At 41.9% G+C, this 144,179-nt stretch overlaps 1 protein-coding gene and 1 pseudogene across 1 annotated transcript; both read left to right on the forward strand.

Moving 5' to 3' along the window:
- Positions 1–55,578: 55,578 nt before the first annotated feature.
- Positions 55,579–60,406, forward strand: LOC129783136 (creatine kinase S-type, mitochondrial-like). Its single transcript, XM_055792884.1, has 3 exons — positions 55,579–55,720; positions 57,173–57,268; positions 60,186–60,406. The coding sequence occupies exons 1-3, from the start codon at positions 55,607–55,609 to the stop codon at positions 60,360–60,362; spliced, it is 387 nt and encodes a 128-aa protein (XP_055648859.1). The 5' UTR covers positions 55,579–55,606; the 3' UTR covers positions 60,363–60,406.
- On the forward strand, positions 60,373–103,131 carry LOC129783067 (transducin-like enhancer protein 4; annotated as a pseudogene).
- The last annotated feature ends 41,048 nt before the right edge of the window (positions 103,132–144,179 follow it).

The following is a 144,179-nucleotide window of genomic DNA, read 5'->3' on the forward strand; positions in this document are numbered from 1 at the left end:
GGTCAGGCTGCCTTTCTCCCCCTTGGTCCTGTGGGGCCAGCACCTTCCTGGGACCTCAGAGGGCTGGCATCTGTCCAAGGCAGCTATGGGGAAATGGGGTTCAGGGGCTGAGACCTGTACAAGGCATCAGACCTCAGGGTGGGTGTTTTCATGTGCATGCATGGGAGTGGAAGGGCAGATCCTGCCTTGGGAAGGGAGAGCTAAGTCTGAGCTGAAGACTCTAGTCTGGGGCTGTCTGACCTGTCTGTGGACCCTTCCTGCTTCTGCCCTCCCCTGGCCCCTGCACACACATCGTGCAACTCATACTCATAACCCTAAACTCAGAGCAAACCTTGGGCATTACCTCTGGGCTTCAGGGAAGTGCCTGGAGGTAAGGTCTAACCCAACATGACCTAGGACAGCAGAGGATGCTGCACCAAGCCTTTGGCTCCAGGATGGGATCCCCAGCCCTGCTTATGGTTCACAGACACGTAACCGTGGGCTCCACGGTGTCTTCCCTACAGAGGCACTCGTAAAGCAATGCTGCAAATAGATGGTGCTGTTTCCCCAAGTACAGCCACCACTGAGGGCTTCTGCCAGGGACCTGTAGTCCTAGCTGGAGACCTGGGAGAGTGGCACCTCATCCACTTCAGCAGGGGGACATCAGCATCAGACCAAGCTTTCACTGTCATTTCTACTTGGTCCCTGCCAAGCCTTCATGCTGACGTCATTTGTGACATCAGCATCATTTCGGGGAAGGAATGGCTGTTTCTGCCAAGCCTCTCAGCAGACTGGCAGGTCACACTAAATGTTCTTGGTGGGTTTTGTGTAACTACAGGTATGGGGATTGTACCTCTCTGGGCATCATCCTGGCTGAACAAGCTTATGTTGATGTCTAACTTGAGCCTCCCAAACAGAAACCCAAGTCTACTGTCCCTTGTTCTGCCATGGCATTCTGACTTGTGGAAACAAACTTCACAACCCGTGGAAGGTTGTAAAGCAGGTATGTTTATTTGCAGCACTGAGTGCAAGGGAGATCATTCCTCCTAACTTGCACACCTAGCTCAACTCACAGTGCACATTTATACAATTAAGTTGGTTAGTTCTGCCCAGAGTCTACACCTCCTAACTCGTTATTGGTCAGTTTCTTTCCCGCTTCTATTTAAAGATACAGCTCCTTTTCAATTCACTACGCATGCTCCCCGAGCGGGGGATCCGCCTCCTTCGGGGGGGCCATTTGAGTAGGAGGTCGAGATCTCCCACTACCACAACTACCTTTACCCTTCTTTTGCTCCTATTTCTAGTATCCTTGAGTCTTATCTCTTCAACAATTTGTTTCTTTTCACAGTTAGCACGTCTTTGTCAGAAGGCTCCTTATCTATTGAGCTCGTCTGCATCAGTGCTAACAGCCCCCTCCTTGGACAATGGGGCTCCTGCTTGCGTATTGATGGTTCCTGTTATCTATGTAATTCCTGCCTGCGGCAGAATGTTAGGTCTTGCAACAGAGTTTTAGGTTTCTTGCTATATTATTTTCCTTATCAAGTCCTCCAAACGGTTGCAGCCCCCCTGCCCCAGTCCCACCAGTGGGCGGGTGCCCCAGGTCTCTCCCTCAGGGCTGTGACGCTCCCCTCCATTCCCGCGCTGGGACGGGCTCCCCAGGGTACAGACGCCCCCGGCCACTGCCGGTCCCAGACAGTCCCCGCTGCCACACTGCGGGGCACCCACCCACTGGGGACAGAGCCAGGAGCCCCCGGCCCCTCACCATCAGCGGGCTCAGCGACCCCAGCGACCCACCGGCAAATGCGCATTTTTTCAAAGTTTCATTTCTGAGAGAAATTCACTGAGAGAAGAGATCCTGCATAGGGTTCTACTTTATTTAAAAAAAAACCAACAAAACAACAAAAAAAACCGTCAAATCCCCAGAACTACCAGAAAGGACTGGCAGATTCCCTAACACTTCTGGCTGTACTGAAGCATGCAGAGGAACACATTTTTATGGTATCTCGACTGTTACAACCAAGAGCCCAGAGAGCAGCGATTTCATCAGCTTTTGGAAGACGGGCTGTGCTTGGGTCTTTGGAAGGACGTTTTTGTATGAGAGTAAAAAGTCTTGCTGCTGACGACTGCTACTGCCAAGTACATCATCTCTGAAGATCCACTCTGATGTTCATAAAATGCAACTTCTTTGAATGAGAAAGATTTCCATTTTGGAAAACCTCTTTCCAACTGGAATAAAAAAGCACATGCTGTAGGTTAAAAAAAAAAAAAGTAGAAAAAAGCAGTAACTCACCAAAACCACATCAGGACTCACTGTCAGTAGTTACGAGGCTGCTAATGCTTCTTGGGAAAGCCTGGATCACACATGGAAGCGACACCAGTTTGTCCCATTTTGTCCATGTCTCTTTGACCTTGATTGCTTTTATTACAGGTGTCAGTATATCAGTAAGGTTTTCAAGCACTGCTGTAAGATAATTTTAAAACTTATTGATGGTGTCCTGGTTTCAGCTGGGATAGAGTTAATTTTCTTCTTAGTAGTTACTACAGTGCTGTATTTTGGCTATGATGTGAGAACAATGTTGATAGGACACTGATGTTTTTAGTTGTTGCTGGGTAATGTTTATACTGAATCAAGGACTTTTCGGTTTCTCAGGCCCTGCCAGGGAGAGGGCTGGAAGGGACTGGGAAATTGGGAGGGGACACAGCCAGGACACCCAAGCTAGCCAAAGAGGTATTCCATACCATATGATGTCGTGCTGAGTATATAAACTGGGGGAAGAAGAAGGAAGAGGGGGACATTTGGCATTATGGCATTTGTTTTCCCTAGTAACCGTTATGCGTGATGGAGCCCTGCTTTCCTGGGGATGGCTGAACACCTGACTGTCCATGGGAAGTGGTGAATGAATTCCTTGTTTTGCTTTGCTTGCATGCACCGCTCTTGCTTTACCTATTAAATTGTTCTTATCTCAACCCTTGAGTTTTACATTCCTTTCTGATTTTCCTTACCGTCCCTCTGGGTGGAGGGGAGTGAGCAAGTGGCTGCATGGTGCTTGGTTGCTGGCTGGGGTTAAACCACAACAGATGGAAAAAGCATAAAGCTTTTATCATGAAAACAAAGCCTGTTTCTTCTGAACATCTGAACTCTTAGTTTCTTTCCTCTTTTAGCAAAATATTATTTTCAGTATTGTTGCAGATTATCTTAAAGTTTTACTGAATATTTCTATATTTTATGTTTGTGAAACAGCTATAGGAATGATATGGAGAAATAGTGTGAAATGGGGACAATGGACATCGATTGTGATTGTATATGTCTGCTCAAGGAATGTGGGTATGGTGACTGGTCATGGGTGTGGTGTCTGGTCACATAGCCACACAGCTTTGAGGAGACACCTACCCTTCTTCCTCTGACAAAGGGGCTATTTATAAAAAGAATGAGAAAAGGATGAGAGACATTCCAATGTTATCTAGAGGGAGGGAGTGCTAAGTCTTCTTGCTGGCAAAGATCAGATGGTCACAAGGACATGAATCACCTACAAACCTGCAAGACCACCACATTCCAGGCAAAGGACTGATAAGCTAATTAACATACGAAGTGAGAGTAAGCGGGTTTAGGTAACGAATATGTATAGGCGTTAATTGAATATTCATTTGTTTTATTGTATAAATGTGAGATGGTTCGTCACTTCGGGCATGCACGCTTGTGGAGGAGCGATCCCCCGTGCATCTGCGCGCAATAAACATACCTACTTTATAACTTTTGAGTTATAGAGTTTAATTCCGTACATCAGGAACATCTTGATTTTAAGGAGTTAACCCCCATGTTAGAATTATGTTAGCAGTTATTAACCAATGATGTATGAGTTGCTGTGCTGCTTGTTATCTGAGACCGTGTTACTTGAAGTCCCCATTCTATAGACCATAATAACCTCACTCTCTAGACCATAACCAGAGCACCTAGGTTCTATTGTGTATAGGATGAATTATTGGACAACTTGGCAAGGCAGATATCCAGCCATCCAACTTGGCAACAAAACTCACTTTTAAGGTGTCCTGAAGTGAACTACCTTCATTATAATACTAAAAATCACACCCACAGGTCAAGAAGACCCTTGCCCAGGTGAAAATCCTTCCCCTGCACAAGTGTAGTAACAGAAGAGGATGACACAGCAGATATTACAATTATATGCAAATTACTAACCAATCGTTGTAACTGGGAGTGTACAACCTTGTAATTCTGTGTATAAATGTAACGGTGAAATCTACACAGGTGTGCTTGATTTGTGGAGATGCCACCGAGCACCCAGTGCTGCAATAAAGGAGTGCCTGCTTCTTAATGCTACACTGGTGTTAAGAAGTTTGATTCCCGATTTCGGTGACAGTATCATTTAATAGTAAGCACACAGAAATAGAAGATGATGCTTTCAGGAAGAGAAAATAAAATGGAGGAATGTAAGCTTTACATAGATAGGCATAACATGCTCCAGAACAGGCCTTATTTTACTTCTAGTATGTGCTAAAATACCTCCTATAAAAACTACAGTAGGAGAGTTGGCATGTTCTTAATATTAACTTTCAAGTCCATACTACAAGCACTGTAGGAAAAACACAGGCATGCATTGTAGACGTACCTTGTACTCGCCAACCGCTGTGGATCCTTTCCATCTGTCTGATACTTTCATGGCAGAAGAAAGGGTGACCATGGTGAAATGATGGCAGCTGACATTTTGCTGAAAAAGAAAAAACAAAGTTTCACCAGCCCTCACACACAAGCAGGTGCTGCTGGTCTTGGGACAGGGTTGCCAACTGGGCCACTGCCCTTGGTGGGGGGATATGTGCATCATGGCAAATTCTGATGAAAAAACTCTTTAGAACTGATTTAAAAGGGAGTAATTTTTGCTTTGATCTGTTTTTTTAGTATAGAATCTTCTTTGAAAAATGTCGTTTAAAACAAGTTCTGCAAAATAGATTTGTCAGTTTCATGACAAATTTTGTATTGACAGGTAATGAAGGTGATAAATTCTTCTAATGAACATGTAATTAGCACAGGAGCCAGTTTTAATACTAAAGCAGATACTCAGTGTGTGTGCAGAATAAGGATGGTGTCTATCACATACAAACAGACATCCTAGGAAAGATAAGCAGCCTAGTTTGGCTTGTGGGGAACAATCTCATTTCTTGAGTAGAAATGAAAGGTTAGTGTTCTGGTTGTAGGGCAAATATGTATTCCCAATAGTTTGGACAAAATTTCAGTGTTCTCTCAGCTAAGCACAAAATAAAATAAATAAATAAATAATAAAATGAAATTTTGATATCTTTTATCAACACTTAGGTACCTTTTATAAAAGTTACATTAAATGAAGGTTAATACTTTTCTCTTTGTTTCCAAATGCTTATGTTTTCAGACATAATAATTATTTTACCCCTTTCCAAATTTAAATTAGTGTTAATTGGCAATATATTTGTAGATATAGACAAATAGTCTTTGTAACTGAATATATAATACGTACCAGTGAGCATCTCCATACAACTAGCAAACTGATACAACCACATGTACAGTAAAGAGCTGTGCAGAGGTACCTTTGAGATTTTGAAAGGCATACAGCTGTGTCACATGGCAGTGCATCTGGATCAATTGGTCATGCTTCTCAGCAAGGCCTGTTAGTTGGAGAGGAATTCCAGACAGATATGGCTGTAGTTGACGTGCAGAATTAAACTCAGGATAAGTTATAAAGCAGGTATGTTTATTGCAGCTCTGGGTGCAAGGAGGATTGCTCCTCCTAACTTGCACACTTAGTTTTACTCACAATACATATTTATACAGTGAAGTTGGTTAGTTGCGCCCAAAGTCTACACCTACTAATTATTGGTTAGTTGCTTTCTCGCTTCAATTTAAAGGAAGAGTTCATTTTAAATTTCCTGCCCATGCTCCCTGAGCAGGGGATTCACTCTCTTGGGGGTGTGTGTGGTGGTGTCATTTGAGTAGGAGGTCGATCTCCCACTACCACAATTATTTTACCCTAGTGTCCTTGAGTCTTATCACTTCAGTGGTTTTTTTCTTTTAGCAGTTAGCAGGTCCTTGTCAGAAGGCTACATATTTACATTCTTGTGGAGTTCATCTACATCTGTACTAACTGTCCCTTTTTGAAGTGTGGAGTGGACGAGCTCCAGACCTTCTCTCCCAGACAGTGAGGCTCCTGGTTGCCTGTTGATGGTTCTTGTTATCTATGCAGCTCCTGCCTGCAGCAGACTTTTAGGTTTTTCACTAAATTTTCTCCCATCATAGTCTTACTGGTATTTGAAATTCTGTTCTATGCTTCAAACAAAACCATGCTAAATAGATATGCTTAATGAAGTACTATATACAGATTAACTAATCCCAAACTAACAAATTTATGCAAAAGGTTGTAGCACTGGAAAAAAAGATTACATAATTGAATTTCTACTCCTTTTAGTACCACTGAAATTGATCTAAACTTCAGGAATATCTTCTGTAAATAAATTTAAAAGTTGTGTAGCATGTAATTCATGTTAAAAACACTTTCTTTAACTATTTCTCCTCTTTGCATACTGTGCTTGTTCAGCTTGCCTATGTTGTACATCTGCCAACATCTTATGGGAATGTTGTATGCCTTCACAAAATAAGTTAGGGAAGCTGATCTTTTTTGTTAAGGTCTGATTTGATATGGAGAAATAGTGTGAAATGGGGACAATGGACATCGATTGTGATTGTATATGTCTGCTCAAGGAATGTGGGTATGGTGACTAGTCATGGGTGCGGTGTCTGGTCACATAGGCACACAGCCTTGAGGAGACGCCTACAGTTTTGAGGAGACACCTGCCCTTCTTCCTCTAACAAAAGGGGCTATTTTAAAAAAGAATGAGAAAAGGATGAGAGATATTCCAGTGCTATCTAGAGGGAGGGAGTGCTAAGTCTCCTTGCTGAAGAAGATCGGATGGTCACAAGAACATGAATCACCTACAAACCTGCAAGACCACCACATTCCAGGCAACAGACTGATAAGCTAATTAACATACGAAGTGAGAGTAAGCGGGTTTAGGTAACGAATATGTATAGGCGTTAATTGAATATTCATTTGTTTTATTGTATAAATGTGAGATGGTTCATCACTTCGGGCATGCATGCTTGTGGAGGAGCGATCCCCCGTGCATCTGCGCGCAATAAACATACCTACTTTATAATTTTCGAGTTATAGAGTTTAATTCCGCACGTCAGTTTGGCGAGCCAGGCAGGAGGATTTCTGCTCGGCTGAGGGACCAGCTGCGGAGCGGACGCTCCTAGGCGCGCCCCGGGAGATTTCCTCGGAGGAGCCTCCTCTTCTCAGCTGTTCACCCGGGAGCAGAAGAGAAACCCCTGGATCCACGGATAAAACGGTATGTTTAGAAACGGGGCGGCTGGTGAGACGCACGGAGATGTCCGGCGCGCAGCGTAGTCCCCAGGAGGAAAGGTACCTTGGGAGAGGGTTTGCTGACCAAGGGGTGGCCGCTAGCAATCTTGAGGGCAGATCGAGCAAACCCGAGGTTGCTGCCATTCCTAAAAGCCCAGAGGCCTTGTGATGGAAAGCGGGGGGGCGGGACGGAATAAGGCGGAATCTCACAGTAACAAGAGGGACATCATAGCAAAAGTAAAAGGGCAACTTTGTGTAGGAAAAAAATGAAAAAAAAGAAGAAAATAAAATAAAAAAAAAAATGGGGGGAAGCTAAAAACTTCCTTTAGGTTGTCTTAAGAATTGGGGAATTCCTAGAATGTAACAACTGAAATAGCGCTCTGTGTCTTGTTTGTTCTATGTGTTGTCTTGTTACATGTTCAAAACTTGGACGTATGAAATGTATGTTGAAAAATAATAATATTCTGGTAATTCTTGGCAAATAGCGGAAAACTTAACACTCTGCTTAAGACCAGGAAAAATTTGGGGTTTTTTGTTTGTTGTTTGTTTTTTTGGCAATTGTTCATTGAAATGCATACTTTGTGAACTGTCAGTGTTCCTAAAAGTTGTACGTAAGTGCACGGTACCGTATAACATACTGCTTGTGTGACTGAGGGCTACCCGGAGAGTGTTAATGGTGTGATTGAGATGCACATTTTGATTTTCCGTGTATAGCTTAATTATTTTGACTGAGTGTGAGTGCAAGAGTGCTTGAGACACGCGTTTGAGTGCAAAACGAGTAAGGGGCTCTATCCGCGTTTCCGACCTTGGGTGGCTAAGGCGGCCGGAGAAAAACAAAGTAATTAAAATTGCGAAATGGGAAATGGAAGGAGTAAGCCCTGTGAAAAATCGCCCATAGGTTGTATATTAAAACATTGGAGGGATATCGTAGGACAGGGTGGCACCAAAAATAGAAGGAAATTTATTAAATATTGTAATCGCTGGTGGCCTTTGTATAAATTGGGGAGTGATGCGAAATGGCTTCAGGAGGGAGGAACGTTAGATTATTACACTCTCCTGCAATTAATGTTGTTTCTGAGAAGAGAAGGAAAATGGGACTAAGTATCATATGCAGACATGTTCTTCGCCCTCCGGGACAAACCTGAGTGGGAAAAGGACTGTGGATTAGTACCCCCTCGGGATCCTATGGTACTAGCACTAGAAAGAGTGCGGGATTAACATCACCTGATCTTTGATTATGGCTCTAGAAAAGTATAGGAAAAACCTGAGACCTAAACTAGAAAGATGTTCTTGTTGAAATTTTTGAGTTAAAATGCTCAGGTTGTGGTTCCTTCTGTGGAGCAACCAGAATGAAACACGTTGTAAGATAAAAACCTGAGGCAGGGGGCAGGGGGAGGGGGTGGAGAATCAAAGACCTTGTGAAAGTGTTAAAGTATTGGGGTGAGTTTGTACAAACCCCCGTACCCCCTCGACGGTGCGGCTGAGTCCTGCTGGACGCATGGCAGGATGTTTTCTGTTTGCCTGCAAAGGCATGATACATAAGAACACAGACTTAAAGCAACAAGTAGCAGATTTGCATTCAGGGTAAGAAAGAGTTAAAGCAGAAATGCTGTTGAAGAGGCAGGCTTGTGTAACCTGCAGAGCAGGAAGAGCATCTCCTGCCCCGAACCCTTCTGCTGGGGAGGAGGAGGGGGTTGCTATTGCTGACGATTGAGCAGATGGACCCGACAATGCCAACTCAATTGCTGCAGCATTTGCAGTACAACAGGACCGGTAACGGCCCCTCTAGGGCAGTAAATGGGTATGAGAATAAAGGTGAATCTTTGATGGGAAATTTAGATGTTTGAAAGTTGGTTATGAAAGATTTGTCAGGATGATCTAATAGGACTAGATAAAGTTTCGAGTTACTAGGTAAGCGTGATATAAAGCGAGATCGCCCTAAGCTAAAGAACCATCAAGGGGTTCTGGTGAACTAGGGACTAGGAAAAATGAGGTGGAATTTTAGTGAATACAAAAACAACTTATTTGTTAAACTTCAGTAAAAAAAAAAAATAATTTGTTACAGTTGTGGGAGCTACTGGCCACCAGGAAAACATCCTGAAACCTTTAAAGTACAAACTAAGAAAACAAATAAGAATGCCAAATTCACCAAAATCTTTGTTGGGATGAGATTTATTAGAACATCTAGACGTTTAAAGAAGGAGAAATGAAACTAAAAGTTAAAAATGATCAAGTAATTGAAATATTGAGCTTATCTTTAATTCAACAGAAAAGAGGAAAAGAGGACCTCCCTGAAGTAAAAGAAAATTTTAACCAGGTGTATCTGAAAATAAATTCCAGGAAAGGTGAAAAATGCTTTACCTGTTACAGTAAAAATGATAAGGGGGAGGCTTGCCCAGTTCAGATAAAAACAATATCCCTTGGTCAGCAAGGCTGTGGGGGGTATTGGCAGAAAAACTGAAATAAAATACACTCTGTAGTAGATCTACTAATGTAAATCTGTGCGTTTTGCCATGACAGTGACTTGTTATGGGATGTGCAGATGAAACTCTGCATTGACAACAAAGTACAAGGAATAAGGTTGGTCAGGTGCCTCCTACCATAGTCAAGGGCAAGACTGGGTTGGCCTCTGTGTTTGCCACCAAGAAGAATCTTGAGCTCCGCTGTTGGCTGCAACCCAGTAGGCGTTGAGCGGTGGGAACATATGCCATGCCAGACCTTGATGTGAGGAATGGCCCCCTCTGTTATAAGAGGGTCATCCAGGAAGAAAGAACATAAGATGGCCCATTGAGGCACTGATTTGGAAATTGGAAACCACCTGGCCGACCATGAGGTCAGACGAGTAACAGAGGAGGTAGGAAAGGAGGAATTATCCTTAATACCAGACGATAAAATCCAAACTGTAAGTACAGATCAGGAGCCAAACTATTCTAAAGAAAACTTAAAGGTAATTCAGGACATGAATGATAAAATAAAAATAAATAAGTGGACTTATTTAAGGGATGGTCGTATAGTGGTACCATCCAATTTAATATGGACCACAGCCCTATTATTAATAAGACGCATTGGGGAGCTGATACTTTATATAAAAGTCTAAATCAGAAATTGATAGGGCGAAACTTGTATACTGTAATAAAACAGGTGACTCGGCAACATGAAATGTGTTTACGCAATAATCCCAATACAGCAAATAAAATAAAACTAGGGAACATTAGTAGAGGAAATTATCCAGGACAACAGTGGCAAGCTGATTTTCCGAACTCCCAAGAAAAGGGGGGTACCAATATTTATTAGTTATGTCTGATATGTTTTCAGGCTGGCCAAAAACCTTTCCTTGTCGAACAAATGAAGCAAGAGAGGTAACGAAGGGATTGTTAAATGAAATTATCCCCCGCTTTGGGGTTCCGGCAACAATCTCTTCCAATAGAGACTCACACTTTTGTGCCAAAATAGTACAAGTGAGTACAGTATTGGGAATAGATTGGCAATTACGTACTCCTTATTACTTCAATGTTCTGTTTGGTGCTGTCGAAGAATGATCAGAAAGCATAATGATCAGAGAGCATAATGATAGTTTTTAGAACAGGGGGGATTGAATAATGAGCTACGTACGATGAGTGATGAATGGTATACTACTTTTTTAGAAAATGATGTGCTTATATATAATTACCCAAAGTTGGGAGGTGTTCAAGGACCCTTATTGTCAACATGATGAATACACCAAGACCCTTAAGTGTCAGCACCACGGATGTACTAGACACAAGGTCCTTGGATTCGTTACCTTTATAAGGGCCATCTGGTCCTAAGTCTCTGTTGTGTATATAACGCTACCTAAACAAGGAATTTGAATCATGCTCATTAGTCTATCGAGGAACAGAGTCTGCGCAGAAACAAGAAGGTAAAAAAGGTTCACTGGAAGAAGACTCCTGATCTTCATCCTGAAGACCCCCAGACGACCACTCCTCAAGGACATTGCGCAGGAGTGAAATATGTAAATGAATTCCCAGAATTGTAATGAATATGTAAATGATTTCCTGATGGAAACCATAATTGGTGGGATACTCTCTTTGGCTGGTCACCTTCTGCAACAGGAATTCTTAACGCTATGGTACACCCCATTGTGATCTTATTGATCAGTTTAGGAATTTCCTTAATACTAACCATTATGTTATATTTGTGGGTTTGGAGAATGTTTAAAAGGGTAACACTTATGTATGATGCTTTATATCATTCGGGAAGACTGCTTAAGTAAAAGAATTTACTTAGTTTGATAGAAAAGGGGGGATTGATATGGAGAAATAGTGTGAAATGGGGACAATGGACATCGATTGTGATTGTATATGTCTGCTCAAGGAATGTGGGTATGGTGACTAGTCATGGGTGCGGTGTCTGGTCACATAGGCACACAGCCTTGAGGAGACGCCTACAGTTTTGAGGAGACACCTGCCCTTCTTCCTCTAACAAAAGGGGCTATTTTAAAAAAGAATGAGAAAAGGATGAGAGATATTCCAGTGCTATCTAGAGGGAGGGAGTGCTAAGTCTCCTTGCTGAAGAAGATCGGATGGTCACAAGAACATGAATCACCTACAAACCTGCAAGACCACCACATTCCAGGCAACAGACTGATAAGCTAATTAACATACGAAGTGAGAGTAAGCGGGTTTAGGTAACGAATATGTATAGGCGTTAATTGAATATTCATTTGTTTTATTGTATAAATGTGAGATGGTTCATCACTTCGGGCATGCATGCTTGTGGAGGAGCGATCCCCCGTGCATCTGCGCGCAATAAACATACCTACTTTATAACTTTAGAGTTATAGAGTCTAATTCTGCACGTCAGATTGAACATTCTTTTCTCTTTAGAGAGTTATGTTTCATATAATCCTAACTACAAACTTGAGTGATATGTGGTAGTACTCACTTTTATCTACTTTTCTAGATGCAGGTGCAAGTTTTGTGGTGTTTAACGGAGCCTTGAAAACATGCTCAGGATTTCTATCTAAATCCAGAAGGTAAGAATGTTGTGCTATGTAGTTTCTTAAAGAATTTTAAAGTGTATATGTATAGATATATGATTAGTAGTCATGTACAAGACCTTTATTCCACAGTGAGTTAAACTTTTTCTTTTCAGGATTTTTAACTTTGTGGAAAACCTATTGCAAAAAAATAATGCCATTGCCTGTTTTGATATATATTGGGTTTTAACTCTCCACTTAATTCAGGCAATCTAAGTATTTCCTTCATGGATGCATACATCTGGAAGTATTTTCATTGCTGTATTGATGGAAATGCATATTTTGATACATAAATACCAAAATCTTGTTAAGATCTATTAGTCTAACTAGAAAAGCTTTTGTAACTTTCTATTTCATTTAGTATCTAATGCTGTAATTGGAGGACAGAGTCCAAGTTTGTATGTTTATTGAGGAGTTGTAGTAGAGGGTCCCTCCCAGTAGGATCTAAGCCAAGATTCTACTAAAATGTTCTGCTACTTTTTCTGTAGATAAGTAAGAATTTTAACTGACTTCTTCTAGGTGGACTAGCAGTACAAATAACGCAAGAAACAATGGAAACCCTACTTTACACATTGAAAGCCAAGGACTTTAAAGTAACTTGTGGCAAAATGGTGGCAGGAGACCTAAAAGAACAAGTAGATGTTTTCTGGGTAGTAGCTTAAGAAAAAAAAGAGTAAATCTGTTAGCAAAACAAAACATTATGTAGAATTCTTTTGTTCCCAACTCTTCGATATCTACTTTTTATTTCAAGGAATTCCTCTAAAGCATTTTTATTGAAAGAACAGATTTAATACTTAAAACCTGTAAGGGAATAGGACAGTAAACTACCTGCAATCATCTAGATGTCACTAGCAGAACAATTTTGCTTGTAGCATTCATCAAAACTAATACTTCCTCTGTTGTGGAAGTTGACAGGAAGATATTGTGATAAACACAGTCATGATTCATGTAAAAAAAATAGAATGTACTGTGATAAGTGTAATTGTTGTACCCTGTGTAAATCTGGGACCTGTATCGCAGTTGTGGTGAGTGGGCACGTGTGGTTCTCCTTTAAGACTATGTGATGGCTTCCCCTTCCCCTGAGGCAATCGCTGCCTGGAAAAGCCCACCAATGAACCAGATAAGGAAAGCAAACCATGCCAGAGAAGGCCCGCCAAAGGAGACAAAGACCTTGAGATTTGAAAAAGCGCGCCAAAGGAGAGCCAATGGGGGAGAAGGTGTACCCTAACGACCCAATGGGAAAAAGCAGGACGAACATCCAGCGAGAAGAGATTGGTCAAGATCTGGGGATAAAAGACGCTGCTTTTAGGACTCAGGTGTGTGTGTGGTGGAGCTAAGGGGGCTCTCTGCGCACCCAGTGCTGTTTTTGCTTATTGTTTCTCAGCCTAAATTGATTGAACCCAAAATAAATTTGTTTTAATTGTTATCGTTTATAACAATATGAACCCTCAGTTTCCTTCAAGTCCTCTGTCAAAGTAATAATCAATTTGAGGATGGAATTGATCTCTTAAATTCACTTGTTAGCTGGGCTTAGAAGTGCACAATACTGCCTTTGCCCACTCAGAGCTTGGAATGCCAGCATTCAGTCAGGCAAAGTGGGATGCAAGACATCCTTAAACCATATAACATGAATGGTTGCTCATATAGGTTCAAACATTAATTGGGATTTAATTACACATCACTAATGCAAAGCTAAATGTATTGTTTCTCAAGCCACGGGCTTGATTTGATATGTCTTTTCTTGAGGCTTTTCTGGCCAATTAGAACAAATGGGTTTTATCTAAGAAGGTTTCTAGCATCTTCAACACATGAGTTTTGATTCAATAAGTGGTGGGCTATGTGTGTTCCCTAAGATGCTTGTTCTTGTAGCATCTGTATGTTCATGATGAAAATCCTGTACTAGATTTTGTTATATAGCTGTTTAATCTGTCTTAAAGGCTATTTAAACCCTGATTGAAGTTTGTTGGATGCACAAAACAGTGGAGAAATACAAAACTCAATAATGCTGGTGGTGCCCATGGTGACCAGAGCAGACACAAGAAGCGGAGGGTAGAGGTCCAGTGGTTTGTGTTGCCATGGCACTGGGGAGGAACGTGGAGCGATATGGAAGCTGAGCGATTCCGTCCTGCTTTCACCTGATACCAAGAAATGTTTTGTGCTACCAAAAAAAAATATTTTGTGCAAGCAGTTTGCAATGCAACCACACGGAAGGAAGGTTTGACTACAATCCCACCCATGCACTTTTCACAATAATAGTTAATGAGATATAAATCTACCCCAATTTCATATCTAATTTGGGGATGAATTCAAAACCAAGTTGCAGGGAAAGATCGACTGGTTTGTCCTTCTCGCCCCCCCCCCCCCCCCCCTCCCCGAAAGGACGCCTTTTGATAAGACTCTCATTCTAGGCTACATCAAGTGCTTCCCCAGGAAATCAAGTTTGTGATTGCAATAGTATTTTAGTGCTATAGGTATTCTGCCATTTAGTGCATTTATCGCTGGCAATCCTAAAGAACCGTATATGTTGCATATGAATAAACTGACCGGACTGCCTCTTTTGAATGCAACTGGACTTATAGTTGGCAGACTGTTCATGCATCCAGCGTCTGGCCTATAGTTATGACAGTAATTGACATACCTATTAAGAGATAAGTCCAGCCACCCCTAGCCCTTCTAACCTCTGAGGACCAGCTAGAACGCAAGGGGATTAATCTCTTACCAAATTTATCCTTCACTAACTGCAAAAAAGTTGAATAGCATATAGGAAATAAAATGCTGGTGTTAACCATGTCATTATCTTTCACAGAATTTAAAGCCCAGTAGATGGAAAATTGTTAAAAGGAACTTGGAGTGAAAAAGGAACCACAAGACAGACTTTGAAACAGAAGGAAGTTTTATTAAGTGTACTGAAGTTAGTAAATAACATTGTACTTGAGCTTTTTTTTACCACCTAGCTATTCTAAAAAGTAGTAAAGTGGATAGAGATGCTACTGATATAAAATGATTAATAAATTTGAATGTATTGTTAGCAGTTTTACTTTAAGACAATTAGACCGAATGACTTCTTAAGGGTTAATTCAGTTTACAAACAGTTTGTATGTCCTGTTAAGCGCTTCATTAAGCACCGGCAAACCCTTTTGTTTAGAAAAGGAACTTCACAAAGGAAGCACCCCCACAAAACAGATGAGCTGGTAGGAAGCTCATCACAAGCAATGAGCTCAGCAAAACCAGGGGAAAGGTAATTCCGGCAGGGGGAGATCGAGACTACCAACTCGTTGACCACACTCAAGAAATCCCCTAGACCCGAAAGAAGATGAAATTGAGTATGCGAACTAATTAACATGAGAAGCGAGAGAATTATTTGACAAACTGGAAACGGAGTACTAAGTAAAGAAGGAGTTGTGTAGCTTGTAATCAATGAAGGCTGATGTGTTTGTATGCTCAACTGTATAAGTAGTGTAAAGTTTTGACAGTTGGGGAGCTAGGCATTTGTGGGTTACCACCTAGCTCCCCATTTTGTCCAAACTAGAATAAAGAGGTAAGGAATACCTCAACTCAGTGTGTGAATTGGTGCTGTGCACCGAGTAATGAACCCGCCTACGGGACAACACTACCAAAGAAATAAACTTATTTGATGTGTGACCATACCAATATGCAAGAAGTTTTCTTTAACTATTTCATGAGTTTACATGTGTCCAGGTTGCAGCTGGGTAGAGTTAATTTTCTTCTTAGTAGCTGGTGCAGTGATGTGTTTGGGATTTGGTATGAGAACAATGTTGATGGCACAGTGATGGTTTTAGTTGTTGCTGGGTAATGTTTATACTAAGTCAAGGACCTTTCTCAGGCCCTGCCATCAACAAGGCTGGAGGGGCAGGGGAAACTGGGAGGGGACACAGCCAGGACAGCTGATCTGAATTATCCAAAGAGGTATTCCATTCCATATGATGACATGCTGAGTATATATAAGCTGGGGGAAGAAGGAAGGTGGGGACATATGGCATTATGGTGTTTGTCTTCCCAAGTAACTGTCACGCATGATGGAGCCCTGCTTTCCTGGAGATGGCTGAACTTCGTTGTGCTATTCAGTTTCACCAGGCTCCAATAGCTTCACCAGGCTCCCCCTCCCCAGCAACCCACTGGTCAGTCTCAGGATCTGCTCCTGACACCCCTTACCAGGGTCACATCGGCACAGTCTCAGGGTCTCCTTATGATACCCCTTACTGGGATCACATTGGCATGTCACAGTCACCAAATTTGGCAATGCAAGTAGAGGCGGACTGAAAAACACTATGTCTACGTGGCTGGGTTCAGACAAAATGGCAAAAAAGTCCTTTATTGTTTATACATATTTCTGATATATCTTAGATAGTGTGATAAACATAGTCATGATTCATGTCAAAATAGAATATAGTGTGATAAGTGTAATTGTTGTACCCTGTGTAAATCTAAAATAGTTTGTGACCACTATAACCTGTATCACAATTGTAATGAATAGGCGCATGTGCTTCTCCTTTAAGACAATGTAACCACTTCTTAGAAAACTCCCCCTTCCCCTGAGGCAATCGCTACTTAGAAAAGCATGCCAAGAAGACAAAGACAGCACACCAGGGAAAGGGGCCAAGAAGACAAAGACCCTGAGACTCTCAAAAGCCCGCCAAAGAAGACCCATTAGGAGGAGAAGGTGTACATAGTAACACAAACGACCCAGTGGAGAAAGAGCAGGACGATTATCCATTGAGAAGAGATTGGTCAAGGTGCTGGTATAAAAGACACTGTTTTCAGAACTCTGGGTGCTTGTGGTGGAGCTAAGGGGGCTCTCTGCGCACCCAGTGCTGTTTTTACTTATTGTTTCTCAGCCTAAATTGATTGAACCCAAATAAAATCATGTTAATTGTTATTGTTTATAACAATTTGGTGACCCTGACGTGATCTCGCTGTGATTTCCTGGACTGTGACTCCTCGAGGGGCGCCTCACAGATTGTGGCTCGGGAGTAGCAGTCTGGGTCAGTCTCCGGAGATCAACGAAAAAGAGAGAAACAATAAATAAAAGGGATTGGAGCTCCTAGGGAAAAACTGCAGTATAAAGGACCCGTAATTCTGGTGCATGAAGATCCAAATGAAGACGATGGAGTTGTGAGTATAAGGGAAACTGTTCAGCTGGGTGGGATTGGTTTCTTGTGTGTAAGAGTGTGATTGAGACAGAACCTAATTCTGGAAACAGACTCTAGGTTTGGAGCCAGAATTTGAGTTCCGAAGCGAGTGTGGAGGTCTTCTAACCGTGGTTCCAAACTCCCGCGAGGGACTTGGCCGGTGAAGGACTGAAGCGGATCCTATAGGATTCGTGGGTGGGAGCACGATTCCTATAGGATATGTGGGTGGGTGAAGGGTTCAACCCCCTGCAAGATGCTCTTACCGGTAACTAAGGGCAATAGGAAGCCACTGTAATAGTCCTAGGATTCGCAGGTGGGTGGTAGGTCCAACCCCCCCTGTAGACATTGGTATTGGCAACCAAAGGTGTAACACTCCCGGATATCGTAGTTGGGTGCAGACCCCCTGCAAGACACTTATTGGGTTCTAAGGGTGATAGGAATTGCCGCAAAATTCCTAAAATGGGCCAATATGAGTCAAATTTTGAAGAGGAAACAAAGGAAGAAAAAGAACACCCAAAAATTATTCCCCTAGAGAGTTCCTTAGGAACAATGCTCAGGCACTGGGGTTTCTGGCCATCTCAAGTGGGAAAAACAAAGAAAAAAAAGGACAATTACTGTATGGAAGTGTGGACGAGAGAGGAAATTCAAACCGATTATGTATATTGGCCAATATTTGGATCTTTTGATGACTGGCTTGTAAGACATTGAATTTATATGTGAATAGTAAAGAACCCTTTAGTCAGGAAGAAAGTGAATATGCTGCACTGTGGAGAGGGTCAGAGACAGGAAGATTGGTTTCATTATTTCCTTTGAGAGAAAAGAAAGAAAAGGAAACAAAAGGAAAAAAACTAAAACTAAACCAACCATGTTATTGTGGGAGCCATTAGACATTTTACCCCTGCCTTATTTAAGGCAGGACACGGAAGGCCATCAGGAGAGAATATATCCCAAATTGCCTCCTGACCCCGTTCCGTCGTCTCCCCCACTGCCTCCTGACCCCGTTCCTTCAGCTCCCCCACTCTCTCCTCCGTCTAGTCACACCAGGAGTAAACGGTACAGAGAGAGAGAGATAAAATTTATGAAAAAGAAGAAGCAGTGACTCTGGCTCCCCTTCAAGAGGTACCGATGGGAGGAGATATAGGAGGAATTAGATTTGTATTGGTACCTTTGAATGACAGGAGATGTGAGATTCTTTAAAAAGGAAATGGGTCGTCTGCTAGATGATCCTTTGGGAGTCTCTGAACAATTAGACTAGTTCCTAGGTCCTAATACCTATACCTGGGAAGAAATACAATCTATTTTAGGAATATCATTTACAGTCAAAGAAGGATCTATGATTAGACAGGCAGGAATATGGATGTGGGAAAGAAGGCATCAACAAGGTCCTCCTGGGGAACAGAAATGGCCTAACCAGAACCTGAACTGGAGTAACCAAAATATGTCAGATTTGAGAGAACTGATTATCCAAGGAATCAGGGACGCAGTCCCAAGGGGGCAGAATATTAATAAGGCCTTTAGTGAACATCAGGGAAAGAACGAGTCCCCTATGGACTGGTTAGAGAAACTGAGGAAAAATTTACAAATGTATTTGGGGTTGGACCCAGCCTCTCCACTTGGAGAAGCAATATTAAAAACCCAATTTGTGGCCAGATAATGGGGGTATATAAGAAAGAAACTGGAGAAGTTGGATGATTGGCAAGATCGAGTATTACAAGAATTGTTGAAGGAAGCTCAGAAAGTGTATGTACAGAGGGATGAGGAAAAATGAAAAGTGAAAGCAAAAATGCTTGTAGCGGCAGTCCGGGAAACTCAGCAAAGGGAACAGCAAAAAATGATCTCAAAGATTCCCAGATCAGAAGATGTAAAAAGACAGCTGATGATTCCAGAGAAGAGGAATAAGGATTCCCCTAGGAAAATGCCCAAATGTTATTATTGTGGGCAGAGGGGGCATTTCAAAAAGGACTGTTGGAAGTGAATGGAGGACAAACAGATGTTTAATGAAGATGAATAAAGGTGTCAGGGGATATACATTCTGGGGAAAAAATCAACATCTGAGCCCTTGATAAATTTAAATATTGGTCGCCAAGAGGAGGATGTAGAGGGATTTTTAAAGGACCGAGGACATATGTTACCATTGTCCGGTTTGGACAACCCAGGCCTGTTAGTTGAAGCTGCAGAGCAGTTTTAAATAGTCCTGGGAACAAGCAGTGGGAGAAGGAAAACAAGCTATGCACAAACAAGAAGCCAGGTGCAGAGCAAGCCCTGGGAACCGCGAAATCAGCACACTCTCATTGGCACACTCTGATAAGGCACCTGCAGCATGCCCACCAGTCAGCGACACGGACCCCCACGTGGCCCAGAGACTTTTATCCAATCACCTGTGTGTAAAGTCGGGTGAGCGGTCGGTTTAAGTTATAAATATGACCTGTTTATTTAATAAAGTGAGCACGGCATGTAGCCATATTGGTGTGATTGTGTTGACTTGGCCGACTCTCCACAGGGGACCCTCTTCATCTGGTGCCTGAACAGGGACCCATTTATTCACTTAAATGCGGTATGCTTAAATGCGGTTTAGCTTAAATGCTGTTCGCTTAAATGCGGAAGTCTCCGTGCATCGGACCCGAAGGGAGGTTGTCCGATTAGGGAGCTGGAGGTCAGAGTCGAAAAGCAGAGTCCAGAGTTCGGTGTAGAGCTGCAGATCGCACCCCCGCTGGAGGTAAGACCGCGACGAATAAAACGTGCCAGGGCTCTCCACTGATATCCTCTCTGTGGGAGGGGAGGGCACTAAGGAAGACCGCAATGGAATTAGACGTGTTAATTAAGCTCTTAACTAATACCCTCTTTAAGAGAGGTGAGAGCGCTAAAGAAACAGAAATGGAGGCTTTAGTTCGCTGGGCATGAAAAAAGAATAAGATTCCCGATCCCACATTATTGTTTAGTATTATGGAATGGAGAGAAGTGGGAAATTGCCTCTGGGATACTACGATCGAGGGAGGCAAAGAAGGAAAAAAAGCTAAAGTGTTAGGAGCTACGTGGTGGTTGATACTTAACGCTATGGAAACTATGAAGGCGGAAAAAAAAGTAGCAGCGGCAGCTATAGAAGCGTTGAGGGGAGATGTGGTAGAAAAGCCGGTGGAGCAGAAGGATGATTCACCTAAGCCTTCTCTCATGGCTACATTTTTCGGAGTTGGGCATGCTCGTCCTAGGAAGGGTATGTCCGCCCCTGCGTGTTCAACAGTGCCGGAGCTTTTAGATAAGACAGCGGACAAATCGGAAGTTACTCCTCAGGGGTCTGTTGTAACTGAGCCCAACCCAGAAGAGGCTGCTGAGCCTCACCAGGAAGGCGGGGCAGTGAGTCCTGCTGCACCAGTCAGAGCTGTGGGTGGGGCAAGACCAAAACGGAGGGTGGCGACAACTCATAGGTCACGTCAGGGCGGGCAAAAGCACTGTCTGATGTTGTATCCTCCTCTTCATGAAACATCATCGGAGGAATTTGAGGAAGAAGGTGGGGAGAGGCCTTGTGATAACAATACAGAGAAATCCTTACGGGAGGTAATAGATAAATTAAGAAACCTGGTAAAGCGAGTTGAAATGAACCTGCCTACTACTTCAATACCTGTAGTTCCTGCGGCTAGCCCAACTATGCCACCGATGCTGAACTCGAGAAAAGATTCAATTCTACAGCGCTGGTCTGGTGGTGTTTGTGATGCTATCTTGGAGGGTGACTGGCAGGTGACCAGCTCGTTAGCTTGTCCAGTACTGATTAATAATCTTGATGCACATAACTGGGACATGATTTATGGAAGGTTAATGATCAGATTTTAGCAATGGGAGTGTTGCAACCTGCTCTTCCACCTTTTATGATGATCCCTCAGATTTGGCAAATTGTTGAAAGACTGTTCTGGGTTTTTTTCACGATTCCCTTACACCCTGATGACACACAAAGAGACTCACTAACGATGATTTGCAACTGTTCCGATCCTGGTTGCATGGCACCAAAGCCAACAGGCCTCGAACTTGTTCACCAGAGCAGCGGGCTGCCCTAGAAGTTGCGTCCCGCAAGATTCAGATGGGCTGGTGTGGTCGCCGAATGGTGAATCATCCATTATCTTTTTTGGTTTGTAATGTTGCCACTTGACCTTTTGCCCTTATTTTGCAATGGCAAAAGAAAAAGGGGGAAAATACGGCAATCATTTTAGAGTGGTTGTTTTTGCCATTGCAACCCAGACATCGTATTTTAAGTCGCCCTGAAGCAGTAGCGGCCTTGGTGAGAAAAGGAAGAGACAGGATTATTGAAATTGATGGGACTGAACCGGCAGATATCAGTATTCCAGTCCGTGGTGATGATTATGAGTGGCTCCTGAGACATTCAACAGCCATACAGGAAGCCTTGATGGGCTATACAGGTGTTGTACACAACAACAGGCCAAAAGGACCTCTCTGGAAGATGTTAGAACATTACCAGTGGATTGCGAGACCGTTATGCTCAAAAAGACCAGTTGACGGGCCAAGGTTGTTTACAGATGCAGGACGAAAGATGAAGAAGGCTGCGTGTGTTTGGCAATCCGATAATCAGTGGCAGAAACAAGTGATCACCGGTGAACCAGGGGACAACCTTCAAACCTTAGAACTGAAAGCAGTGTGTTGGGAATTGGGATGCTGGAACAATACACCTGTAAACATAGTATCAGACTCATTGTACGTAGTTGGTGTAGTACAGCGCATTGAAGATGCCTTGCTGAGAGACACAAAGAACCAACATCTTGGTGAAATGTTTATACAACTGCGTAGTACTCTTCGACAGAGAAAACATGAATTTTGCATTATGCATTTTAGAAGTCATCAGTGGACCGTTGGTTTGGGCGAAGGTAATGCTAGAGCTGATGCAGCAGTCAGCTCTCTGGCAATAACTCCTCCAACAAATAAGTTTGAAGAAGCTCGTAACAGCCACGAGATGTTTCATCAGAATGCAAAGTCTTTACATCGACAGTATCAAATACCCGTAGCAGATGCAAAGGGTATTGTCCGCTCCTGTCCCTGATGTAGTCATCATGGACCTGGTTTAGGGGTGGGCACTAACCCAAAAGGTCTGAAGGCACTTCAGGTTTGGCAAATGGATGTAAGTATGTGCATGTCACAATTGACACCTATTCTCATTTTATATGGGCCATTGCACAAACCGGTGATAAAGGCATTACATGTGGAGAGACACTTAATGTCTTGTTTTGCTGTCATGGGAGTACCTGTAGAAATACAGACAGACAATGGTCCGGCGTATAGTAGTCAACGAGTCTCTAGGTTTGTGACAACTTGGGGAATTAAACACGTTAAAGGGATTCCTCACTCCCCAACGGGGCAAGCAGTTGTTGAAAGGGAAAATCGTACCCTGAAGGATTATCTTCAGAGACAGAAAGTATCGCAGGACATAGACGTAACTAAACAGTTGTCTAAGGTGTTGTTAACCTTAAACTCTCTCTCCCTTACGGAGGGTAGAGAGGGACCACCTGTTGTTATACATCACCAAACAGCACGAGGGAACCAAACCACTACAGTTCCTGGTCTGAATGTTCTGTATAAAAATACGGCTTCAGGCGTATGGGAAGGACCTAATCCGGTGTTATTTATCGGTAGAGGTTATTTTTGTATCTCCACAGATAAAGGACCTATATGAGTCCCTAGCAAGTTTGTGCGACCTGTATGTCAAGATCAGAAGACGGAAGAGAAGACTCAGAGCGAGCAGACGGAATAAACTGACTATGTTGTAAGGGATGTAAACCACGGGTATTGTGCCAATGTATGCTATGTGGGGTAAAACGGTTCTGTAAGCCAAAGCTTAAATGTAAATGCTGTAAAGAGTGTATGTGTTTGATTAGTAACCGGGCATGAAGCAAGAGAAAGCATACAACTAGTGTAATACCATGCTGATTGGAGACAGTATACATCATCAGAATCTGTGAAAGTACAGATTTGTGGGGTGGAATGTAAAAAAAAAAGAAAAAAAAAAAGGTGGAAATTGTAGGACTAAACATGTTTAAGTGGTGGACTTGGTTTACGGTCTTGATGAATTTTTTACCCATCGGCCAAAATATTTTTGACATCTTGCCTAGGACAAACATATGGTTGACATGGGCAAATTTCATGGAAATAACAGACTTCTGTTTAAGTCTGCAACAAGCAGACAACCCCTATAGAACTTGTTTAATTGGTATTCCCCTGCAAGAGAATGAAACAAATTTTGAATGGTTTTTTAAATGTTAAAACAGTGGATCTGACTTCCAATCAGAATGGTACATGTATGAGTCCAAATGGGCAATATGTTTGGTGTTCTATGCATGATGCAGCGTGGCAGAAGACAGTTACTGAGAATTTAAATCAGCCACATCATTTACCTTTGCAGAAGTTAGACCTATTGTCTAGTGTTGTACCTGTTGAATATGTTAATGTAACTGCAACTGGTATGGCAGACTGTACCCACATGCCATCACCACTTCAACCCGTGAATGGCACTGGAGTAACTTGGTTTGGTGACCCGTGGGAGTTATGGCTAAAACGTCAAGGTGAACGGGGGTTTTATACAGTGTTTCAAAATGTAACCGGTTCACCTATTTGGGGTGCATTGAAATCTGGGAGTTTCCATGTAGATGTATCAGGGCGTTATCAGTTGCCACCAGGAGTCTTTCTGATATGTGGGGACAGAGCGTGGCCAGGGATTCCTTTGTATCCTGTCGGTGGACCATGTTACTTAGCATGTTTGACTTTGTTTGCTCCACATATGAAAGACTTATTGAAAATGACTCCACAATCTCATAGATCACGGAGGGCACTGCGCACCTTTGATGAAACATGTAATGACCGAGTCGATCTGCAGTCTGTAACAACAAATGTCCTAGCCTCCATATTTATGCTGGGAGCAATGGCAGCACTGGAGTAATTTGGTTTGGTGACCCTTGGAGGTTATGGCTAAAACATCAAGGTGAACAGGGGTTTTATACAGGGTTTCAAAATGTAACCGGTTCACCTATTTGGGGTGAATTGAAATCTGGGAGTTTCCATGTATATGTATCAGGGGGTTATCAGTTGCCACCAGGAGTCTTTCTGATATGTGGGGACAGAGCGTGGCCAGGGATTCCTTTGTATCCTGTCGGTGGACCATGTTACTTAGCATGTTTGACTTTGTTTGCTCCACATATGAAAGATTTATTGAAAATGACTCCACAATTTCATAGATCACGGAGGGCACTGCGCACCTTTGATGAAACATGTAATGACCGAGTCGATCTGCAGTCTGTAACAACAAATGTCCTAGCCTCCATATTTATGCTGGGAGCAATGGCAGCATTAAATGCTAAGAATATACGAAGGTTAGTGTGTTGGGGAGAGAAATAATTTAATCTTGCATCACAGATTTTAAGTTCGTTATCGCTTGATGTAGATAGTGTTAGGCATGCTACATTACAAAATAGAGCTGCAATAGATTTTTTGTTATTAGCACATGGACACGGTTGTGAGGATTTTGAAGGGATGTGTTGTATGAACCTTTCCGATCATTCCATATCGATGCACAAGAAGTTGTCACAACTGCAGGGAAACATGAAGCATATTCTTGCTGATGATAATCCCTTTGATGAATGGTTGAGAGGATTGGGCATAACAGGTTGGTTAAAGACGTTATTGATGGAAGGAATATGCTTTGTTATAATCATTATTGTAATGCTTTTAGTTTTTAGCTGTTTATTTTCTTGTCTGAAGAAAGGTTTAACATCTATTGTGAAACAGACATGGGTTGTCCAAAAAGAAAAAGGGGGATATGTAGAGGGATTTTTAAAGGACCGAGGACATATGTTACCATTGTCCGGTTTGGACAACCCAGGCCTGTTAGTTGAAGCTGCAGAGCAGTTTTAAATAGTCCTGGGAACAAGCAGTGGGAGAAGGAAAACAAGCTATGCACAAACAAGAAGCCAGGTGCAGAGCAAGCCCTGGGAACCGCGAAATCAGCACACTCTCATTGGCACACTCTGATAAGGCACCTGCAGCATGCCCACCAGTCAGTGACACGGACCCCCACGTGGCCCAGAGACTTTTATCCAATCACCTGTGTGTAAAGTCGGGTGAGCGGTCGGTTTAAGTTATAAATATGACCTGTTTATTTAATAAAGTGAGCACGGCATGTAGCCATATTGGTGTGACTGTTGTGACTTGGCCGACTCTCCACGGGGGACCCTCTTCGGGAGGAAGTAATGTTTTTAGTTGATATGGGAGCTGAACGATATATAGTTCAGCACATCCCTTTGGGATGTCGAGCAAGTAGAGATACAGCTTTAGTAGTAGGAGCAATAGGGGAACCTTTCAGGGTTCCTATTATTAAAAATGTAAAGATTGAATCTAAACCCAAACTTTGTGTAGGAAATTTATTATTAGTGGAAGAAGCAGAAAATAATTTATTAGGACAAGATTTGATTATACAATTAGGAATAAACTTGGAAGTGGAAAAGGGAACAATCACGGTAAACTTATATCAATTAACAGAAAAAGATGAAGAATGCATAAACCCGACAGTCTGGTATAACCAATAAGAAATAGTAAAATTGAATATTGAACCGCTGGAAGTGGAAATAATGGATCCAAGAGAACCAATTAGAATTAGGCAATATACTATCTCGATAGAAGGGAGAAAAGGATTAAAACCAATAATTGAAGATTTACTCCAGAAAGGGGCTTTAGAACCTTGTATGTCCCCACATAATACACCCATCCTTCCAGTTAAGAAAGCAGACGGTAGTTACAGACTAGTTCAGGATTTGAGAGCTGTTAACCGAAGAACCATTACTAGGTTCCCGGTAGTGGCAAATCCATACGCTTTATTGAATCAGGTATCCCCTGAACATACATGGTACAGTGTAATAGATTTAAAGGATGCCTTCTGGGCCTGCCCACTATCGGAAGCCAGTAGGGATTATTTCGCATTCGAATGGGAGCATTCGGACACAGGCAGTAAACAACAACAAATAAGGTGGACAGTATTACCTCAAGGCTTCACTGAATCTCCAAATCTGTTTGGACAAGCACTAGAAAAATTACTCACGTCTTTTGAAACTAAAGGTGAAGTGAAGCTCCTACAATATGTAGATGATCTATTAATAGCAGGGAAATTGGAAAAGAAGGTTTGGGAAATCACTATAGGTTTATTGAATTTTCTGGGAGAAAGGGGGCTAAAAGTGTCATGGACTAAGTTACAATTTACTGAGCCGGAGGTAAAATACTTTAGCACACTGGATCACAAAAGGAAGAAAGAAATTAGACCCAGACAGGATAGCAGGGATAGTTGCCTTGCCAGTTCCTAAAACTAAAAGAGAAATATGACAATTATTGAGATTGTAGGGATACTGCCGACAACGGATAGAGGGATTCAGTGAAAAGGTGAAGTTTTTATATGAAAAACTTACCTCAGACGTGATAAAGTGGTCGTCACAAGATGATGAAAAATTCCAATGCCTTAAAGATAACCTGGTAACAGCTCCTGTATTGAGCCTCCCGAATTTAAATAAACAATTTCAACTCTTTGTAAACACCTTGGTAAAAACTGGAGAGGGCAAGACTGGAGGGAATCGGTGCTGCAGCTGACAAGGTCTGCCGAGGGCTACAACCCCTGGGGCGATGACCGCTGAGCATTATGATCCTGACCGGACCTCTCTTGATATGGGTCCTGATTGGAACCCTGTGAGAACATGTGGACACCCTTTATACTTCCAAATTTATATTAAGAAAACAGAGGGATGGATAAAGAAAGAAGAAGATAAAGATCATCGTTTGTTATTTAGCTTGTTTTATCATGAGATGGAAACGAGAGTCAAATATGAAGTTCCCACAGTTGCTAAAAAACTGTTTGTAAAACTTGTCAAAAATATAACAAAGAGTAACTAGTTATTATGTGTGTGGAGAGACACACTTGGATTTGTGGAAAATTAGCATTTACATCTTTGCCAAAGAATTGGGTTGGGTTATGTATAGTAGGTACAATAAAACCTAGCTTCTTCCTGTTACCAATAAGTAGGAGAGAGCGACTGGGGTTCCAGTATATGGCACAGGAAGGGGGAGTTTGTTGGAAATTTAATCTTACCAATTGTTGTATGTAATTGGGTTACCGAAGTGAGTATTGTACTCCTGGGAATATTTGGGGGGGTTGTTACTTATCCCTTGTTTAATTCAATGTTTTATTTGATTAATACTATCAGCGGTACAGATTATGCAACTAGAAATAAGGAATGACTACAACACAAAAAGCTATTATCGAATTGGAAACCAAGACATGAATCAATGAGAAAAAAAAAAAAAAAGGGGGGGAATTGTGATAAACATAGTCATGATTCATGTCAAAATAGAATATAGTGTGATAAGTGTAATTGTTGTACCCTGTGTAAATCTAAAATAGTTTGTGACCACTATAACCTGTATCACAATTGTAATGAATAGGCGCATGTGCTTCTCCTTTAAGACAATGTAACCACTTCTTAGAAAACTCCCCCTTCCCCTGAGGCAATCGCTACTTAGAAAAGCATGCCAAGAAGACAAAGACAGCACACCAGGGAAAGGGGCCAAGAAGACAAAGACCCTGAGACTCTCAAAAGCCCGCCAAAGAAGACCCATTAGGAGGAGAAGGTGTACATAGTAACACAAACGACCCAGTGGAGAAAGAGCAGGACGATTATCCATTGAGAAGAGATTGGTCAAGGTGCTGGTATAAAAGACACTGTTTTCAGAACTCTGGGTGCTTGTGGTGGAGCTAAGGGGGCTCTCTGCGCACCCAGTGCTGTTTTTGCTTATTGTTTCTCAGCCTAAATTGATTGAACCCAAATAAAATAATTTTAATTGTTATCGTTTATAACAATAGTACATGTGTCAGACCCTGATAAGCTTTCTGTCTTCTTGCTTGCTAGTTGCTGTAGGTGCCCGTATGCTGTGGTTCTATGTTCCGATTCTTCACAATGTAATAAGTAACTAATGGTAATTAGCTGATCAAACAAGTTAAGCAAGAGGAATGGACCCATTGTGGTGGTCTTGAGAACTTCCTGTTTAACAAGAAGAGACATGTCCACAGTGTTATCTTGCTACACCAAACATGGGAACGTCCTGTTTGGCAAGAAACCACGATAACACAAGCAGCAGAGGGGCATACCGAAGATGTCAGAAGCGACCTTGGTGAAGATAAAAAGAGCTGCTCAACTTGCTTGGATTTGCGAGCCCTTGGTGGAGCTGCGACTCCCCGGCTGCCCAGCGCTGCTTTTGCTTTCCTACCTTAATAAATATTTAGTGAATCCGTTTCGGACTCGATTTGTTTAAATTCAACTATAACAAATTTGGTGCCGTGACTCGGATCCAGACAGCCGACTCAGAATTCAGCTCTGGGAGGGCACCCCATCTTCGGATGGTCCCAGAGGAGATTCCGACTTAGCTCACCTGGATTTTCCGAACTGAGATAGGAAAGCAAAAAGAAAGAGAAAGGAGATACTGCAGTTCCCCGTAATTTTTGTGCACGAAGAGCCAGACGAAGACTCGGGAGTGAGTGAGTATACTGTGGTTCCATTCGGTCGGGGATTGGGTACCCGGAGTGCGAGTGAGTAAGTCCACTGGGCTTAGTAGTCCACCGGGCGAAGTGAGTGTGGACCTCCTAATAGTGCGGTTCCCATTGTCCGTGAGGGCATGGGCCACGAATAGAGGGAAGTGAGTGAATTTTGAGTGAAAGAAGGCACTCTCAGAAGATGGGACAGAAGAAGAGTAAGTCTTCTGGTTCCATGCAGGAGATACAGGGTGGGGGTGGGCTCCCCGTTATACCCCAAGATAGCCCGTTAGGCCTAATGATCCAATGTTAGGGTACTTCCCCTTCTCGAAAGGGGAAGTCCAAGGAGAAAATGGTTCATTATTGTATGGAAGTATGGGGAGAAAAACAAATAAGAAAAGATTTATATTGGCCAATTTATGGATCTTTTGAGGATTGGATATGTCAACAATTAAACATATATGTTAACAACAAATGACCATTTAATAAGGAGGAGAGCGAGTATGCCTTTTTATGGATCCTGGGCATAGCTCAGACCGCTAATTTGTTCCCATTAAAAGAAAAGAAAAATGATAGAAAGAAAAGGCAGGATGTAGACGAGCCTCCAGCGTCTCCCCCACCCTATATTCCCCCTCCTCCGCTACCACAAGGTCCTGAGCATGATCTTCTTCCAACAGCACCCCCCCATCTGAGGAAGAGGCCCCTCCTAATCGAAGAATGTCTAGAAGTCAAACTAGAGAAAGGAGGGAGGAAAATCTATTGTATCCATTAAGGGAGACTGCTATGGGGGGACCACAACCCGGAGTTGGATTTGTATCTGTACCCCTCAGCTCTGGGGATGTGATGGAATTTAAGAAAGAAATGGGACACTTGTTAGAGGACCCATTAGGGGTAGCCGAACGTTTTGATCAGTTCCTCGGGCCTAACATTTATACTTGGGATGAAATGGAGTCTATTTTAAAGATCTTGTTTACAAACGAAGAACGAGGAATGATCAGAACAGCAGGTATGAGACACTGGGACCAGAGACATCAGCAAGGTCCCGCCGGAGATGAAAAATGGCCCCTGCAAAGGCCCAATTGGAACAATCAAGACCTCGTACATAGAAATAATATGGTAGATCTCCGGGATATGATAATTCAGAGGATTAGAGAACTCCAAGTAATTGGTGCAAAGGAGGAACCTTTCAAAGTGCCCCTGAAAAGGAATGTAACAATAGAAGCTCCAAATAAATATGGGGTGGGAACATTTTTATTGGTCCCAGAAGCTGAATATAACCTTCTGGGACGAGACCTGATGGTGGAATTAGGAATCAATTTGGAAGTAGATCAAGAGGAATTAAAAATAAGATTATGCTTATTAACCACGGAAGATGAAGCCAAGATTAATCCAGAAACTTGGTATAGCCCAGGGTCGGTGGGAAAATTAAATATCAAACCGATCACGGTCTCCATAAAAGACCCAGACCAGCCAATTAGGATAAAACAGTATCCCATCTCTAGAGAGGGGAGAGAAGGGTTGCAGCCAGTAATTGAGGGACTTCTGGCCCAAGGGCTTTTGGAACCCTGTATGTCTCCCCACAATACTCCCATATTGCCCGTAAAGAAGCCGGATGGGTCTTATCGTTTAGTACAAGATCTGAGAGCTGTAAATGAATGAACCATTACCCGGTTCCCTGTGGTGGCTAACCAGCACACTATACTTAATCAGTTAAGTCCAGATTGTAAATGGTATAGTGTTATAGATCTAAAAGATGCTTTTTGGGCTTGTCCCTTAGAAGAAAAATGTAGGGACTATTTTGCTTTCGAGTGGGAGAACCCCAAGACCCATAGAAAACAACAATTACGGTGGAGCGTTTTGCCCCAGGGATTCACAGAGTCTCCAAACTTGTTTGGACAAGCTCTGGAACAGTTACTGGAATTTTATGAATTAAGTCAGGGACTAATTCTAATACAATACGTGGATGATTTATTGATCTCTGGAAAAACTCAAGAAGGAGTCAGAAATGAGAGCATCAAATTATTGAACTTTTTAGGCCTCAAGGGATTAAAGGTTTCTAAGTCCAAATTACAGTTTACTGAAGAAGAGGTAAAATATTTGGGACATTGGCTCACAAAGGGACACAAGAAATTAGATCCCGAAAGAGTAAAAGGAATTTTGTCTCTAACAGCGCCCACTAATAAAAGACAGATAAGACAGTTATTGGGATTATTAGGGTATTGTCGACAGTGGATAGAAAATTACAGCAGTAAAGTAAAATTCTTATACGAAAAATTAACTAAAAACGGGTTGGTAAAATGATCCCTTGAAGATGAGAATCGTTGGGAAAATATAAAAAGAGATCTCGTAGAAGCACCTGTCCTCAGTTTACCCGATATCCGTAAACCCTTTCAACTTTTTATCAATGTGGATAACGGGACAGCTTATGGGGTTCTGACCCAAGGATGGGCAGGACAGAGAAAGCCTGTAGGATATTATTCTAAAATACTGGATCCTGTAAGCCCCGGGTGGCACACCTGCTTGCAAGCAATAGTGGCCACTGCATTATTGGTAGAAGAAGTTGGAAAAGTCACCTTAGGAGGTGAACTAAAAGTATACACCCCTCATAACATTCGAGGAGTATTACAACAACAGGCTGATAAGTGGCTTACAGATAGTCGATTGCTAAAATATGAGGGAATTTTAATTAACTCCCCTAGGCTAGAAATGGAAACCACTTCTATTCAGAATCCTGCCCAATTTTTATACGGAGAACCTAAAGAAGATTTGACACATGACTGCCTCCAACTAATAAATTTGCAGACTAAAATAAGGGAGGACTTAGAAGAAGATGAATTAGACGAAGGAGAAAAATTATTTGTGGACGGCTCCTCACGAGTGGTTGAAGGACAACGTAAATCAGGATATGCTATTGTGGATGGGTATACTTTTAAGATAAAAGAATCAGGACCATTAAGTAAAGCTTGGTCCGCACAAGCGTGTGAGTTATATGCTATGTTAAGAGCGTTAAAACTCTTAAAAAAATAAAATTGGAACTATTTATACAGATTCAAAGTATGCCTTTGGGGTGATACATGCTTTTGGAAAAATTTGGGAAGAGAGAGGCTTAATTAATTTTTGTGGTGATTGCTTTGCTAATATTTATAGGATGTGTGACATACTATCGCAGAGAGTGTTTTGGTTGATTGTTATCGCCGCCCTTAATACTAAGGGAAACTCCTGTACCCCCCTCCTTGAACAGAGGTGGCAAAATGGATTTATAACTTTAGGCCAACAAGTGGCCAATGCTTCCAATTTGACAAACTGTTGGGTATGTGGGAGTCCTTTAGGATTCAGGGACTGGCCACAGATGTCAAAACCGATATCCCCAAGATGGCTTGTAAGTGATTTAAGTGATACACGATTGGCAATAATTCGCTATATTGGAATGAAGAAATGGAACCATGGAAAATCCAGTTTCCGGGAAAAGGAGAGTATTGTCTTAATTGTAATGATAGCAATAGAGTTTTTGTGGGTCATAGTATATGTAATTGGACATTTAAATATGGGGATCCCTGTATCATCCCTGGGTGTCGACCCATTAATTAATCAACTTATGACCATTCCTCCTCCCATCCTGTCGAAGGTGACATGTTATGGCGTTTGTATTATAACACCTATGACGAAAATCTCATCCCCTGACAATCAAGGTGGGCATGGGTCAATGAAACTGGGCATAAAAACGAATTTGATAGCTTTTGGTCTAGAACCAATCTCACAGGGATCGTGAAATTGGGGGAAGCTAATTTTGTAACTTGTGCCATAAGTGGTATAGTTGGCCAAACAGTCACCATTAAATGCAACTATATCAGTCGAATAGGAGCATGGAAATGTAATCTTTGGATTAATGGAGTAAAATCAAACAGTCACATTAAACACCCTTTGGGTTTGAAAAACACCACCTATTTTGAGTCTCTTTGTAATTCCAACCTAAGACAGAAAGGGAAAGGACCATTTGCAAATGGAATTTGGGCTTTAAAAGGTCACTATTGTATTTGTGGTCATTATGCATATCGAAAATTACCAAGTAATTGGAGTGGGACATGTTATGTAGGCTTTATACGCCCCTTCTTTTTTTATTACCAGACCAAAAGGGAAACAAATTGGGAGTTAAGGTATATGATGACCTAAATCGACATCGACGGTCCTTTGATACTTCTATGACAAGTGGAAGTAGCCAATCCTGGGGAAAATGAATGGACACCCCAACATATCATACAGTATTATGGACCTGTGACTTGGAATCCCAATGAACTCATTAGCGGTGCTCGAGAACCTATCTACAATCCGAATCGTATCATTCGGCTACAGGCTGTCTTGGAAATTATTACTAACCAAACAGCTAAAGCTCTTGACTTACTGGCAGACCAAGCAACTCAAATGCGAAATGCAATTTATCAACACAGGATGGTTCTCGATTACCTGCTAGCCGAAGAAGGAGGTGTTTGTGGTAAATTAAATGTTTCCAAATGTTGTTTGAAAATCGATGACAATGGTGAGGTAGTTAAACAAATCACATCTGAAATACGAATGTTAGCCCATGTTCCCATCCAAACTTGGAAAGACTGGAACATTGACTTGTTTTCCTGGCTTCCCGGGAGCCCCTGGGTAAAATGAATTTTATTTTATTTGTTATGTGGATTAGCCACCTTATTGTTTTTGCCATGTGCTGTTCCATGTTTTATAAGATTAATTCAACACATTATAACTAACATGCAATTTGCTACTATGGTTTCACTCGATGGCGTTAAACAAATTCGAGTGGTATGCCGAAATGTACAGTCGAAAATACAGATTATATAGTTAACACAATAAAAATTTAATAGCAAACAAGAATCTGGGAACAGTCGACTATTAACAATTCATATAACAATGTAGGCTGAGTAAAAATAAAAATAGAATAGCAAAGAAAACAACCGCCAGGAATGCATAGACAAGGATGTGGTAACGTCTTTTATACTTTTCCACCTCCGCCATAAGTTCTTGACACGTGACAGTAGAAAAATGCACCCTCTGCCTAAACAACAACACAAAAAAAAAAAAGTTTTTTGATTCCCCTTTATAATGAACCATATAGGTTAGACGTTTAAAAAAAACACAAAAACCACTCACCTTATGGGATGTTCAGATGGGAAAATGTGCACTCCAGACCCTTCCTCCCTGACAGGTGACGTGGCAGTCTGATGGTGAGAAAACATTATATATTGAAAGCAAAGACCTGTCATTTGGCCATAGTGCCATAAATGTTACTATTAACAGACTTACCGGAGTGGTATGCTCGGGAAGTGGGTCCGGGACTTCATCTGGACACGCAGCAGCCATCTTTTATCACACGAATGATCCATGTATGCCTTTGAACGTGCACATGCACAATTTTAAAGCCCCATGGAATGTGTTGGAAAAATCTGGAAAGACCGCGCATGCGAAATCCCTATAATCTAGCCATGATAGTGATGCATGAAAAAAAAAAAAAAAAAAAAGAAAGGGAATGTGTTAAGAAACTATAGTGTTTATAGTTCATTTAAATAATATTGATTTTTATTATTACCTATTTGAAACATATAGCTATAAGTATTGGTTTAGGTTTTGGTTTTTTGTAGGTTATTGATATAATTATTACCCAACCCTTTTGATTTATTTTGAAAACCGTGTGTTGGACGCAAAGTAAATTCAATTAATCGTTTGACAACCAGTAAACAACAAATAACAATTTATTAACAAACATGAACTAGAAGTTGAATAACAGAATAACAGTCCAGCAAAGTCTCATGTAACGTGGAAAACAGGCTTCTTCACTCGTGAGTCCAGCACAGTCCTGAATAACGTCGGGGTGGTAACTCCATCTGTTCCCTCCATGATAGTCCATGCCTGGTCCTTGGTATTTTTCTTCACGAGGTAACAAAGATGAACAGAAACGAATAACAAGTCACATGGTAACTTTGCTGGAGATCAACAGTTTTCATTTGTATATATAACAGTCTCACGCACTCTGCTTTGGTATCCCATGGGTTCCACTACTCCGGGCAGATTGCGAGGAAGAGATCGCACTCTTCTGTACCGGCGTGACCAAAAACACTCGCAAAAGCACATACTGATGGTTACTGTAGTCACGATGAGACAAAGGCTGAACAGCAAAACCATACAAAGTGTGTTGTCTCCTGCTCCCATCTTTTCCAAAATGATAAGGATTGTTTGTGGCGAGACAAACAAATTGGTCCGTGACCCTCCTGATCGAGATTCAGGCTAACGCCCTGACCAAAACTGCACAATGAAAACGCATGCACAGCCTAAACTTAAAGGGGCATGAAAATTTACCCTTTTAAATGCCCACCTCTTGCCTCTTGATTCTTAACCCCCACAAACAAACCTTATATATGCTAAGAAATGTTTTATTTTGTTTTGTTATGTAATCTTGTTATGATAATGTTTTGAAATTAGCTTATGACATGTTTGAGTTTTGAATTGTTAGCTAACGTTTGTTAGAGATTTATAGTTATTGTTAGTCATTTTTAGTTATTGCCTGTTGATAATGGTAAATGGTTTTAATACTTAGATAAAGATTGTTAACCTCGTTTGTATAGCTGACATAATCTTTTCTCTATCTCTATCTATGCCACCCATGGAGCAGCAATGTTGAGCCACTAGGTGGTGTGAAGGACGTTATTGGGACTGTGCTATCTGTCTCAACATTGCTGGCTGACCGAAAAACAACACAGAGAGGGAGATACCTGAATCACCCAGAATAGGAGATCTCTGGGGAATACCCTGCTTAAAACACCCTACTTCCGGACTTTTATGTTGGGTTGTTTGCCGATGTCTAAATTGTAATAGAGATTGGTCCTGTGTTTCATTTAAGAGACAACCTTACTGTATGAAATGTCACAATGATTTGATATGTACCAGGGGACCAGAGGATCAAGTGGAAATTCGTAAATTATTTTGTGGATGGGAACTGTCAGTACCTGAACTTTGGGAAGTATATGAAACAGACTGGTATAGAGTTTTAAGACAGTGTACTATAAGATTTGCCTGGAAACGGACACAACAAACAAACAGGTGGAACTATATTTAAGAGATAACTAACTCTTTAGACCTTGGAAATTATTGACAGGATAACAGCAAAATTCCCCAGAAGACTACCTGCTGCTGCTGAGAAGATATTGATATCCCGTTGCTCTCTGCAAAAGAGTAGACGAGGAAGGCAGAGAGGTACTGAACAGTGGGGAAATGAAAGCTGGTATCCTATTAATGGTATTGATTACCATGACTTTAAAAAAAAAAAAGAACATCAACCCTTCAATTGGACCTTAGGTCGATGGGAAGATTCAATAGAAGTTTGGTATAATGTGACAGCCAGACCCCCAAAATTCCAAGTTAAATTGGAAGATTTAGTCTTTTATGAACTAGACCCACTGCGTCGATGAGAAAGAGCAATAAAACCTTTTTATCTCTACCCCAGTTCGAATCCAGGGAAAAGCTATTTTAATTTCCCTAATCACTATTACTGTGCATATTGGGGATGTGAAACCATAGCTTCAAACTGGGACGTAGCCATTAAAGATAGATTTTTAAATATAACATGGGGACCCAGAGGATGCAATCCGCCAGCTCCTAGCTGGGATGGACACATAGAGGGCCCCCATCTTGGCAACTGTATGCATGTTATTCTAGAAATCCTGCAGCCTAACGACCACGGATGGCTATTAGGACGAACCTGGGGAATAAGATATTGGGAACCTGGAACTGATAGAGGGGTCTTAATATTTATTCAGAAACATGAACTAAAAACGCCACAAGCAGTGGGACCCAACAGAGTCATTAAAGAACAAAAAGGTAAAAAGAAAAAGCTAAATGTAAAGAATTTTACAACCACAGTCACCCTGGCTGACTACTTTAATTTCTACTTTGGCAGGACCCGTCATAATGTTATTGGCTCTGACTTTCGGACCCTGTATCATTAATAAATTTGTAACTTTTGTTTAAAAGCAGGTTGGAAAAAGTGCAGCTAATGGTGATGAAGCAATCAGAACTGGAGATGAAAATCATACCAAATGAAAATCCTGAATTCGATGCAGCTTGTGAGGTATTGTCTAGGTTTGATCAGCAAATCACTTATAAATAAAAGAAGAGGGGAACTGTAATAAGTAACTAACGGTAATTTGCTGATCAAACAAGTTAAGCAAGAGGAATGGACCCATTGTGCTGGTCTTGAGAACTTCCTGTTTAACAAGAAGAGACATGTCCACAGTGCTATCTTGCTACACCAAACATGGGAACGTCCTGTTTGACAAGAAACCACGATAACAGAAGCAGAAGAGGGGCGTACCGAAGATGTCAGAAGCGACCTCGGTGAAGATAAAAAGAGCTGCTCAACTTGCTTGGATTTGCGAGCCCTTGGTGGAGCTGCGACTCCCCGGCTGCCCAGAGCTGCTTTTGCTTTCCTACCTTAATAAATATTTAGTAAATCCATTTCAGACTTGATTTATTTAAATTAAACTATAACAACAACATGTTTACATACCTGACAATTTGTGGCTGTCTTAAAGGTACACGACTAAGTCTTTAAAGTCAACTAACTCGTCTGCAGTCCCTCTCCAGACCCCAACAAAACACTCCTCCACTACTTCTCCTTTCTTGTCTATCCCTTCTGAAGAGTTTGTAGCCATCCATTGCAGCACTCTGGTCATGCAAGTTATCTCACCATGTTTCCGTGATATATATGTTTGTAGATTGCACTCAGCTGGGCTGATTGTTTTTGCCTGCTTACATCTCCTGGCTGCTGGGTGCAAGTTCAGCCCTTTGCTGTCTCTTCCAATCACTGGGTCGGGTTGCTTTGGGAACGCCCCCTGTTTGGACAAGCCTCTACTTGTCCACATGTATCCTGCCACTGCTGGTGCTCCTCTCGCTGCTCTAGTGTCCCTTGCGATCAGTTTTGTGTGCATCTTTGTTTTACAATTTGATCTGGCAAAGAGCTTAAACATCTGCTTAAGTCGGCAAGACACGCTAAAGTTCATGATACCATCCAATGAACTTTGAGATTAAGGTCTTTGTGTTCAGGGACTTTATGAAAAAGGATGCAATTTTTTAAAAATCTAAAATGAGATATGAGTCTCAGTCATGAGTTGTTGAACTGGGGTCTGACAGTGTGGGTGGAGATTGCATTATGAACAAAGAGATGACAGCCCGCACAGAAGAAATGTTAGTACACAAAACTCTGTTTAATGCAGACTGGGGACATTATAGCCTGTCCTGGTTGCAGCTGGGATAGAGTTAATTTTCTTCTTAGTAGCTAGTACAGTGCTGTGTTTTGGCTATGATGTGAGAACAGTGTTGATAACATATTGATGTTTTTAGTTGTTGCTGGGTAATGTTTATACTAAGTCAAGGACTTTTCAGTTTCTCATGCCCTGCCAGTAAGAAGGCTGGAGGGGCACAAGAAATTGGGAGGGGACACAGCCAGGCCAGCTGACCCAAAGTAGCCAAAGAGGTATTCCATACTGTGGGATGTCATGCTGAGTATATAAACTTGGGGGGTGGGGGTGGTGTTACCTGCTGATTGCTGATCATTGCTCGGGGACTGGCTGGGCATCAGACATCAGTCAGTGGGTGGTGAGCAATTATATTGTGCATCATTTGTTTTCTTTTCTCCCCTCCCTTCCCTTTGGATCTCATTCCTTTCCCCCTCTCCCTCCTTTTTCATTATAACAGTTATTGTTATTATTATTATTGTTCTTTCATTTTTATTTTATTTTAGTTATTAAACTGTTCTTATCTTAACCCTTAAGTTTTACATTCCTTTCGGACTCTCCGCCTCATCTCTCTGGGTGAGGGGGTGTCCTGGTTTCAGCTGGGATAGAGTTAATTTTCTTCTTAATAGCTGGTGCAGTGCTGTGTTTCAGTTTTGGTGTGAAAACAATGTTGATAGGACACTGATGTTCTTAGTTGTTGCTGGGTAATGTTTATACTAAATCAAGGACTTTTCAGTTTCCTGAGCACTGCCAGCCAGAGGGCTGGAGGGGCAGGGGAAACTGGGAGGGGACACAGCCAGGACAGCTGACCCAAACTCACCAAAGAGGTATTCTATACCATATGACGTCATGCTGAGTATATAAACTGGGGGAAGAAGAAGGAAGAGGGGGACATCTGGCATTATGGCGTCTGTCTTCCCAAGTAACCGTTATGCGTGATGGAGCCCTGCTTTCCTGGGGATGGCCGAACACCTACTTGCCCATGGGAAGTGGTGAATGAATTCCTTGCCTTGCTTTGCTTGTGTGCATGGCTTTTGCTTTACCTACAAAATTGTTCTTCTCTCAAGCCTTGAGTTTTACATTCCTTTCTGAGCCTCCTTCCCATCTATCTGGGTGAGGGGGAGTGAGGAAGTGGCTGCATGGTGCTTTGTTGACAGCTGGGGTTAAACCACGACAAGGGGGAATTAGCGAGCAGCTTCGTGGCACTTAATTACCAGCTCAGGTTAAACCATGACATAGCCAGAGCAAAAGATATGACACAATCATAAAGTATTTGGTTTTGCTGAGTATGAAAGGAAAAGCTGGCTTCTGTTTTCATTGCCGATTCCTGCACAGGGCAGATTTGTTTTATACTGCTGTTGAGGTCATATTTGTATACTCATGTTATATCAAGAGATCTTCAAATGGCTTCTTTGGATCAATACCAAAAATATAGTGTTGGGTTGATAAAAAGTGCATGTGGGGGTACTTAAAATACTAGGTAGTCCAGATGCATTGATCTGAGGTGGCTGCTTTGCTTTTAATTATGGTGGACATGCATGGGGCTCTCATTAATCTGAAGAAGTCGTAACACTTTTGGGGAAATATGTCTATGTTTTATAAAGTTTCACAAAGCTGAGATTGGAATTAAGAATTTGCCAAGTATAATTCAAGAAATACTAAATGTACAAAGGAAAAAGGGTTTTGATGTGTGGGATTTTTTAAAAGCTGGTTAGCATTGGCCTCTGTGTTCCTGTAAGCCTTTAATAAATGTTCAGCTTCAGTGGGAGCAGAGTTTGGTGAATGAAATTGCATTTACTTGTTGGCACTTCCACCCATTGTGTATTATTTCTTCTAGTACTTTACCACTATGCAGCTATAGTGTAGTTGACCAGCTTGCAGATACGTGATTAATAAAGGCCAGTCTGTTATTTAACTTGAAATTTAGACAAAATATATAAATATCTATAGTGAAGAACAGGAGAGAGTCTGAAAGACAGAGGATGTTACAGACAGTTGGCGGAACATGGCCTTGGGAGAAGGGATAAACACCATAAATATGTCAAGCTGCGGAATAACAAGATAAGCTCAATGTGACCTGGGGAAACAAACTTCACAACCCGTGGAAGGTTGTAAAGCAGGTATGTTTATTAATCTGATTAATAAACATTAATCTGAAGAAGTCGTAACACTTTGGGGGAAATATGTCTATGTTTTATAAAGTTTCACATGAAATGGAAACGGGAGTCAAATATGAAATTCCCACAGTTGCTAAATATCTGTTTGTAAACCTTGCCGAAAATATAGCAAAAGCACTAAGCGTAACTAATTGTTATGTGTGTGGTGGGACAAATCAGGGAGAACACTGGCCTTGGGAAGCTTTGGAGAGCAATATAACTGACCATAAAATCTGGAAGGTAAATAGTCAAGATAGGAGATAACAGTGGATTTTACAAAATAATGTAATAGGGAGAAGCTGTTTCCAACACCTAGCTAATAAAGGGGAACCGGTAGGAAATTTAATTTGTGAAGGAGGATATATATGGAATAAAACAAGGAAAGACTGGGATAAATGGGGGGACCCAATGAAGATAAATCCACAAGTGGCCAACTGGACAAATGGGAACAATATACCAACTGGTTGGCCTGCACCGGAGGGACGCTATTGGATTTGTGGAAAATTAGCATTTGCATCTTTGCCAAAGAATTGGGTTGGGTCATGTATAGTAGGTACAATTAGACCTAGCTTCTTCCTGTTGCCAATAGGTAGGGGAGAGCAATTGGGGGATCCAGTATATACAGAATCTGGTGAGTTTCAGAGATACAAGAGAGATTTACAAATTGGGAATTGGAAAGAGAATGAATGGCCTCCAGAGAGAATAATAGCCTATTATGATCCAGCTACATGGGCAGAGGATGGATCCTGGGGCTACCAAACTCCGATATATTTGTTAAACAGAATTATACGGCTACAAGCAGTAGTTGAAACAGTGGTAAACAAAACCAGAGATGCCTTAAGTCTACTTGCAAAACAAAATGCAAAAATGAGAACGGCTTAGAGTGAGTGAGTCCTGTCGCGACGGAGGGAAGACACAGTCACTCAATATGAGTGATCAGCAGACTTCGTTTATTGTGCCTTACAGTCATCTTTTATGCCTTGTTATAATTAGCTCATACATATTACAAAAGTTAAGCTCATTATTGGTTAGTTGCCTAAATACCAAGCCCACCCCTAGTTTCTCTTCTGTAGTTATCTGTTCCCACCTGCAACATTCTTTTCCCACCGCAATCTTCCTGTTATTGTGTAACAAGAACAGCCAAGGATAGTGTATTTTTGCTTTACTTCAGATAAGCTGAGAGCAATGTGCATTTTTGTCCAGCCAGCTGGACTATGTCTATGTGACTTTTTTCAGCTAGCCAGTTATCCACAATTCCCCCGTTTTTATTTTGGGCGACATAGGCTTGGTTGACCATTTTCAATAACAGCGTTTTAACACAGGAAAATACACAGCTAAGCACTACTAAAACTATTACAATAATGATCAAAAATAATAATCCTGTTTGCAAAATGCCTTTAAGCCAGCCTCCTAGTCCCAACCAATTTCCACATTCAGAATACAGCATAAATACAGAATACAGAATAAATTATCTCCATCAAAGCAAAAAGGCTTCTCTTTAAGCACAGAGATGTTTGCTAGTTCAACGCAGAAACCCATTTCTTGTAGGGGACATCTGAAGCACTTTTTTTGGTGGGTTTGTAATCAATTCCGTATTTTTCCTTGAGGAGCTTAAGCTGTTCCTCTTGTTTCAGGAGTGTTTCCAACTCTGATTTGTCGAATAGGTCCGTATTTCCCAAAAATATCATACATTTCCTCCGCTGTGATTTTATACGGCAGGTTCCGAATATAAAGGATCCGACTGACCTCTGGGGGCAGCCAGATGTCAGCTCGCTTGGCCGCTTGCATCGCCATGGCGCCGATCGGAGGGGGGGGGGGTGCCGCCTTGGAGAGAAACTGCAGCCGGGAAGGGGCCTGCCGGGCTGCGCGCCGCCGCTCGCCGCTGCCGCGGGGGACCCGAATGCTATCCCATACGCTAATAACCCGGGTAATTCCTTTTTACAATCTATGTCCTGAACGCTCCGCTTTTCTAAAAAGCATATGAGCGAATCATACGTCGCTTGTCTCTCCATACCTTCGTCAGCGCCGTTGCAGCCTTTGTGAGACTTCGGCGACGCGTGGCCGGTGGGACCCTCTGTAGGTGCTCCCGGGCGCGGGGACTGTGCCCTTTCGCCTCCTGCGCTGCTTTCAGGACCGGTACCCGAATCTCTGTCGAACCGTGGCTCGCAGGTTCAGCCCTCTCTAGGGTCCCTGTTCGGGCGCCATTTGTCGCGACGGAGGGAAGACACAGTCGCTCAATATGAGTGACCAGCAGACTTCGTTTATTGTCCCTTACAGTCACCTTTTATGCTTTGTTATAATTAGCTCATACATATTACAAAAGCTAAGCTCATTATTGGTTAGTTGCCTAAATACCAAGCCCGCCCCTAGTTTCTCTTCTGTAGTTATCTGTTCCCACCTGCAACATTCTTTTCCCACCGCAATCTTCCTGTTATTGTGTAACAAGAACAGCCAAGGATAGTGTATTTTTGCTTTACTTCAGATAAGCTGAGAGCGATGTGCATTTTTGTCCAGCCAGCTGGACTATGTCTATGAGACCTTTTTCAGCTAGCCAGTTATCCACATTTACCTTTGCAGGAGTTAGACCTATTGGCTGGCGTTGTACCTGTTGAATATGTTAATGTAACTGCAACTGGTATGGCAGACTGTACCCACATGCCATCACCACTTCAACCTGTGAATAGCACTGGAGTAATTTGGTTTGGTGACCCTTGGAGGTTATAGCTAAAACGTCAAGGTGAACGGGGGTTTTATACAGGGTTTCAAAATCTAACCGGTTCACCTATTTGGGGTGAATTGAAATCTGGGAGTTTCCATGTATATGTATCAGGGGGTTATAAGTTGCCACCAGGAGTATTTTTGATATGTGGGGACAGATCGTGGCCAGGGATTCCTTTGTATCCTGTCGGTGGACCATGCTATTTAGGGCGTTTAACTTTGTTTGCTCCACATATGAAAGACTTATTGAAAATGACTCCACAATTTCATAGATCACGGAGGGCACTGCGCACCTTTGATGAAACATGTAATGACCGAGTCGATCTGCAGTCTGTAACAACAAATGTCCTAGCCTCCATATTTATGCCAGGAGCAATGGCAGCATTAAACTCTAAGAATATACGAAGGTTAGTATGTTTGGGAGAGAAGCAATTTAATATTGCATTGCAGATTTTAAGTTTGTTATCGCTTGACGTAGATAGTGTTAGGCATGCTACATTACAAAATAGAGCTGCAACAGATTTTTTGTTATTAGCACATGGACACGGTTGTGAGGATTTTGAAGGGATGTGTTGTGTGAACCTTTCCGATCATTCCATATCTATCCACAAGAAGTTGTCACAACTGCAGGGAAACATGAAGCATATTCTTGCTGATGATAATCCCTTTGATGAATGGTTGAGAGGATTGGGCATAACAGGTTGGTTAAAGACGTTATTGATGGAATACGCTTTGTTATAATCATTATTGTAATGCTTTTAGTTTTTAGCTGTTTATTTTCTTGTTTAAAGAGAGCAGTTTTTAACATAACCAATCAGGCCTGTCTTGTGCAAAAGAAAAAAGGGGGAATTGTAGAAGAATGGCTGCGGAAGCGTGGCCAAAGAATACCTTAAGTTCTGCACAGTCCAGGCCTGGTATTAGAATAGGCCTGTAATCAGAATTGTACTGAAGTTACTGTGCTGAAGTTAACAAGAAAGGTAGCCTTGAGCTATTCTTGAATCCTGAGACCAAGTAATTATGTTGTGCCAACAGGCCGTGGCTGTAACAAGCTACAGCTGCTGGGAAAGCAGGTGCAGGGCCAAGAAAGATAGGGAGCGGTATGGGAATATAGGGAGTAACAAACTACAAGGCTGAAGCATAGCAACACAATTAGCTACATGGATAGAATGCTTATTTTAGTCATGATAATTAGGGGTGTGAGAACAGCACGCGCTTAGAGGCTAATAACCAATTGTATTTTTGCTTTGGGAATATGCATGTGTATTGGTTCTATATAAGTAGTGTTAGAAACCAATAAAGTTGAGCAAGATGCATAACTCATATTGAGTAATTTCTTGACTCCGGCGAACCCTTCTCCCCAGCAGCCTGCCCATGGGAAGTGGTGAATGAATTCCTTGCTTTGCTTTGCTTGCGTGCGCAGCTTTTGCTTTACCTATTAAATTGTTCTTCTCTCAACCCTTGAGTTTTACATTCCTTTCCGATCCTCCTTCCCATCTATCTGGGTGGGGAAGAGTGAGCCAGTGGCTGTGTGGTGCTTTGTTGCTGGCCGGGGTTAAGCCACGACAGATGCTTTCCATAGAGCACAAGAGCTCTCGGTTCCCAGGTGTAAGAAATCAGGAAAGGAAGGCAAGAGACCTGCATGGATGAGCCAAGACCTGCTGGTGAAACTAAAGGGCAAGAAGGTAATGCACAGGCAGTGGAAGCTAGGACAGGTATCCTGGGAAGAGCATAGGGGTGCTGCCCAGATGTGTAGGGATGGGGTCAGGAAGGCCAAGGCAAGGATGGAGCTGAACTTGGCAAGGGATGCAAAGAATAATAAGAAGGGCTTCTATAGGTATGTCAGCCAGAAAAGGAAGGTCAAAGAAAGCATACCTCCTCTGATGAACACAACTGGCAAACTGGTAACAACAGACGAGGAGACAGCTGAGGTACTCAACCACTGTTTTGCCTCCATCTTCACTGTCAGTCTCTCTTCCCACACCTCTTGAATGGGTGGACCTCAAGACATGGCCTGGAGGAGCAAAGTCCCTCCCACTGTAAGAGAAGATCTGGTTTGAGACCACCTGAGGAACCTGAAGATACAAAAGTCCATGAGACTCAATGAGATGCATCCCAGAGTCCTGAAGGAACTGGCTGATGTATTTGCCAGTCCACTCTCTATGATATTAGAAAAGTCGTGGCAGTCAGGTGAAGTCCCTGGTTCCTGGAAAAAGGGAAAGATTGCACCCATTTTTAAAAAGGGTAGAAAGGAGGTTCCTGGGAACTACCGACCTGTCAGCCTCACCTCTGTGCCTGAGAATACCATGGAACAGATTGTCCTAGTAACTATGTTAAGGCACATGGAGAGTAGGTAGGGGATTCAAGACAGCCAACATGGCTTCACCAAGGCCAAGTATTGCCTGATCAACCTAGTGGCCTTCTATGATGGAGCGACTGCATCAGTGGACAAGGGAAGAGCTACGGATTTCACCTACCTTGACTTCTGCATGGCCTTTGACACGGTCCCCCACAACATCCTTCACTCTGAATTGAGGATATATGGATTTGCTGGATGGACTGCTTGGTGGATCAGGAATTGGTTAGCTGGTTGCATCCAGAGGTTAGTGGTCAACGGCTCAATGTCTGCATGGAGATCAGTGATGAGTGGTGTCCCTCAGGGGTCCGTAATGGGACCAGCACTGTTTAATATCTTCATCAACAACATAGTGGGATCAAGTGCACCCTCAGCAAATTTCCAGACCACACCAAGCTGAGTAGTGCAGTTGACACACCTGAAGGGACTGGATGCCATCCAGAGGGATCTGGACAAGCTCGAGAAGTGAGTCCATGTGAACCTCATGAACTTCAACAGGGCAGAGTGCAAGGTCCTGCATCTGGGTCAGGGCAAACCCAAGCACAAATACAGGCTGGGCAGAGATGGATTGAGCACAGCCCTGCGGAGAAGGACTTGGGCGTGTTGGTCAAAGAGAAGCTCAAAATGACCTGGCAACGTGCGCTCGCAGCGCTGAAAGCCAACCGTGCCCTGGGCTGCATAAAAAGAAGCGTGGCCAGCAGGTCGAGGGAGGCGTTTCTGCCAATCTACTCTGCTCTGGTGAGACCCCACCTGGAGTACTGTTTCCAGCTCTGGAGTCCTCAGTACAGGAAAGACATGGACCTGTTGGAGTGGGTCCCGAGGAGGACCAGAAAAATGCTCAGAGGGCTGGAGCACCTCTCCTATGAAAAAAGGCTGAGAGAGTTGGGGTTCTTCAGCATGGAGAAGAGGAGGCCCCAAGGATACCTTATTGTGGCCTTTCAATACTTAAAGGGGGCTTATAAGAAACATGGGGACAAACTTTTTTGTAGGGCCTGTAGTGGTAGGACAAGGGATAATGGTTTTCAAACTAAAGGAGGGTAGCTTCAGACTAGATATAAGGAAGAAATTTTCTACAATGAGGGTGGTGAAACACTGGAGCAGGTTGCCCAGAGAGGTGACAGAAGCCCCATCCCTGGAAGTGTTCAAGGTCAGGTTGGACAGGGCTCTGAGAAACTTGATCTAGTTGAAGATGGCTCATTGCAGGGGACTGGACTAGATGACCTTTAAAGGTCCCTCCCAACCCAAACTGTTCTATGATTCTATGATGATTCTACAGTGTCTCCCATACCTGTATGCTCTTTAATTCTTACCCATAAGCTTTCAGAGTCTCATCATCCATCTCCAGACAGAGCTCCATACGTTCCAGTAGTTCTCTAACATAAAGGGCAACTCCCCCTCCTTGTCTTCCTGAACTGTGTTTCCTAAAGTGCCTGTATCCCTCCATTGCAACACTCCTGTCCTGGTAGCCATTCCACCACGTCTCCATGATCCCAATGGGATCATAGCCCTGCAACTGTCCACAGATCTCTAATGCCTCATGTTTATTCTTCATGCTGCATGCATTAGTGTACAGGTACTTTAGAGAGGCACCCCAGCTTGCTAATTTCCCTGAAAGGGCTTTGGGGTTTTCTCCATAACAGTGTCTTGTAGACACTTCCTTGCAGACACTTACATGCAAATGCTGGAGGGGACCCCGTGTAAGCCCCATTTTTTTGGTTTTGTGATCCTTTCCTTTTACATCACCCCAGGGCCTTTGCTTATCTACTCTGTCCAAACCTGCCTTGCAGGTCTGCTGGTAACTCTCTCTGTCCCCCATCATTCCTAGTTTAAAACCCTCCTTAGCATGTCAGCCATCCTACTGGCAAAGATACATTTGACCTACTTATTGACATGGGTCTCTTCTTACCCAAGCAGACAATGATCCTCAAACAGCGTCCCATGGTCATAGAAACCAAAACCCTGTTCCAAGACCAGTTCCGCAGACAATTATTGACTGAAATATCCTCCTGATGCCCCCATGCCCTTGACTACCACCCCCAGAGCTCTGTAGTCATTCCAGAGTCATACTTTGCTGAGGACTGTAGTCCTTACTCCGTTGTTGCAGTTTGGATAATTCTGTGATTCTTAAAAGGGGCCAAAACATTTCAAGCAATTAACAAAGCTTGAAATTCTGTAATCTACTGTGGCTCCAAAGGGCTGATATGATATTTTAATACATTAATTATTTAGTAGTTGTAGAGATGTTTTGCTGCTGTTGTCCAAAAAAGTGGAATTGTTCACCCAATGTGCAAGAGCCAATTGACACAGAGAGTTGAGGTATTTCTTTATTACAGATTTGCGCAAAGCTGGGGGCTAGGTGGTATTCCACAAAGTAAGCCCAAAACTGAGAAGAACAAGAATAATATTTATACAGTCTAGTTATATATATGCATTTTCCAAACTCTACCTAAAAGATACTCTTGGTAATTAGTTATGCATGGTAGTTTTCTGTTGGTCTATATAGCTCTTGCTTCTATTTAAATTACAGTGTATTTTTAATTTACTACACATGTCCGAGGGAGGTGTGGGGGTGTGTGAGTCTTTTAGCCCTGAATTGAGTCGGTGGTGGCAATCTCCCCCTTCCACCTTTACCTTTCCCCCAGTTACAGTCTCATTCTGCTGACAACTTGTCTTTGTTGCAATGAACAGGCTGTTGGCATCTCCTGGGGCAGGATATTCCCCCTTACCAGGCTTGTGGTTCTTCTTCAAGGGCACAGTCATTAATGCAGTTACAGATATACGACTAATATGACTAGAAGTGAATCATTTCATGTTGACAACAATAAGATAATGGGGACTGAATTCATAGCTAGACATCACTGCTTCTATTTTGGGGACTTGGTGCTTTGCACCTGAAGGTGCTGGTTTGTTATGATCCCATTAAGAAAAGCACTCTGTAAAGTATAATTTAAAATGCTATTTATTAGAACTAATGCTATAAAGAAAGAAAGAAAAATATAGATAATTTTACATCCCTTTAGATGCTGGGAACCCTAAGTTATGCAGCATCTAATGGGCCTCCGACCCACACACAGCATGATTTGCAGACCCTGTCCATAGAAAGGATTTCCCTATTTAGGTCATTCCAGCTATTATAGGATTTTCTTAAAAGGAAAAAAATCTATTTGTCATTTCTACTGGCAAATAGAAATTATATTTTCATGAGAACTTGCTGCACTGTTAGATAAAGGCAAGGCCACGCAGGTGTCATAATCACAGGTACCAAGCAGGAGATGGCTGCAGGCTCCTTTTTTGCAACGAGCTGGCTTAGGTTATCCTGAGGCCAAGGGATATGTGCAGCACGGCACAGGCCTGGGCCTACTCTGGTTAACAGTTATGTATGTGGATCACTAACCAACCAACTCCTCGATATACAGCAGTCTTCCAGTCAGGATCACTACACTTAGTACAGCCATTACTGGAATCCAGTGACTGTTCTAGTATCAGGAGGATGTAGGGAATGAAAATAAAATGGAAAGGATTTAGGGAAGAGCCAAGGAGTGATTAAGAAATTTGAAAATACTTGAAAAAATATGTTTTTGGAAAAAAAAAAGCAAAGCTTGTCATTAAGTAGCTTTATATAAAATAGATAATAGACATTAAACAATACACTGATAAAGTCATAACAAAGGCTAATGGTTCAAAATTGAAGACAAACAAGTGCAGACAAGAAGTAAGGTATGATTTTTATTTAATTTTAACTCAGAGATCCATTAACCTTTAGAACTCCCTTCGCTTCTCAGGACCATATTTGGTTAGTTTTAAATTCAAGATAGATGCTTTTCTGATGGAAGTGTTTTCCTTCCAACACCAGATTAGTTTAGGAAAACTCTAGATTATTTTTCAGAGGGCTAAAACTGATAATCATGAAAATTCTGATCTTGAAACATTTCTTCTTTCCCCTTCAATAGATGCATTATAAGCACCTATGAAAAAATGTTTTTTCTATCACCATGAGCACCAAGGAAGACCCTTAGTAAACTTCTCTCTCTCTATATATATATATATAAAGTAGTATGTTCTATTGTTTTTAAGGCTGTACAGTGGTAAATGTTCACGATGAAAGTGAAATACTTTTAGTGGAGACCTAGTGATACTGCAGTGAAATCTGAATCATAGCATGGTATTTCTGGTAAAGTGTTCTTACAAAACCTTGCATATTTTAACTATGCCTTTGACTGGGATAATTACCATTCCCTGAATCTACACTGGTGGTGATGGTACAAATTTATTGTTAGTGCAGTTTGACATGTTCTGTAGGAAAAAAACACCTGCCAACTGTTCACAATTTGTGGTCATATTTGACAAATAGTTTTGATTAGAATTTTTTAGGTTGAGAAACATTAAGTTTAGACACTTTCAGAATTAATCTTTTTTTTTAAGTTTTGTTTTGATACAATATGTTGTTTGGAAATCAATCTATTTTTTAAAGGAGAAAAATGTGAAAAACAAACCAGTCTGGTTTCCTGTTAAATAATGTGTCTTGTTCATTACCCGCTGTATTTATTTAAAAGTTCTTTGTTTCGGTTGTTGAACTAAAAATGACATTTTTTTGTGCAAATCTACTTTCTGATTGTATGTGGACTACCTGTGTAATGCATAACACGGGCTTAGTTTGTGCTGCAGTATTATATGCATTTAGATTCAGAACTGTAGCCCATCCTTGTGGCAAGAGGTGATAATTAAATTAGGAGTTTCACCATTTTGATAGAAACATAACAGACTCCATTCCACAGAATTCCAGATGATATCTTTCTTGCCATAAAAAAAAAAATAAATCTGTCATGTTCTCTTAGACCCTTTGCATTTGACAGTTTTGAGAATGTTTGTTCCTAAAATTGCTATGCCAGGCTCCAGTCAGAAGTTCCTACCTACCTAAAGTGCAAGATCAAGCCAGATACCATCTTCCAGTTCCCACAGGTGTCAACTGCACGATGCTATGATTGATGCTTGTCAGATCACTTTCTTAGTAGAGTCACCTTTTTTACAGGACCAATTTAGTTTAAAAAGCTGAGGCACTTACTAGTAAATTTAACTATAAAGTTTAGGGAAGTAAATGTTAGGATGAGGACTGCTGGGTTTAAGTTCTAACAAGAGACCTTTAGTTCAATATTAGGGTTTTTTTACAAAAAGGAGCCCATCTTACTCTGAATTTTTCCACAGGCTGTGGAATCTCCAGTGTTGGAAGCTTTAAAGAGACCTTAGGCAAGGATCTGTGAGGTAAAGTAGAGCCTGCCTTTCAGTAAGGTAAGCCTTTTCTGTGATTCAAGAAGGCAAAATATCCCGGAGACAGGGCATGCAACTAGAATGGAAGAGAACATTGCCAAAAAGAAATATACTTGAGTTATGGATCTTTAAAAAAAAAAAATTCAAAAAGGAAAAGAATTTTATGTGTATAAAATCTGCCTTTGATCAGGCGTCCAAAATGTTGTTCCTAAAGTTACAGATGCATTTAAAGCATCAAGCCCTCAACAGGCAAGAAAACTGCTATGCTGACTGAATAAGGGAGGAAGGGAAGAAGACTGTCACTACTGAGAGTATCTGCCTTAGGGGTTAAATCTTTGCATTGAACATCTAGACAAACATAAGCATAAAGAATTGCTGGATGGGGTCTTCATACTCATTCTGCAGAAGAAATGAGGTACAACCAAGTGGTACATCTTCTCTGTATTTCCTAGAACAGCTGTGGCACAAAGCCTCCACCATTTGAGTTACAGAAAAAAATTCTTTGTTTTTTAAACTAGCTCCTTTTCTCTCAGGTTCATCCTTTTTTTTTTTTTTTTTTTTTTTCTCCAGGTGGTTTATTTTACTTTCTTTTCACAGACACAGATTTCTGTGACTACAATATACCTCAGGTACACAGTGTAGTTCAACATAAAAGTTGAGGATGCTAGCTATTCACAGCAGATAGTTTGCATATCAAATTCTGTGAAAGAATTGCTCCCTGCTCTGCTGCTCTCAAGATCAGGTGCTCTCTTATGTAATAAATGTCACAAGGACAAAATGAAAGACACAAGAACAGAAGCACTGAATCAGCAACTATAGAGTCTTTAGCTTTTAACAACTTGAGTGAGCATGGTTTGTCCCCCAAAGATGTTAGAGAGCAACTTCTAGCATACTTCTCACTCACAGAACTCCTCTGTAGTTCTCAGCTCCTCAAGAACAGATTAATTCCAAGTACTTAGCTAAGAACACACTGCAATTAGCTTCCAATCACAGACCATAACATCATACTGAAATATATAGTGATTTTCTTGTTGAAATGTTGCTTCTATCTGCTGTGCATACTTGATCACTGGAAAAGGCTCCAAGGTAGAAAAATATGCAGTTAGTAGCTGCTGTTACAAAGCATAGGACTTTCATGTCACATCTCATTAATATAAGGAATGGAGGTTATGTAAAAACAGCTATCAGCAAAGTGTATCCTTACCAGTAGATACATGGCATAACTAAATATAATGGCCTAAGGCTGCTAAATACCCATTACGCTGTGGTACATCCTGTGGTCAACATGTACAATGCTCTGGTTATTTCTAAAGCGTTATAATTATACTGTTGTGCCTCACATGGCTTTCTAAACATATATTGCACACAATTCTACTTTAATCAGATATATGGACCAAATTTGTCCCTGCAAGTGACACAGGATTCAGAAGCTACCAAGAATCCAAGCTGGTGGAGACTGATGATTGCCTCAGGAGGTTGAAGTCATAATGTCATCATCTGCAAGAGGATTTTGACAAATCTGGTTTTCAGGACAGGATTTTGACTGTCAGCCAATTCCCTGCAGTAACAGTAGAATCTGTGAAACAGAACTATAAATATATAGAGCAGTTATGAAAATACATCCACTGTTTCTGAGACACGTATGATAAGGATAGTTTTCCACAGATTAGTCATAAGCAAATATTTCCAAAGTATAGGATGGGGATGCTGTATTGTGAAAAAGCAAAAAAAAAAAAATACCATCTTCTAAATAAGGAGTAAAGTAAAGGAGTACAAAACCTCTATCACAAACCTGATACTTGGGTTTGGTTTACAGTCAAATATTGTCTCATTGCATTTTGGGAGGGAAAAATCCTTTTGCCAGTCCTGCAACTTTCACTTACCTAATCTAATTCATTAATGGAATGGAACCATTCCAATAAGGTAGAAATAAGGCTATATGGATGAGCCAAGAAGGAATGATCTGCCTCCTGTCCATTCATGTATCAATACATATTTCATTATATTCTAGTGTTGCGCAACTATTTCTCAAGGACTTGGAATAGCTGAGGAAGTCAGAATGTATTCGTAATGAAAAAAATTGCCCTCTCTGTGTGGTGTCTCTCTATTTCTGTTTTAGGGAAATTCTTTCAATGAGAGGATATTGAAACTTCTTTCAATCAGTCAACATTTTTCTCTGAACAGAAAGTTAGACAGATATATATTGCATACTGAGGGTATGGAGGAGACAGTTAAGAATAAAAAAAATTCATGTATAAAATTATTTAAACAAGATATAGGATATGAAATAAATGACTCAAATTTGAAACACATCTCCTGTGTTTTTCATCTCACATATCACATGCCTAAAGTACAAAGTAGATAGTGCTTTGCAGGTCAAATTCTGATTCTGAGGAAGAAAAAAAATGCATTCTCTTTTGAGGAATAAAAAATATGCATTCTCTTCTTCAGCCTTCCATAGAACATGCCATTTTCTCTGTTAGTCTAAGAGATCTGTACTCTAGACATAATCCCAAAACCATAGTTGCACTCAGAACATACTTCTGGGAATAATTAATAGAGCACAAATTCCTGGACAGTATTTTAAGCCTGGATAATCTTACTGGTGTTACTGTGTGTCTCTGGGCCACTGTTCAGGAATAATTTCCTATGCACATAGACTGCAAGCATGATATATACGACTCAAAATTACAGAGCAATTATATATTGGCCAACACACAAAAGATAGCTAGCCTAGTAGATATGTGGAAGGGAGCTGAAGACTTCCTCACATGCTATTGTCTTAAGGCATGTTTCTTCATTATAGTAATATTTGCAAGGATTAAATATTAAAAATAAGGTTCCTGTGCTTTGTAAATCCCTACATATTTATTTCTTCTCTGTTGGAGAGGCTTTTTCAATCCTACTGACTCTTCTCTTTTATTCAGGAATCCCACAGGCCTCTTCACTTTAGAGGCTAAATCCTTTCCCAGACTTTTCAACCCTATCCCTCACAGAGTAGCTGCTGTTAGAAGGGAAGGGGCAGAGCATACATTGCCTTTTGTCCCTGACCTTGGCCTGGTTGGCTGGCAGAGAGCAGAGCCTCCATGCCTCCACATGGCAAATCTGGAAAGAGCCTGGATTGTCTTCCCAGAGCAATGTTGCCCACAATGACTTCCTCTCTCCTAACACCTAGCTCTTTTCTTCCCTAGCTCTCTGAAAATCCATACTACAGGAGTTTTATAGGAACATGTAATGAAGCAAGCTCTACACACATTTTCATCTTTAAAAGAGCCCCCCTTCTCTCACCCTGCTCCTCACACTAAGAACATTCTTGAACTGCAGCAAGGCCTCTAAATTTGGTATCCATTATGTTCATTCTTATTTTAAAGTTTTGTGCTGTACATGTAGTATAAATGCAAAGGAGATTGTCTTGAAGAAGGAAAGGTCTTAATTTCTTGAGAGACAAACATAATCCTAGTTTGGTACCTCAAGGCTGAGACAGAAACTGCTACTTATGATGTGCCTCTGCTAAAGTGACACCTTGTGGCTTGAAGAAGTCATTTTAATTTGCTTTCTTTAGCTATATTTGTTGTCCTGAAAGATGCTTGTATACTTCCATAGTATCCTAAATGTCAAGTATAACAGTACTGATCCAGACCAGGGATCTTCATAATCCAGTACTCTGTCCAACAATGGTCATAAATTGATGCTCAGAAAAGAAAGCAGAACAAACATTTGATACTCCTTGATACTCTCACAGCTTTCAGCTATTTTCAGATCAAGGGGTTTTGTTAGCCTGTTTTCATTTGTCTGCTTAAAGCCCACAATGAATCTCTTCCATGTAGTACTTATCCAGTCTCCTGTTGAACCCATGTAAATGTCCTACATCTACATCATCCTTTGACAAGGAGTTCCATAGGTCTATGACAAACTGTGTAAAGATTCACCTACCTTTGTTTTGAATATTGCTCCCACTAGTTGCATTTGATGGGTGTATTCTTATACTGGAAAAGGCAGTGAAGAGTTGATCTCTATCCATGTTCCCCATGCCACTCAGGATTTTTAGGTCTCTACCATGTTCCTCCTCCAAACTGTCTCTTTCAGGCTGATGAGTTCTGGCCTACTTAAACTTTATTCACATGGATAAAAAGTACAAAATGTTTAACAGGTCAGGCTACCATGGAAAAGGCGCATGAGTTTCTGTAAGTGATAGCACTGAAAGGAATGACCTACCTAATGCCACATCCTGCCACGTTTGACTTTTCTGACCAGACAGTCACTTACAGCAGAGTCACCTGGAAGCATTTTCAATAAAAATCTAGAGCTCACACTTCCGACTTTGCTGGATACCTTATTCTACCCCATGCCACAAATCCCTGCAATCTACAGTCAGCATTATATAACTGATTATATAATGAAATACTCAAAAACTCAGACTCAAAACATCCACAAGATTCCAACCTCCTTTCCTATTACTCCTTTCACTTTAAATATTTTTGTCTGCTGTTTAATACTCTGATATTGTACCTTTTTGGTCAGTGGAAAGATGTCTCTGGGTAATGCATTGTTACTATGAAGCAAACTAAAGCATTCAATTATGGCCCTAAATCATTTAAACATTCTGGGTGTCAGGTTTAGAATTGTGTGCTAAATACAGTGTTACAGCACTCTCCAAACTATCAAGCTGCAACAAGGTCTTTTACCATCACATACCAGCAATTTATGCTAGGCTAAGGGACAAGATGACTCCCAATGGCTACACCCTAGACCAGTGTATCCAAACTGGGGTTGACAATCCTGGCCATCCTTTCATTAAAACTGTGGGCATGGTTGCAGGCGATGAAGAATCCTATGAGGTAAAATATTTTCACAACGCTATCATATTTGCTTCAGTTTGTATGGTATAATTCACAAGAGCTCATTATATGAACACAGATTCTTAGTAGAATATATATTCCTAAGAGAAATTGTATCCCAGAGAATATATAAGGGGGAGGCCATGTGCATAAAGACAGTATTTTCTCTACCCTTTATGAGGATTTGAATGCTATCCTACATTAGGAAATCCAGTGAATATGATGCATCGCTAAAGGAGCCCTCTACTGCAGTCAAAGATAATAAAATATGTCTTCTTGGGAGCAATATTCTATTTGCCTCCAACAGCTTCTCTCTTTCCTACTACTAAACATAGTTTATGGAAAAACAATGAGACACATCAAAATAAAGGTAATATGGAAATTACATTGTAAAACAATTGAGGCAGAACTGAAAAGAAAATTGCTTCTGTGAAGTGCCAGGCTATTGGACCATGACAAAAGCCAAAGACAGTATTAAGATAGACAAGTTTATGTAATTCTGGAACAAGGAGAATAGAAAAAGAAGAAAATCCTTATTTTTATTGACCTCTGTGGTCTGCTTCCTTCAGTCTACCATGCAACAGTATATATTATTATACAATCTTTTAATAGTATCCCAAATGTTAGGCTGTTCAAGATGGAAGAATACATCTGATATTCTTGAACTACCAGCTTCTGTGATTTGTTTTACTTAGACATGGTGACTGCCTTGAAAAGCTCTGCCAGAGTTATTACTGTACAATAGAATGAAGGTGTGATTGTGACCAGTGTTGACATACCTGTGCTAAATGTCTCTAACTAGCACCAGTATCTAATGGCAGTGAAGACATCGGTATTCTCATATGACCTAAGAACAGGACACAAGCTGCCTGGGAACCAAACATGTATTTTAGTTGCTAATAAATCCTGATATCTAATCTGGTTGCCACCCACATCCAGTACCTATCTGTGGTAACTAGAATAAGCTTGTAACTAAAGTGCAACTAAAGTAAGGTGCAACTGTAAGGTAAGGTGCAATTTTTGTTGTAAAGGTGAGCAACCACTACAGAGCATCTTTTAGGTGAAAATGACTGAAACTTACCACCAATAATCTCCCATTTTATTATTAGGAGAGAGAGGGTGAAATTCCATGTTCTAAGACGTACAGCAGAAACTCAGAGCAACTGAGAAACTCATGGCAAACTGTTGGCAGCTACCCTCTGCTACATAAAAAAGAGATCTATTGAAAATAGATCAGATTTTGAGAGATAATTTTTTCAGAGACCAATTTTCAAAGATACAGCCTACGTATGACCCTTCCCTTAATATTTATCCCTGTCAGCACTTGCAAACTGCCATTTATGGCTGCCATCCAGGAGCCCGTACCAAAGGATTTCCCTTGTGACTGAAGTTAGTGCCTTAAAGTGTTTCTATAATACTGAAGACTCTTTGTAGATTCTCCTGATTCCATAGGTATTTGCTGAGATTTTTGACCCTGTCATTAAAGTGAGACATAATGGCTATGATCCATGCACAATGAAGCATCACACAGACTTGGATGCATCCAAGGTAGGATTTAAATAAAATAATGAGGAAATATGTAGAAGAATGGCTGCAGAAACATGGCCTTAGAATCTCTGAAGATCTGCACAATCCAGGCCTGGTATTAGCACTGGAGTAATTTGGTTTGGTGACCCTTGGAGGTTATGGCTAAAACGTCAAGGTGAACGGGGGTTTTATACAGGGTTTCAAAATCTAACCGGTTCACCTATTTGGGGTGAATTGAAATCTGGGAGTTTCCATGTATATGTATCAGGGGGCTATCAGTTGCCACCGGGAGTCTTTTTTTTATATGTATGGACATAGCGTGGCCAGGGATTCCTTTGTATCCTGTTGGTGGACCATGTTATTTAGGGCGTTTAACTTTGTTTGCTCCACATATGAAAGACTTATTGAAAATGACTCCACAATCTCATAGATCACGGAGGGCACTGCGCACCTTTGATGAGACATGTAATGACCGAGTCGATCTGCAGTCTGTAACAACAAATGTCCTAGCCTCCATATTTATGCCAGGAGCAATGGCAGCATTAAACTCTAAGAATATATGAAGGTTAGTATGTTTGGGAGAGAAGCAATTTAATATTGCATTGCAGATTTTAAGTTCGTTATCGTTTGACGTAGATAGTGTTAGGCATGCTACATTACAAAATAGAGCTGCAATAGATTTTTTGTTATTAGCACATGGACACGGTTGTGAGGATTTTGAAGGGATGTGTTGTGTGAACCTTTCCGATCATTCCATATCTATCCACAAGAAGTTGTCACAACTGCAGGGAAACATGAAGCATATTCTTGCTGATGATAACCCCTTTGATGAATGGTTGAGAGGATTGGGCATAACAGGTTGGTTAAAGACGTTATTGATGGAATACGCTTTGTTATAATCATTATTGTAATGCTTTTAGTTTTTAGCTGTTTATTTTCTTGTTTAAAGAGAGTAGTTTTTAACATAACCAATCAGGCCTGTCTTGTGCAAAAGAAAAAAGGGGGAATTGTAGAAGAATGGCTGCGGAAGCGTGGCCATAGAATACCTTAAGTTCTGCACAATCCAGGCCTGGTATTAGAATAGGCCTGTAATCAGAATTGTACTGAAGTTACTGTGCTGAAGTTAACAAGAAAGGTAGCCTTGAGCTATTCTTGAATCCTGAGACCAAGTAATTATGTTGTGCCAACAGGCCGTGGCTGTAACAAGCTACAGCTGCTGGGAAAGCAGGTGCAGGGCCAAGAAAGATAGGGAGCGGTATGGGAATATAGGGAGTAACAAACTACAAGGCTGAAGCATAGCAACACAATTAGCTACATGGATAGAATGCTTATTTTAGTCATGATAATTAGTGGTGTGAGAACCGCGCACGCTTAGAGACTACTAACCAATTATATTTCTGCTTTGGGAATATGCATGTGTATTGGTTCTATATAAGTAGTGTTAGAAACCAATAAAGTTGAGCAAGATGCATAACTCATATTGAGCGTCTTCTTGACTCCGGCAAACCCTTCTTCCAACAGAAATAAAGATTCAGTGCTGCTTCTTACAATGATGATATTGTACGTAATAGTACTTCCCCCCCCCCCCCCCCCCCCCGATCCACCTCCAAAGAAAATGAGGAAACTGGCTAAGGAAACTGGGATGCCACAAATGACTGAAATGGCACATCCCACAGGGAGTATGTCTAAATGAAGTGAGGCCTGGTTCTGTCCTTTCTTTTTGCAAGGCTGTTTGTTTACAGCCTAGGTTTTCTGGGGTTTTCAGCATCTGACAAAGGACAAACCAGGCTAGCTTCTACATGGTCTTTCTTTCTCTTCCATATTCTTCTCTTCTAATTTCCTCTCTTTACTGGACCTCTTTCACCTGACTACTCTATTCAATTACACCCTGACATCATGCAGAACTGTCAGAGGCATGAGACTGTGTAAGAGGAGCAAGCCAGGAGCCAAGAATGATAGCAAGACAGACAGAACATTTGGCTCACCAAAGGCACAGTTCTACAGTACCCAAGCAAGAACAGGACAGGTCTAGTTACAGTAATCAGGTTCAGCCAACAGCCCAGTGATAGAGAAAGCCATAGTGTCAAGGCAAGTCTGAGGTCAGGTCAGTGAGGCAGGGTCAGGATAAACAAGGTACAAGGCCAGGCACAGGCATACCTATAAAGTATCTCAGGCAAGGATTGAGGGCGAGTGCCTTAGATTAAATGCAGCTATAACCAAGGTGTAAAGACCCCAGATGAAAATTCTCACAGATCTTTTTCAGACAGCTCTTTTCAAATTTGTCAGCTCCATGGTTACACAGCTGTGCAATATCAGAGCTGGTTAAAACCCAATGGAGAGAGGGTGAAAGAGGTTTGCAGAGCTTGGTGCACTCATGGCCCTAACATCAAGCTAGTTACATCCCTACCTTGTTCTTAACAGAGGGATTAATCCTAACTCATACTAATCATTTAGGCCTCTGCCTAATGGCACTGTGAGTCTGTTCATGAGATAAACATGTATTTAAGGATTAGACTGAAAGCATCCGCCCCCGCATACACACAATCAAATCTATTGCTTAGTATTTCCTTCATAGTTCAATAACAGTGTAGATTAGCATCATCTTGGACTTTCCTCTTTCAAAAGATCTTCCATACCTGGCCTTCTTTCTATGTTCGTATCCATATTTCCAAAAGCCACTTAGATCCTTTCATATTCCTTGCTGGAGGTAAGAAGGATCAGCTGGTTTGTCACATTGAGTCAGCAAAAGAACTTCGGAGTTCCTAAAAAGCCCTTAGTATCTGAAACACTGGGGGGGTGTTCTTAATATTCCGTGATATCTAGGAGAGGTCATGATCCCTGGTCAGAAAGATGCCCCATTTTTATATGATGTGTTTTTTAAATGGTAGTGTACAAAATGGGGGACTGTGTGTAAATTAAAAAAGCATTCTTCCTTCAGATCACCCATGGTCAATTTGATGAGCGCTATGTCCTCTCATCATGTGTACGTACTGATCGTAGCATCCGGGGCCTCAGCCTTCCTCCAGCTTGTACCAGGGCAGAGAAGAGAAGTGGAAAATGTTGTGGTCACTGCTCTAGCTGGGCTGAAAGGAGACCTTTCTGGAAAGTACTATAGTTTGTCCAATATGTCTGAGAAGGATCAGCAGCAACTTATTGATGTAAGTATAACTCCGTATTATGTATAGGGCTTTTGCATGTGAATAAGAGCCACATGTACACTCAGAGAAAATGCAAAAATGAAACTGATTTGGGGAAATTAGTTCAAATGGTGCCTACATATTTTGGAACCTCTAAAATTAAGGGTAGCAAGCATGCAGGCCAAGATACAAATTCTCAATGTGACACACACAAAGAGATCACAATATTCATAAATTCAGAATCTAATTTGACAGAAAATAAAATACAGGAACATGGGAACATAAACATACAACCATAAGTATTTTGTTTTATAGTTCCTTAAAACCAGTTGCTGGTAAAAGACCACCTTGCTTTTCATGTGCCTGGAAATGGTTCCCAGGACTGGCTGTTCCATCACCTTCCCAGGGATCGAGGTGAGCCTGACTGGCTTGTGTTTCCCTGGATCTTCCTTCTTGCCCTTCCTGAAGATAGGAGCGCCATTTGCTTTCCTCCAGTCCCCAGGCACTTCTCCCAATCACCATGATCATTCAACGATAATGGAGAATGGCCTTGCAACGACATCTGCCAGTTCCCTCAGTACTCGTGAGTGCATCCCATCAGGGCCCATGGACTTATATATGCCCAGTTTACTTAAATATTCCCCAAACTGATCCTCTTCCACTAAGGGTACATGTTTACATCTTCCTTGCTCCAGCCTTTGCCCCTGGTCTCTGGGGCCTGGGATTCCCCAAGGCCGGTCTCGCTAGTAAAGACGGAGGCATTTGTTACGTCAGCCTTTTCCATGTCCTGTGTCACCAGGCCCCCTATTCCATTCAGCAGTGGGGCCACATTTTCCCTAGTCTTCCTTTTTCCACCTATGTACTTCTAGAAGCTCTTGTTGTTGCCTTTGACATCCCTGCCCAGATTCAGTTCCAGGTGGGCTTTGGCTTTCCTAACTGCATCTCTGCATGCTCAGACAGTATCTCTGTATTCTTCCCAGGTTGCCCATCCCTGCTTCCACACTCTTTATGCTTCCTTTTTGTGTTTGAGTTTGTCCAGGAGCTCCTTGTTCATCCACACAGGCCTCATGGGATCTCTGCCCAACTTCCTGTTTGTTGGGATGGACCGCTCTTGAACTTGGAGGGGGTGATCCTTGAATATTAACCAGCTTTCTTCAGCCCCTCTTTCCTCCAGGGCCTTATCCCATGGGACTCTTCCAAGCAGATCCTTGAAAAGGCCAAAGTCTGTTCTCCTGAAGTCCAGGGTTGTGAGTTTGCTTTTCACCCTCCTCCCTCCTTCCCCTCAGGATCCTGAACTCCACCATCTCATGGTCACTGCAGCCAAGGCTGCCTTTGACCATCACATCCCCAACAAGCCCCTCCTTCTTGGTGATCAGGAGGTCCAGCAGAGCACCTCTCCCCATTGGCTCTTCTGTCACTTGGGCGAGGAAGTTGTCATTGATGCTCTCCAGGAACCTCCCAGATTGCTTATGCCTTGTTGGTGTTGTCCCTCCAGCAGATATTGGTGTGGTTAAAGTCCCCCAGGAGGATGAGGGCCTGTAAATGCGAGACTGCTCCTAGCTGTCTGTAGAAGGCCTCATCCACTTGTTCTTCTGGGTCAGGCAGCAGACATCCCCTACAATGTCACTCATACTTGTCCTCTTTCCTTCCAAATAACTCCATATGTGGACTATCTCAAATGCATATTTTGTATCCATATATTTACTCTGTTTCCTTTGGAAACCTTCAAGGCTTGTCTTAGTGCTATCAGTTCTGCCCTCTGGGCTGACATGTTGATGGGTAGAGCCCCAGCCTCTATCACCTGTGTGGTTGCAACCACTGCATATCTAGCCATCTGTCTTCCATCTTGTACAAAGCTACTACCATCAATGAACAGTTCCAAATCAGGATCAGTTAATGGTTCATCCCTCAGATCCTGTCTGCTTGAATATACATGTTCAGTAGTTTGTAGGCAATCATGATATAGGAATTCAGAATCCTTTACTTCTGAATTCAAAACCATTGCTGGGTTCACCGCTGTGGTGGTTTTAAGTTCCACATTATCCTGCTCCAACAAGATAACTTGATATTTGAGCATGCAGCTTGGAAACAACTGATGCCCCCCCTTTTATTCTAAACCAGAAACCACCATATGTGGAACACATATCATAATTCTCTGTCCCATCATTAATTTTCTTGCTTCTTGAATTAAGAGAACAGTTGCAGACACAGCACGCAAACATCCTGGCCATCCTTTGCTCACATTGTCCAACTGTTTGGAGAAATATCCCACAGCTCTCCTCCATGTTCCCAATCACTAAGTCAGCACATCCAGGGTTAAATGTAGTTGTTCAAATACAAATAGCTCAAAAGGCTTAGACAAGTCAGGTAGTCCCAATGCAGGTGCTGACATCACAGCCCTTTTAAAGTTCTTGAAGTCTGCTCGGCATTTGGGGGTCCCTAGTAAGTGGTTCTTTTTTGACCCCTTCAGGGTTTCATAAAGGGTCCATAGTTGAGGATCCACAGTCTGCACCATCCGACCATGCTCATGAATTCTCTCGGCTTCTGCACAGCTCTTGATTCTGGAGTTTAGCAGATTGCCGCTTTCCTGTCGGTTCCCAGTTTCTGCTATCCTTGGGAAATCTCAAATCCTAGATAGAGCATATTTTCTTTTCCCACTTTGGCTTTACCCTTCAATACACTATATCCTCTTTGGCCTAAGAAATTCAACATGCTTATAGTCATCTGCAAGCATTCTCCCCAGGTTTCTGCAGCCAATAAAATATCATCCACATACTGTAATACTATTGTTGTGGTTTAACCCCAGCTGGCAACCAAGCACCACGCAGCTCACTCCCCCCCACCTGGAGGGGTTGAGAGGAGAATAAGAAAGGAATGTAAAACTCAAGAGTTGAGATAAGAGCAATTTAATAATTTAAACAGAATAAAAAGGTAAGAACAATGACAATAACACCAACAACAGTAAAAATAATAACAACAGCAACAACAACAGTTATAATGGAAAGGTGGGGGAGAGGATAAAATCCAAAGGAAAAGGGAGAAAGGAAAACAAGTGATGCACAGTGCAACTGCTCACCACCCGCTGACTGATGCCCAGCCAGGCCCCGAGCAACCATTTCCCCCTAGCTAACCCTCCAAGTTTATATACCAAGCATGACGTTCCATGGTATGGAATACCTCTTTGGCTGGTACAGGTCAGCTGTCCTGGCTGTGTCCCCTCCCAGTCTCTTGTGCTCCTCCAGCCCTCTGGCTGGCAAGGCCCAAGAAACTGAAAAGTCCTTGATTTAGTATAAACATTACCCAGCAACAACTAAAAACATCAGTGTGTTATCAACATTGTTCTCATATCATAGCCAAAACACAGCACTGTACTAGCTACTAAGATGACAGGTAACTCCATCCCATCCAAAACCAGGAGAATCCTTCCAGATTGTCCTTTTTTCCACAATTTCAATTCCTTTGCCAGCTGATTGCCAAATATTGTTGGACTGTTTTGAAGTCTTGTGGCAATACTGTCCAAGTAAGTTGAGCTTTGTGTCCAGTGATGGGCTTTCCCATTCAAAGACAAATATTGCCTGGCTACTTTTGTCTAGAGGTATGCAGAAGAAAGCATCCCTAAGATCAAGCACCATAAACCACTTATGTTTTTCCTCTAAGAATGTCAGCAAGGTATATGGGTTAGCTACCATGGGATGAATATCTTGAACAAGCTGATTTATGGCTCTTAAATACTGAACTAATCTATACTCCCCATTCGGTTTCTTTACTGGCAATATTGGAGTGTTATATTCTGATTCACGTTCTACTAACAATGCATAATTTAAAAATTTCAATATTAACTATTCCAAACTCTTCCTATCCTCCCACTTAACAGGATACTGTTTTTGTCTTACTGGTTTTGTTTCAGACTTTAAAATGATTCTTACTGGCTCAGTCAACTTGGATCAATTTGGGATTCCACTAGCCCATACCAAAGGGGTTACTGCACCTTCTACTTCTTCAGGGATTTCTTCCTTTGATCTCTGTGTAGTCTGTAACATAAAAATCTTTGCCTCCACAACTTTTGATTCAGGTATTAACAATTGTGTTTCCCCATTAGTAAAGACTACCTGTGCATCTAGCTTACTCAATAAATCTCTTCCCATCAAAGGCACTGGGCATTCAGGCATATATAAAAATTGGTGAGTTACCCATTGCTTTCCTAACTTAAATTTTAAGGGTTGCAGGAAGGGTCAATTCTCACTTTTCCCTGTGACACCAACATTTACAGCCTCTCAACTAAGACCTCCTCTACAAGTATTGAGTACAGAGTAAGTAGCTCCTGTAACTACCAAAAATTCTATCTCAATGTTCCCCAACATTAATATAACCAGGGGTTCAGCTGGGCATGACTCTTTCAGTCCCCTTCAGGACTCATCATCTAATATCATCAACTTAATGGCTTGCAAAGCAGGATACAAGTTCCTGACCTGAGGGCTTTCCTTCTTCCAGTGTCCCTTTTCCTTACAAATTGCACATTGGTCCTCTGCTACCTGGGGTTGTATAGATTGTGTGAAAGGAGGCAACCTGCCCCTTCTAATTTTTGAAGTTTCTTTCTTATATCTGGGGATGATTGCCCTATAAAAATATAGATTAATTGAATAGCTTAATCTGGATTCTCTGGATCTAAATTACTATATTTTATAGCAGCTATTTTTAACCTTTTCATAAAAGCCATTCAGCTCTTGTTTCACTTCATACAATTTGGACCAATTGATTGCCTTTGGCATAGCATGTGGAATGCTAAATAATATCCGTCTTTGATACTTTGTTATTAACTCTGGCAGTCCGTGTTGGTTTGGGTCCCACCCTGGATCTATAGAGGGGAAATTCTAATCCACTGTCCCTTGTAAGTTACCAGTAGCATGTATCCCTTCTACTTGCTTCCTTGTGGTATGTAATATCATTTTCTTCTCAGTTCCATCTAATAATGTGTCTAATATCTGTAAAACCTATAAATCATTTCAATCTGAATCCTGAGTTTTAATTATAGTTTCAAATATCCAATCCGAATCCTGAGTTTTAATTATAGTTTCAAATATCCAATCCGAATCCTGAGTTCTAATTATAGTTTCAAATACTTTCTCCACTCTTTCTGGATCCTCCCTATATATTCCTGCAGTCTCCTTCCACGATTTTAAATCGGTAATTGAGAATGGTACTTTAACTGTCACTGGCCCGTTATTCCCAACTGCTTGACAAAGGGGATCTTGAAAAACTTCTCCCTCTGTTGTTCTCTAGTTCTACCTGCTATTGGACTAAATAATTCTGATCCATACCCTCCCTCTCTCTTGCTCCTACCTTCTCCTTCATCCAAGTTCCTACCTAGATTCTCATCAGGATCTCCTAATCTTTGATAAGGAGCCACCATAAATTCTAAATCTTCCTCTTCTTCCCTATCACATTTCAAACATCTTTTTCCAATGCTACAAGCCAAACAACGTTACAAATTCCTCCCTTCCCCTTCTTTTTCCAAAGCCAAAACCATAGGATCTCATGGGATTATTCCACACTCTTTCTTCCATTCTGGATGATTTCTTAATGTGAAAAATAAATGTACATATGAGAGTTCATCCCATTTTCCCTCTCATCTGCAAAATAACGTCAATTGCAATATGGTGTTGTATCTTTAAGTTCCATTCTTTGGCCTTTTTTCTTGGTCATTAAGGGTATACATTGGCCACCAATGATTACAATATTCTGTGAGTGTTTTTCAAGTGAGAGGACTTTCCCCCACCTTTCCCCAATGCTTCAATAAACATCCCAAAGGAGATTTCTTTAAAATACCTCCTTCAACAGATTGAACGGTTCCCATGATAGTAAACACAGATTAAAATAAACAAAAAACCCACCTTAAATAGGACAATACAAGAATCCAAGACAATTCACTTACACATACATTCTTATAAAAAAATTTAATCTTAAAACATAATCCAAGTCTCAATATCCAATACCGTTCCAAGATGAAAACCACTATTGTATGCAGCGGGACTCTACCCCACAATTACCAACCAAAATACCAACCAAAACCACAACTGCACACAAAATCGTTCCACAGACTTTCGTCTAGCAGAACTAAAACCTTCCCTATAGGTACCTTTATAGCCCAACTCTGAGGAGCTTTCGCCATATCTTATGGGCAGGCAACCCCCCTTTTCAAGGATCCCGTTCTTTACAGGACAACACTGTGTGCCTTATGGGCAGCCACAGCACAACCCTGCGCACCTTATGGGCAGGCAACCACCCTTTTCCTGTTCCAATAAAGGAATGCCTTTACCTTCCAGGGGTCTTGCTCAGACCTCGTTGGTCCAGGGATCAGAGGTTCTCCCCAAGGTACCAGCTGGAGGTCCTGTTATCCCGTGGATCCATTGAGATTCAGAAGCAGAGTCCCATCTGGGTCGCCAAACCTGTCACCAAATTTGGAATGAGAAAACTTCTTAACACCAGTGTAGAAGATCTTGGAAAATCAAAGCAAGTGTCACAAAATCATTGAGACCAGAGTGAGTACAGGGATGTAATAATAATAATTAAAAAAAAAAATAGCAAGAGTACAAATGAAGGTATGGGCGACCTCAGGAATGCAACCACCATACATACTTTCCACATGGTGTCTATAAAGCAGCCCACAAAATTTCATGTTCTCCTTTAGTTTAATAAAAGTATTATATAGGCTATATGAATGTATGTATATAAATTAATGATTTTTTTTTTAAAATATGAGGGTATTCCCTTATATTTAGAGACATGCAGAAGGCTTACTATATAGGACCTTTAGGTCTGGGGTTTTTTTCCTTAGGTATGTAACATGGGCTCAGCAGATTGTTCTAGAATATCTTCACTTGCCTCTAAAAAAAAGAAGCTGGGGTAAAGGCCAAACAACCCATTTCATCATTTTGCAAATTAAGCAAGAGGGTTTCTTAGAGTCATTTGCATGTTTCACACCTCTTCTAAGTTCAGAGGGATAGTGTAGGATTTTGGCAGGCCTTTGTAGGAAAACCAGTGCCCAAGGATTTTTCTTCTGAGACCTTAGAGACAGTAGCACTGCAGCTGTTTCTCCCTTCACTTGATCTGATGCAAGGCTGGGACCCAAAGGGAAAGTATGTTATTGCTGTGTATCTGATGACCTACATCTGGGGTGCCATATGCAATGCTCATTAGCTGTATCTCAAGGAAGACATTGTGGAATGAGGTATAAAGGCTACTAAAATGATCGTGGTGTGATGGAGCAGCTGCCTTATGAGGAGAGGCTGAAAAAGCTGGATCTCTTCAATTTGGGAAGGAGAAGGCTGAGGGAGGATCTGCTTAAAGTTTACAAAATTGAAAGGTTGTAGATAATGAAGAACTGTATTCAGTAAATCCTACAGCCCTAGATATAGGGAGCACTTAAACCCAAACTTCCCTAATAGTTTAATTAAAACAAATAAAAGAAAGTTGTCTTCACACAGATCTTCTGAAACTTGTTGCAGTAAGAGGCAGTGGAGGCAAGGCAGTTACCAGCAGCTGGAGAGAGAGATGAGACAAATCCATATACAACAGATCCACAAGCAGTTTCTAAAGGAAAAGGGCAGGGACTGCCTCTAGTAGTCTCAATCCAGCAGCCATGAATATTGGGGAATTTGGATGGAAATGGGCTGCAGCAAACATCCCTCCTTGTTTGCTTCTCCTGTAAAAGCATCTCTGCTGCTGTTGCATACAGAGTATGGGCCCAGACAGATCCCTGATCTCATGCAGGAAAATGATTCTTACATCCTTTTCTGCTACCTGTCAAGTAGGAGCTTTCCCATCTCATATCTGTAGTTGTGAAAGCAGTCTCAATCTCATCCTCAACTTTTCAGAAGCCACAGCACTTCATTTTTTTGTGTTTCTGATTTAAGCATAATTTTTTTTTTCTCAAATAGTTAGGAGTGACAAGCCCAATTCTGGAGCAATGCCTGAATCCTAACTTTGGCTTTTATACTTCATGTATAACATTGTTCAACTAAGCAGCATTACACTCAAGTAATTTCCCTGCGATGCATATTTTATCCATCTCATAGGAGAGTTTTATACTTTTAACAGACTTTATAACAGTAATAATGTCATTCAGATAATTATATCATAATTGAACATTTTTGGCTTTTACTGCAGTTTGCTTAATACTTTATGATGGCAAATCTCTCATAATTCCCACTTTGTTGGGAATTATTGTTTTAATTATTACACTTCAAATATATCACTTTGGCAGAGTAGGAAAGCTACAGTATGGAACAGTCATATTCATGAATGCTTTAACGAGTTACCAGCTTTTTCATGTGGGAGGCTTTTAGTCCTGTCACCTCTAGTCATTAATTTTAACACTGATTTCATTTAATTATCGCTTAGTCTACTCAGGCCAGGCCTTCATCTGCAGGGGCTAGCATATGGGGAGTTTAGGTTTATAGGAGAGCAGTTGGAAGACTGCATAATCTGGCGATATTGTATTTTTCTGCAGTGTTTCAGCATGAGTCATCTATGTTAATACAAGTAATTTTCAGTAGAAGTTGAGATTAAAATGGTGATAGTGATTCCTAGATTTTTCAAGCAATTTGAAGTATTAATTATCCCAAATAAACAGCAAGCACACTGATCTTTGCATTGGTAGTGGTGAGAATTCTATGGCTTAATTATGGCCTTCTTTATGATCATTTAATTTGTGTGTGCCTGGCACCAATATTACATCAAGAGCAGCACCCTATGAATGTTGGAGAGAAAACACATCAATTTGTGAAAGTCTGGATGGTCTTTGTAATAATCTTTTTCTTTAGCACTGTGCTCAATGTTACAAAATACAGAGTGAAGCAGTGCTTCATGCCTTACAGTAAAAGATCCTATGGATTCAGCACTAAAAAACTGTTTCACTTCTTAAGCAAATTATATGAACAAGTCAACATGCTCAGCCTTTCTATAAATATATCTGTTGAATAGGTTTTTGTCACCATTTTGTGGTATATTTAGCATGAATAAAAGTCTTCTACCTAAGCATAAAATGAAAAACTGGTACAATTTGCTAAAATTGAAACTAAATATAACCCACTTTCACTAAAGAGTATTTTTTCCTATATCTTAGTTATTACACATGAGCAAACTCAGTGTGGGCTAGTAGGAAAATGTTCATCTGTCTAGTAGATTAAAACATTTTGTTGATGAAAAGAGCAGTCTGAAAAGATTCTGTTTCTTTATAAATTGTAATAGTTATTAAAATGAGGATTCTGGCCCACTAAGTTACAGCCTGCCAAGACATCATTACTTAATTTCTCTAAGTAGCTATACTATTCCAGCTTCTTAAAGGTAAATGTTAGGAAAGTACTGATATTTTCATCAAGGAACAGAACAAAGTCCAACAGCTAAACAGTGTGCTTTGATAGAGGGTTTTGTGCGAAGTCTGCTAATGTAAGGGTCAGTATTGGAATATGTAGGCTTATACACTCAGGAAGATATTTGTGTGGGTACAGGATTATACATAGGAATCTGATGTCAGTGGAAAACATGAGGACAATGTTATATCCAGTTATTTCTCACTTGAAAATTCATCCTTATAGGTGCTTACAGACTGAACTGCTATTGTAAATAATAGTAGGAACTAGGTATGAAAAACAATGTTGTTTCTTGCACACTGAAATCAGTCAGAATTGGGTGTATTAGAAGATCTAGACCATAGCTCATTAGCTAATCAGTATGTGACATATTATTATTTAGTAAGAGATAATATTAGATCTGTTAGAACCAGTTCCAGAGATCCCATGATGTCAGAGATTTTTATATGGCAGGCACATAACATACTGGACAGAAAAGAGGCCCCTATTGCAGGAGTATTGATTGAGTAACTGTGGCTCTATTCAAGAAAAAGGAAAGAGTAGTCAAAGTGGGAATTTTTAAATATGCCCTGAAGTAATTGACTACAGGTAAAATAATATTAGTCTTAGTACACTGGTCAAATTTGGGAAATGAGATTTTGCTTGCTTTTCCCATTCCATTAATTTGCCCTCTCTCCCTACCATATATCACAGAATCATAGAATCATTTAGGTTGGAAAAGACCTTTGAGATCAAGTCCAACCATAAACCTAACACTGCCAATTCCACCACTAAACCATGTCCCTAAGTGCCATGGCTACATGTCTTTTAAATACCTCCATGGATGGTGACTCAAGCACTTCCCTGGGTAGCCTGTTCCAATGATTGACAACCCTTTCAGCAAAGACATTTATCCTAATATCCAATCTAAACCTCCACTGGTGCCATTTGAGGTCATTTCCTCTTGTCCTATCACCTATTACTTGGGAGAAGAGACCGACACCCACCTTGCTATAACCTCCTTTCAGGTAGTTGTAGAGAGAAAGCAATAAGGTCTCCCCTCAGCCTCCTTTTCTCCAGACTAAACAACTACAGTTCCCTCAGCCACTCCTCATAAGACTTGTTCTCTAGACCCTTTATCAGCTTCTTTGCCCTTCTCTGGACATGCTCCAGCACCTCAATGTCTTTCCTGTAGTGAGGGGCCCAAACCTGAACACAGTATTTGAGGTGCAGCCTCACCAGTTCCAAGTACAGGGGGACAATCACTTCCCTAGTCCTGTTGGCCACACTATTTCTGATAGAAGCCAAGATGCTCTTGGCCTTCTTGGCCACCTGGGCACACTGCTGGCTCATGTTCAGTTGGCTGTTGACCAGCACCCCAAGGTGTCACGTTTGCTAGTCCAGTCCACTGGGAACTCCCAGGGTAGATAGGACTGCTGATAAATGATGGAAAGTGGCTTAGTGAGCACTTCCTCCAGCTCCCTCAGTACTCTTGGATGGATCCCATCTGGCCCCATAGACTTGTGTGTAAATGGTGTAGCAGGTCACTAACCATTATTCCCCTTGTATTATGATGGCTTCATTCTGCTCCCCATCTCTGTCTTCCAGCTCAGCAGGCTGTGTACCCTGAGAACAATTGGTCTTATTTTTAAAGAATGAGGCAAAGAAGGCATTAAGTGCCTCCGTCTTTTCCTGATCCTTTGTGTTCATTCCCCCCCCCATCCAATTAAAGATGGAGATTCTCCTTAGCCCTTCTTTTGTTGCTAATGTATTTACAGAAATGTTTTTTATTGTCTCTGCAGTAGCCAGATTAAGTTCTAGTTGGGCTTTGGCCCTACTAATTTTCCCCTTGCATAGCCTCATGACATCATTGTAGTCCTCCTGAGTTGCCTGCCTCTTTTTTCAAAGGTCATAAACTCTCCTTTTTTCCCTGAGTTCCAGCCAAAGCTCTCTGTTCAGCCAGGCCAGTCTTCTTCCCCGATGGCTAGTCTTTTGGCACATGGGAACAGCCTGCTCCTGCACCTTTAAGATTTCATTCTTGAAGAATGCCCACCCTTCCTGCAGTCCTTTGCCTTTCACTACTGCTTCCCAAGGGGCTCTGTCAACCAGACCCCTAAAAAGGCCAAAGTCTGCCCTCTGAAGGTCCATGGTGGCAGTTCTGCTGACCTCCCTCCTCCAAGAATCCAAACTGCTATCATTTCATGATCACTATACCCAAGATTGCCTCCAACCATCACAACACCCACAAGTCCTTCTCTGTTTGCAAACAACAGGTCCAGTGGGGCACCTTCCCTAGCTGGCTCACTCACCAACTGTGTCAGGAAATTATCTTCCACACACTCCAGGAACATCCTAGACTGTTTCCTCTCCATTGTATTGTATTTTCAGCAGACATCTGGTAAGTTGAAGAACAAGATCCCCATGAGAATAAGGGCTAGTAATTGTGAGACTTCTCCCAGCTGCTTATAAAATACTTAATCTGCCTCTTCCCCTTGGTTGAATGGTCTATAACAGACTCCCACCATGATATCTGCCTTGTTGGCTTTTCCCCTGATTCTTACCCATAAACTCTCAGCCCTTTTATCACCATCAAGCTCTAGGCAGTCAAAACACTCCTTAACATACAGGGCTACCCCAGCACCTCTCCTTCCTTGCTTATCCCTTCTGAGGAGTTTATAGCCATCTATTGCAGCACTGCAGTTGTGTGAGTCATCCTACCAGGTTTCTGTGATAGCTGCTATATCATAGCTTTTCAGCTGCACAATGGCTTCCAGCTCCTCCTGTTGTCCATGCTGCATGCATTGGTGTAGATTCACTTCAGCTGGGCTATTGATCCTGCCACTTTTTTTGGGGGGGAGAAGACCTAATTCATATGTGTTTTCATGGTTTCTAACACATCAGTAACTATTGTGTCTTTGCTGCTGCATGGATCTCCATCCCTTGCCTCCACTGAGATGGCAGACTGAAGGACCTTGCTAGTATGCAGTCCCTGAAACATTGGTGTGCTGTCCCCAGCCTTATCTCTAGCAAGCCTCATTTTATCCCTTCTGCCCGCAAATCTTGTTTAAAGCTCTTTCAGTGGGTTCTGCTAACTCCTGTGCAAAGATACTTTTCCCCCTTTGAGACAGGTGTACCCCATCTGTAGCCATTAGGCCCAGTTTTGTGTAAACCAACCCATGATCAAAACCCCCAAAATTCTGTTAGTGACACCAGGCTCGGAGCTAGGTATTGATCTGCTGGTTCTTCCTGTTTCTTCCTCCACCATTCCCTGCAACTGGAAGGACGGAGGAGAACACTACTTGTGCTCCTGATCTCTTAACCAGTCATCCCAATGCCCTGAATTCTCTTTTGATTGCCTTTGGACTTCTTGTTGTAGCTTCATTGCTGCCTACTTGAAAAATCAATAATGGATAATAATCCAAAGGCTGTACAAAGGCAGGAAGCTTTTTTTTCACAACTTTAACCCTCGCCCCCTGGCCCCAGCGAGGCAGCAGACTTCCCTAAGACGTGGATCCAGTCTGCATATTGGGCCTTCTGTTCCCTTCAGGAGAGAGTCTCCTATGACAATGACTCATCTTTTTTCTTTATGTAAGTGGTTTTGACACAGGACGTAGGCCAACTTAACCTTGGTGACTCCTCCAACCTAGATGAACCATTGTCTTCATCATTATTCAGTTCTACTTGCAGAGACTTGTACCTGTTATGCAAGGGTATGGGGTAATCACAGAGGAGATGAGCCTGCTGTGCCAGGCAGGAACTTGTTGCCATTCCCTCCTATCCCTTAAGTCACTGTGTTCAGACAGGTGGAGAGAGGATAGAGGATTCTCTACCTGACAAGCCTGTCCCAGGGAAGGTAGACTGTGAGGCTAGTTGTCTCAATTTTTTTTTCTAATATCAGGTGGGATACCATAGCAGGATTTTTTCATATTGGTACTAAGTTGTCCTGGTTTCAGCTGGGGCAGACTTAATTTTCTTCCTAGTAGCTGGTGCTGTGTTTTGGATTTGGTGTGAGAATAATGTTGAAAACACACTGATATTTTCAGTTGTTGCTAAGCAGTGTTTATACTAAGTCAAGGAGTTTTCAGCTTCTCATGCTCTGGTAGCAAGAGGGCTGGAAGGGGCACTAGGAATTGGGAGAGGACACAGCCAGGACAGGTGACCCAAACTGGCCAAAGGGATATTCCATTCTATATGAGGTCATGCTCAGCATATAAACTGAGGGGGAGTTAGCCATGTGTGTGTGTGTAACACTGCTCAGGATCTGGCTGGGCATTGGTCAGCAGGTGGTGAGCAATTGTATTGTGTATCATTTATTTTGGTGGGTTTTTTTCCTTGAGTTTTATTTTTTTTTGTTATCTCTTTCTGTTACTATTATTATTATTGTTGTTGTTGTTATTATTATATTGTACTTTATTTCAGTTATTAAATTGTTTTTATCTCAACCCACAGGTTTTACCTTTTTTTTCCCAGTTCTCCTCCCTATCCCATCAGGGGAGGTGGGGAGTGAGCAAGCGACTGCATGGTACCGGCTGGGGTTAAACCATGACTCAAGTCTGATTCATCTTTGAAGCAATAAAATCTTTAAGCAGTATGTATTGCCCCAGTGCTCAATGTGGTGCTCATCCTTTATGTGCTAGTGCTAACTCACTGCTTTATCATTCTAGTAGGAAGCTTTCATTTATTACTTTATTAAGCAGTGAAATCTAAGATTAAAATGGTGTCTATAGTACATATCTAACTAGGTTGTGAGAAATGAAATTATATGGTTTCAAATTTATGAAAATAAAATATTTCTATTTAAATAAGTGTAGTGGTTTGGTTCTTAGGCACCACTAAGTTGTATCTTACTGGTGATTATTTTTCTTTATTTTAAAGCAAATTGCTTTCAGTATGGTGAAGTTGAGAAATAATGAATTTAATTCATATTGCAAGCTACTGCCTTCCAACTGTAAATCAATATAAATGTAATGAGTATACTATTAAAGTATTTTGCAAAAGACTATGCTATATAATTGCAGTAAACAAATACATTTCTCAAGTCATCAGGTAATTTAATGTTGCATTTCTATTTGGTCTTTATTTTAAGGGCTTCTGTGCCTCCTGTCACAACTGTCTCCAAATATCTTAACCTGTGTTGTTTGTTCAGAGCAAACGATAGCATTTTATATTTTTTTAACAGTATAGTTGATTAATGATCTGTTTTAAATCTAAATCAATGAACATGTTTTAAGATGTATTTGTGCAGGATCGGAAAACCTTGAATACCTGTTTTATTATGTCAGGGAAGAGAGGGAGGGAGGTAAATAAGAAAGATGCAGACTGTATACAGTGCTAACTTTCTTTTAAGATTTCTGTTCTTAAAGGGTAAATAATTATATTCTCCCCCTCCCCTCTGTCCAAGTCAGTATTGATTTATCCCTGCATATTTATAGAGGAAACATGTCAAAATCAAGCCAATGTACAGTATTCATAAAATGCTCCAAGTACTTCTAGTTTCATCCTATTGACACTGCAGATCAATGATCCATTAATTGATCTCCTTTACCTGTCTCTTTTGCAATGAGTCGTACATTCTCAACATAAACTTGCTGGTTAGCTATCACTGATTAAAGCCCAAAGTGCTGTCCATCAGAATAACTCCAAATTACATTATCAGCTTAAGTTGTACTGAAGGATAGTGAAAATTAAATCACTCTCTTGAATAAGCATCTGATGATGTTTTACCTGTTTCCTAACTGCAGAGCTCTTCTGTACCTACTTCAGCCAGTTTCAGGACAGCAGAAAAGCACAGAAATGCAACAGATTACTCTTTAGATAGTAAAAACCAGAAAACAGAAGATAATGAAATAACATCTCACTATGTGAGTAAACATTTGCATTGTGCATTGCTAAAATTGACTATTCTCTGTAATTTCACTAATTTTCTAATACATAATTAATTTAAAATTTGCAGGTAAAATGCTAACAGATACTTACTATCTGCATGTACCATTATTCTGGATGGAAGATTTAGGTGCTTATGATTGGTTGTGTTTTTAACAATATAAATACAGAACACCTGAAGGGCAAGTGTCAAAATAATTGGTCATTAGGCGGGGACTAAGATTTGGAGTCTAGCTTGGCTCTGCTTTTCAATGCTGCGTGACTTAGAAAAATTTTCATCCTCTGTCTTCATTCACCTATATGAAAACTGGGGAAAATGCTACAACTGTGGGAACCTATCTAGGAGAAACACTATAGAAAACCTAAATATTTTAATTTTATTACTACATAAAGCTAGATAAATGTTATATTACATAGTTCTTTGGAGCTTTGCATTTCATTGGATTATTCTTCCTTTGTACTTAAGAGTCTTTGAGATTATTTTTTTTTACACATTTTGGTTTGTCACTGCAGGACAGTGATGGTGAAAAGAGTGATGACAAATTGGTAGTTGATGTTTCCAATGAGCTACACATAATGCTATTTTTTTGTACCTTACAATAGTGGAGGTGCAGTGGGGTGGTCTTCAGTGGTTTCCGTGCTGTGATGGGTTTACCCTGTCTGGACGCCAGGTACCCACCAAAGCCACTCTATCATTCCCCCTCCACAACTGAACAAGGAAAAGAAAATATGACAAAAGGCTTGGTGGGTCAGATAAGGACAGGGAGATCACTCAGCAATTACCGTCACAGGCAAAACAGACTTGACTTGGGGAAATTAGTTTAATTTATTGTCAATCAAATCAGAGAAGGAAAATGAGAAAACAAGTACTACATTTTAAATCCCTCCCCCCCCCCCTTCCTGGGCTTAACTTCACTCCGGAATTCTCTACCTCCTCCACCCAGGTGGCACAGGGGTATAGGAAATGGGGGTTATGGTCAGTTTATCACATTGTCTCTGACGCTCCTTCCTCTTCAGGGGAAGGGCTCCTCACACTCTTCCCCTGCACCAGCATGAGGTTCTACCCACAGGTTACAATTCTTCATGAAGTGCTCCAGCATGGGTCCCCCATAGGGTCACAAATCCTGCCAGCAAACCTGTTCCAGCATGGGCTCCTCTCTCTCCATGGGTCCACAGGTCCTGCCAAGAGCCTACTCTAGTGTGGGCTTCCTGTGAGGTCCCAGCCTCCTTTGGGTGCATCCATGTTCTCTGGTGTGGGGTCCTCCATAGGCTGCAGGTGGATATCTGCTCCACCGTTAACCTCCATGGGCTGCAGGGGGACAGACTGCCTCACCATGGTCTCCACCACAGGCTTCAGGGGAATCTTTGGGTGCCTGGAGCCCCTCCATCCCCTCCTTCTTCCCTGACCTTGGTGTCTCCTTAATTGATTCTCTCATATATTCTCACTCCTCTCTCCTGGCTGCAATTCTTGCTGAGCAGCTTTCCCCCCTCTTCTTAAGTAAGTTATCATAGAGGCACTACCATTGCTGCTGAGTGTCTTGGCCTTGGCCAGCAGTGGGTCCATCTTGGAGCTGGCTGGCACTGGCTTTATCACATATAGGGGAAGCTTCTAGCAGCTTCTCACAGAAGCCCTCCCTGTAGCCCCCCACTACCAAAACCTGGCAATGCAAACCAAATACATTCCACCCCTCACCTCTGTGAATCACTTATTTAATAATTATCATTAAAATCCACATTCATCACACAATTTTCACACTCTTCAAAAACTTCATTCACATCAAGAAAAGAATTCATCACACCAAATCAAAATAACATAATCACACCACCAAACAAAAGTGAACAATTTACAATTCATCCCTTGTCCCTTTACCACAATTACAATAGAAATTCCCCATGATCATTTCTCTTTTCTCTCTCTAGCTGTGTTCAGTCCATGTTTTGCCCATTACTGTGGTGATGCAGGTCGAGGCGGACTGAAAAAACGCTGTCTTTGTGGCTGGGTTTGGACAAAAAGTCCTTGATTGTTTATACAAATTATTTATATATCTTAGGCAGTACATGTGTCAGACCCTGATAGGTTTTTGTGTTCTTCTTGCTTGCTATTTGCTGTAGGTGCCCGTATGCTGCGGTTCTAAGTTCCGGTTCTTCACATCCTGTTTACATACCTGACAATTTGTGGCTGTCTTAAAGGTACACGGCTAAGTCTTTGAAGTCAACTAACTTGTCTGCAGATCCACTGCAGACCCCAACAATTCCTCCTTTTTGTTTTTGAACAGCTAGTACCAGGTTTGCTGTGTGCTGCAGGGCCCTTGCAAACATGACGGCGACCAAGGCAATAGCAAACAAACAATACTGCCAATTGAGTGAATGGATGCCAAAAAGGATGACATTTTCTCAGATTTTGGTAACATGTTGCTGCAATGGGGCGCCTAAAATCCATGCAGCACATACCATCAAAATCCTCACAGCCATGTCCCTGAACCAACAAGAAAAAGCCAATAGTTGCTTTTTTTTGTTATGTATGTCATAGTGGCAAATTTGACTCACATTCTTAACTGCCTAACAAACAAGGTGATTTAACTTTTTAATGCTTTCCCTGCTGTTACTCCGGATAAGAGAAGAACCGCTGCAATACGTTCCCATCAGTTTCATAAATCAACTACATCATTACATGCTTCATCCAAAGTTCTATTGCGTTTAAGCGCATTATGCTTATCAACATGTTCATGTGTTGATTTATGTGGGTGTCATGGTCCCATCATAGCCTCCTACTACATTAGCATCTACATAAAAACAACTATTGGCATTCAAAGTGCCAACAATATCAACTTCTTGTGGGTTAACATTATACAGAGGTAATCAATTATCCCAAATATCAAGACTTTCAGTAAGATTCTTCATTCCCCACATACATTCACTTTTTTGCAACAATGTCTGCAAGTCAGTTTCGAGGAAGGACACACCAAACAAGGACTGGTTCAGTAAGGAGGCCACACATTGGTTGTTGGGTTGACTGACGGCAGCAGTGCTCCCACGATCCGGCACGCTAAGCTCAGGCTGCACACAGCGAGCAGGTATCCATCGCGGACCTTCATCTGTAGAAACACAAGCATAACCTCTCGCCCAAGTTAACAATTCATGCGGTCCCAACCAATGCCCGGTAAGAGGGTCTTTCATGCGTACTAAGACGCCTTTGTGCTTTTGCTGCTTGTCACCAACTGACACAAAATGTCGCACAATGGGAGGCACCACATGGTTGGCAGAGATTTTCAGAAAGTTCAAAACATAACATGCTTTCTCTAATCGTGCCTCTGGGGTCATTCCCTTCATTCCCCCTTTTTGTTTTTCAAGCTAGCGTTTAAGAGTACCATTCATGCATTCAACGATGGCCTGGCCCATAGGGGAATGGGGAATACCAAATTTGTGGGAGATCCCCCACTGGGAAAGGAACTGACTGACAGGCCTGGAACTATAGGCAGGTCCACGGTCTGTTTTGATTTCAAGAGGGACACTGAGCACAGAAAAAGCACGTTGCCAGTGCCGAATGATGTCACAACTGGTCTCACCTGTGTGGGCAGTAGCAATCATTGCAGTAGAATAGGTATCTATTGTAACATGGACATATTTTTGCCTGCCAAACTCATTGTAATGAGTTACATCTGTTTGCCAAAGTTGTAAAGCTTGAAGGCCTCTAGGATTAACTCCATAATTTGGCACAGAAGTAGCATTTTGACAGTCTGGACAGGCTGCAATAAAGTTACTGCATGCAGCAGCCTGAGAGAGACCCTTTTGACCAAACTGATGATACAAGGATCGCCAATTCTGATGATAGAACTGGTGGGCTAACACGGCTTGCTGATGGACATCAGGAACAGGCACCAACAGAGCCACAGAAACTAGAGCATCAACTCTAGCATTGCCTTCAATTATAAAACCAGGTAGGGAAGTATGGCTATTAACATGCATAACATAGTATGGAGAATGGTGTTTACAAATCTCTTCCCAAACTAGAGTCAAAATTGCAAAAAGCTTGGGGTTGTTGACATGGCCAAGAACAGCCATATCTAAATTGGGAAGGAGGGCTGCCACATATGTCAAATCAGTAACAAGATTAAGAGGGCCTGGAAAATACTGAAATGCCAAAGCTGCAGCCCGTAACTCTACGACTTGTGGGGATCCTTCCTGATATACAATTTGGGAATGCCATTGCCTGTTTTTTTTCCAAGCGACTGCGGCTTTTCCCATTTTTCCAGACCCATCTGTAAATACTATGTCACCTTTGACTGGTCATCTCTGACTTAGTTGCCGTGGCTGCAAAGTTAGATTTACAGTCATTTTCAAAAGTGGATGAGGTGGATGATGGTACTGAACTTGCCTTTGAAAATTGTCAAGAACCACTTGAAGGGCAGTAGAGTTTGACAGCGCCCATTCAAAATTGAATTGTTGTACAGGGATAATCACAGTTGCTGGATCAGCTCCAGTCAACTCTAAACATCTTTTTTGGATTTTTATGATCAAATCAGCAACAAGTTTGTACCATCCAACAGCAGTTTTCTTAGGCTGCAAAGGCAAAAACAACCATTCAAATACACGCAGTGGATCTTCCCAAGCCTGGTTCCACTGGGCCAACATAGCATAAGGGGAAGATTGGTCCATTAAAATAAAACCACTTAAAGGAAGTGTGATATCTACACGCCACACGTGGTGAAGAGATCAACTGTTCGACTTCTTTCACAAGTGCTAAGTCTGCAGGTATTAAATGCCTTGGGGCTAAAAGATCTGTGTCTCCTTTTAAAGGTTGCAAAAGAGGTCGCATTTGTTCATTAGTAAGGCCTAAATAAGGCTGTAGCCAATTTAGCATTCCTGCAAGTTTTTGGACATCATTCAAAGTCTTTATGTCCAGTTTCAATTTGATAGGTTGTGGAGACACAGTTCTCTTAAGCATATTCACACCCAGATATTTCCAAGGCTCTTGTCTCTGAACTTTTTCAGGAGCTACAACCAATCCAAACTCTGCTAAGCTATGTCTGGCATCTTTTTCAACTATGTTCAGCAGTTCTTTTGATGATGCTGCTAGCAAAATGTCATCCATGTAATGATAACAGTAAACAGCCTTGTATTTGTCTCTCACAGAGCTCAGGGCTTGGGCCACAAACCATTGACAAATGGTTGGCGAGTTTCTCATGCCCTGAGGCAGCACGGTCCAGTGGTACCTTTTTGTGGGCTCAGAGTTATTTCTATTTGGTACTGTAAAAGCAAACTTTGCTTTGTCTTTTGGATCTAAAGGAATGGTAAAAAACCAGTCTTTCAGATCAATAACTAAAATGTCCCAGTCTGCTGACGCAGAAGGCTCGGACACAACTTATACAACCAATGTGATCAAATTAGTGCCACTTTATTAAGGGTTACACAGCAATTTATACTCTACAGGTGCTATTAATAGACCCACACCAATTTATACCCCCAGCTAAAAATACACACGCTACGCATGCTTTGTTATGTACAAGGTGATAGGTTAAAACTACTCATTCACACGCTTCCACCTCCCCTATGATTGGTCCCGGTGTGGCACTCACACGCTGCTCCCCCCTTGTGCAGGCATCCTGTTCTTTCTCATCTTTCTGTCCCATTCTCTTACCTCTCTGTGAATACGCAGTTTCTTTGTCTCCCTTGGCCTTACATATGTCCTTCACAACACCTGCAGCTTGTTACAGCTTCGGCCTGCTTGGCCTGCTATTACAACCAAGTTATTCAGTCTGGATTGCTCATAATATGCCCATTTTCTTCCAGCCACTCCACACCAGTCCATTGGTATCATGGTGGCAGATGGCAATCCTGGCTGTAAGGCCCCCATAGGGGCCATCACTGTGTTGGCTTTACCCAGGTCATGCAACAATCACCATTTACCAGACTTCTTTTTTATCACAAATACAGGGATGTTCCATGGGCTATGTGATTCTTCAATGTGGCCCGCATCTAACTGTTCCTTAACTAATTCATGCAGGGCATACAGCTTTTCTTGGGGCAGGGGCCACTGATCTACCCATACTGGTTTGTCAGTTAACCAAGTGAGACCAAGGGTAGGCTGTTTCACTCCCTGCAGTACAGTGGCCCCAGTTAAAAATCCATGGTGATACGAACTCCCCATTGTCCTAAACAATCTCGACCCCACAAAGTGAGTGCTGCGGTGGTAACGTATGGCCGGACGGAGGCAGTCTGTCCTTCTTGTGTCTTGATCTGTATAGGTTTTACAGAGAAGTAGCTAGTAGTCATGCCCCCCCAGACCTACAACTCCTGCTGTGTTATTTACCAAAGGCCATTGAGGTGGCCAGTCTTTGCTTGATATGGCAGTTACGTCTGCTCCATTGTCCAGAAGACCGCTCAATCTCACTTCTGCAGGAGTGCCTCCCAATAACACCAAAGTGCAGGTCAGGTTAGGTCCTTGTGAAGATAGTTCTTGTGTCCAACACACTTGAGGTATTCCTGTGGAGCTGAATCCTTCATCACCCCACCGCCTAGGCTCTGTTCGGGGAACACAACTCACAAAGGCACAAGTTGAGCAAGGCGTGTATTTTTTGGAATTGTAACAGGAGGCACAGGTGTAGAAACTAAGGCACATATTTGACCTGTAAAGTCTGCATCAATAACACCAACATGGACTTGTATATTTTGCAAAGTAGTACTAATTCAACCTATTAGTAAGGCACTAAGGCCCTTACCTATTGGCCCCTGAGCATTCAAAGGGACCTTAAACACTCCATGGTTGGTTAGAGTTACTGATTCACTGGTGTATACATCCATCCCTGCTGATCCCTGGGTCCTCCCTGATAATTGGTCACATAAGGCTGTCTGGTTGGTATGACAACCTGAGGTTCTTGTGTCATCGCGTGCCTCCTCGCGCTCTTGTGAGCATTTCCCTGGCATGGTAGGTGAAATCCTTCTTTATCGTAACGAGAATTACATTGCTTTGCAAAATGCCCTTTCTTTCCACAGCGGAAACAAGGAATTATCTCTGAGGACAGTTTAGGTTGTGGTGCGTGTTGTTTTTTGGAGGGGCAGTTCTGTTTATGGTGTCCTGACTTACCACAAGAATAACATTTCATTTGCACAGCAGCCATTACTGCTAGTTTGTGTTCCAAGGTGCCTACCTTGGTACAGGCTGATATCATAGCTTCTAAATTGGGTTCACCTGGCAATCCGTCTATTTTTTTTTGACAATCAGCATTGCTGTTATCTTTGGCTAATTGCTTTATTAGCATGTCACTCAGGTGAGGGTCAAACACTTGAGAGGCAATAGCATGTTGCAATTGTTCCACAAATAGCAAAAATGGTTCTTTTGGACCTTGCTTAATTGTTGTATAATGCTGTTTTGGCTCTGCTAATTGTGCAGTTTTCAATATTGCTTGCATGCCTGTATTTTTTACTTGATCTAATACTACGGTGGGCCACTGAGCCTGATCTTGAGGGTTGGCATACTGCCCAAGACCCATCAACAGATCAGGCCCATTAGCAAACGGGGGATCATCTTGTGGAAGGTTTTTATTCTGCAGTCCCTGCTGTTCCGCAGCTGTCTGCCAGGTGACGTGGAAGACGGCTAGTTGCACAAGTTGGAACATAATCTGCCCAGCTGAGAAATTATAAAAGGAGTCAAAGCGTCCATGGTTAGCAAACGCAACAATTGCATTGTAGGTGGCGAATTCACCCCGTATTGAGAAACAGTTTTTTGGAAGTCCTGTACTACTTTCCAAGCAAATGGTGTGTGAACGTGAGGTTTAGGAGCAGCCGCATCTCCCATTACAATAGGATATGCGTGCGGTGCATCGGTGGAAGGAGTAGGAAGATCAAGGAGTGGTCTGCCTATCTGTTCTACTAAATCCCAGTTTCCATCTCTTAATGCCCCATCTCTTACAGCCTGCCAAAATCGCCGAGGGTTGCGTGTCATTACTGTACCACTGGAAACTGGATTTTTACCACCACCATCTTCTTCATTGCCTGTGACTGATAACGTTGTCGTAGCTGGACAACAATCCGGGTTTTCGGCATTTCCATCCTGCGCAGGCAGGGCCAGAGCCGAGGGGGCGGGCGGGAGGAGCGGAGCAGTCAGAGGAGGAGGGAGTGTGGGCCGGCACAAATGTTGGGGGGAGTCAGGGGGGCCGGTATCGGTCCGCCCAGGTTTCTGCTTGTTGTTCTCGTCCTTGGAATCGGTATCGAGTATAAGTCGATGCAGTTGGAGAGATTTAGGGGATTCGGGGCATTGGGGAGTGGCATCTGGTAAGGGGCACAGACTCTCCCCCTCCCCCACCCCCTCATCCTCTTGTCTGTATTCTGGAGGGGGATACAGGGGAGGTTTGAATGATACACCCCCATTCGCATTTTGCTGACTTTTTAAGCCCCCACTCATGCCTTGCTGATTTTTCAAGCCCCTACTTGCGTCTTGATGATTTTGCAAGCCCCCACTCACATTTTGCTGACTTTGCAAGGCCCCACTCGCGTCTTGCTGACTTTGCAAGCTCCCACTTGCGTCTTGCGGACTTTGCAAGCTCCTGCTCGCATTTTGCTGATTTTGCAAGCCCCCTACAGCATGTCTAAGCAATCCCCATGTAAGCAAAATCCCCGACGCCTCTTTGTCTCCTTTCTCCAGAGCTTCTGTCAATGTTGATCCTAAATTGTCCCAGGTCCACACACTAAGAGCAGTCGCAGGGGATGCTTCCACTCCATGTGTTTTGGCCCACAATAACATATTTTTTAGCCGGAGCCCATCTAAAGTAATTCCACGCTTCTCTAATACTAATTTCCACATTAATAGCACCATGGTATCTTCTTTAGATAACTTAGTTTCCATGTTGTCCCTGGTGGCTCACCTTACCGGTGTTACCTTCTCCCGGGATCTTGCAGCCACTCACTGCGCTATTCTGCTTCACCAGGCTCCGCCTCCCCAGCAACCCGCTGGTCACAGTCTCAGGATCGCTCCTGACACCCCTTACCGGGGTCAGATCGGCACAGTCTCAGGGTCTCTTTTTGATACCCTTTACTGGGATCACATCGGCACGTTGGGGTCACCAAATGTGGTGACGCAGGTCGAGGCGGACTGAAAAAACACTGTCTTTGTGGCTGGGTTTGGACAAAATGGCCTTTATTGTTTATACAAATTATTTATATATCTTAGACAGTACATGTCAGACCCTGATAGGTTTTTGTGTTCTTCTTCTTGCTTGCTATTTGTTGTTGCTTTAGGCGCCCGTATGCTGCGGTTCTAAGTTCCGGTTCTTCACATCCTGTTTATACCTGACAATTTGTGGCTGTCTTAAAGTCTTAAAGTCAACTAACTTGTCTGCAGACCCGCTGCAGACCCCAACACATTACCTCTCCCAATTACTATCAATATCTCAAATTCCTCATGCCCCACGTTCAGTGCCAAAAAGTACTGTGGTGGATTGACCCTTGCTGGATGCCAGGTGCCCACCAAGCTGCTCTATCACTGCCCTCCACAGCAGAACAGGGGGGGAGAAAATAAGATGGAAAAACCTTTATGAGTCAATATAAAGACAGTTTAGTAAAGCAAAAGCAAAAGCTGCATGCAGAAGCAAAGGAAAACAAAAGTTTTATTTTCTACCTTCCATCAGCAGGTGATGTCCAGCTACTTCCTGGGAAGTAGGGTTTAAGTACGCTAACAGTTGCTCTGGAAGACAAATATTAAAATAATGAATGCCCCCCTTCCTCCTCCTTTTCTTAGCTTTATTGCTGAGCAGATGTCATATGGTGTAGAATATCCCTTTGGTCAGTTGGGGTCAGCTGTCTTGGCTATGTTCCCTCCCAAGATCTTGCCCATCCCCAGCCAACTGGTGAGGCAGGGGGTAAGGTTGGAGAGACAGCCTTGATGCTGTGCAAGCACTGCTCAGCAGTAGCCAAAACACTGGTGTTTCTAGCTACCAATACAAAGCACAGCGCTGTGAGGGCTGCTATGGGGAAAATTAACTCCATCTCAGCCAGACCCAATACATGTGCATATTAGATATATGAATAAGATTGTCTTCATAATGGAGCTTGAAATTCCTGAAGGAATCCACTCAGATCTTTTTTTCTTTAGAAAGCAAATCAGATCTGTAACACTTTTTTTCTACAAAGGAACTTTTTGGGTTTGTTCTACTAACCAAAAGTCTACTTGAGATACTTGCAGCCAGCACAGCATAACAGTTAACATGCAACTTGTAATGGTATCTGTGGTTTTTTTCACTCTGTCCTTATTTTATGAACTTGATCAGGTATGTCAAGTGCCTCACTTTGTCACCTGAAAAAGGAAAATTACTTGTCTATTTCAATATTCTTATGTTTTTAACATTATTTTTCATGGCTAATGGCATTAAATTTTAAGACTTTAAAAAAATAGTTTTCTTTGATTATCTGCCTTGATTTTATAATTGTATCAGCTTAAATCACTTATGGACTGAAGTAACATGTAATGTTTTATGACAGATCCTCACTCCAAAGTGTGAATTGCTCAAGACAAGCATTAGTGTTTAGTATGAGGTTTTTATATTAACCTATGTTGTTGATGTTTAGGATCCTTCCTCTCCCCAGGGGAGCCCAGCACACTCTCCATGAGAGAATGGGTTGGAGAAGACTCAACTGCTGAAAAAAGATGCAGCAATTAGTCCAGTGTCTATTGCACCCTCCAGCAGTACTCCTTCCTCAAAATCCAAAGAACTTAGCCTTGTAAGTGCTTCTGAATTCTGCTAACCTGTAATAATATGCTGAAACACATGTTGACCAGATCTGTATCTGAACACAATTCGGATTTCTAAAGCTATCAGTAAAACACTATGAAACATCAGTATAAAATTCCTTTATTTTCTGTTTTTAGGGAATTTAATAAAATAATAAAGTCCACAGCCTTCTGGGGGATAAAAAGAGGCTATTTTAACTGCTGATGTGGATAGATGATGGATGTGCTGTGCTGAATGTTTTTCTCCTCCCCCATATAAAAAATTATCATTCAGAGAAGGGCTCCTTGAGCTGTTTTCTTTTGTTGTAGTTTACAGCAAGTTCAGTTCCCTGCTTGGATATAATTTGGTTGTTAGCTTTGTTTGAATTACCAGGTGATATACAGCAACAATAATTTTTATTTTCTATCCAAAAAGTAATCTGTTATTTACAAGAGCCTTCTTTGACTTGCTTCACAAATCATGGTGCAAAGAAAGAACAGCCTGCAAGTCAGGGATGTTCTTTCCTTTCCTGTTTGTGACCATAATTGATCACATTTCTGAGCTGCACTGTAATTCCTCTCTGTTCTTTGCAGGTCAGGGTATGTGATTATTTTTTAAAAATAAAATATATAAAAGCCTAAAGTAAATGTAGTACTCGGGAAAGGTGATAGAATGACAGGTTCAGACCCAGGAGTCAGCTGTTTGTCTGATGCAGAAGCTTGTCACCAGAGTAGCACTGCACAGTTCCTGACTTTATACCGATTACTGTCTCTGCCCTGTTATCAGCATCACATTTAGGGATGAATTGTTTCTTAGTTATGGGTTTTCTTCTGCTCTTCTTATTCACTAGGCAGTGGCCTCTCACAGAAACTCATAATCATAATGTGAACAGGTCCACCATGAGCAGACTGAGACAACCAACAGAGTTCATATATGCTGCCAATACTCAGATGGTAATTATTTTCAGTCATTGAACTTATTCTGAATCATACAGATGCCCCAAATGAAGAAAGATTTGAAGGCTATAGTTAATTCTCAAAGCCATTCTGTCCTTTTAAGTGTCTCTGTGTGCTTCTCTTCATTGCCAGTGAATATTAAAACCAAAGTCTAAAAACTAGGTTTCACATAGCACCACACTGCTCTGCTTGCATCTGCTCTTTTTTTCAGCCACTAATTTAAAACCAAAAAGTAAAATAACTAATGAACTATCTTTTTATTTTTTGATTATTAGAATGATAATTCTACCACCCCTGTATCTAAATCAAATACCCCCAACTCCACAGACTGATGCTCAAGCTCTAGGCAGCAATTTCACTCATGGATTGAGATCTGTGCCTGGCAAACTTCCAGGTCAGTATCAGTATATTCAGATGATAGAAAACTGTAGCCATTAATTCTTAAACAGTTTCCCTTTAAAACTACAGTGACAAAGCTGTACATTACAGCTGCTTAAACTGAATGCTGAGCTGGTTCTTCAGCATTTTAATACAGCATATTTTCTCTACAGCTTGCAAAATTTATATTTAATCTGATGAGCTTGGCCTGGCTGTGTGACTTCTCTTTTTCCTCTTTATAGCTTCAGGTTTAAGGACACCTATGGCAGTGCCACGTCCTTACCCTACTCCATTTGACATTGTGCCACATGCTGGTTTGAATGGGGAGCTGACCAGCCCCAGAGCTGTCTATGCCAGTCTACACAATGAGCTACCTCAAATGAGTGCAGTAGCTGCAGCAGCAGTTTATGGGAGATCTCCAGTGGTAAGCATTTGCTGCTAGTCTATTTGGAGTTAAGAGCAATTCATGATAAATGCAAGACCCTTGTTAAATCTGGTTCAGTCTCTGTAATTTGGGGAGCATGATATGGAGGACATTAAACTGTCTTCTTTTGCTTATCTCCATCTTTAATACAACTTTTTGTTTTGCTTGGGGAAAACTACAGGTTGGTTTTGATCCACCTCATCACATGCGAATCCCAGGCATCCCTCCCAATCTGATAGGCACCCCAGGAGGAAAACCATGAGTATCAAACATTCAACTTCAAAAGTCAACAGTCTACTGAAGTTGTGTTCCCTTGCTAGTTGGAATTCCCTTTAGCTACTGAAAATTATTGTATGAATAGGAATAAATATAGCTATTTGGAAAGTGAAGGTGAAACACTGTTAAATCTTAAAATTGTATTTGTAAATTTGTTATGAAGACTAATAACAGATGACAAATACTGGGTGGTATAGAGCAAAGCAGACAGTGATAGATGGAAAAAAGGAGCTGAACTTCAAAGTGTTTGTGGCAGGTTAACCCCAGTTGGAAGCTAAGCACCACACAGCCACTTGCTCACTCACCCCACTACCCCAGCAGGATGGCAGAGAGAAAAGGAAAAGCAAAAGCAAGACAACTCATGGGGCAAGATTGTAGAGGGATTTTTAAATGACCGAGGGCATATATTACCATTGTCCGGGTTGGACAACCCAGGCCTGTTAGTTGAAGCTGCAGAGCAACTTTAAATTGTCCTTGGAACAAGCAGTGTGAGAAAGAAAACAAGCTATGCACAAACAAGAAGCCAGGTGCAGAGCAAGTCCTGGGAACCGCGGAATCAACGCACTCTCATCGGCACACTCTGATAAGGCACCTGCAGCATGCCCATCAGTCAGCGACACGGACCCCCACGTGGCCCAGAGACTTTTATCCAATCACCTGCGTGTAAAGTTGGGTGAGCGGTCGGTTTAATACAAAACCAGTGTTGCAAAGGCAACCACTTGCTACCTCCCACAAGTAGACCAATGCCCAGCCAGTCTCTGAGCAACAGCTACCTTCCCCCAGAACCTTTTCCCCTCAATTTTTATTGCTGAGCATTTTATTATATGGCATGGAATAACCCTTTGGTCAGTTTGGGTCAGCTGTCCTAGTTGTGTCCCCTCCCAACCTCCTGCACACCCCCAACCTACTCGGGGGGGGGGGGGGGCAGGGGGGGGGAAGGGGGGGGAAAAGATAAAGCCTTGACACTGTGCGCTGTTCAGCAATAGCCAAAATACTGATGTGTTATCAGTGCTGTTTTAGTCACAAATCCAAAACATAGCACCATATGGGCTGCTATGAAGAAAAATTCCATCTCAGCCAGACCCAGTAGAGTGTTATATGCTGAATCTGACTGTCTGGTCTTAGAAATGCAAACTTGAATAGGATCTCAGCTTTCCATCTTTGCTGTACTTTGCTTCTTAGTTCAAAAAATAATTTTTTTGTTCACAAAAGCTAGGCAATCACTTGCAAACTTACCATCTGCTATAAACAGCAGTCTGAAAAGGAACACTGAAATGTTTTGTTTGATTGAAAATATTGAAAAGCATTATGGTATCATAATCTTCAAATTCATCCTTGATGGAACTGACCATAAAAGGTAACTCCTCTACCAGATTTCACTTGTGAGCCTAAGAAAAGGAATTACACAGATATGAAGAGCTCTTTAAAAGAAGGGAAAAAATAAAATAGTGATACAAATCATATTGATCCAGATTTTCTGTAAGGGTCCTCAATTTCCACTTCTTGTGTGATACTCACAAGAAACAGTGACCAGGTAATATTGGAAAGGTTAAAGGGTAGGGGATGTACTTTTTGCCATTCCCTTCCTCTGTTTAATGTATTAATGTGTTTACAGAGCAGGGTGGAGGGTATTCACACACCTGCATGCATATGAATAAATATGCTCACCTGATTGTGAGTTTGTAAACACATAAGATAGATAACATATAATGGGAAAAGTGATCAATCCTAGTACCTGTAACTTCTCTTATATAAATGCATCATATAAATCATAGCCTGCATTCACTCTGACATTCGTTATCGACTCAGCTTTTTTTGCTACTTGCTCTGCCCTAGTAGTTGACTAAGATGATTTTTTAACTTGGTATGATAGCTTCTAGGATTAGCTGTTTGCATTAAAAATTCCGTAGAGCAGAAATCTTCATCCTACACATTTGGTGGGCACATAAAAATTTTCTGCCATAATGTTCAAATGTTCTCAACATTCAAGTTCATCCTTGGTGAAGCTAGTTGCACAGAAAAGGTGACCCACTCTAACAGGCTTTGCTTCTTATGGTTGTAGGCTCACAACAAGAAACATTTGAAACAACAAGGTAAGTCTGGTTAGTGGCAGTCACCTTTTACAATCAATTCCATCAAGGATGAATTTGAACATTGATGGACAAGAAGTTGAATGTGAGGCCAACAATGTGTTCTTGTGGCAAAGGTGGCTAATTGTACACTTGGCTGCATTAGGAGGGGTGTTGCCAGCAGGTTGAGGAAGGTGATCATCAGGTGTTTATAGCGTCAGATATTTCTAAGATGCTTAGAGTTCTTCAAATAAGCCACATGCAGTATTAATTCACAGTGTTTAAAAACAAACAAAGCAAGCACCAGTTTAATCACAGATACTGGTATGGAATGATGAATAGAGTGAGAATAACATAGTCACAAATAATTCCAGAACTAAGATTTATTTTTGTAATTTTTCAAATATGTTCCTTATGTACTTTATAAGCATGTTAAAAATTACAGTGGTTGATGAAAATATCATATATTAAGTGCTCAACATGGCTCTGCAGAGAGTGACTGAAACTTTATGCAGAAATTAGAAATGATGATAATAAAGTTCTACTTGTGGGGGGTTTTTACAGATTTCAGGTCATCATCAGCTGCTTTTTTAGTGCCTTACTGTAGGAAATGAATTAAAGAGATATTGAAGAGCTTTCAATTTTCTGTAGTGATAACTGAACCAAAAATTCTACTCGTATAGGCAATTTGCTGCTTCTAACAATGACAGAAATCTGACCTACCCTTTCTTGAATGTGATTAATGAAAAAAAAAAAGGAGGATGATGATACAGTGTGTCACTCAGATCTGTCAGAACAAGAAATAGGGGGCCGGACAAGGAGGGCGTGTAAAGTTCTAGGAGTAGGACACAAAGGTGAAAATGCATTTGTATTTTATTCTGCTGAAAATTATTGTTCTAATATTGATGTGCTATTAATCTTAAATAAGAAATTAAATAGTTAAATTCTGATGCCTGCCTTCTTCAGTGACTTTCAAGCAACAATTAAGGAAATGTTCTAAGTATTCTCATGAAATTATTTTTTTGGTGAGTTATTCTTATCCTCACCATTGTGAAAATGGGTTTTTCATCAGTACTATTGTGACTTTTTTTAGGACTAAGGAGATTAAAACCTTCTATTAAGCATACGTCTATACTTGTAGATGAACCCTCTTGTAAAGTTTATGCTCTTGTAATAGATGTGACACGGAAAATATTTTGAGATGAAGGTGTTGATAATTTATTCACAGATGGCATAACTGGCAGTCATACAACATATTCTTTCTCAGTGATCTGACAAGAGAAATTGGGATTTGAGGTTGTTGAGTCTGTTTTTAAAAAACAAGCCCAGAAGAAAGAAAAAAACCTAGTGCGTTTTTTCCTGGTCTGTTATGTCAGATGTCAGCAAGTGTGCCTTGCGGACTTAAATACTTGACAGCAGTGTACCTTTACATACAGTGCTAGGCAGTTTCACTCTAGCTGTGTGGGACCCTGCCTTCAGGTCAGCTTGGCAGTGCTTGCTGAGGTTCACACATTAGAGTCAGTAAGGGAACATCCAAATGACCCCTGCCATTCAGCTGCCCCCTTAATATTCTGCAACAGTCAGCTGTCTGTTTCTGTCCTCCACAGGGGCTCTGATCTGTCTTTCCTTCCCTTTTCCACATGTACTGTTCTCTCCACACATTGAAATTTAAGAAGTGTCATGTATACTCCTCACTCATGCCAGAAATCTTCATCACAAGAGTTGTAAAAGCTCGATTGATTGGTAGGTGATCCTTAACTTGACACTTTAAAAGGGAAGGAAAAGTACCCAAGCACGTGCTTTGAGATCTGTACTGTAGGTATCTGAATAATTTGTTCTTCAAATTATTGCAAAAATTGCAAGAGGAGCTAGGTGCACAATATAAATGCCCACAATGGAAAATGATAAGCTGTTGATGTGCATATGTATGTATACATGCATACTGCATACCCATCTTATTCTCTTTTCTTAAATAGGCTTGAAGAATAACTTAATAAATCACTGTCCTCCCCCCCCCACACACACACACCCATCCCCCAGAGCGTATTCATTTCATGTAAGTGCAGATGGTCAGATGCAGCATGTTCCTTTCCCTCCTGATGCTCTCATTGGTCCAGAAATCTCTCACCATGCCCGTCAGATCAGCACTCTGAATCATGGGGAAGTGGTGTGTGCACTTACCATCAGCAACCCCACAAGCTGTGTACACAAGTGGAAAGGGGTGTGTCAAAGTCTGGGATATTAGCCACCCTGACAACGAGAGCCCTGTCTCTCAGCCAGACTGTCTGGTAAGCAAAGTGGCATATGATGGTGGAAAAGGTAGCAGGTTGTGTTAAGACTGAAATGATATTGTTAGGGTACAAAAAACAGTGGCTATTTGAGTGTTGTCATTGAAATCAAAGCTTGATACTTAATTTTTAATTTTGCCATTTATTTTAGAACTGAGTTAGAAGCATGTTCCTTGTAGTACTTGTGTTTTTCCCCAAATGAATTAAAACATACTTAATATCCTAAAATTCTATTAGTAGGGGGAAAGATCAAAGACAGCACATACAAACTTTGACATTTGTTGTCAGTCTTAAAGCTTGATATTCTATCATGTTAAAAATTTCTGTCTTGTGAGGAGACTGAGGCATGAACTCCTGAATTTGACCAGAAGACACTTTATTAGTCTAAAACCCACACTTATATATCCTAATTTTTTGTTCATGCACAACGTACTAAATTATAATTGGTTAATCAATACTGTTCACACACTACTTGGCTACATATAATTGGTTAATTACTAAGTTACAAACACACTGAACTTGTTGCATTTTTTTTTTCTCTCTTCTTTCTTATCTCTGTGAATTTCATGTTCTCAGCCAGCTGTCAACATGGCATCGCGCATCTGCTCCAGCCTTGCTTCATATCCCATTTTTCTTCCAGGCATTCAGCCAACCTTATCTTACTTTCTTCTTTAGCCTTCAAGGTCCTTCACAGGAATCGTGGCCTCCAGCACCTGCTACAAAGCTCTCTACAGTCTTGCAGCTGCCTTCTCAGAGAATATTTGAAGCCTGTGTCACATTTTGTGTTTATGTATGTGTGAATGCATTGCCCTGTCTAGACATGACAATAAAAAATAACCCTGAGTGTTATTCACAAATTATTTGAATGTGCTAACAAGGTGAACCATTGTTAGCAGCTTTTCTCATGTCATTTACCATTCTTGGTAAGATGTTGCTTCTTGTTACAGCAGCTGTTAAATGAGAACTGTGCAGTACATGTAGAGATATAATGAATTGCTACAAAAATTGCTACACAAATGAAGAAAATTGCCCAAATATTTATTCTGTGACATCTCCTAGAAAGTGACAGCAAGTCTCACTGGAACAAAGGGGGAGGAGGAGAAGGTGTTCAGGGAATTTTGAACTTCCCCTTGCTGAGAGGTTAATGTGCTGAAATAAACAAAGTATGCAAATGTAGCTTTCTACACAAGCTGTTGAGTACAGCTTTCCTGAATTGTTTCAGGTTGGGTTCAGTTTTTTCCATTTTGATGCTAATTAAGATAAAATTCCTCTCACTACTGAATTTTGTAGATCAAGTTTAAGTACTTCCCTAATGTAATTTTCTGGCATTAATACACTTTATCATTGTCATAAGTATAAATGGCTCATTAAACCCAGGAAGGAATACAATACTTTTATGGATTGCTCTCATGTTAATGCTGTTTTCCTTCCTCATGAGTAATCTCTTGATGGTTTCTGTCTCTAAAGAACAGAGCTAACTACATCCATTCCTGCAGAATGCTTCCAGGCAGCCATTTTCCACAAAGCTGCTACTATCTGTATACAGCTCCCAGTCAGGATCCTTCAATGGTGTATCCTTTAGGTCCTCCCGACTGGAGTATACATGTTCGATGGTCACTAGACAGTCATGTTCTAGTTGTTCTTCTTCCTGTATAGATCTCAAAAAGACTGCAGGATTGGTCAGGTTAGTTGTTTTCAGAATCACATAATCCTGTTCTGTCAGGGCTACTTGATATTTCATCATTCTGCTAGGGGACATCCAGTGACCCCCCTTTTGTTCTAAAGCAGTGATTACCATATGTGGTACATATACCATTATCATCCTTCCCAGGGTTAATTTTCAAGCTTCTTGTATCAACATTATTGTAGCAGCAACTGCTCGAAGGCAACTAGGCCACCCTTTACTTACAATGCCCAGCTGTTTGGAAAAATACCCAACCGATCTTTTCCAACTTCCCATCTTCTGGGTTAGCACCCCGAATGCAAGATGTCTTTCGTGAACAAACAACTGAAAGTCTTTGGTTAGGTCCGGCAGTCCCAATGCTGGTGCAGTCATCAAAGCCCGTTTTAAGTCCTGAAAGGCCCTTTGTTGTTCTGGGCCCCACACAAACAGTACAATCTTTTGGGCTTCATATAACGGTTTTGCTAACAAACCATAATTCATTATCCAAAGCCAGCACCACCCTGTCATTCTTAGAAAAGCTCTCAATTCATGTACATTTTTAGGTTCAGGGATACCACATATTGCCTCCTTTCAGTCTGTTCCCAATTGTTGTTGTCCCTTAGAAATCTAAAAGCTCAAGTATATTAAAGTTTGGCTCACTATCTGAGCCTTATCTCTAGATACTTTATATCCACTTAGTCCGAGAAAATTTAAAAGGTCTATTGTTACCTTCACACAAGTGGATCTTGTTTCTGTAGCAATCAGGATGTCATCCACATATTGTAGAAGTAAATGTCCAGGTTTTAGTTCTGAATCATTTTGTTTCCACTGTTCAAGTTCCTTTAATAACTGGTTACCAAAGATTGTCGGACTGTTTTTGAACCCTTGGGGTTACCTTGTCCATGTCAGTTACATCTTCCGTCCTGTCTGTGGATTCTCCCATTCGAAAGCAAACAGTTTTCGACTTTCCTTCTCCAAGGGTATGCAAAGAAAGCATCTTTTAAATCAAGCACCGTAAACGATTGATAATTTTCTCTTAATGCAGTTAAGAGTGTATATGGGTTTGCAACAACAGGATGTATATCTTTAATTGGTTTATAGCCCTTAAATCCTGAACTAGTCTGTATTCACCTGGAGGTTTCTTTACTGGCAAGATTGGAGTTTTATATTCTGATTCACATTCCTCAAGAATGCCATATTTTAGAAACTTATCAATTAACTTCTTAATTCCTTGTCTCACTTCTGGCTTAATTGGGTATTGTTTAATTCTTACCTGTTTTGCCTGTTCCTTTAATTCTATCGTTACAGGCTGCACTGCCTTACACTTATCAGGTATGTCTGTGTTCCAGACTATTGGTATGACAGCCTCATCCACTTCTTGTGGTATCTGCATTTCTTTCACTTTCTCTTCTATCATCAGTATTTCTCCTGGTTTTGATTCTGGGATTTTTAAGAAAACTTCTTCTTCCTCAAAAATATCTGTGTGTTTAACTTGGATAGTAAATCCTGCCGTAACAAAGATATCGGACAATCTGGTATGTATAAAAATTCATGTGTAATTATTTTATTTCCAAATTTTAAATCCAAGGGTTGTAGGAACGGCTTGTTTTCCTCTTTCCCTGTTGCTTTAATTATTTTTGCAGTTTTATTTCCCAGTTTCCCTTTACAAACATTTAAGACAGAATATGTTGCTCCAGTATCAACCAGAAATTTAACTCCTTCATTTCCCAGCTTAATTGTAATCAGAGGTTCAGCTGGGTTCCCCTCCAGTCCTCTTCATTCATCTAAAGTCATCCTTCTTGCTGCTTCTTCTTGGTGTATCTTCAGTTGTAATTTTGGGCAGTTCTTTTTCCAGTGTTAAATTCCTCACACTTTTACTCTTAAATAATTTTATAAGTCTTGTTGCCATGTTACCAATTTTATTTATTTTTTTAGTTATTACCTTATATATATAACAATCAAATCAAACACTTCGTCCTTCTCCGACCAAGCCCCTCGTGGGATGTTGGAACAGCGGATTCAGACTCCACACTCGCTTCGTGCATGTCTCAGTCACCCACTCACACACTCAACAGAACAGATAACATAATCAATATATGCACGTCTATGTCTAACCCAACAATAAGGCAGATGATAATATCAATATATATATTCATATATATAGTACAACCTAATGTGCACACAACCAAACAAAATGTCCAAACCAACAACAGCTTTTGCTTATGACGAGCAGACCAACCAAATCGGGTACCCTTGAGCCCCAACCCTGCGCAACTTTCGGCGCCTTACAGGCAGGCTATACAACCAAGCAACATTTTTTTTAAGGAAGTCCCTTACCTTGTTCTAGAGAACGTTGTGAGGAGCTTTATGGGTCGAGGGTAATGGTTCTCCCCGAGAAATCCTCGTCACCGGCTAGAGCTTGATCAGCACTCGATCCCCTCCAGTCTCACTCACAAGGTCCCATCTGGGTCACCAAAACTGTCACCGAAACCAGGAATCAAACCTCTTAACACCAATGAAGTATTAAGAAGCAGGCACTCCTTAATTGTAGTGCTGGGTGCTTGGTGGCATCTCCACAAATCAAGCACAATTATGCAGATTTCACCATTACATTTATACACAAAATTACAAGGCCGTACATTCCCAGTTACAATGATTGGTTAGTAATTTGCATATAATTGTAATATTTGCTGTGTCATCCTTTTCTGTTACTGCGCTTGCGCAGGGAAGGGTCTTCACCTGGGCAAGGGTCTTCTTGACCTGTGGGCGTGATTTTTAGTATTATAATGAAGGTAGTTCACTTCAGGACACCTTAAAAGTGAGTTTTGTTGCCAAGTTGGAAGGCTGGATATCTGCCTTGCCAAGCTGTCCAATAACTCATCCTATACACAATAGAACCTAGGTGCTCTGGTTATGGTCTAGAGAATAAGGACTAAGGGTATTATGGTCTGTAGAATAGGGACTTCAAGTAACAGTCTCGGATAACAAGCAGCACAGCAATTCATACGTCATTGGTTAATAAGTGTTAACATAATTCTAACATGGAGGTTAACTCCTTAAAATCAAAATGCTCCTATAACTAACTGTTACACAAACAGAAAATATAGAAAGATTCAGTAAAAACTCTAAGATAATCTGCAAACTCTTGCAAGTATCTCTTGGGTAAAGATATGTGTAAATGCCTGCATTGCACACTTCAACATCTTGGGAGTATGGGCTGCTATTCAAAACTAATGTACAGTTATCTAGGAGCCAGTAGTACAAAACTTTCCTATATGCTGCACTGCATATATATTATTATAAATAGTATATCAGTATTGCATGTAAAGGTGGGCTTTTCCCAGCTGATGCTCCCATTTAGAATGATCTTTTTTAAAACCTATTTAATGACCTGCATATTCTTTTTAAAGAAAGTGAATTTTGACTGTCATGCTACATTCCTTTAGGAAATGTCACAGTCCACTCAGTGGACTCGTGATGGTTCATTTATTATGATCTCGAAGTGCAAAAATCAAGGCAACCACACCAAGGTGTTATGCTTTGATCAAACTGCACAACTTTATTGTTTACCCATAAAGCGATGTGCTATAGATAGAGTGACAGGGAGAGAAGGAAAAGTAAAGTAAAAAGAAAAGAGGATTATAGCTACCACCACGGGCCCAAGGTGTCCCTATGGTCCCAGGTCCAGGCAGCGTCCCACCGGTCCTTCCGATTGTTGTGATCCTTGGTGGGGGAGATCTCCAAAGTTCAGTTGCTAAGGAGCCATCTTTTATGCCAAGCAACACACCTTGCTCCTCCTCTGGCCCATGGATTGTTGCCAGTCTCCGCCTTCTCGAGCAAGGTTACCAGCATGTCCAAAGAGGAGTGCCCGAGGCGTGGTTTGCCTTAGAGGTGGGTAGCTTCAGACAAGGAGGTGTGGTTTTGTATTATAATGATATTATAATGAAGAAAAGCTCACCTGAAGTTCAAGTTTTCTGGTTTGTTGCTACGACAGTGGTTGTGATCCATCTTCTGGACAGTGATTATGCGGTCTTACTGTAATCATTCCTTTCAATCCCAGGTGGCAGGGAATGGCATAGTACTCCTCGTACCGTGCAGTTCTCCTTCCCAGGGTGTAGTTGTTCTTTTCAGTCCCAGGTAGCAGGGAGCAGCATAGTACTCCTCGTACCGTGCAGTTCTCTTTCCCAGGGTCTTTGTGTCTTGGTGTCCATGAGGACCGCATTCCATCTCCAGGTCTCTGCTGGCAATGTTGAGACAATATTGTTCTCTTTGGACCGACTCTTACAGGGGGAATGTGGCATTTCCTGTCAAATGTTAGGTATCACAGTCGACAAAAGATTCCCAGTGAATCTGACTCTTAAAGTGTGCTTCTTGAAATCAAATTAGTGCTCAGATTGCTTCATGAATTCATCACAAAATTCACATGGTCATCCCAGAATTAAAATTAATCTTAGATTGCTATTAGAATCTATGTTACTGTTGTCTCTAATAGCTGGGTGTAAGACACTGAAACAAAAAGGAGATATTCTGAGTACATGCTCAGAACTGACCATTCCCACTGTGAGAATGTATGTATCTTTTTTCAGTATTTTCAAGGCAATTTCAGGGCCACACAGATGGAGCCAGCTGTACTGACATTTCTAATGATGGAATCTGAGGTCCCTAGATCTGACTGTATTGTCCAATCCTCCCATCCATAGTTTGATGGACCTCAGATAAGGGAGACAGCTACAACAACATGACTTTACATCACAGGTTCAGTCTCTGATATTTTGACATTTTAAGAAAAAATCTGTCAAGACTTTATAAAATAAGCACTTAAAAAAGAAAAAAAGGGAAAGAAAAAAAGAAAAGAAAAAACAGGTTCAAAGAGAATACCAAAAGAAATTTTCACTTAGTCTCACACTTTTCTTTTTTTTTTTTAATATGACAGCTAAATATCTTTCTGGATTATGACTCTGTTTGACAGATTAGTACTTCTCCCATAAAAGCAATGGAGAACTGTTTTTATAAAAGAATTGCTAATGTGTTCCTTTGCACAATCTGTTACAATTTCTGTAGATCCTTGTTCAAAAATATTTTACAAACATTTTTAAATACTGTCAGATAAGCTAGGACATTAACTTTTGTAGCTTTATTCAGTGCTTTATTATTACTGTTTAATTGAACTTTGTTTACATGAACTAATTCATCTTGATTACTATAGTAATTGGATTAGTGTGTTTTTAAAACTGTGTAGCAGACCAAAATTTGATTTTGCATAGTGTTAACAGTATAGCAGGAGTTGATTTTGAATATCTCAAGCTCATTTAAGCTGTCTGAAGCATCTGCTGTTCTACTGTTGCCTAAACTCCCAAATTATCAAACTCTGATTTAGTGTTTAACTATATGTTAAACAAATCTGTATACAAAGCTTAGGTCAAGCTGACCCTCTAAAGTCATCAAAATTGATGAATGAAAGGACTTATAATCAAGGGAGTCAACCTTGGGAAACAGAGAACAGATGGGGAAAAGAGCACTGTTATCTAAATTATGGAGAAAGAAGCCTGCAAGTGAAAAATTCTGGCCACAAGAGGAGACAAGCTGATAAGGTGTTGCAGTCCTCAGAAAATTAGTTGAAAGCAGGACAAAGGTAATTGTGGTAATGGGAGACTGTGATCTCCAACTCAAATAGCCCCCCCGAAAGAGGGCAAAACCCCACTTGGGGAGCATGCGTAGTTAGTAAAAATGTTCAGTAGTGCTATCTGAGGATGCGTACTAATCTGCATTAGAAGCGAGAAACTTTTAACCAGTCCTGTGAATGAATGAAAATTAATATGTAATGTACTATGAATATGCAAGTACTCTACGGTATATAATGTGTACCCTCAAGTAGCTTGGTGTGCATGTTAGGAGGAAAAATCCCCCATGTACCCAGTGCTGCAATAACCCAATGTCAACTTTCTAAACTAACATTTGGTTTGGACAGTTTTCTTGGTTACGATTTTTGGTAACACTACTTCCAGATCTTTTCATTCGGCTATTGTCCAACTGGTGTGTGGTTGGCAGTGGAAACGGAGAACAGTAATGTTGAGGTACTACATGTTACTAAACCAGACAAGTATCTGCTGCATCTTCATGAGAGCTGTGTGTTGTCACTCAAATTCACTCACTGTGGTAAGCAAAGCTTTCTATGCCAGTATTTTCCCTCCTGAGAAATTTATTCAAGATTACCTTTGAATAAAAATAAGGATATTTAAAAATTAGATGTTGTTTAAATATTAACATTTATTAAAATGTTTCTGCATGACTGCTTTTTTTATATAAACTACTTATGTTGTGATCAAGTATCTTAGTGTAACGATTAAAATGTGACTGTTCTTTGCAAATGTTTTTCATTGATGTATGAATTAATTTTTTAATGACTAATCTGTTTCTTCGGCTGCATTTCTTGAAAACAAACTGCAACTATAACATTTTAAACAATCTTTTGCAGGCAAATGGTTTGTAAGCACTAGAAAAGATAATCTTCTTAATACCTGGAAAACACCTTATGGAGCCAATATGTTCCAGGTAATAATATCCTAAAAGCTGTTTTCCACATTATGGAGCAGTAAAGTTGCACTTCTTAGGTTCTACCATTAGTTTAAGGGATTTTTAAATGGGAACTCTTGCCATTAATATGTTCCTTTAAGACTTTGTCTGTAATTAGAGGTGTACACTTTTGTCCATTATAACGTTTTAGTAATTTAGGTCTTTCAATAAAGTAACCCTTTAATCTGAAATTGGTTTTAATACCCTTCTTTCTGAGACTATCTTGCCTTCTTGTGCATATTGCTGCAATAACAGCACCCAAGTCACGTGGTTAGCTTAGCAATCACTGAAGATCCAAAATGTATCTAAAATAATTAAAACCATATTCAACATGTATTTTTCTGGGATGAGATGAATAAAGGCTAAGGAGTGCTTTCTCAGAGCTTGCATGTGTAAAGTATGTAGATAAATAACATTAAGGTGTCATATCTTGTATTAACATTGAAAAGTCAGTAGATTAAACAGGCAGACTCCTGAGGTTGAAGACTTGATCCTTATATAGGAGTCCTGTGGACTGAAACTGGAAGTCATAACCTTTCTATGGTATTTAATACCTCTGTACCCAATTTTAATGGAACTTCAGTGTCATTGAAGAAGAGTGGAATTTTGGTATATCCCTCTCTTTGACCTACAAGTGCCTCTGTGCTGGGAATTTTTTAAATTAAGTTAATCTTGGTGTTCTGGGTTAAATGGTCAGGTCTCAGCTATATTGATACCTGAAGTGTTTCTGCCTTTTGGGACAGTGTTATTTGCCTTGGCATGAGAAATATGAAGTCTGAGTTTTCTTAGTGGAGAGTACTCAGATCTGGAACAACTTCCCACAGCAGGCCCAAATAATCCTTCCAAGAACAGATCTCCCTAAAACTGATGTTCTTCCCCAATACAGCTTTCATAATAAGGAGTAGAGAAAGAAAGTGTTGTACCATTCAGTAGAGGCTTCTTTGCAAAAACTTTGCATTACTGGGAAGTATTTAGCTCTTGCAGTGACAGGCAGAAAAGACAATTTAGACATATATTTTATATAGATAAAGCATACACTAAAACAGGAAGTAAAATGTGACAACGTGCATACACAGACATTATCTCAGAAAAGATCCATCTGCATGTTGATAGAAAAGCTGGGAGAAACAAAGCTACTATATCCTGTTGTGTCCTGTCTTCCATTCACCTGCTGTACACTGTTGCATATGCCAAGTCCACCATAGCATCTTTTCATATGTGCATCCTCCGTGGTAATGTACATTGTTTTGTGCAAGGCATTGTCTTCTGTGTTGGGGAAATACTGAGAGGAGATAAAGTTACTTCTGTGGACTCTCTTTTATATATATGTGTTGGTTGGACTTTGTAGTGCTGCTTCATAAGGATTTCTGGTTTAAAACAAAAAAGGGAGGGAAAGAAAAAGATGTCAGCTTTTGATTCCTTTTTTTGCAAGGACTAACTTATAAAAATCAAATACTCTTTATTTGTAAAATGTATAGAATGGTCTACTTGCTTTTGGTTGTTTGATAGATCTCTAGTTCTGTAGCATTAAATAAAACATTCACTGCCCTTTTTTGTTGCCATAAAGCTTTAGGTGAGACAAATTTGGAGGAATAGCCTTGTAACAAAAGCTGCCATCCTTCCATTTCCACTCTCAATCTATAATGCAGATATTTAAATGAGCCTTCCCATGCATTCCCTCTATAAACTTTTCTGATTAATCTTCAAGTCTTTTTATGGATTGAAAATATAATTTTTTTTCTTATACTCCAAAGAATCCTCATCTGTGCTTAGCTGCGATATCTCTGTGGATGACAAACACATTGTCACTGGCTCTGGGGACAAGATGGCTACAGTCTATGAAGTTATTTATTAGAGACAAATCTGAATGCAGACAGGACTCCGTCTTGTAGCACTTTGCTGTATATTCCATTTTCTCTTTTCCTAAACTAAAATCTTTAATGCTCATTACAGTTGTAGAAATTTTCCCCCTCTTAACCTTCCATTAAATTGTGAATGCTCATTTAGAAGTTGTGATACCAAATCACCAGATATCTACTTGGAAGAAGATGGAATAAGCATACTTAACAGTGAACTTGACTCTTTAATTATGTATTATAGCTGTAATACACTTACTTTGTTTAAAGAAGGCTTTCTAACAGTGAGCTGACTAAATAAAGCTGTCTGGCACAACTTTAGTTTAAAAGGTATGTTGTATATTTTGTGGTTTTGCTGGTGGATGAAAGGGATTGGGGAGAAGGATGTTCAGGAGATAGTAAAAGTTGCACTGAATAGGCTCATAATTTCTAATTACAAAATAAACTTATATTTATTTAGTCCTGTTCTTGGATGAAACCTCTAAGCATTATTACCATATAATTACTTGGTGGGAAGATTCTGTAATTCAACTACTTTAGACAATCTTGGAAATTTAGGAAATTGCAACCTGTAGCCAGTGATTTACATGCCTGTGATAATGGCAAGTTCAGTTCACATCTAAATTAAATACACTTTAAGTAAAAATGTGCTAATTTATATATTTCCAATGTCAATATAGCATTTTGTAAACAGATTTATTCTCTTCTGCCGATGAACATAAAGCATTTTGGTGTCAACCTAGTTTTTTTAATATAGTATCCCTGTCGTATCATAGAGAGAAGTACAGCAAGTAGCCTCAAAGAATCACCTTTATTACTTCTGGACACTTTTGCCACATTTCTTTGAAGAGGGAAATATGCACCTGGTGGCAATTTTTCAGTTACAAGGGATTATGAAAATATTTGATATACTCTTTGGAAACTGCACTGAAATAAGAATGGATGCCTACTACTATACAAACTATTAAAGCAAGGACCCCTGAAGAAGGATTTACAAGAACAGTCATTCTGAAGTACAAAAAGGAATTAATGGAAAAGGACACATGGGAAAAGGATTTGCTTGCTTTGCCACCGGTTCAATCCATGCCTTGATTGGATTTACCCAAAATAGATGCAGGCCGAGCTTTGTGACAGAGATTACGTTATATTTTTATATATAACTATGTTAATATATGTTTATAAACTTTATTTATAAACTATGATCTGTGAGTTTTTTTGGAATGCTTTAAAAAAAGTCTGTTGATCTGCTGATGTACAGTGCCTTTGCTGCTATGGATCAAAATCAAAAGACCCTTGTAGATAAATCTTATTGTATAAGTAAAAATTTATTTAATTTCATACTAGAAATGGATTGATGCTGCAAGTTTAAATGGACTGTTTATTGAAGTTCAAAATGTGGCAGCAAAAAATGGTGTCTAAATGCTTAGTATTTGATGTCATTAACAATTTCATAATGCTCTACAGTATAGAAAGATCTTGATACTAAACTGCATCATTGTACATAATTCTAATGCATCGTATTGACCACCAGTATTTCCATGATGGTAGAATATTGTTTGTGCATTCAGACTTTTAAGCATCCAACATAAGTAACTTCCGATTATTGCTTGTACTGATAGTTTGTAAGCACTCTAGGAAATTAAATGCTTCAATCCAAGATTACTACAGTGAAATGAGTAATCATCCTATTTTTGTATTCAGGGTTCAGTGCAAATAAGGTGGTACAAAGCTACTTTCTGTTTTTTAGTTAAACATCCATAGTCACCTTCCTTTTAATTAAGAAATTTCTCTAGCCACTACAGAGCATGATTTTTTCTTGTACAAAAATGTTTAGTTACAGATGTTTCATGCACCATAAACATGTAGCTGACGTTCTCCATATTCAAGATGTAACCATTCCTTTCTCTGTATTCCTTATACCCCTCTCAGTGTTGTTTAACGCAATGATACATTAGGAAAGCCATTTCTTCTAATCTTTCTGTCCTTTCTGTCTGACCAGTATAGACAGGTTTCTGGGAACCACCTTCCATCAAAATGGTATTTTCTAAAAATATGGAATATTAAATTATATTTCTCCTGCTTTCTCTTAGCCCAGGGTGATTTTTCTCTCCTTTTTCTTTTTAAGCTACTCAGGTGTTTAAAAACACCACCATCAGCAAAAAAAACACACAACACCCACACCAAAAATAGATTTTGGAGGGGGAGTGGCGTCTCTATGAGGGATTTTTGAGTCTGTACTAGACAGACAGAGTTCAAACTGGATTGTGTGTTTGTTTATACTCTGGAACCCAATATATATATATATATATATATATATATAAAAAATATAAAATATACATACATATTTCCTTCCTGAAATGTTGATGGATATATGAGGCAAACATGAAGACAACTCTACAGATCTATGTATATCTGGAGTATCTTCTACAGAAACACAGGTCAGTTCCATGGTACAAATGAGTGTATCTATACTGAAAGCCATACTTCCATGACATGTATAGATGAAAGTCTAGCTCACCTGTGTACTGCATACAGGACTCAATCAACCCATTTGTTTTTTCTAGCAGTTTGGTCCTTTGACCCCCTTCTCTTTTTTTACTAGCATGTTTATTTGTGATCATTCTTACTGAAATCCAGATATGGCTAGCTTCTATTCAAGGATTTATGATCTGAAAGAGTGAAAAGGATGTTAAATAAAATATTTTCATGTTTTTCTGTGTACAGGAGTCAGAAAATTTAAAGCAGTAACATGGACTGTGATTTTCTCATTTTCATTGAATATGCTAAATCTCTATGACACCAAATTAACACTGAAATCAGCAATACAAGATATTTTCCTAGTTTCAGCTGGGATGGAGTTAATTTTCTTCTTAGAAGCTAGTACAGTGCTGTGTTTTGGCTGTGATGTGAGAACAATGTTGATAGGACACTGATGTTTTTAGTTGTTGCTGGGTAATGTTTATACTAAGTCAAGGACTTTTCAGTTTCTCAGGCCTTGCCAGTGAGAGGGCTGGAGGGGCACAAGAGACTGGGAGGGGACACAGCCAGGACAGGTGACATGAACCAGCCAAAGAGGTATTCCATACCATGGGACATCATGCTTGGTATATAAACTTGGAGGTTTAGCTGGGGCCTGGGGATCCTTGCCCCGGGGCCTGGCTGGGCATTGGTCAGCGGGTGGTGAGCAGTTGTACTTTGCATCACTTGTTTTCCTTTCTCCCTTTTCCTTTGGATTTTATCCTTTCCCCCACCTTTCCATTATAACTGTTATTATTATAATTATTGTTGTTGTTATTATTGTTCTTTTGATAGAAAGCTTAGAAATAACTAGATTAATAGGATATGGAAAACTTAGAATAATTAAAATTCTCATTGTATGTACAAAGAGGAGCTTCACAGTATGACTTTGCAAATTAGGCCCGGTCCTGGGGCCCTTTGTACTGATAAGATGGACCTGGGATGCTCTGTGTGCTGATAAGAAGACACTGGTATGCGATCTGTCCTGTTTTTTTAGTTTTGAAGAAACTCAAGACAATGACCCCCACGACCCCCACCAGGAGACAGTGCGCAAGCGCAAATGGGAGGAAACTTATGTTAATGACTTCTCAGTAGATTAATTATCCTAACCCAACCTATTCTCGGGCATCTATTGAATATGTATGAATGTATACTTTAAATCACACATGCACAAAGAAGTCGGGGCAGCAGGTGCTTTTGGAATTATCCATCCTGATGCTCACCGATGAATTAAACATACCTGCTTTATAGCCTATCCTGAATTATAAAGTTTAATTCTGCACATCGCTTTCCTTTTTATTCTGTTTCAATTATTAAATTGTTCTTATCTCAACCCTCGAGTTTTACATTCCTTTCCAATTCTCCTCCTCATCCCTCCGGGTGAGGGGGGAGTGAACAAAGGGCTGTGTGGTACTTAATTACCAGCTAGGGTTAAATCATGACAATCCTTTTTTGGCGACCAACATGGGGCTCAAAGGGTTGAGATAATGAAAGGTCTAATCAGACTGTGCTTGATTAAATCATTTGCAGTATTCATTGTATTAAATTAATAATATTTGGCTACAATGCTGGCTTCTCTGCTTTTGAATTTGCTGCCTGTGATACCAGGGTTGAATTGTCTTGTTTATTTACAGTATGTGTTCCCTGTTGTATTGTTTGTTTATGTTGGGACCTGGGCTAAAGTTATTATAGTGTTGCACTATATAGTACTAGTTTATAATATGATGGACTCCTTGGTTATGAAACTAATATGGTCTGTGCACTTGATGTTGTCGTCTCTGTGTGTCTGGTGGCCCCTGCGGGGAAGGGGGGGGGGGGAATGCCAACAATTGTACCTTTGGCTTTGTTTTCCCAGAGAGTCAGCCTATGGGTGGGGTCCACACCTCCCCCTTCTCCTCACGGCTAATTAATGAAACATTTAGGGTTTTAGGAGACTCTGAGTATCTTTGGTCCACTGGAAGCCCCATGGAGTCGGTCCTGAACCTATTGCTAGGAATACTGAATGCGGTTGTCATGTCCTGGATCTGGTGGAATTCTAAGCGACAAACTGTAACTACTGCTCCAGCCCCTGCGGTAGCCGCTGCTCCAGCCATTGCAGCCACTCTAGCCCCCACTCCATCCCCCACAGCTGTTTCAGACCCCACAATTGGCTCTGCAGCTACTCTAGCCCCTGTGGCAGGCATTCCAGCTACTTTGGCCCCTGAAACGACTGATGCTGAAGTCCGACTGGTGTCAGTGTTAGTGGCCCCTGTAGATAAGAAGAAATGGAAACTGACATACAGAATCGAGCTCTACAACTTGAAGAGAGTTATAAAGCAGGTATGTTTATTGCAGTGCTGGGTGCAAGGGGGATTGCTCCTCCTAACTTGCACACTTAATTTTACTCACAATACATATTATACAGTGAAGTTGGTTAGTTCTGCCCAAAGTCTACACCTACTAACTAACTACTGGTTAGTTGCTTTCTCACTTCAATTTAAAGGAAGAGTTCATTTTAAATTTCCTGCCCATGCTCCCTGAGTGGGGGATCCACCCTCTTCGGGGGTTGGGCATTTGAGTAGGAGGTCTCGATCTCCCACTACCACAATTATTTTACCATAGTATCCTTGAGTCTTATTTCAGTAGTTTGTTTTCTATTAGTAGTTAGCATGTCCTTGTCAGAAGGCTCCTTATTTACATTCTTGTTGAGCTCATCTACATCTGTACTAACTATCCCTTCTTGAAGTGCTGAGTGGGCCGAGCTCCAGCTCTTGCTTTTCCTGTTGATGTTTCTGTTATCTATGCAGCTCCTGCCACCAGCAGAGTTTTAGGTTTTTCACTATATTTTCTCGCATCAAGTCCCCCTTTTTCTTTTCCCTTAGCAAATTCTTTTGCTTAAACAATCCCATTCTTAGTATGGATTCTGGTAAAATATTTCCCATCTTCTAGCCTTTGTCTTAGCCTATGTTTCTTCCATTCTTCATAACTGTTCCCATTGTTATTTTTACACATCCACAGAAAGCATTGTAACATAATACAAATCAATAATCCTAATACAATAATCATGATAACTACAACAAAGAGCTGCTTCAGCCACATAAAGTTAGGTAGCCAAGAAGTAAGCTTTTCCCAGAGGTCAGAAAATCCAAAGGAAGTATCATCTAGGGATATTTGATGTTACACCATATAATGGAAATTCTGTACTACCTCTGGGAAATGCTGAACATACCCAGCAATCTGTCAAATTCAAAGCATTCATTACATTATGGGTTAGTTGTACGAACAGATTCTGGTCTCAAGAATGAGTTCCTACTATATAGAACATTGTTAATATACAAATGAACAACAGTCTTTTCGTTGGATCCAAAGCTGCAGAGGTCCGGTAGGTGTTGATTTCCATAGTGACTTAGGGGCCTTCTTCACTCTGGTGTGATGGATCCAAGATGCTTGTTCTTTAATTCTGACTGCTGTATTGGATGTAAGCAGTACTTGGAAAGGACCTTCCCACTTTTGTTCCAGAGCTGAACCTGAAAGAGATCTGACATATACATAATCACCTGGTACAATATTATGTACTGGCCCATCTAGTCCATGGGCATGAGTTCCCAGGACTTGCTCTTCTATTTCTCATAGCTGTTTCTGCAAACTTATTATGTAATCAGTCATTACCAATTTGAGTAATGTCCCCATTTGTACCATATAGGGCCTCCCATACAATATCTCAAAAGGGCTTAGTCCTTCTTTGGTTCTTGGTTTTGTTCTAATTCTCAGAAGAGCCAAGGGTAGTGACTGAGGCCAAGGTAATCCAGCTTCTTGTCCCAATTTTACAATTTGTAATTTAATAGGTGGTTCATTTTCTCCACCTGACCACTTGCTTGTGGCCTATATGAGGTGTGCAATTGCCAATCAGTTCCCAAGAGTTTACTAATTTGTTGAGTGGTTTTGGCCATGAAATGTGATCCTCGGTCAGAGGATATTACTGCTGGGACCCCAAATCTCGGTATTATCTCTTGTACCAGTGCCTTAGCCACTTCCCTAGCTTTATTAGTTTGGCAGGGGAATGCCTCTGGCCAACCCGAAAAGGTGTCTGTCATAACCAATAAATATCAAACCCCCCCCCTTTTCTTGGGAGTTCCAAAAAATCAATCTGCCACCATTGCCCAGGGTGATTTCCTTTTCCTATTTGTCCCAACATGATCCGTTGGCTGGTTTGAGGGTTGTTCTGCAAACAGACTTCACACGGTTGGGTTACCTGTCTGATGGTAGTATATAGATTTTGGGCCACGATATACTGGTTTAAATATCTGTATAAGGCTTCTGCTCCCCAATGAGTTTTCTGATGTTCTACCAAAATTAAGGCCCATAGCACTGCAAATGGTACTATAATTTTTCCCTGTGGTGTCTTAACCCACCCATCCTTTTCTACCTTTCCACCCATATCTGTAATGAGTTTCTGATCTTCCTTCAAGTATTTTGGTTCCCTAACTATTTGATCAATATGTATTTTACTGTCTGGGATCAAAGAGTACAATTCTGCCATACCCATTTTCACTGCCCTTTTGGCTTTGTGATCAGCCACGGAATTTCCTATATGCTGGGTTGTTGTTCCTTTCTGATGGGCTTTGCAATGCATGATGGCCACTTTCTCTGGCAGTTGGACTGCCTCCAATAACTTGAGAATTTCTCCGGCATGTCTTATGTGTTTTCCTTGGGTAGACAGTAGTCCTCTCTCTCTCCAAACTGCCCTATGGGCTTGAACTACACCAAATGCATATTTAGGGTCTGTCCAAATGTTTATTTTCTTCCCTTTTACTAATTCTAAAGCTTGGGTCAGAGCTGATTTCTGCCTTCTGAGCCGAGGTGTTGGAAGGGAGGGCTTTAGCTTCTATTACCTCATCGGTGGTAGTTACCACATACCCAGCTTTAGGTGTTCCATACTGAATGAAGCTACTCCCATCCATATACCATGTATCTTCAGCATCTTCTAGCAGTTCTTCTTTCAAATCTGGTCAGCTGGAGTATACTGCTTCAATTGTCTCTAAACAGTCCTGGGATACTGGTTCTCCTTCAGTTCCTCCGAGAAAAGATGTTGGATTGACAATGTTAGTAACCACAATTTGCACATCATCTTGTTCCACCATAATAGCTTGATACCGAAGGAATCGTTGAGGTGACAGCCAATGGGCCCCTTTGGCTTCCAAGACTGCGGATACAGTGTGTGATATCAACACTGTAATCTTTTGGCCCGATGTAAATTTGGGTGCCTCTTGAATATTGAGTACTACCGCAGCCACTGCTCTTAGACAACTCGGCCATCCTTTGCTTACTTCATCAAGTTTTTTAGAAAAGTAAGCTACTGCCCTCTGATCTGGCCCCACATTTTGGGCCAGAATGCCCAAGGCTATTCCTTGTTTTTCATGAGAAAATAACCAGAAAGGTTTGGCTGGATCTGGTATCCCTAATGCTGGTGCTCTCATAAGTTCTTGGTTTAGCTTCCGAAAAGCTTCATCAGCCTCCTTATTCCAGGCCAAGTTTTTCGAGTCTGATTTTAAGAGTTCATAAAGGGTCTTACCAGAAGCCCATAATTATAAATCCACAAGCAGCACCAACCTGTCATGCCCAGAAAGGTATGAAGTTCTTTGTTGCAGAATGGATGAAAGAGAACGGCCACGGTTCCATAGAAGGACTGTGTGATACAGCTTTTGACATAAGTCTGGAGTGAACCAAGCTAGGCCGCAGTGGGAAATTACCAGGCTTGCTAAAAATGGAAAATTACCAGGCTTGCTAAAAAGGGAAGAGAGATAAGGTCATGCTGACCTTGTGCCTAATGTTGTAAATAACTTTGAGGAATTCGCGTAGACAAGAGAGGAAAAAAAAATATATGTAGCTAGCTATCCGCAGAAACCGCAAATAGGAGGACGTATGAAAGTGTAACCCTTTAGAGCTTAGCCAATCAGCAGATGACTAGTAGGCATAATTAACTGGAACTGTATATAAGACATAATCGCGCCGTAATAAATCGAAGCTTGCTTTATCACTCATATTGAGTCGGCCGCGTGCTTCCCCTCGCTCGCAAGTGGTGCCCGAACAAGGGACCCCAACCTTGTTCTTCACCGGACAGCGAGGACGGAGAAGCACTGGTAGCAGCGACCAGAGAGCAGAAGATCGGCTGATGCTGGCATCGTACCCGATCCGTGCTTGAGCCCAGGATAATTCAAGAAGGGGTTCGCCGTCCGTGAGCTCTACCCAAGGGAAAAGGCTGCAACAAAGAGGACTTTAAGGAGTGCACAATGGAAAAAGAGGTAGCGCTAGCACTTTTACAATGCTTTTTAGAAAAGCGGGGAGTAGGCCCTTTAAAAGATCTGGCCGGATTAATTACTATGGGTAAAGCAAAAGGATATTTTGCAGATCCTGAGCATATGTTTGAAGTAGAAGAATGGTGTAATTATGGGGATTGTTTATGGGATTTAGTAATAGATGATGATAAGGCAGCAAAAAAATTGATGAAATCATGGCATGAAGTAACTAATTGTATAAAAAGATATCAAGCAGAAAAGCGCCTTGCTGCAGCAGTAACAAGCCGACTTGCAAGCGCAGATCCTAATGCAGGAAAAATTATGCCATGTGAAAATTACATTCCAATACCCCCTTTATCACAAACAGTGCTCTCTGTACCACCTATAGAGCCCACTGTACCACCTCCAGACCCTTCGTGTCCTCCGCCCCCCCCTCCGGCGAAGTAGCCTCGGGGGGGCCAGAGGGCGGGGACACATCTGACGAAAGTGCTGCTGAGGAAGAAAATAGCAGTGGGCAGTCAATACAAAATTAAAAAAAAAAAAAAAAAAAAAAAGGAACAAAAAATACAGTAAACAAACTGGTGCATTCTACGCACATTAATTGTCAAAAAATAGCACAAGAAGCAGCTGCTCAGGGAATATTTGATATTGCTGAGCAAGTCAACCCCCCACAAGTTTTCCCTGTAACGTATCAGATGAATGCCGCTAACCAAAGACAGGGAACCTGGGAGGCTTTGATTGGAAAATATTAAGTCAGTTACGTAGTACAGTGAATGAGTCAGGCCTCCACAGTGAGCCCATCAGATATACCTAACTTTATGAAAGGGCCGTTATTGTGCCAGTGTATTCTGGAGAATAGTAACAGTTACACCAAAGGCATTTTAGTAACCCTGCCCTTAGATTCTTCTGTAGAAACAATGCTAGAGCGAATGAGTTGGGTGCCAGTAGGTCAGCAAGCCTTGCTAGTGGAAGCAATCCAAGCAGTAGGGAGAGATTTAGTGCAAGCCCAAAGTCAGGCTTTTGCAGCGCTTGCGCCTCTGTGCCCCCCTGGGGCTACCGCGCCCCCAAAGCCAGCAACCACCACGCACCGAGACTTCCCCTGCTATCGATGCGGGAAGCCAGGACATACCCGTGACCGATGTCGACAACGTCAAGTGTGGTGCCAAAATTGTCAGCGAGGGACCCACAGCACCAACGTCTGTCGGCAGACGGGAAACGGGAAACCGAGCACGAGGAGCCGCAGTGCGTCGACCCCAATCGCGACTCCTGTCACCTTCACGACACCCCCTCCAGGAGACATGACCAACTCTTATCGGCAGACACCGTGTTACAACCCGCCACCCGAAGGAGCCTCGGCCTGGACCTGGCAACAGCAGTAGATACAACATTAATTGACAACCGACCACAAAAAATCGCAACTCGTGTCCGAGGACCTCTGATAATTAATGGACAAAGTTATGGTGCTCTATTATTAGGGCGGTCTTCTGGTAGTTTAAAAGGGCTGTTGTAAAGTGTGTTGCTTATAGTAATAATTGTTATCATTGCACTCGTATGTTTAAGCTGTGCTCTCTCTTGTATTCAAAAATTACTCGAGCGTGTAACTGCACAAGTTTTGCTTGTCCAAAAAGAAAAAGGGGGAATTGTTGCAGAATGGATGAAAGAGAACGGCCACGGTTCCATAGAAGGACTGTGTGATACAGCTTTTGACATAAGTCTGGAGTGAACCAAGCTAGGCCGCAGTGGGAAATTACCAGGCTTGCTAAAAATGGAAAATTACCAGGCTTGCTAAAAATGGAAGAGAGATAAGGTCATGCTGACCTTGTGCCTAATGTTGTAAATAACTTTGAGGAATTCGCGTAGACAAGAGAGGAAAAAAAATATATGTAGCTAGCTATCCGCAGAAACCGCAAATAGGAGGACGTATGAAAGTGTAACCCTTTAGAGCTTAGCCAATCAGCAGATGATTTGTAGGCATAATTAACTGGAACTGTATATAAGACATAATCGCGCCGTAATAAATCGAAGCTTGCTCTATCACTCACATCGAGTCGGCTGCTTGCTTTCCCTCGCTCGTCGCAGTTCTTTACCCGTCTGTGGTCTCAAGGTCTTGCAGATGGCTTCTTTCATAGCAGTTCCTAGAATCCTCTTGCCGGCCATAAGTTCATATCCAAGGTAAGTTACTTGTTGTTGTGCAACTTGGGCTTTCTGGGGAGAGACTCGATAACCATTTAATCCAAGGAAGTTTAACAGACTTATTGTCTATTCTAAGCATGACTCTCTGTTTTCAGTAGCTACATCTACATACTGCAGAATCACTCTAATTCCTGATGGATGTTCCCACCTTTCTAAGTCTTTGGCCAACTGATTTCCAAAAAGGGTCGGACTATTTTTGAAACTTTGTGGTAGCACAGTCTGAGTGAGTTGTCTTTTTCTTCCAGAGTCCGGGTTTTCCCATTCAAAAACAAATAACAATTGGCTCTCTGGGCTTAAGGGTAGGCAGAAAAATGCATCCTTTAAATCCAGTATTGTTGCAGAATGGCTGTGTGATCACGGCCATGACTCCCTTAAAGATCTTTGTGAAACAAAGTTAGCGTAAGTTAGCTGAAGCAGGCCTTGCAGCTGTGCTGAGGCATGCTGATAAGGAAGCTGAGAAAAACACTGACCTTGTGCCTAATGTTGTAAATAACTTTGAGGAATTCGCGTAGACAAGAGAGAAAAAAAAATATGTAGCTAGCTAACCACAGAAACCGCAAGTAGGAGGACGTATGAAAATGTAACCCTTTAGAGCTTAGCCAATCAGCAGATGACTTGTAGGCATAATTAACTGGAACTGTATATAAGACATAATCGCGCCGTAATAAATCGAAGCTTGCTTTATCACTCATATTGAGTTTGCCCGCTTGACTTCCCTCGCCGTCGACACAGTATGGTAAACCAGGCCAATTCAGATCCTAACCTAGTTAATAATGTATATGAATTAGCTACCACAGGATACAAATCTTCTGTTATCTTATTGATGGTTCTTAAATCTTGTACTACTCTATACTTTCCACTTGGTTTCTTAACTGTTAGGATAGGGGTATTATACTCAGATTCACATTCTACCAATAATCCATATTTCAGAAATTGTTCAATAATTGGTTGAATCCCTCTTCTATCTTCCAATCTTAAAGGATACTGTTTAATCCTAATTGGCTTTGTTCCCTGTTTAAGTTTTATTAATATGGGTGAAGCTGATATTGCCTGTCCTGGTACTTCAGAAGCCCATACCCCTGGATATACCTGATTTTGGACTTCTTCAGGTATATTAGTGCTGGTAGTAGAATTTATAAGGTTTAAACTGAGGGCTTCAATCAGTTGTTCATTCCCTACCTTAAACTCCAATTTCCCTTCAGAAAACTTTATCTCTGCTCCCAATTGCTATAGTAAGTCCCTTCCTGATAAGGGCCTAGGTGAATTAGGCATGTACAGAAATTTATGCACCCCCAATTGCTTCCCTATTTTATAACTAAGAGGTTTCAATAAATACACCTTTTCACTTTGGCCAGTAGCTCCCTTTACCGTTACAAAATCATCATCTATAGGCTTGATTTAAGACCAAAAACGTTGCCCCTGTGTCAACCAAAACCTCTATTTTATGCTGCTGATTCCCTAGCTTTAATACAACCAGCGAGTCCGCTAGGGTAGATTCCCCGGGTCCCCATCAGTCCTTCTCAATATGTGCTTTGAGTTCTTCCTTTTCCTCTGCTCCTTTCAGGGCATTCACTTTTCCAGTGCTCTTGTTGTCTACATATTTCACACTGGTTCCTCCCTAAGGGCTTCCAAAATCTGTCTCCCCTAGGAGCCTGAGTTTCTGTCAAAGCTGCCACCAGTGTCCTCCTATCTTTTTTCTTATCTTCCTCTTCCCTGTTTCTATATAGTCTCCATGCTTCATCTAACAAAGCCTCCAAGTTCCTGCTCTCCATTGATTTCAACTTTTGCAATTTCCTTTGTATATAATTTGCTGACTGTCCTATGAACAAAGAAACCAACTGCTGGATTCCAATTTCTGACCTAGGATCTAGCGGGGTGTGTCTTCTCATGGTATCTCTCAATCTATCGAGGAATTCAGACGGAGTTTCTTTTGATCTCTGTTGCATTTAATACAGGGTTGACCAATTAATGGATTTAGGAATTGCTTTCTCCATTCCTTGTATAATCCATTCTCTGTAAGTGGTCAGCAGCCTCATGTGAGCGCTATGATTAGGATTCCACCTCGGATTTTGTAAAGGGAAGTGATCTTTATTATCTTCCCTTGTGTTTTTAAGATGTTCACTAGCCAAATCTTGAGATATTTTTAGTATCAATTGTTTTTCAGTTTCTGTCAAATGATCCAGCAACAGCTGAATATCATCCCAATCGGGGTTATGCTGCTTCACAGTAAATTGAAAATGTCTGCTCACCCCTACCGGATCATCACGATAGCTCTTCGCCACATTTCTCCAGGTTTCAAGATTATGCGAAGAAAAAGGGACTTTTATCAAAACTGCTTCTCTGTCTGGGCCTACTGCTTCCCTTAATGGAGCATAATGAAAGGCATTATCAAAATGCTAGATATTCTTTATGAAACTTTGTCACAGCTGAATTGAAATACAGAGAGACATTTTCTGTTGAGGAAAGAAAAAGTAGGACCCCTGGGAAATCAAGCATTTCAACCCATTAGCAAGCAACATATGCGTGCAAATGTGGCAATTGCATGTCTACTTTATAAACTGTCAGTCTTCTGCCCAACAGCTAGACACTGCTAATGGGGTGGGGGAAAAAATAATAAAATACATGGTATAAATAATTATATTTAAGGCTTCTTTGTGTTCTAACATGGCTTTAAGACATTAGGTATGAAGTCCAATCTACGTTCCTTTCAAAATAAACAAACATGAATGCTCTTGCAACTTTAACTATGGCATGGTTAGCCAAGATTTTTCATCTTACAAAGAACAGTGAAGTTGAAGGAATGAAGCCTTTCTCCCCTCCAATACATGAAGCAATACTGTGCAAAAAATTGTAGTCATTTTGCAGTATGACCTCCTGTGTGGACATCAATGCTAATATTTCAATTAAAATATTTTTTCCAAAGCAGCATTAATGTCATCCTCCCATTTCCCTTGTACACTTCTTTGCTTGATTTAAGGTTCCCACCTTCGTTGTAAAATAGTTTATTTCATTCAGACCATTAAATAATCAGAATAGCTTGTCTATATCATACCATTTTAATTGTTATTTTCTGCAACATTACTGCTGTTTTCCCACTCCTTCTTCCCCCACTGAGAAACTTTCCTAGAGTTGGTATTCAGCCCTCAAGAGCGATGCTGTAAGCTTGTGGCTTGACCTTGATCTTACGGGTTGCTCAACAAATGGTAGTGGAAAGTGTTCACAGGATCTGGCTGGCTGTAACAACTGCTGTGACAGCTGTTACAAACTCATTTATGACTCCTTCTTCCTATGAGCAGTCTTAAATAAAAAGATATGATAGGAGCAGTCCTCTTGTTTAGCTGACCCTTCTGCTTTATCAAGTTTCACAGGTGCTCAGCTGGAAATGACAGAGAAGGAAAAGGAGTTGGGAGTCCTCACTGAACTCAGCATGCCAATGTAATACAGCCATGAAAAAGACAAATATGCTCTAGGACATGTCAGGAGAAGCATTGCAGCAGAGATGGTGAAGTATTGCTGCCATTATAGAAGACACTGGTGACACCTATATTGGAATAGCAAGTACAAATTTGGTCACTCGTGTTCACGAAAACTTAATTGAAAATGGGACTGGTGGGGAGAAGGGCCTACCAGACAGACTGGAAAATCAAGGGGATGGAAAACATGTCATCTAAGAAGAGCTTACTTTCTTTTAATTTAGCAAAGTGAAGACTGAGAGCAGATATGAATGTTGTATTAGAATGCTTCATATGTCTAATCAGTGAGGGTGGAAAAGTATTTAAACTAAAGATAATGCTGGCACAAAAAAACAAGTGAAGAAAAAAAGTATAGTATGGAATTAGAAGAGGGTCCTGTTAAAGCAGGGAGATTTTAGAGCAGCATTCCAATCCAAAATCATGAGAGAAAAAAAGCAAACTGCTTTTAAGGTGGAGCGTGATACATTTATAAAGGGGTGCATATGATAGTAGGGCACTGGAGCCCATAGCCTAAGAGGTCTCTTTCAGTCCTTCCTATGTGTTTGATTGCATAATTAAAGTGTGTGTAAAAGAATGAAGGAATGTGTACATTAAAAAAAGTTTGGTGTGAGGGGAGGAGAGGGTAGTTGAAGAGGATGGTAGAAAAGGGCTGTCAAACAGAAAACAGTCATTTGTAGTGTTCCTCTGCAGCTGAAAAATGAGTGCTTCTCCCTAGGTCTATTTATTATGATACTGCTTATCTAAAAAAAATAATTAAGAAGAAAACTACATTATTCAAGCTCTAATGTAATTTGTTCCAACCTACTTAGACTTACTGGGTTTGAAGTCCATCAGCTCTGACAGGTGATCTGGTTTCGTATATGAGCCAAACTCTGGATTTTTTGCGCTTGGAGATATTACTGATGCTTCTCTTCCATGTCTGTCACTGGTCATGTCCATAAGCACTTGAGTTCAGCCGAGTATCCCAAGCTACAGCTATGCAGAATGATAGCTGTAAGCTGCTCAGAATAAGAGCAAGGGAAGAGAAGGAAGATATTTCTTGCTCACAGGAGGCAAGATGATTACAGCACCAGGTAGTGAGTTGTACTGGCTGCTAACGTGCATAGCTGTGAGAGACGTGGCTTGAGGACAGATTGCCAAGGATCCTTTCACTTACCACATTGGGAAGAGTAGGGGAGAATGGTATTAGAAGCCAAATTGTCCTATGTGAAACAGATGACCTTCCCACACCAGGTGTATTGGTTTTGACTGGGATAGAGTTAAATTTTTTCATAGTAGCTAGTATGGGGCTACGTTTTGGATATGTGCTGAAAACAGCGTTGATAATACACTGCTGCTTTTGTTCCTGCTGAGCAGTGCTTACACAGCATCATAGAATCAGAATCATTTAGGTTGGAAAAGACCTTTAAGATCATCAAGCCCAACTGTTAACCTAACACTGCCAGCCAACTCCACCACTAAACCATGTCCCTAAGTGCCATGGCTACATGTCTTTTAAATACCTCCATGGATGGTGACTCAAGCACTTCCCTGGGTAGCCTGTTCCAATGATTGACAACCCTTTCAGCAAAGACATTTATCCTAATATCCAATCTAAACCTCCACTGGTGCCATTTGAGGTCATTTCCTCTTGTCCTACCACCTATTACTTGGGAGAAGAGACCGACACCCACCTTGCTATAACCTCCTTTCAGGTAGTTGTAGAGAGAAAGCAATAAGGTCTCCCCTCAGCCTCCTTTTCTCCAGACTAAACAACTACAGTTCCCTCAGCCACTCCTCATAAGACTTCTTCTCTAGGCCCTTTATCAGCTTCTTTGCCCTTCTCTGGACATGCTCCAGCACCTCAATGTCTTTCCTGTAGTGAGGGGCCCAAACCTGAACACAGTATTTGAGGTGCAGCCTCACCAGTTCCAAGTACAGGGGGACAATCACTTCCCTAGTCCTGTTGGCCACACTATTTCTGATAGAAGCCAAGATGCTCTTGGCCTTCTTGGCCACCTGGGCACACCGATGGCCCATGTTCAGCTGGCTGTCAATGAACACTCCCAGGTCCCTTTCCTCCAGGCAGCTTTCCAGCCACTCTTTCCCAAGCCTGTAGTGTAGCATGGGGTTGTGACCCAAATGCAGGACCCAGCACTTCTTGTTGAACTTCATACAGTTGGCCTCGGACCATCAGTCCAGCCTGTCCAGATCCCTCTGCAGAGCCTTTCTACCCTCAAGCAGATAAACATTCCTCCCCCCCCAACTTGGTGTTGTCTGCAAACATACTGAGGGTGCACTCAATCCCCTTGTCTAGATCATTGATAAAGATATTAAACAGGACTTGCCCCAATACGGAGCCCTGGGGAACACCACTTGTGACCAGCTGCCAGCCAGATATACCTCCATTCACTACTACTCTTTGGGCCTGGCTTTCCAGCCAGTTTTTTTACCCAGTGTAGAGTACACCTGTGCAAGCCATGAGCAGCCAGTTTCTCCAGGACAATGCTGTGGGAGACGGTGTCAGAGGCTTTACTAAACTCTAGGCCTTTTCTGCTCCTCACACTGCCCTGCCAGCGAGTAGGTTGGAGGTGCACAAAAAGTTGGGAGGGGACACAGCTGGGACATCTGACCCCAACTAGCCAAAGGTATATTCCATACCATATGATATCATGATCAGCAATAAAACTGGGTGGAAGGTTGGGGGGGGGGAGTGCTCAGGAACTGCCTTGGCATCAGTTGGTTGGTGGTGAGCAATTGTTTTCATTTGCATCACTTGTCTTTCTTGGGTTTTATTTTTTTCTCTGTTATTTTTTTCTCTTTTCCTTACAATTTTTAATAATAATTATTATAACTTTTTTAATTACTAAACTGTTGTTATTTCAACCCACAAGTTTCTTTCTCAGTTTTACACTTCCAATTCTCCCCCCAACCCACTGCAGTATGTGGAGGGAGTGAGTGGCTCTGTGGTGCTTAGATGATAGCTGGTATTAAAGCACAACAGTCATTTTTGTCACCCAAGAGGGGCTCAAAGGGTTTGAGATAATAACGTATTTAGCCAGAGCATATTAGAAGGAATTTATAATTATTATATCTGTTAACAGTTTGTCATGGTTTAACCCCAGCTGGTAATTAAGTGCCACACAGCCACTCACTGACTCCCCCCTCACCCAGGGGAGTGAAGAGGAGAATTGGAAAGGAATGCAAAACCTGAGGGTTGAGACAAGAGCAGTTTGACAATTGAGATAAAACAAAAGCAAAAGAACAATAATAATAATAACAATAACAGTTATGAATGAATGAATGAATGAATGAATGAATGAATGAATGAATGAATGAATGAAAAGGAGGGAGAAGGGGAAGAGGAATGAAATCCAAAGGGAAGGGAGAAAAGAAAACTAGTGATGCACAATACAATTGCTCACCACCTGCTGACCGATGCCCAAACAGTCCCCGAGCAATGATTGGCTGTCCCGGCCAACCCCTTCCCCCCTCCAGTTTATATACAGAGCATGAAGTCCCATGGTATGAAACACTTCTTTGGCTAGTTTGGGTCAGCTGACCTGGCTGTGTCCCCTCCCAATATCCTGTGCTTGTCTAGCCATCCTGCTGGCAAGGCCTGAGAAACCAAAAAGTCCCTGACCACACTGTTCCCACACCAAATCCAAAACACAGCACTGCACTAGCCACCAAGAAGAACATTAACTCTATCCCAGCTGAAACCAGGACACAGTTTCTGGTCATGATATTGATTTATCTCCTCTCGATATTAGTTTATCTGATCTGTGCCATGCTCCCTTTTTTGCTGTACATATTAAAGACTGGTTTTGGCTTTCTCAGTTTGCTGTGCTCTGTAATACTTAGTGATGTTTTGGCTGGGAGATTTATTATTAAAACACTGCCCTTGAGCTTAATCTGGTATTTGGGCTCTGTACTGAAGCCATTACTATACTTTGGGTACCATGTCATGGAGCAATTAACAATTAGACTTCTCCCTCTGAGAGTTTTTTTGTGGAGGATATAAAAAATGGCACCTTCTCTACTTTCCTCTGTGATGTCATCTCCCTTGTTTCAATAACTCTTCAGTATCTTGAACGTCCTTGGGTAATCAAAATATTTCTATTGCTATTTCTTAAGAATATTTTTTTGGCTTTTTCTAAGGTTAACAAGTTGTTCAGGAATATCACACAGGCCCTGAGGCAGTGTGGTCATGGGATATGGTATCTAGAAATCTCCTCTCCTCCAATGGTCTGGAACTTCACTCCCAAACAAGTGCAGGATCCTGATGAAGTGATAGAATGTTTGGGGAAAAAAAAGATGCCCTGGCTATTCCAAAGAGGCACAATTTACCACAGTGTGCTGGGGCCTGGGCAGCACCTACCAAATGCTGTTCTATATTATGCAGCACCCTCAAGGAGGAGAGAGGGTCTCTGGATCTGAAGACATACAAACAGACACTGTGGCTAAACCAGACACCCAGCCCTCAACTATATCAGTCAGACCTATAATTAAAAAGAAACAATGGAAGCAGAAGTCAGCTCTTTTAGTAAGGGAGGAAGAAGCTTCTCATAAGAGGGAGCAGAAGAAAGAATCAGAAGAGGCAGCCTGTTCTGCAGAAGGGCAGTCACAAGGACAGGAGGAAGAAGGGACAGAAATCATAAATGAGACAGAACCCACCTGATCCCTATCCCTGAGTGAGCTGCAAGATACATGAAAAGATTTAAGCCAGCAACCAGCTGGTTAGACTGATGCTGGGATATTGGGTCAAGAATTAGAGTGTAAGGAAGCTCAGCAGCTGGGGTCCTTTGCTAGGGATATGGCCATTGACAAAGGGATTGGAAAAAGGGCAGGAGCCCTCATTCTTTGGTGGCAACTCCTGTTGAGTGTGGACAAGTCTCCCTTCAAGGAAGGTATTGTAAATTCCTGAAGCAAATGGACCACCATTGAGGGAGGTATCCAGTATCTGAGGGAATTAGCCAAGGTGGAGGTGATCTATAACAACCTGGATGACAACCAGGCCTCCAAAGACCCAGATGAAATCTGGTGCATGCAGTCCATGTAGCAAAAGTTTATACAAAATGCACCGATATTGTATGCCAGCACCCTGGTGGTAATGAGCTAGACAGACACAGAGGCACCAACTATGGATGGATTGGCCAGACAACTCTGAGAATACAAAGATAATCTCGCTCCCTCCATGCAGGCCGGTGTCTCAGCTATGGACAGACTGTCCCAACAATTATCTCAGCAATCCATGAAGGATAGGTATTCCTCACCCACACTGACCAACGTCTTGGCTATTAAGTTAGCCTTTTTCTGTTCAAGGGAAAGGGTACCAGTGGTGCACACTACATGTACCCCTGTGGTTCCTCCAGCATGAGCAGGGGGAGGAAATGAGATGGTGAATCTAACCTACCTGGATATGGTGACGCAAGTCGAGGCGGACTTAAAAGAAACACTATGTCTGCGTGGCTGGGTTCGGACAAAAATGGCCTTTATTGTTTATACAAACTATTTATATATCTTAGACAGTGCAGGTGTCAGACCCTGATAGGTTTTTGTGTCCTTCTTCTTGCTTGCTATTTGCTGTTGCTGTAGGTGCCCGTATGCTGCGGTTCTAAGTTCCGATTCTTCACATCCTGTTTACATACCTGACAATTTGTGGCTGTCTTAAAGGTACACAGCTAAGTCTTTGAGGTCAACTAACTTATCTGCAGACCCGCTGCAGACCCCAACACCTGGAGACTAGAAGCCTGGATACAGGAACTACAAGAAAAAACAACAGACAAAAGGCATCCATCCAGGAAAATGACTGCTCCAGTGTCTGTTGGGCCAAGTAGAAGGGCTGATCCTACATCTTACTTTTGACTCTGATGAAGTGGCTTCTGTTTTGCAGTTTCAAAAATCAAGTAATGAATACTCCGACCAGGAACAGAGGGGCCCTGCCTTCAGCCAGGCAGAGGGAAGGGACAACTGGGTTTACTGGACTGTGTGGGTTTGGTGGCCTGGCACATCAGCCCCACAGGAGTAGAAAGCTCTGGCGGCCACTGGTGCAGTGTACTCTAATACCATCAGATTACAAAGGGGCAGAATCCATCTATATTTCTGGAGTAACAGGAAGATCCCAAGAACTGTCTGTGTTGGAGGGTGAGATAATCCTAACTGGGAATGAGTTGTAAAAGCATCATATTTTGACTGGCCTGGAGGCTCCATGTATCCTTGGCATAGACAATCTCATGAGAGAGTACTTCAAGGACCCAAAATGGTACCGGTGGGCTTTTGGTATAATTGCCTTGAGTACAGACAAGATTAAACAGCTGTCTAGCTTGCCTGATCTCTCAGAGGATCTTTCTGTTGTGGGTTTGCTGCAGGTTAAAGAACAGTAGGTTCCAATTGCTATCATGACACTGCACTGGTGACAATATTGCACCAATTGAGACTCCCTGGTTCCCATCCGTGAGCTGCTTTGGTGACAGGAGTGTCAAGGAGTGATCAATAAGACTCACTCACCATTTAATAGTCCCATATGGTCAGTGCAAAAATCTAATGGAGAGTGGAGGCTAACATTGGACTATCAAGTCCTGAACAAAGTCATGCTGCCGCTGAGTGCTGCAGTGCCAGGCATGCTAGAACTCCAATATGAACTGGAGTCAAAGGCAGCCAAATGGTATGCAACAACTGATATTGCTAACATGTTTTTCTCCATCCCTTTGGCAGCGGAGTGTAGGCCACAGTTTGCTTTCACTTGGACAAGTATCCAGTACACCTGGAATTGATTCCCCCAGGGGTGGAAATACAGTCCTACCATTTATCATGGACTGATCCAGACTGCACTGGAACAAGGTGAAGCTCCTGAACACCTGCAGTATATTGATGCCATCATTGTGTGGGGCAACACAGCAGAGGAAGTGTTTGAGAAGGGAAGAATAATCCAGATTGTTTTGAAAGCTGATTTTGCTATAAAGCAAAGTAAGATCAAAGTACCTGCACAGGACATCCAGTGATTGGGAATAAAATGCCAAGGTGGGCATCGTCATATCCAAATGGATGTGATCACTAAAATAACAGTTGTCTCCACCAACTAACAAAAAAGAAACACAAGCTTTCTTAGGTGTCATGGGTTTTTGGAGAATGCATATTCCAAATTACAGTCTGATTGTAAGCCCTCTCTACTGAGTGACCCAGAAGAAGAAGAATGGCTTTGAATGGGGCTCTGAGCAGCAACAAGCCTTTGAACAAATTAAAGAGGAGATAGTTTGTGCAGTAGCCCTTGGACCAGTCTGAGCAGGATAAAATGTGAAAAATGTGCTCTATACCACAACCAGGGATGATGGCCCCACCTGGAGCCTCTGGCAGAAAGAACCAGGGGAGAGTCAAGATCAACCATTAGGGTTTTGGAGCCAGGGATATAGAGGATCTGAAGCCAGTTAAACTCCAACTGAAAAAGAAATATTAGGAGCATATGAAGGAATTTGAGCTGCTTCAGAAGTAGTTGGTACTGAAGCACAGCTCCTTTTGGCACCTTGATTGCCTGTGCTGTGCTGGATGTTCAAAGGGATGATCCCATCTACACATCATGCAACTGATGCTACATGGGGTAAGTGGGTCACATGGATAGCGCAACTGGCTCTAACGGGAAATCCTGACTGCCCAGGAATCCTGGAAGTGATCATGGACTGGCCAGAGGGCCAAAACTTTGGAGTATCAACAGAGGAGGTGACTTGTGCTGAAAAGGCCCCACTGTAAATTATTAGAAAATGAAAAGCAATATGCCCCATTTACAGATGGATCCTGTCATATTGTGGGAAAATATCAAAGGTGGAAAGCTTCTGTATGGAGTTCTACAGAGACTCACCAAGGCAAACATCTCCGGTGCAGGCGCGTTCTGCAGCAGAGCAGGGAATCGAAGCCTACAGGGGGGGTTCATGAGCCGGGGAAACACTTGGGGAGTGCAGAGACCTGCCAGCTCACACGAGAACAGCTGACGAGTCATGGATGGGGCCAGGAGTAGGCTGACATCTCCCACTCCCACAAAGGGCAGTCCTAGGAAGTGCTAGCAATTAGGAGTGCTGTGAACAGAGCAGGCAGCCAGGGTGCAGCTTGGCAGTTTGCGCAGGAGGGTGCCTCTTCGAAGGAAGGATGTTCTGCTGGCCTAGTGGAGTGACTTAAAGCCCACATAACCTAGCAACCAGGCACTGTACTGTGACTGTCTGCACAGGTGAAGGGCACTCATCCTACCTGACCCCTCAAGGCAGAACGGTTGAGCACTCATCTGAGAGCCAAGGCTACAGCTCTGGCTGGGGGGGTCTGCACCATTTACGCTGGTGGTGGCTGATGGCTCCAACCAGATGGAGCTGGTGAAGGGAGGGGCTGAAGTACAGACCTCAGACTGCAGGAAGCGCCTAGACTTTTCTCCTGAGGCAGGGGCAAGCAGCAGACCTGCCTGCAAAAGGTATGCCCAGGTGGAGAACCTCCTGCAGCTGGTGGCTGAACTGCAGGAGGTGGTGAGAAGGCTGTGTAACATCAGGGAGGCTGAGAAGGAATTAGATAGCTGGTTCCAAGTGCAGTCTGCAGTGGACCCACAGCCTACAGCCAAACAGCCAAAAACTCCCCCACCAGCACACACACAGAAAGGAGGGGGCCAATAATGCAGAAGAATGGAAATTTGCAATGGAAAAGATCTGCAGGAAGAAAAGACTTCCCCCAAAACCTGAGGTGCCCTTGTAGAACTGCTTTACCACTCCACAGACTGAACAGGAAAGACACATCACATCAGAAGAGATGCAGGAGCTGAGTAAGGCAGCCCAATCTGCTCCCTGTATAACAAACAGTGCGACTAAGAAAAGACAATGGGTGGTAGTAGTAGGCAACTCTCTTCTGAGAGATATGGAGACACCTGTTTTCCAACCTGATGTGCTCTCTAGAGAGGTGTGCTGTTTACTGGGGGCTCATATCAGGGATATTACAGAGAAACTACCAAGCCTTGTACAGTCCACTGACTATTATCTGCTGCTGTTGTTTCACGTGGGCACCAATGATATAGCCAGGAGCAGTCTGAGGAGTATCAAAAAGGATTACAGAGCCCTGGGAGTGGCAGTAAGGGACTCTGGTGCACAGGTAGTGTCATGTGAAAAGGGGGGGGGGGGAGAAATCCTCTCAACCCCAGGTGATTGATCTGTCTATTAGCACCCCAGGAAAGCTGAGACCCTTGTGCCCGACCAGTCTGACAGCGTCCCGTTACAAGGACCCTTCACCAAACAGTCCCACTGGATCAGAGGGAAATTCGACTGCCTTGTTCAGGGAAACACGCCAACAGCATCAGGGGGACCCCTCACAGCAGGTCTTCCCACTTTGTTTAAATGTGTTACTCACTGCCAGCAACTGTTAGCACCCACAAAGGACTCACACTAACAGTTTACGGCATAACACTCTTTATTATAAAATTGTGACATGATAAGATTCGTGATTGCCAGTGATAGGGACTGTCAGCAAAAACAAGCTTGAAGTGATATACAACCAAAACCTTAATTACTAATGACAGCTAGAATGAGTTAGTTATTTAGCACGCATAAGTCAAAGCTCTTACCCAATAGGCATCCCCATGGGGGGAGAAGACAGGTTCGGCTCGTCGACTGATCCCAGAAGTTAAGATGGAATCTTCCCCTACCTTCTCCCCTCATCTGTCCACTTTTTATACTTCATAGTACATTGCATATTCATTCATCATATACATGATTGGTTACAAGTTTCTCACTTCTAATGCAAATTAGTACATATCCTCAGATAGCACTACTGAAGTTCTCTAACTATGCATGCTCCTCAAGCGGGGTTTTGCCCTCTTTCGAGGGGGGCTATTTGAGTTGGAGGTTGTGATCTCCCACTACCACTATTACCTTTGTCCTATTTTCAACTAATTTTCTGTTTATGTCAGTGGATTGCAACACCTTATCAGCCTGTTTCTTCTCATAGCTGGAACTTTCCTCACTTGAAGGCTTCTTTCTGCGTAACTTAGATAACAGTGTTCTTTTCACTGTCTGTTCTGTGTTTTTCATCCTCCCCAAGGCTGACTCCCTTAATTAGAAGTCCCTTCATTCATAACAACTTTAGAGAGTGGGTCAGATTGACCTAGCTTTGCAAACACTGAATCAGAGTTGGGTAACCCAGGAGCTTAGACAACAATTCCCCCTGCACTGTACTTATTTCAGTCCAGGACTAGTCCATTTCCATCACATTTAGGTGGAGCTTGAGTGACTCTAGTCATACATATTGTTGTTATTAACTGGTATCGTGTGCCCGGTGAGGTGTAGTAGTACCCTGGAGACGGGTAACTTTAAGATGGAGGTGTGCATTAGTATTACAATGAGATTATTTAATCTGAGAAGAGTCATTTCACCACAATGGTTGGCTCAGCCATGGACATCTCATGGATTCTTCATGTGACAACTGCTATGCAGCTTATCAGCTGCATAGTGCCATCAAGTTACCACTCCTGCAGGGAGCACAACAGAGCATGGATGCAGTGTCTCCACTCCACCCTCATGTTACTCCTATCAGCATGTGCTGAGCTGGCAGGATGTGTTGCTTAGGGAACTGTGTTGATGTAGATTCTGTGCATGCCAACCATCCTGAAGGCGATAGCTGTATTTTACCCTAAAAAGCTTTCTGTAATACTACACTTCTATTAGGACCCAATTTTTCTCTAATTCCCCCCCTCAAGGTGATTTTCCCACAGGCAGTTTTTTTCATCAATCCTCCCCATCAAAGGGAATGGGTTTGAAAAGGCCAGTTGAAAGGGCAAATCAACAAATGGTTACAGGACTGGTGCCACAGTCAGGGGTTTGTCTACTTAAACCATGGGACCTGGGGCTCTCTTTCCTTCTGAATGCATGCCCCAGATGCATGCCAGCAACTAAGCTGACAGCCTTCTTGGGTGGTCCTTTCTTAACAGCTGTCTTCCCTCTCAGTTTGCATACACAGGCTTCCAAAGCTTAAAGGTGGGTTCACCATCCCATTTCCTCATGTCCTCCCCCTGGTCATGCAGGAAGGAGTGCACCAAGTGGCATGCGCCTGGGGCTCCCTTTCCCTCTGACCCGGGCAGGAGGGGACTGATTTCTTGGGATGCCCCTGACAGCCAAGGTGCTAGCCCATAGGGATAAGGGAGTACAGAGATTTTCTTCAAAGTTTTGGAGCCAAGACAACACTTTCTCCACAGTTGGTGTATCCATATCCAGGCTGCCAAGCTGTTAGAATATGACACTGAGGCACTTTGAATCACCTTCTGTAGAGAGCTTTATGGCAAGGGCTGAAGGCCACAATGCCTGTGAAGGACCTTGAAGGCTGAATGCCCAGAAAGTAAGATAAGGTTGGCTGAATGCCCAGGAGAGAAATTGGATATGAAGCAAGGCTGGAGCAGATGCGCAATGACACATCAGCAGCTGGCTGAGAACATGAAACACACAGAGATAAGAAGGAAGAGAGAAAAAAAAAAATGCAAGTTCAGTGTGTTTTTAGCTTAGTAATTAACCAATGAAATATAGCCAAGAAGCGTGTGAACAGTATTGATTAACCAATGATATTTTAGTATATTGCACATGAACAGCAAATGAAGATATATAAGTGCGGGTTTTGGACTAATAAAAGGTCTTCTGGTCAGATTCAGGAGTCTATGTCTTCATCTCCTCAACCTTCCTCCACATGGCACATGTGCACAGGGCATCCTCTGGATCTTTGGAGACCCCTCCATTATCTAGATCACTGTAGATGACTTCCAGTACCGCTACTTCTCTCAGGTACTGGATGCCTTCATCTGCAACAGTCCACTTTCCTGATGAGTTCACAAGATCTTCTTTGAATGGCTATCTCACCTTCACACTTAAGAGGCGCTGCCTCAAGAGACTGCAGATTTCTGCCTCTTTTCCAATTCCTCTCTCAATTCCCAGGTTTCTAGCAAGGGATCCCAGCTGTTGAGCTTCCTTACCTTCCAATTGCTAACTGTTGGCCCCATTATCCCAGCATCAAAGCAGCCAGGCATCAATCTGCTCACCTGGCTGGCAGCTGCAATCTTTCTGTATATCTTAAAGTTCTGATGAGGTCAGAGACCAGGTAGTTTTTGCTTCTTGTCTGAATTCTCTCACTCCTTCCTCCAATCTCTTTGTCAAAGGACCGGCCTCTTGATCAAAACTTTCCTTTTCATCCTCCTCCCTTAGCAATCGATGCTACAGATGCATTGTTCTTCTTGTCTACTGTTTCTTTTTCACTACTGGGGCAATTACTCTAGTTGTTGTTTGCATCCCTATCTCAACCATGGTGTCCCCAGATGTGTTTTGGGTCCCTGCCTCAATCACAGTCCTCAGAGTACTGAACTGTGGCTCAATAGGCACAGACCAGGCTCCAGTACAGTGCTAGAAGCTGTTGCTCTTCATTGGGGTAGGCAAGGCACCCTTCTATCAGGTGGAGTGTCAGTTTGCCAGGGTTGCTTGCCCATTCAGGTGTAAAGTCCCAGGCTATGGGAGGTGATAACTATCCTAGGAATCTGCCCAAATCCTTCCAACACAACCTACCATCCTGTAACCAGCCACCTCAGGGCACATTTCTGTATTGCCTCACCCAAAAGTTGACTCCTCTTACACCAGGATGAGACCAAATTCCACAAAACCCATAATATGCCAACAGTATTAAACAGCTCACGTAAGGGTGAGCAAGGACCTTGGGAGCCTGCATAATAAAACCATCCACATCAGTCCCAGGCAGGGAGAGGGAGATATATTCCCTCATCTTCTCCACAAGATAGCTCCCCCAGTACAGCAAAGCCATCAACGCCAGAGCAAAGCACACAGTCATTGCTCGTACAAGCACATTCCCAAGTTCCTTCATCTTCCCCACAAAATAGCTCCCCCAGCACAGCAAGGCCATCAATGCCAGGAGAAAACACATAGCCATTATTTCTATTAACATGTTCCCAAGCTCATAAAAATGAAGAAATAAGCAGTGCAGTTAACAAATTCCATGACCTGCACAGGAGCTTGCCACAATAACTACTATAGCTATAGCACACAATACAAAACTGCCATTGACTCAAATCACACATTGGGTGCCAAAAAGGACTGCAGTGGTTTGATCTTGGCTAGATGCCACATGCCCACCAAGCTGTTCTATCACTCCCCTCCTGAAGAGGGCGGAAGGGAGAAAATAAGGTGGAAAAAACCCTCATGGGTCAAGATAAAGACAGTTTAATAAAGCAAAAGCAATAGTCATGCACAGAAGCAAAGGAAAACAAAAGATGTTATTCTCTATTTCCCATCAGCAGGTGATATTCACCTACTTCCTGGGAAGTAGGACTTCAATACGCATAGTGGTTGCTCTGGTAGACAAACGTTATAATTGTTGTAATAGTGAATGTGCAACCACCCCCCCACCCCTTTGTCTTGGCCAGAGGTCATATTGGATTGAATATCCCTTTGATCAGTTTGGATCAGCTCTCCAGTCCAGTCCCCTCCCGAGATCTTGCCCACCCCCAGCCTAATGGTGAGGTGGAAGGGGGAAGGTTGGAGACAGCCTTGATGCTGTGGGAGCACTGCTCAGCAGTAGCCAAAACACTGGTGTATTATCACCACCTTTCTAGCTATCAATACAAGCACAGCACTCTGAGGGCTGCTATGGGGAAAGCTAACTCCATCTCAGCCAGACCCAACATAGCTACTTATATAATGGGACTCACATTGAGAAGCCTGGTCTACTGGGGGTTGATGAGGTCCATCTCTCAGAGAAGGGGAAGAGCATCTTTGGTCATAGAATTGACAAGCTGGTGAAGAGTGCTTTAAACTAAGGATGCCAGGGGAGGGGATCCTCAATCCATCACACTCCTACCAATTTGATGCCAGTGCCAGCAATAGATTCCCAAAGCCTGGAGAGGGATTGCAGGACAGAATGAGAGCAGGTTGAACTGCAGCACAAAGGAATTCCTGCCACTCCAGCCAGTAAGTTGTCACAACACCAGCCAAACTGTCAAGCTACAACAAGGTCTTTTACCAGCTCATACCAACATACTCTTCATGCCAGTCCCTCTACTGCCTTCTCCTTGTCTCTCCTCATCCAGAGCATGCTCTCACTGCTTCTTGCTACTCTCTCTTCCTTAGCTACTCTCTCTTCCTTAGCTGCCCAACCACTTAACAGAACCAGCCACAGCTGCACCTTATCTACATCAGCCAACCCACTGCCCCAAGCCAGCCCACAGCTGTATGTTATCAATGTTAATTAACCCAGCTTCATTCCTCTACAATTCCCTTTTTTCTTTTTTTTCTTTTAACAATTCATACCTCATGTTTTTACCAATCATCACCCACTTTTTACAAATAAACTTCTCATACAGTCCTCTATAATTCCTCTACAATTCCCCCCTTTTTTCTTTTCCTTTTTAACATTTCATACCTTATGTTTTTAACAAACATCACAACTTTTTCACAAATAAACTTTTCATACAGTCCAGACAATTTGTCCCTGAACTTATACACATATTCCTTCTTCAATTCTATCTTGAGCTTTTCAGCTTCTGGGGGCTGATCACCTTTCTTCTCATCTGCTTTCTTGAAATCTGGGATTTTGTTTACTTCAGAGGGAAATTCTAATGAGCTTATAGTATGTCGTCCTTTCACCTCCTGGGTCACACTGGACAGTAACCTGAGTGAGCTTTCAGCAGCAGCAGATCTAGAATACAGCACTAACACATCATTCCATGTCCTGAAAAACTTCTTAACATCCTTGTGGTCACCCATTTCTTCTACAAGTGGAGACAACTTCAATGAGCACATAAATGATGGCAAGAATACCACCAGGCTGAGAAGCAGCAGCAACGGCGGGAGCCGCCCGCGGCACCACGCTGCTCCCGCACCTTCCCCCGGCACGACCATCACTGCTGTCTAGCCAGACCCACTCTGGACCCACCGCCGCTGCAGGCTGCTGCCACATCTGGCCATGTACTCTGCCACTATCGCCCGTTACCCTCAGTCTCTAACTCCACAGCAGTCAGGCTTCCTTCTCTTTGATCCCAAAGGCTCACCTTTACCGGTGTCTGATCCAGATCCCCAGACTCTTCCCACCTATCTCAATGTGATCTGGATCGCAGGCTATCCCTGCCTGTCTCTGCTACCTTGGGCACCGCCATCACTGTTCAAAACTTCAAACATCCCCCAGCACAGCCATCACCACTGTTGCCGCTCATTACACTCAGTCTCATAATCTGAAGGACCTCACACAGGAAATTGTTCTTATCCCAACCCTTGAGTTTTACATTCCTTTCTGATTCTCCTTCCCATCCCTCTGGGTGAGGGGGGAGTGAGCAAGCGGCTGCATGGTGCTTGGTTGCCAGCTGGGGTTAAACCACGACAGTCCCTTTTGGTGCCCAATGTGGGGCTCTAAGGGTTCGAGAAAACAACAGATTTGATTAGAATGTGCTAGATTCAATTTATAGCTGTTATTGCTGTTTAGCTATTAAGGGACAGGTTTCCTTGCTTACCATGGGGCTTTCTTGCCTTACTGTATATTAGAGTCTAGTGCTCGTTAGTGGCTGCTTCTTGCTTCTGCTGCTTGCTGTACTGCTTATCATTTTACTGTGCTGTGCCCAGGAACATTCTGATAACAGCAATGTTGATGCGCCTGGGCTGGCAGATGGCCAGGGTATGGCTGCTGTTTCTGTGCTCCTGTACTGGACAGGCTGGGACTCCGGTTTGAACTTGAGTCAAAGGGACTGTGACCTGTGGATGAGTCCACATGGGAGCAGGACACTCCAAAGCCCCTGTGGCCGTGAATAAGCCCATGCCTGAGCAGGTATATCTCAGAGTGTCTGTGGCCATGCTTATGTCTGTGCTGCAGCAGGTATGCCTCTGAAGGAATTGTGGCCCAAGGACAAGTCCATGCTGGAGAAGGTACACCTCGAAGCATCTGGGGCTGTGGATTAGTCCATGCTTCAGTAGGTACACCTTGAAGCATCAGTGGCTGTGCATGAGTCCATGCTGGAGCACCTCAAAGATGTGGCCATGGATAAGCCCACGACAGAGCAGGTACAGCCCTGAAGGGACAGTGGCCAGGGATAAGGCCATGCTGGACCTGATTTACTTCTGAAAGGACTGTGGCTGTGGGTAAGGCCACGCTGGAGCAGGTCTATGGTCATGGCCCCTGGAGAGATTGTGGCTTGTAGCTGAGGCTCCACTTGGAGCAGGTACAACCCTAAGGGACTGCAGTCTGTGGATAAGTCCAAGCCGGAGCAGGGGCAAGGGGAGTAACTTTTGTTTAAGTAAAAAGAAAGAAAAGGAAAAAAATTGTGGTGAATATTTATATTTCCTGGCCACCAGACAGAAAAACACTGCAATGTTAAACCCTATGGGCTGGTCCGAAGGGACCAGGTTTGGAGATTGTAATGGATATACCTTTACATTGTTGTAACCCATTATTTGAGTTTCATGTTATAGGAAAGACTATAGCAGCAACCACCTGAACCATTGGAGGACAAGCCTTACAAGAAGCAGTGCAAGTGCAGCAGTGACCCAACCTGAGCTGGTTTTGATGCCCGATAACCCCATACAACACACAACCTCTCTTCTCCTGAGTGACCACCATAAGAGATCGTGTTCATGGACTAAATGAATTCTATGGACATTTTGTGGACATTTTATAGACATTTTTACAGGGGTGGTGCATAGACTAGGGGAAAGATATCTGCACAATATATCAAAGGATGGGAAGGGTGATGGTGGTTAATGAGGTGGTATTGGGAAGTGTGGCATGACATAAATGGTATGGAATAAGGGGTGGATACTGTCCTGGTTTCATCTGGAATAGAGTTAGTTTTCTTCTTAGTAGCTAGTATGGTGCTGTGGTTTGTATTTAGTATGAGAATAAAGTTGACATCACACTGATATTGTTAGTTGTTGCTGTGTAATGTCTATACTAAGTCAGGGACTTTTCAGTTTCTTGGGCCCTGCCAGCCAGAGGACTGGAGGAGCACAAGAAATTTGGAGGGGACACAGCCAGGACAGGTGTCTCAAACTAGCCAAAGAGGTATTCCATACCATATGATGTCGCGACGGAGGGAAGACACAGTCACTCAATATGAGTGATCAGCAGACTTCGTTTATTGTCCCTTACAGTCACCTTTTATGCCTTGTTATAATTAGCTCATACATATTACAAAAGTTAAGCTCATTATTGGTTAGTTGCCTAAATACCAAGCCCGCCCCTTGTTTCTCTTCTGTAGTTTTCTGTTCCCACCTGCAACATTCTTTTCCCACCAAAATCTTCCTGTTACTGTGTGACAAGGACAGCCAAAGACAGTGTATTTTTGCTTTACTTCAGATAAGCTGAGAGCGATGTGCATTTTTGTCCAGCCAGCTGGACTATGTCTATGTGACCCTTTTCAGCTAGCTAGTTATCCACAATTCCCCCGTTTTTATTTTGGGCGACATAGGCTTGGTTGACCATTTTCAATAACAGCGTTTTAACACAGGAAAATACACAGCCAACTTATAAAATCTCAGTTCAGAAGTATAATTCCTGAAATACTTGAAAAATAAAGTTAGCTTGAAGCTTTAATTTAGATGCTCTTTCTGTTCCAGTGATATAAAAAGTTTAAAAAATTCAAAGGTAATTTTAAAGTTCTGAACATGGACTAATGCAAGCTCAAAACCCAAAAAGAAACCAAACTGATGTTTGACTAGGAATATTTGCAAATATTTTAGTGGAAAATCCCTGACCATTAACAATTTTCTGTCCAAATAACAACTGCCCTTATGCAACCAACCAGTCCATACATTTTCTGAAGAATTCCTCATCGATATCAAAGAATTAACAAAGGGAAAAAATTAGTTCTAAGCTATATACATTCATAAGTGGATTTTTCAATAGTTACATACAGATTTACACACTAAGCCATAATGGCTTGTAGGTGATACACACAAGAAGAGTACGTTGCTTATCTGTCTGAATGTCTATGCTAAATTTGACAACTATGCCACAAGCCAAGCCTACATGGGTGCTGTGTTATGCACGTTCCTTAACAAACAGAAGTATAATAGGTAAATTCCCAAGATCTAGTCCCCAACCTAATTATATTATTTTGTAGCCAATTAAGGAAAATAACACAAATGTGCATATCTACATGTGCACACACCTTTTAGTTCAGAACCAATCTGTAATATAAGGCCTTAGCCTTATGGCATCATCGAATCTTAACGAGTACAGTAATTAAAAATGCAGTCTTACTGTAAGTGCGATTTATGCTGACATTCCCTCAAATGCTACACGTGAGTATTTCTCACTCAACTGCCTCAAGGTAAAATAGTAGTATTCGTTAATATGTATTAAAAAATCATTAATTCTCTACAATAGCAGTTGACTTCCATAACACTATGTAAGCAAAAGAGGCCTAAGATGGGTTTTCTGAATACTAACAATTTATTTTAGACTGTCTAAACTCAGGTCTTGAAAGATTTCACTCTGCCAGACGTAGAAACACTGTTGCACTCCAGTTGTGATATCCCTTTTCCCAAGTTGTCACATGCACATCTCGCTCAAGCAACAGTATTGTCAAAGTTTCTCTCTGCTACATAAAAGCATGTTGCACTTGTAGATATAAAAGACAGCACCCTTACTTAGATTATTACCTTATTACCTCATAACTCTTAGTATACCTTGTATCTCTGATTTCATCACTTCAAAAATTCACCAGAAGCAGATAAAACCACAGCCTCAGACTAAACTACACCTTAACTGCTGATTCAAATAAAGGCATTCTCTTCAGATATGCCTAATGCTTACAAATAATTTTGGCTGGTTTTGATCAAGAAACTATTATTACAATAACGATCAAAAATAATAATCCCGTTTGCAAAATGCCTTTAAGCCAGCCTCCTAGTCCCAACCAATTTCCACATTCAGAATACAGCATAAATACAGAATACAGAATAAATTATCTCCATCAAGGCAAAAAGGCTTCTCTTTAAGCACAGAGATATTTGCTAGTTCAAGGCAGAAACCCATTTCTTGTAGGGGACATCTGAAGCACTTTTTTTGGTGGGTTTGTACTCAATTCCGTACTTTTCCTTCAGAAGCTTAAGCTGTTCCTCTTGTTTCAGGAGTGTTTCCAACTCTGATTTGTCGAATAGGTCCGTATTTCCCCAAAATATCATACATTTCCTCCGCTGTGATTTCATACGGCAGGTTCCGAATATAAAGGATCCGATTGACCTCTGGGGGCAGCCAGATGTCAGCTCGCTTGGCCGCTTGCATCGCCATGGCGCCGATCGGAGGGGGGGGGTGCCGCCTCAGAGAGAAACCGCGGCCGGGAAGGGGCCTGCCGGGCTGCGCGCCGCCGCTCGCCGCTGCCGCGGGGGACCCGGACGCTATCCCATACGCTAATAACCCGGGTAATGCCTTTTTACAATCTATGTCCCGAACGCTCCGCTTTTCTAAAAAGCATATGAGCGAATCATACGTCGCTTGTCTCCCCATACCTTCGTCAGCGCTGTTGCAGCCTTTGCGAGACTCCGGCGACGCGTGGCCGGCGGGACCCTCTGTAGGTGCTCCCGGGCGCGGGGACTGTGCCCTTCCGCCTCCTGCGCTGCTTTCAGGACCGGTACCCGAATCTCCGTCGAACCGTGGCTCGCAGGTTCAGCCCTCTCTAGGGTCCCTGTTCGGGCGCCATTTGTCGCGACGGAGGGAAGACACAGTCACTCAATATGAGTGATCAGCAGACTTCGTTTATTGTCCCTTACAGTCACCTTTTATGCCTTGTTATAATTAGCTCATACATATTACAAAAGTTAAGCTCATTATTGGTTAGTTGCCTAAATACCAAGCCCGCCCCTTGTTTCTCTTCTGTAGTTTTCTGTTCCCACCTGCAACATTCTTTTCCCACCAAAATCTTCCTGTTACTGTGTAACAAGGACAGCCAAAGACAGTGTATTTTGCTTTACTTCAGATAAGCTGAGAGCGATGTGCATTTTTGTCCAGCCAGCTGGACTATGTCTATGTGACCCTTTTCAGCTAGCCAGTTATCCACAATATGATGTCTTGCTGAGTATATAAACTGGGGGAAGAAGAAGGAAGGTAGGGACATTTGGCATTATGGCGTTTGTCTTCCCGAGTAAACCTTACACATGATGGAGCCCTGCTTTCCTGAAGGTGGCTGAACACCTGCCTGCTGATGGAAAGTAGTGAATGAATTCCTTGCTTTGCTTTGTTTGTGTGCCTGGCTTTTGCTTTACCTGTTAAATTTTTCTTATCTCAGCCCTTGAGTTTTACATTCCTTTCTGATCCTCCTCCCCATCCCTCTGGGTGAGGGGGAATGAGTCACTGGCTGCGTGGTGCTTGGTTGCTGGCCAGGGTTAAACCACGACACTCCTATGACTGGGGTGTTGGAATGGAAGGATATAGGCTCTTTAGGAAGGACAGGCAGGGGAAAAGAGGGGAGGGTGTCACCCTCTATGTCAATGACCTCCTGGACTGCATGGAGCTCTGCCTGGGGATGAATGCGGAGCCGATTGAAAGCTTATGGGTCAGGGTTAAAGGGAGGGCAAGGACAGGTGACGTTACAGTGGGGGTCTGCTATAGGCATCCCAACCAAATAGACAGAGTGCATGAGGTCCTATATAGACAGATAGGAGCTGCCTCATGTTCAGAAGCCCTGGTCCTCGTGGGGGAATTCAAGTACTCTGATATCTGTTCGAGGGACAGTACAGCAGGGCATAAGCAATCCAGAAGGTTCCTGGAATGTTTTGATGATAGCTTCCTTCTCCAAGTGATAGAGAAGCCAGTGAGGAGAGGTGCTATACTGGACATTGTTCTCACCAACAGGGAGGGGTTGGTGGAGAATGTGAAGCTCAAGGGCAGTCTTGGCTGCAGTGACGATGAAATGGTAGAGTTCAAGGTCCTTAGGGAAGTGAGGAGGGCACACAGCAAGCTCACTATCCTGGACTTCAGAAGAGCAGATTTTGGCCTCTTCAGGGATCTGCTTGGTAGAGTACCATGGGATAAAGCCCTGGAGGGAAGAGGAGCCCAAGAAAGCTGGTTAATATTCAACAATCACCTCCTCGAAGTTCAGGAGCAATGTATCCCAACAAAGAGGAAGTCAGGCCAAGAGGCCTCTGTGGATGAATAAGGAGCTCCTGAACAAACTCAAACACAAAAAGGAAGCCTGCAGGGGGTGGAAGCAAGGACAGGTAACCTGGGAGGAATACAGAGACATTGCCTGAGCAGGCAGGGACCAGGTTAGGAAAGCTGAAGCCCTGACGGAATTAAATCTGGCCAAGGACATCAAGGGCAACAAGAAAAACTTATATAGGTATGTCAGTGGTAAAAAGAAGACTGGAGAAAATTTGGGCCCTCTCCAGAAGGAAACAGGAGACCTGGTTACCCAGGACATGGAGAAGGTTGAGGTACTCAATGACTTTTTTGCCTCAGTCTTTACCAGAAAGTACTCCAGCCACACTGCCTCAGTCACAGAAGGCAAATTGCAGGGACTGGGAGAATGAAGAACTGCCCACCATAAGAGAAGATCAGGTTTGAGACCATCTAAGGAACCTGAAGGTGCACAAGTCCATGGGACCTGATGAGATGCATCAGTAGGTCCTGAGGGAGCTGGCAGATGAAGTGGCTAAGCCACTATCCATCATATTTGAGAAGTGGTTGCAGTCTGGTGAAGTTCCCACAGACTGGAAGAGGGGAAACATAGCCCCCATTTTTAAAAGAGGAAAAAAGGACTACCTGGGAAACTACAGGTTTGGGTTGGAAGGGACCTTTAAAGATCATCTAGTCCAACTCCCCTGCAGTGATCAGGGACATCTTCAACTAGATCAGGTTGCTCAAAGCTCTTATCCATCCTGACTTTGTATGTTTCCAAGGATGTGGCATCTACAACCTCTCTGTGCAACCTGTTCTGATGTTTCACCATGCTCATTGTAAAAAAATTTCTTCCTTATATCTACTCTGAATCTACCTTCTTTTAATTTAAAATCATTGCCCTTTGTCCTATCACTACAGGCCCTGGTAAAAAGTCTCTTTCCAGCTTTCTTATAAGCCCCCTTTATATATTGAAAGGCCACAATAAGGTGTCCCCAAAGCCTTCTCTTCTTCAGGCTGAACAACCCCAACTCTCTTAACCTTTCCTCATAGGAGAGATGTTCCATCCCTCTGATGAATATCTTTGTGGCCCTCCTCTGGACCTGCTCTAACAGGTCCATGTCTTTCTTGTACTGAGGACTCCAGAGCTGGCTGCAGTACTTCAGGTGGGGTCTCACCCGAGCAGAATAGAGAAGAATCACCTCCCTTGACCTGCTGTGCATCTTTCTTTTTATGCATCCAGGATTTGAACTGTGAACATAAGGGTGAGCTATTTATAAATTGATGGGCCCATGACACATCAGAACATCTAGGAAGGGATGCAACATACAAATGGGCTTGTGATTGAGAGGTAAACATGACCATTGATGCCATTGCACAGGTTATCCATAAATGTAAAACATGTGCCATAATCAAACAAGCCAAGCAGTTAAAGCCTTTTTGGTATAGAGGATGATGGCTGAAATATTAATATGAGGAAACCTGGCAGATTGATTATATCACACTGCCATGAACCCACCATGGCAAGCACCATGTACTTACAATGTTGGAAGCAACTACTGGATGGTTGGAAACATACCCTGTGCCCCATGCCACTGCTCAGAATACTATCTTGGGCCTTGAAAAACAAGTTTTATGGTGACATAGCACTCCTGAAAGAATTGAATCAGATAACGAGACTAATTTCCAAAACAACCTCATAGACACCTGGGCTAAGGAGCATAGCGTTGAATCGGTGTATCACATCACTTATCATGCACCAGCCTTTGGGAAAACTGAACAATACAATGAACTGTTTAAAAACTACACTGAGAGGAATGGGTGCTGAGGCATTCAAGCATTGGGATACACATTTAGCAGAAGCCACTTGGCTACTTAACGCTAGAGGATCTGGCCCTGCCCAATCAAAACCCCTGCACACTGTAGAAGGAAATAAGGTTCCCATAGTACATATAAGGAATTGACTGGAAAAAACCACACTGGATTATCCCTTCCTCAGGAAAAGGGAAATCTATCCATGGTATTGCTTTTGCTCAAGGACTTGGGTGCACTTGGTAGGTAATGCAGAAGGATGGGGGAGTCCAATGTGTACCTGAAGGTGATTTAAACCTGGGTGAAAATAACCCATGATTTGTGTTGTATGATATCAATGTTACATGATGCTGTATGTCACCACTGCTGGGGCTGCCATATATCAAAGGTAATATAGCAGGAACTTCTCACTGCTAACTCAGCTAGAGGCAATGATATAAGAATTACTTTTAAAAACAAATATGTAAGTATCTATAGTGAAAAACAAGAAAATTTTGAAAAACAGAGGATTTGTGGAAATACTAGAAAAAATAAGGTTTGCATCTGAAAATTAAGATTTATATGAAAAACGTAGCATTGTTCACCTATAAAGGAAAAGTATAAAATCAAAGAGCTTTGAGGATGGGACATAGCTGCAGCAGACATGCGAGGAATCCGCTGACACAGCAACTCCCTGCAACATACCATAGAGGGTAGAGCAGAGTGGAGACTCCATGGCCATGATCCGTGATGATAAATGGGAAGAAATGGTCCTCTAAGAACTGATAAGCGGCCCATCTGGTCCCCTGAGCCAACAGTTTTTTGAGACCTTGACAAAGTGCTACCTTTTGGTGAACTTTGCTCGTTTTAATGTCATTTTAATACCAAAACACACCTCCATCCCGAAGGCTACCCGCCTCCGAGGTGCGACCACTCCTCTTTGAGTCTGTGTTCTTGATTTTTTGTAAACTATACCTTTAAACGTGAAGCGAGAGAAATTTACACCAATCATGATAAAAGGTATGTATGACTACAGTCACTCAAACTCCACCTTGAAGGTAGAAAGGATATAAAAATAGCCAGGGAAATGGGGATTTTTTGGGAGAAGATATCACTGTGAGCAAGTCAAGGGAAACTCCATTTCAGACTGCCTCTGACTACTGGGATCAGCCAACGGGCTGAGCCTTGCTTCTCACCCCCTTGGGATGCCTTAGGTGAGATTTAGACTAAGTACTTTTTCTCGGGAATGTTAGAAATCTCCCTAGAGAGTTACTCCCTAACTTTTATAGCCAAGTGTATTATTTATAACTTTTAACGTGTTTTATACTTAATAACATCATATTTGCACGTGCTTTCTTGCAGTCATATCACTGGCAATCCAAAAAACTTACATATCTGTTGCACAAATAAAACTGCACTGTTTAAGTAGCCAGTGGTCAAAGTTTCTCACTGAACACAACCAAACCCTGGAGCGCGGCCATGCTAGTTCATGAGCACAACTGGACTGAAGGTGCAGACTGCTATTAGTGTATCCAGAATCATGGTAGCTTAATTTACATATTAAACGCAACTGGGCTGGTAGTGGCATATTGGATATCACTCAGAATTTAAACCTAGCCGCACCTAACTTCCCATTCCGGTGAGGAGACTTAGAAAGCAAGGGGGTTTACTTTCTGCCAAATTACTCCATCTTTTTTTACGCAACAATGTTAGTGTTAGTTAATGCTTACAGTTAACAAGACATGGCCTTAGGAGAAGGGACAGACACCATAAAATAACAAGATAAGCTCAAGATGAACCAAACAGTTAATGAGACTAAACAGAAAATTGCTGGAACTATGTGTGAACAGTCCTAATTAGCATACTAAAAGATCCACCCTGGAGCAAAGAAAGCCCCCTACTAACAAAGCCCCCTCCCCACAGAACATGCACAGTGAAAATAAAGAACACCGTACCTTTAAATGGAGACAAGGCTTATAAGAACCAATGAGAATTAAGTGTGATTAAACGTAATTATAAACAATTGTTCAAGGTGTATAAAATGTTTTGCCATGTGTTAAGAGGTGTGATAGCTATGTGGATTTACCACCTAGTACCCATCTCTGTGCAGATGTGCAATAAACAAATCTCAGCTCTGTGTGTGGATCATCTCTTGCACATTGGGTGAAGAACCCAGATTTGGGATAACAGCAAGAGGAAAAATTCATTGCAGTGTTAAACCTTATAGCCTAGTCCAAAGGGACCGAGATGGGGACTGTAATGGATATACCTTTAAAATGTTGTAACTTGGTCACCGTTCAAGTCCTTGCTGTGAGGGGTGCACCTTGTCCCCCCGCGCAGGGACACGCTAACGGCCCACGGCTCTTCAGCGTCGCGGGCAGTGGCAGTTCTGTGCCTTGGGGGGCGCTAACGGCGCCTGACCCAGGCCCAGCCCGCGGCGGCCGGCGGAGCTACGGCCCGCGGCGGGGCGGGCGCTGCCCTGGTTCCCAGACAGCTGGGGAACGTGGGGTTGAGGATTATTGCGGACGGGAGGAAGCGGGCAGAGTGTGTATGTGTAAGTAGGGAATGGGAGGAGAGGGGGATGAGCTGAGAGCCAGCTAGCTACCATCAAAATTTGCTCATTGTTCGATATAACCAGCACTGGCAGCCGAAACCCATCCTGAGAGAGAGGGTGAGAGACTTTCCCCCGTCACCCCCACCCCTTTCTTTTTTTCCTTGAAGGCTGCACTTTGGAAGAGACGCAGTCATTCTTCCCACATCCCCTACCCTCTCTCCACTTCTGCAACTATAAATTATGTAGCGTGCTGTCCTTTTTTTTAATTCACATTTGTGTTTCAGATCATGTAGAAAGGACAAATTGAGCAGGGAGCTGGGGATTTCGTCTGTAAGTATATGCAATTCCAATCCACAGTTATGTTTGGGGATTTTTTTTTTGGTTTGGGCTTGGTTTTTTTCATTTTGGGTTTTTTGTTTTGTTTTGGTTGGTTTTTTTTGGTTGGTTTTTTAAAAAATTATTTCTCTTTTTCTTTGTTTCCTTTCCTTTTGCCCTTAACTGGACTTTGCTGCAGTTTGGCTCCCCGCTTCCCCCCTTTCAGTGCACATTTTCAAAAAGGCTTTCTTAAAGATGGGAAATGTGCAATATATATATTTAACTGTTTGTCTTTATCCTTTAAGACTGAATTTCTAGGCTGGGGATTTTTCTGCACACGTTCAAAGGAAAATGTGGTTTTCTAAGTCTGTTGGGATTTTTTTCCCCTGCTCTTGCACTTCAAAAACACCAAAATGCATTTATGAACATAATGCACTTTGTATTATGCATGCTTTTTTAGCATGCATGAAAGGCTCTCAGATGGGTTTACTGTCTCTGTTCTCCCTTGTAAAATGAATCTTCTCCTCTCTGTTACTGGATTCCTCTCACACTGCTGGGGCTTATTTTTAGAAAGCAATCATTCTTGCAAAAGCTTTCTGCATTTTTGCATATGCAGCAGTTAATTTTTGGGTGGTTCTTTTCGGGAAAAAAACTACCAAACAAAACCCCATCAAAACAAATGCATTTTGGTATACATTTAGCGATGTGCTTTCTTACAAATGTTTCTGTGTACACCTATATGTAATAAGTAACTAAGGGTGATTTGCTGATCAAATGGGCTTTTAACAAAAGGAATGATCTTGCTGCAACAGATTTCAGAACATTCTGTCTGGCAAGAAAAGAGTTAACCATGAGGTTGCGAGATGTACTTTCTCAAGGCAAATGTTAAACCATAATCTCATGTTACTATGACAACCTTTGTCTTCGTCTAGACCTTAGTGTAAAAATAGATTAGTTTTGTAATATACAGCTTCTTGCTACGGGACTGAGAGCATAACTGTTTGCTTAAACCGGCCTTGAAGTTGAGGATAAAAGGGCTGTGTTACTTGTCAGAATTTGCGAGCCTGGATGGAGCTGTGACTCCCCGGCCACCCAGCGTGCTGTTTTTGATTTCCTGCCTTAATAAATACTTAGTAAATTTATTTCAGACTCTAGTTATTTCAATTTCAAC

This window comes from Falco peregrinus, chromosome W (genome assembly GCF_023634155.1).
Source record: "Falco peregrinus isolate bFalPer1 chromosome W, bFalPer1.pri, whole genome shotgun sequence".
Classification (NCBI taxonomy): domain Eukaryota; kingdom Metazoa; phylum Chordata; class Aves; order Falconiformes; family Falconidae; genus Falco; species Falco peregrinus.

Bases quoted from the DNA above. Each gene is read 5' to 3' on its own strand.
- LOC129783136 (XM_055792884.1), top strand. From the start codon at position 55,607: ATGACTCCCAATGGCTACACCCTAGACCAGTGTATCCAAACTGGGGTT. The intron at 55,721-57,172 runs GTAAAATATTTT...CTGATTCCATAG, and splicing joins GCGATGAAGAATCCTATGAG to GTATTTGCTGAGATTTTTGA. The intron at 57,269-60,185 runs GTAGGATTTAAA...TTCTTCCTTCAG, and splicing joins CAGACTTGGATGCATCCAAG to ATCACCCATGGTCAATTTGA.